General features: G+C 39.4%; 1 protein-coding gene and 1 pseudogene across 5 annotated transcripts; one reads left to right on the top strand and one right to left on the bottom strand.

Moving 5' to 3' along the window:
- Window positions 1–20,132: 20,132 nt before the first annotated feature.
- tns1a (tensin 1a) lies at window positions 20,133–98,608 on the top strand. 5 transcript variants are annotated; one of them, XM_052559808.1, is made up of 34 exons: window positions 20,133–20,386; window positions 49,401–49,515; window positions 67,667–67,704; window positions 75,278–75,343; window positions 75,788–75,840; window positions 76,278–76,449; window positions 77,356–77,406; window positions 78,401–78,523; window positions 79,252–79,316; window positions 79,417–79,500; window positions 80,041–80,153; window positions 80,271–80,331; window positions 81,195–81,270; window positions 81,451–81,580; window positions 81,667–81,735; window positions 81,864–81,980; window positions 87,448–88,968; window positions 90,182–90,259; window positions 91,057–91,244; window positions 91,417–91,492; window positions 91,728–91,811; window positions 92,089–92,115; window positions 93,110–93,257; window positions 93,395–94,026; window positions 94,132–94,218; window positions 94,387–94,515; window positions 94,595–94,690; window positions 94,916–94,993; window positions 95,111–95,182; window positions 95,267–95,296; window positions 95,562–95,730; window positions 96,256–96,324; window positions 96,971–97,000; window positions 97,092–98,608. In XM_052559808.1, exons 1-34 carry the CDS (start codon window positions 20,291–20,293, stop codon window positions 97,231–97,233), a joined length of 5,085 nt encoding a protein of 1,694 aa, XP_052415768.1. In that variant the 5' UTR covers window positions 20,133–20,290; the 3' UTR covers window positions 97,234–98,608. The 5 variants fall into 5 exon arrangements, with proteins under 5 accessions (XP_052415768.1, XP_052415767.1, XP_052415769.1 ...); XM_052559807.1 differs by having other exon boundaries at window positions 20,134–20,386; window positions 94,129–94,218; XM_052559809.1 differs by having other exon boundaries at window positions 20,134–20,386; window positions 81,670–81,735; window positions 94,129–94,218.
- A 12,862-nt stretch (window positions 98,609–111,470) lies between these two features.
- On the bottom strand, window positions 111,471–114,459 carry LOC127959073 (uncharacterized protein K02A2.6-like; annotated as a pseudogene).
- Between the last annotated feature and the right edge of the window lie 3,392 nt (window positions 114,460–117,851).

A 117,851-nucleotide genomic window follows, 5' to 3' on the forward strand; every position in this document is an offset into this window, starting at 1 on the left:
CTTCTGCCATTTGACCTCTTTAGAAAGCCGGTGTGCACCTGAGTTCATGAGTTGTTATTTGAATTGAGTAGGTGATTGGGAATGGCAGGATGACATATTCTGTATTTGAAAGGTGGATTTCATGAGCATCTAGAGCACACTCAAGCAATGTTGAGCTTCAAATGCTAATAAAATCCATCTTTGTCTTGTAAAATAATAATTGTATATATATATATATTTTAAAACTCAGATAAATCAGCAGCTTTTCCTATTCTGACTCCAAACACTCTATTGCTCTTTGAATTGCATCTATATCACCGTTTAGTTTCCAGGTGAGCTCATCGAGCTAGGCTGGGATGGCCAGAATAAAATGGCAATTTTTTTTTTTTATATTACAAATATTTATATGACCAATATGTTCAGCGATGGCCATTTTTGATTCTGCATTGTTGTTATCTTGCGTCTTACATTTTTATTTTGTTGTGGGCTACTAAGCCACTGTAGAAACCATATATGTAATATATTTGTATAATTTGCAAATTCCAATTCTTTAAATTATGTATGTTTGATTTGATGACAGAGTTCTGACACAGGAGCAACTAGCTCCTGCTCAGGACCAGCTTAGGACCAGTGCATGACCAGCTTAAACCAAGCAAGCAATAGCCATCATTTCACCATCTTGGTTAGATATAGAGCCAATACAGTCGACAAAATGGAATGTCTAAGGTTACGTTTGTAACCCTGGTTCCTCGAAGGAATGAGACGCTGCGTCGAGAACGAATCGAGACACCCCCGGCACAAAGGGCTGGAACATGGTTGGGACTAGGCAGGGGCGATTCTAGGATTTTTTCAACTGGGGGGCACAAGAGGGGCCACGATTAATACAGAGGGGCCAATCTTGTGTTGTTTGAACTGTATATCCAAATCATTTCAAGAGTTCAGTAACCTTTAAAATCAGTAATAAACAGTGATACCCTATTATATTTTAATAGCAGTTTTCACTGCTCTAAATAAAATAAAATAAAAATCAAATACAATTTGTATTCATTTTCACTTTACAAAAGTGAAAGAAAAACTGTAATAAATAAAATAATCCAATGTATGAATAGTGTAGAACTCACAAATAATAATAATATAATTTATTTATAATAGCCTTATATAACATATATATATATATATAATAGCCTTATTTATATAAATGCAGAATAACATTAATAATTTATGGAAATAAATACACAATTAATTAATATAACTAATATAAATTTAATATAATTCCATTATATGTTTTTGTTTATTATCCACATCCCATTCAATTTGCATAGCAGCAGTTGCAGTAAATTTGCATTGATGAATAAACAAAATCAACTTATGTCAAGGCTAATTAATCTTGAGCATATTGATTTAAAAATATCATATATCCATACTTTGTTGGAAAGCTACTTGTTCAAAAAGGTAGCTTTAATTTAACATGTAAAATATGTGGATCCTATAAAACAGTTTAGAATAGCTTAATTAGTCCAGTGTTATTTTAGTATTAGTTATTTATTTTGCTATTTAATAATGCATTAAATAATTATGTATGATTTTTTTGAGAATGTTTCTGGGTGTCATCAAATGACTTTTTATCAATAACTTCTGTGAAGGGAGGGAGAGAGAGCTAGAGAGAGAGCTTTCCAGTGTGCAGACAGCAATCGCGGAGCACCATGGTGATTTAGAACGGCAACTGAATTTATTAGGAATCTACAGACGCAAATAGACTAAAGGTGTAGAAAAATAAAGACCTATATGTGTATTTTGGACTTTTTTTTCACCACAAGTCTAAAAGAAGACATGTTACTGAAGACAAACAGCCCCAAATCTCAAAATTGACAAGTAAAAAAAACGATGTTTTTGCATGTGTCTCACCCATATAGACTTTAAAAAAAAAAAGTCTCAAGTGTGGAGCGTTAGATAAACATTACACGATTTGTTTCGTCACCTCACTTGAGTGAAAAAAGTCGCTAATCGACTGCATGATTCAATAATGACTTTATTAGAATTGCTATTATTATTATTTTTTTTAACCATTGCTTTAAATTGCGTTGTTGCCTATATCGGCGCGTTCGGCCGAAAAAAAAAAAAAAAGTAAATCGTAACCCAGTAAACACCTTTTACATTCAGCATCAGAGGAGCATAGTAAATATAATGATTAGCATCTTGGTCTGCTCTAGGAGATAACATCGTCATCGAACCTGGTCTGTCTAACACCGAAAGACGTTAACGTTAGTACCAAACACTTCTTGCACTGCAACAACTCGCTAATCGAAAAACATAAGCTATTTAAAATAGGTGCTTTTTTCTTTGGAAAACAGCAGCTCGCTATTCTTGGTCCTCGTTGAGAAGCATCGCGACGCAATCATGAGTTATTTACTAAACTGAAAGATTATAATTTGAATTTGTTAGTGACAGACAAGTAGAAGGGTGGGGGCACACTGGGGGGCCAATCAGTTTTCAAGAGGGGCCAGTGCCCCCATGGCCCCTCCCCTGGCTACGCCACTGGGACTAGGGATGGGTACCGAAACACGGTATTAAAATGGCCCAGGGGCTAAATTATGAAAGAATGTAGTATCAGTAAGATCTGACGGTATCGTTCTGCTCTCAGTACTGGAGGGAAAACATTAATGTACTATGTATTTTTGCTTAATAATGTTATCGTGCACATTTTATCTCACCAAACATTTCTAATGTGCGATCATATTAAGACATTTGTCTGTGAGATCTGCGAGATATCTCATGCGCGCTGCAGAGGCTGTCCATCAGTGACACACACAACAAGAACGAGCGCGGCGCACACACACGCGTAAGGGGTCATTTACATATCACGTCTTTTGCGCGCTCTAGTTCGTTATTTAAAATATGGGCGTGTTTTATGCACGCTCATAATGGAAGCGACGCGGTCGCAAAGAGCTCGTTTTTTTCCAGGCGTCCACACCGCATCGAGTTAAAAACATCTCAACTTTTCAGAAAGCCGCAAGCTCATGGCAGCTTCCTCACCTTTTCAGTAACAATGTTGAAAGCTCAGCCAAGATGAAGGAACAGCTGATAGCTGCATGTGGATTTTTTAATTAATTTAGTAGTAGAGCTACTGCAAGCAGTTTTTAGTGGTGCAAATCCATTTATCCATTGCTGAAATTTCCGCGTCTTCATGGAGAGAGCAGGTCATCTGCTCCTCAGGAGCGCAAGTACCAGAAGGCTCTGGGGGAAAAAAAATCAGATAGCGGCGTGCCTAGCGTTTTCTCAACCTCCTCAGAGAAAGAGAGGTAAACACATGTTCTCACACAAGAAATTACATCCCTAGAGCACCTGTACATCTAACTTCACATAGTCAGATAAATATGTAATTTTATTCCTTAGAAGTAAATGTAGTCAACAACCAGACGAGTCAACACGGTCTGGTGTAGAAAAACTCACATAAAAATGAAACAGTGTAATACAGGCATTGCCTCCCTGCGCACGTCTTTTATTATTATTATTATTATTATTTGCTACTCAGTCACACAAACAACATCAATCTCCTCAGAGAAAGATGAATGCTGCAGCGAGCTCTGCCTCCGAGGATGAAGAAACCACAGTGCGGGTTTCCAAGCCTCGAGAATGAGTTCTAGATCTAGTGAACACGGGTGGAGATAGGACGAGCCGTCTCCAACACGTTCACCAGATCATATGCGATTCCCGAGATCGTGGTCACTGCCATGCTTTAGCAGCAGCGTGACCACAACCACAAGATCCCATGCACGGACACACTCCTCAGAGTGTGCCCGATGAGAGCGGAGCGCTTAACAGCGAGAAAAGCACAATCAGCCCCCTGAGAGCCGACTGCGTGAGCTCCACTCTTCATTAATGCTGCTTATTATAATATTAGGCATAATATGCTTGTGTAACTGGTGCTTGTGCAACTGATGCTTGTGCAACTGGCGAACTCATCGACGCCTTTCCACATCAATCTCCTCAAAGAAAGACAGGCAGTGCATCGTGCCCCCTCATCGGGGAGAAAGTAACGCAAACGCGGGCCCAAGAGCGGGCGCCGGATCTGGTGGTTAAGGAAGAAGATAGGGCCCGTCGTACATCCCTTCCAGCAGATCCGAAAGCAAATCCCGCAAGCACAAGCATATTTATTATGCCAAAAATAATGCTAATTTAAGAAACCACAACTAGATCCTAGTGAACTGGCAAATTACAGACCCATTTAAAATCTTCCATTTATGTCTAAAATTGGAGAAAAAGTTGAGTCTGCTCAATTGTGCTCCTTCCTGCAAAAAATTTTTCTCTATGAAGAATTTCAGGTTTCAGGCCCCACCGTAGCACAGAAACTGCACTTGTAAAAATTACAAATGATTTTCTTCTTGCATCAGACCGAGCCTGCATTTTATTGCTAGTTTTACTTAATTTTAGTGATGCATTCGACACCATAGCTCATGACATACTCATAGATACAGGTTTTCAAGGGCAGGCTCTAAGATGGTTTAGATTCTACCTGTCCGATCGCTACCATTTTGTTTACTTAAAGGCAGGGTAGGTAAAAAATGTATAAACAACTTTCTTCCAAATTTGTTTAAACTTTCTATATATATCAATGCATAATTAAAATGTAAGTACTCTGATAAAAAGAGTATAAAAATCGAGTGACTCTAGACCGTTTAATCTGTATTAAACACAGCTCATTATTTCCATTCGGGACGAAACATAGGATTGGCTTAGGCGACTGTCACTCTCTCGCAACCATGGCAACCACACTTTTGCCACACATGACCTGCCCACTTGCGCGCGTACGTTTGATTTGAGGAATTCAAGAGGCACGGATCCTAGAAATACCAAAACAATTGTAGAGAAACAGCAAGCAAAATTCACAGTACCGGCCTATGCAGTTAGTGAAGGCAAACCAGGCAAAAAAAGGAAGATAGTAACAGTACAAGAAAAGGCAATGAACAAAAAGTCTTTGGATAAACAAAGAAATAAAACGTGAGTTAATATCGGCGTGGCTTTCCAGCGATGCGAGAACTGAGGGAACTCAAGGGGCTGAAAAGTGACTCCTTGATGGCTTTATTTCTGCTGGACAGGTAAATCTTTATTTTTGTATTTTGATCATATATATTTTTTTGTTTATTTTTTCATGAAGCATGTGTCATTAGCACACGTAGCTGCATAATATAGCTAACATAACATTACTTAGCGAGCCGTAATAGAGACGATAAATAATCTATAGGCCTAGCTCAAGATGATAGCTATAGCGTGGCTTTGGAAGGAGCCCAGAAGGGAGGGGGTGGAGTGAATGGAAATAATGAGCTGTCTTTAAAAGAGTCATGAGAGGTCTACAGACACTCGATTTTTATACTTTCTTTTTCAGAGTACTTACATTTTAATTATGTATTGATACATAAATAAAGTTTAAACAAATTTGGAAAAAAAAGTTTTTTATATATTTTTTACCTACCATGCCTTTAAATGGGGAGTCATCTCATTTATCATCAGTAAATATGGAGTGCCACAAGGATCCGTCCTAGGTCCCCTTCTATTTTCAATATACATGTTGCCCCTTGGTAATATTATTAGAAAATACGGAATTAGCTTCCACTGTTATGCTGATGATACTCAGCTATATATCTCAACGAGACCAGATGAAACTTCCCAATTATCTAAGTTAACAGAGTGTGTTAAAAATGTAAAAGATTGGATGACAAATAATTTTCTCCAATTAAAGTCAGATAAGACAGAGATACTAATTATTGGACCAAAAAACACTACACAGAATCTTGTAATCTTGAATCTTGTCTACAATCTGCAACTAGACGGATGTACTGTTCCTCTACAGTCAGAAATCTGGGTGTTATATTAGACAGCAATTTGTCTTTTGAAAATCATATTTCCAATGTTACAAAAACTGCATTCTTCCATCTTAGAAACATTGCCAAGCTAAGAAACATGTTATCTGTTTCTGATGCAGAAAAGCTAGTTCATGCATTCATGACCTCTAGACTGGACTATTGTAATGCACTTCTAGGTGGTTGTCCTGCTTCGTCAATAAACAAGCTACAGGTAGTCCAAAATGCAGCAGCTAGAGTCCTTACGAGGTCAAGAAAATATGATCATATCACCCCAATTTTACAGTCTCTGCACTGGCTACCTATTAAGTTCCGTATCAGTTACAAATTATCATTACTTACCTATAAGGCCCTAAATGGTTTATCTCCTGCGTACCTAACTAGCCTTCTACCACGTTACAACCCATCACGCACCCTAAGGTCACAAAACGCTGAACTTTTGGTAGTTTCTAGGATAGCAAAGTCCACTAAAGGAGGTAGAGCTTTCTCACATTTGGCTCCCAAACTCTGGAATAGCCTTCCTGATAATGTTCGGGGTTCAGACACACTCTCTCTGTTTAAATCTAGATTAAAAACACATCTCTTTCGCCAAGCATTCTAATAATGTATCTTTTAAATTGTGAGTGTAGTTGCATCTGATCAAAGGTGCATTTTTATTCTTTAGCTTGGGTTAAACTAATTTTACTTTGTTGGATCAGCAGCTATGCTAATGATGTCTGTATTTTGTTTCTATGTTTCGCCACGGGATTTACATCCCGTGGTAACTAGGATTTACACAAGCTCCAGTCTGGATCCAGAACACCTGAGAAGAGATGATGCTGACCCTCAGAGGACCTCAGATGATGCTAACCCTGAATCAACAAACAGAACTAACAATTATTGCTAAATGTGTGACTGAATCATATAATAACTTAATTAATAATACTGATAGTTCATCGTCTAGCTGACTACGTCTTGTATTATTATTATTATTATTTTTATTTTTTCTAAAATCCTGTCAAATGTGCACAAACTACTAGCTACTACTAAATATTGCAGAAACATAATTTTCTGTAAAGTTGCTTTGTAGTGATTTGTTTTGTAAAAAGCGCTATACAAATAAACTTGAATTGAATTGAATTGAAAAACTGATCCAACACGATTTTCTCTAATAACTTGGAAATGAAAGGTAGGACAGAGATGGGCCAGTTATTCTTTTAAACAGAAGGATCCAGTGAAGGCTTCTTGAGCAAAGGAGTGACCATAGCCACTTTAAGTTTGGCCGGAACAGATCCAGTGCTTAGACACTTGTTAATAAGGGATACCATACCTGGACCCACCGTGTTGGTGATTAATTTTAAAAATCTCGGGTGAATGATATAATTTGGGCAGAATGAAGGTTTGAGCTTGGCGCTCACATCCTTCAGTGTCTGGAGGTTAATGGAAGCAAAAGCCTCCCAAACACAGGAGGTACACGGCATAATAGGGGGGAGAGTTAATTTAGGGCAGATACTGGTCCTTAATGTAGTGATTTTGTTAATAAAAAATATCTGGAAGTCTTCACATAGAGCATCTGAGGCAAAAGACAATTTCGCAGATGGGTTTAAAACAGAATGAATGACAGAAAACAAGACCTTAGGGTTAGAGTGATTGGATTCAATTAAGTTTGAGAAGTATGCGGCTTTAGCTGATTTAGCAGTGTTCTGGTATGCTGTAAGGGAGTCTTTGAACATGCGGAAGGAGACACTTAGCCTGCCCCGTTTCCATTTGCGTTCGGCCTTTCTACATATTTGTTTTTGGAGACGAGTGTCAGAATTTTGCCACATATCTGATTTTGGTGTTTTCTTTGTGAGGCTTAAGAGGAGCAGTCACGTTTGCTACTTTAAGCCAAGCAGAATTTAAAAGGCTAAGATGCTGATCTGCATTCAGGTCAGTTAAAGTTTGGTCCAAGTGCCAGTGAGAGCATAGCTCAGTAAAGCACAAGTCGAAGTTTGTGTTGAACTGAGGAGAATAGAACCACGACATAACAGGATCAGTAGTGGGTTGAGAAAGCTCCAGAAGAGACAGTGAGAATAAAATAGGCTTTTGATCAGAGAGAGGAAAATCGGAGATAACAATATCAATGACATCAATCCCATAAGATAACACAAGGTCAAGTGTGTGGCCCTGAGTGTGGGTAGAGTTTTTGACCCACTCCAGTAGGTTAAAAGCATCTATTAAGTCAAGAAACTCCCGCGACAGGGAGTTTGAATGACAGCAGACATGAATATTGAAGTCGCCCATCAAAAGGAAGCGATCATAGTTTGTGGCGATGTTGCCAATGAACTCAGTGAATTGCAGTATAAACATTGCCAAGCTATGAAACATATTACCTGTTTCTGATGCAGAAAAGCTAGTTCATGCATTCATGACCTGTAGACAGGACTTTGGTAATGCATTGCTAGGTGGTTGTCCTGCATCTTCAATAAACAAGCTATGGGTAGTCCAAAATGCAGCGGCTAGAGCCTTACCAGGTCAAGAAATAATGTTTGGGTTTCAGACACACTCCCTCTGTTTAAATCTAGATTAAAGACAGATTTCTTTGGCCAAGCATTTAAATAATGCATCTCATAATCTTGGACAGCAGTTATATCTGATCAAATGTACATTATTATTCTTTAGCTTGGGTTAAACAAATTTATTTAACTTGGTTGTAACAACACCTACGCTAATTATGTCTCTTTTTGTTTCTCTGATTTACACAGGCTTCAGTTTGAATCCAGAACTCCTGAGATGAGATGGTGCCAACCCCTCAGAAGACCTCAGATGATGCCAACCCTGAAACAACATACAGAACCACCATATGTTTGATAGCATTATATAATAATTGCTGATAAAAGCAATCTTCGTCTGTTTGATTACGTCTCTAAATGATTTTCCCTTACATTCCTCACATATGTACAAAATGTTGCTTTGCAACGATTTGTATCATAAAAAACGGTATACAAATAAATTTGAATTGAATTGAACAGAGATGCACCCAAGACGTGATCTTCTTAGATCCTTAACTCCAGCGCCAGGACACCATGGACCCTGGGTACACCCGCAGAGGAAGATGCAAGCCAGGCCCCTGATGAGGACCTCTCCCTCTCCGCTAGACAGAATGTAACGTGACGCTGTGATCGTCGGAGACTCCATCGGCCATCGTCGTGCTACCCTGGCTGAAGGTAAAGTGCACACTCACTTTTTCCCTGGTGCTCTTGTTTCTGCGGAATGTGTCTGTTCCTGAAATAGTGAGGTCAAATTATAAATTTAATGCAGGCTCTAGATCTAAAAATCTGACCATGATCAGAAAAATGCTAAATAAATTAACTAAAAAATTTTTTCTTTAGTTTGGGCTCCTAAACATTAGATCACTTAAACCCAAAATATTTATTGTAAATGAAATTATCACAGATAATAGTTTTGATGTACTCTGTTTGACTGAAACTTGGCTCAAACCAAATGATTATATTAGTCTAAAAGGAGTCTATTCCACCAAGCTACTGTTATAACCATGAGCCTTTTCAGACTGGTTGTGGCGGCAGTGTTGCAACAATATATAGTATATATTCGGAATGTTACTCAGAAAACAGGATACAGGTTAAAATCATTCGAAATACTTCTGCTTAATGTTACACTGTCAGATATGCAAAAGAGATCTCTATTATCTCTTGATCTGGCCACTGTTTATAGACCGCCAGGGCCATATACAGTTTTCCTAAAAGAATTTGCTAATTTCCTCTCAGATCTATTTGTAAAAGTTGATAAAGCTCTAACTTAATTTTAACATTCACGTTGATAATACAAATGATGCATTAGGACTTGCATTTACTGACCTAATAAACTTGTCACCTGGCCCACTTATCATTTTAATCATACACTAGATTTAATTATATTGCATGGAATTAATCTTATTAATATAGATATTGTACCTCAAAGTGATGATGTTGCTGACCATATCTGTCACACACCTGGACTCATTTAATGTTTTTGCCCCAGTGACCCAGTTTCTGTCTTCCGTGATTAGTTCCCAGGTGTGTCTACTATCTTCCTCATGTGTTCCATGTCCCTGTTAATTTAATGATTCCATCCACCTGTGTTTCCCCAATTATCCTTTGTACTTAAGCCTTGTCCTTTCAGTTCTGTTTTGTCGGGTCTTCATTTGCATTTGCATTTGCTACTTACGTGTGTCTACCTCTGTGCTCCATGTTGGATATCCCCTGTGTTGGATATATTAAAAACCTTATTCCGTTTATCCTCGACTCCGTATTCCTTCAGGCAGCGTAAAACCGTGACAGAAGACCCGACCTAATAAGAGAAAATAGAAAACTGCGTGTTCTTCCCTCCGTTTTGTTTTTGTGTTTTCAAAGTCTTTTCTTTTCTTAGTGTTTCTATGGATCCCCTCTATCGTCCCGAATTCCTCATCCTTCTGCTGAAGCAGGAAGAACGCTCTCTCGAGGACCACACCAGATGGTTTTTCCTATTAGCTAATGCCACCAGCTACCCGGACGGCGCGCTCTGCACCTTCTACAACACCAGCCTGAACTCCAAATGCAGAGCGTTGTCGTCCGAAGATGGTCCTCGGGAGGATTTCGCCGCATTCGTGGAGTGGACTCTGGCGAGAAATGGCTCATCTTTCACCATCTGCCCCATAGAGGATCTCGCCAGTCCCACTCCCGACCCAGAGACCAGCCAGCCACCATCTCGCTACACGGAGCCAGAGCCCACCGCAGCCGCAGAGCCCGAGCCATCCATTGACAGGGAACAGGATCTCGAGAGCGCGACTGACCAGGTGTGTGAGCCGGCAACACCGTGCCTCGTGGGAGTCCTCGTGGAGATCGAGGGCGTGGAGGAAAGCCCTGCCCACACTCCTGCGACTGAGGGTGAGCTATATGCAGTCTCTGAAAGTCATATGGAGCAAGTTCTGGATCTGATGGACTGGTCTACGGAGGTAATCCCTAATATTCCTGTTTCCCCGCTGGTTCCGTCCAGCCCTGATTCCCCTGTATACCCTCTCAGTCTCCCACTCCTACCTCCTCCAGTCATTTCCTCTGCTCCATTTCCGCTGGTTACGCCCAGCCCTGAGTTTTCTGTTTCTCCGCTGGTTCCGCCCAGCTCTGAATCTTCTGTGTCTCCGCTGGTTCCGCCCAGCTCTGAATCTTCTGTTTCTCCGCTGGTTACGCCCAGCCCTGAGTTTTCTGTTTCTCCGCTGGTTACGCCCAGCCCTGAGTTTTCTGTTTCTCCGCTGGTTCCGCCCAGCCCTGAGTTTCCTGTAGCTCCGCCCAGCTCTGAATCTTCTGTTTCTCCGCTGGTTCCGCTCAGCCCTGAGTTTTCTGTTTCTCCGCTGGTTACGCCCAGCCCTGAGTTTTCCGTTTCTCCGCTGGTTACGCCCAGCCCTGAGTTTTCTGTTTCCCCGCTGGTTCCGCCCAGCCCTGAGTTTCCTGTGTCTCCGCTGGTTCCGCCCAGCTCTGAATCTTCTGTGTCTCCGCTGGTTCCGCCCAGCTCTGAATCTTCTGTGTCTCCGCTGGTTCCACCCAGCCCTGAATCTTCTGTGTCTCCGCTGGTTCCGCCCAGCCCTGAATCTTCTGTGTCTCCTGTATTCCCTCCCAGCCTCCCTCTCCCGCCTCTCCCCAAGCCTGCTGGTCCCTCTACTCTTTCGCTGGTTCCGTCCAGTCCTGATCCTCCTGTCCTTCCTCCCATCCTTCTCCTCTCTCCTCCTCCTAGACCAGCCAGTTCCTCGCCATCCCTGCTGGTGCCAGTCAGTCCCGCAGCTCACCCTCAGTCCGCGCCATCGGGGCGCGATGGTTCGCCGCTGGACTGCCAGTCTCCAGCTCCGCCTTGGCGCGTTAAGGCCCTGTCTCCGCCTCCAGCCTCCGAGCCCTGGACTCCTCCTCGGTCCTTCGACCCAGCGGCTCCGCCTTGGCTCTTAGCTCCCTCGTCTCCACCGTGGCCTGTCATCCCACCTGCTCCACCGGGCTCCCTCGTCCCTCCGGCTTCACCTTGGTCAGTCGTCGACCATCCGCCACCTCGGGACTCCTCTCCTCTGGTTCCACCTCGTCACTCCATCCCTCCGGCTCTGTCAGGCTCCTCCTTCCCTCCGGTTCCACCTCCATCCTCGGTCGCTCCGGCTCCACAGCGGTCTGCCAGGACCCCGCCTCCGCCTTGGTCGCCTGAGCCTTCTGCTCCACCTAGGCCCTCCGGAACCTCGTCGTCACCCTGGCTCTGCGGCTGTGCTGCTCCATCTTGGGCTCCTCACCCACCGGTGCAGTCTCCGCCTGTCGGCTCCCTGGTGTCGTCGACCCTTCCTTCACCATGGCTCCTCCCGCCGTCGACTCCACCTTGGATCTCCGTCCTGGCTGGTCTCTGGTGGACCATCTGGCTCTTCCTGCTCCTGTCTCCTCCCTGGCTCCTTCCTCCATCTCCTCCCTGGCTCCTCCTTCTGTGGTCCCTGTCTGCTGGCCCCCTCCTGGAAGTCCGTCCTCCACCGGAACCTCCTCCCAAGTTCCCACCCACGCCTCCCTCTGTTGTTTCTACGGTGCGAGGACGCACCTACCGGGAGGGGGGAGTACTGTCACACACCTGGACTCATTTAATGTTTTTGCCCCAGTGACCCAGTTTCTGTCTTCCGTGATTAGTTCCCAGGTGTGTCTACTATCTTCCTCATGTGTTCCATGTCCCTGTTAATTTAATGATTCCATCCACCTGTGTTTCCCCAATTATCCTTTGTACTTAAGCCTTGTCCTTTCAGTTCTGTTTTGTCGGGTCTTCATTTGCATTTGCATTTGCTACTTACGTGTGTCTACCTCTGTGCTCCATGTTGGATATCCCCTGTGTTGGATATATTAAAAACCTTATTCCGTTTATCCTCGACTCCGTATTCCTTCAGGCAGCGTAAAACCGTGACAATATCATTAATAAGTATGGTGCATATTAATGATATTAACTATATGACTCCACGTTATTGTCTAGGCAGAACTATTGTTTCCGCCACCAAAGATAGATTCACTTGCACTTGCACTGTCAGACTTGCATTCTCAGACTGCAGACTTGCACTTGTACTGTCAGACTTGCATTCTCAGACTTGCACGCTAGCGATTTTTTTTAACTTTTTGTTTGAATTTCCCAACATTTTATAACAGTAGCCAGGTGGCGAAGACAAGAAAAAAATAAACTAAATTACAATGTCACTTGCAATCGCTACTTGCACTCTCTGGTACCTGTGACACTTGCAATCGACACAAATCGTGCATGTTGCCACTGGAGACAAGATTAAACGCAACGCGCAAAGTTTCGCGTTAAGCATTTTTCCATAGAGCATAAACTGTCTACAACTCGTTTATATCACTGTCTTTGTCCACTAAGCCACATTATGTGTTTTATTTATAATGATTTTCTATAGGAGGAAAACGTTATGTACAATATACATTATAGTAGTAGGCCACAGCGTCTTGTCTCCATTGGCAACATGCACGATTTGTGTTGATTGCAAGTGATGTCACAGGTAGCGGAGAGTGCAAGTAGCGATTGCAAGTGACATTGTAATTTAGTTTCTTTTTTCTTGTCTTCACAACCTGGCTACTGTTGTAAAATGTTGACAGATTCAAACAAAAATGTATAAATAAATAGAACAAAAAATAAAAATAAAAATAAAAAAAAGACTTCAAGTGACGTCGCTAGCGGAAGGACAAGTGTCTAGAGAGCGCAAGTCTGAGAATGCAAGTCTGACAGTGCAAGTGCAAGTCTGCAGCCAGACCCTTCTCATCTTCTCTAATACATTAGGCTCTTGCCCCCATCAAATTAAAAAAGGTTAAAGAAAAATGTACTGCGTCATGGTACAGTACAACAGTAATACCCATTCTCTCAAGAAAGAATCGTAATCTTGAATGCAAATGGAGAAAAACTAACATGGAAAAACTAACTGGAAAAACTGTGTGTCCAGCTAAAGACAGGCTCTAAAAGCTGCCAGGACTGAGCATATCCACAAACAATCAAAGGTTTTTATTTAGCACAGTGGCTAGATTAACAAATAACCAGATGCCACACAAACTAAATATTCACTCACAGTTTAATAGTAATTAATTTATGAATTTCTTCACTGAAAAGATAGATAACATCAGAAATACAATAGCAAAGTTAAATTCTACAGCACCTACTTCAGCTTCATTCATTGCACCCAAAGAAAAAATTGGACAGTATAGGAGGTAAATAAACGTATCACTGCATCTAAACTAATAACGTGATCTCATCACTGTTTTTAACCGTAGGCTTATCCTAAGATACTGTAAGGTCACTATGTTCTCCTCCTGATCCTTTTTAAAGGCCTCACTGGATATTTGTGCTACAGGAAATGCATGTTGTTCATGTCCCTTTTTCTGTGAGTGCTGTTGCAATGACTGCTGGGCACAAATACAGTATGGCTTATTTTCATATTCAATTTTTTTTTTTTTTTTTTTTTTGAATAGCGCTTTTCATTCATTTATTCAAACCTTTATTTAACCAGGAAAAAAAACTCCTTGAGATTAAAAATCTCTTTTACAAGAATGTCCTGGCAAGTGGCAGCAAAGTGGTTACAAATAAATACACAGACAATAACAAGTAAATACATAATCACACTTTCACTCATCATATTCAAACAACAATGTCATTAAAAAAATAAAATAAAATAAAAACCTGGGCCCTAAATCTATTTAAAAGCAATGACAGATAGACTGCCTTTCTGCAAGGTCCTTTAAAAAGACTTTAAAAGAATAAAGTGAGACCAACTCCTTCAACTGTAGTTCATTCTGAAGCTGATTCCATGCAGATGTTGCTGAAAAATTAAAAGCCATTTTGCCAAAGTCAGTCCGGACTTTAGGGACTGTCAATAAAAACAGTTCCTGTGAACGCAAGTGATATGCCCCTGCAGACGTCAGGAGGATGTAAGCGTTCAGATAAGGATGAAGTAGTCCTAATACTGCTTTATAAATAAAAAGATGCCAATGCATCCAACACCTAATGGAGAGGGAGAACCACTCGACCCGAGAGTACAGCAGACAGTGATGAGTGTGAGATTTTAAGTTTGTGATGATTCTTAAGGCTCCATGAAACACAGAGTCCAAAGCATGAAGACACTGGGAGGTTGAATGCATATATAAAATGTCACCATAGTCCAAAACAGACAATAATGTTGCATTTAGAAGTTATTGTTTTTTGCTTCAAAAGATTAACAAGACTCGATTCTAAAGAAGAAACCTAACTTCAACTTCAGTTTTTTAACCAAATCTTGGACATGCAATGTAAAAGACAGTGATAAATCAATGGTAATGCCCAAGTATTTGTAATTTGACACTTCTTATATTTCTGTGAGTGAAAGTCATGACTTTAGTTTTTTTTGAGTGTAGAACCAACTTTAAAGTAGCCAGATTATATTGCAAGATGTTAAAAGCAGATTGTAAATTTGTGATTGCGTGACCTAATGTGGACCCAGAACAGTAGAGAACAGTATCATCAGCATAGTAATGATAGTTTGTATTATTTATATTAATGCAGAGGTTATGTAAATGCTAAAAAGAAGTGGCCCAAGGATTAAGCCTTGAGGCACCCCCTTTTAAAATATTTAGGGAGGTAGAAGTGAAGCCATCTACTTGCACAAATTTTGTTCTCCCTGATAGGTAACTGTTGAACCATCCCACTGCTTGTTCTGATAGCCAAATAGAGGTGAGCCTTTGAAGAAGTATCTTATGGTCCACTGTGTCAAAAGCTTTTGAAAAATCAATAAACAGTGCTGCACGGTGCTGATTATTGTCTAAGATTTTGACCAGATCATTTACAACCTTTGAAACAATTGTTATTGTACTGTTTTGTTTCCTAAAAACAGATTGAAAGTCATTCAAAATATTGTTATTAATTAGATAGCCTTTAAATTGCATGCTGATGACTGATTCCATCAATTTAGCTAATACTGACAATTAAGAAATAGGCCTATAGTTATTATGTCTGCAGAATCACCACCTTTGTGAAGGGGGAGAACATTGGCAGATTTCCAGATGGCTGGTACTTGATTTGTGTTTAAAGAAAGTTTAATTAAATATGTAACTGGATTTGCTATCAAATCAGCAGCTATTTTTAGAAAATATGGTTCAAATTTGTCTGGAACTGATGATTTTTTTGGATCTAGATCTTTCAAGGCCTTTCTCACTTCTGGTACAGTTACTGTCTTGAAATGAAATGGTTGAGCTGACTGTATCTGATCAACAGGACATGCATCAACAACAATACAAGATGATACTTCTGTATCTGTTTTTGCCTCCGTTAATAATTTGATTGTTTTCCAGAACTTGAGTGGGTTATTTAGACTTTTCGATTTTTCAGAAAGGAAATAGGCAGATTTAGAATTACAGACTTTTACAGTTCATGATACAAATCGTTGCAAAGCAGCTTTACAGAAAATTGCGTTTATACAATATATTTAGTAGTAGGTTATCAGTGGTGACTATATGGCTGAGTACATATCCCCTTGGGAAAGTGTCCATTGATTACCAACATTTAAAGAGATGTAAGGGAGGCTATGAGTATGTATTTAATGGACCTTTTTACCATGGTTCTCCCAGACTTATGCTTGCACTTACAAAGCAAAAAAAAAACAAAAAACTGGGAGGTATGACAAGTAGGTTCAGGTTAGTTGTTGCCTACTTCTTTCAATGGAAAGTAGCTAAACCCTGCCTGAAAAGTCGCTAAATGTCGCTAGATGACGTCATATGCTAATTAGCATATTCATGACGTAAGTGCGTCATATTATCTTGCCCTTTCTGTGCTCATGTACTGCATTTTAAGGCAGTCAAAATTCTCAATAAAAGTTTTTTATTATTATATTTGAAAGTTTCTGTTGTCCGACAACGGAATAAATATTATAATGACTGAAACGTGTCTATTAAGACTACATAACCAGCTCTCAAAGATGTTAATCTCTGCACTAAAATCCTATTCACGACATTGTCTAATGAAATCACATACACATAAGATTGATAATGTAATGAGTGTACTGTGATTTCGGCTATACTTGTATGTAAAATAGAGTTAGAAGCAACAGAATATATTTTTTTTAACTGAAAGTGCTGCTCCTCTCTGCTTGTTGAACATAGCAGATGCAGAGAGAGAGAGGCGTGTGCGCACGCTGGGAGAGAAAGAGAGAGAGAAAGCTCGTGCGGCAGTAACGGAGAGTCTCAGAGACTAAATAAGGTCTGTCAAAAAAAGTTAGATTTGTCGCTAGTCACTATGAAAAAAAAAAAGTCGCTATGGAGGTCTGGAAAGTCGCTAAATCTAGCGACAAAGTCGCTAAGTTGGCAACACTGCATAGATGCATCAAGGATGCAGAGTTCTTGTCCGAAATCTCAAAGAGAAAGGTGGTCCAGATAAACTCAGATCTTTCTGGAAGGAAAAATATAAAATAGTAACTTAAAATAAACACCCAGCCAGAAAATAGTGAACACAAGTGCTTCATTAGAATCTGTTGCTACTCTGTGACTTTCTGCCTGTAGAAAAGGAAGAGACTAGCCTGGTAATACCAAACTCTGCTACTTAGCTTTGTTTTGTAGACAGAGTCTGGAAGGGCATAATTGACAAGCATTTACTTTCTCGTGGGGTTGCTTTTCTGAAGTTAAAAAACATTGGTTTTCCCGTAAGCCAACCACATAACTTTTGGTTATGACGTGTGTTATTCGTCCACTCAGCCGCCTCGAACTTCCACTGTAAACACAGGAATGCTGCGAAAACAAAACCATTGAGCAATATACTGGAGAGAACATGGCAGTTCACAATCACAATTATCGCCTTGCCGGACTTTGGCCTCCCCAGTTTCTCGCTGACGATCGGTAACAGTTGTTAAATTTAACTTTTTAATTTAACATCACCTCCATTCAAAATGTGAAACAAACACTCTTCTTGCTCGGGCTTCAGTTGGCAAATGCCGGGAATATTCTCCACAACAGAGCGAATAGTATCCCGTGTCTCTATGTCCACTGTCATTTTCAATTTCCCTAACCTAAACTACAATCCTAAATTCAGCGCTTACGTCACGGCTCTCAGCCCACCCTCTGTTCATTGACTGGACGTCTGTTTTGGAGCCAGAGGAAATCTGGGAGATAGTTTGCTATCTCAAACTCAGTACAGAAGCAAACTGAAATTGAGCGGAAGTATGAAGTCTGACGTAGTCAGGCTAGCAAGAGACACCAAGAAAGAAAGAAAAAAATAACGGAACATAAAAGGGCACATGTAAGCATAACAATTTCTGGAACTTAACTTACCTGTTCTGAGAATGAGTATGAATAGGAACACATGAATGGAGTTCCGTTGGAGTCGGCTGATGAGAAATCTCAGAGCAGACACAGAGATAGCCACGGAATGTAACGACAGCCCTAGAACAAAATGACTGGGATAAAGAACAGCTCCAGATGACATAAGAGAATGAAACGAAGAGTGCCTGAAAGGGAAGAAGAGGAACTACGGAAGGACACTGTACAAACAAGCAGGTTGAAGAGGATGTGTACCTGAAGACCAAGAAGAAAGAAAGCATACAGAGGATGAAGAGCTTACTAGTATTTTAATCATGTTGAGCATGATCAGCATTGAAGGTATCTTTTGAGAACCAAAAAAAGTAGGTTTACGTATGATATCCTAGGGAAGACAAGTCACTTACAGTTAAATTGTAGAACTTTAACTCTTTCTAAGACATTGAAGAATAATAGATAAGCGTAAATAGATATAGCATTAACAGGCATACTGTAGGATGGCCAGCTAGAAAAAGTTTCAGGGTCCTTAAGAAAAAGTGTCTAAAATGCCTAAAAATGGTAATGCAGTTTTGAAGAAGAATTGCAAAGGACTTTCATTGGAGTGATCAAGAAGTCATGTATGCCTACTCTTGCTTTGTGGTTGGCAAGATTAGATGAACATTTCCGCCTAAACTTTTGTTTCGGTAATCCTCATCCTTTTCATGAAGCACATTTCTCAAAACCCCAAAGAAATCTATGCCAAAGCAAATACGATCAAATCAAATCTGCAATGCAAATTTGTGGTACATGTCATCTAGACTAACAGGCGGCTTTTTTGGCAAGGGAGCTTGGGAGATTCGTGTATCTCTGATCTGGCACAAGGTCTGTTCATAAAAAAAAAAAAAAAAAAAAAAACACCCCACGTTTAAAGTGAATGTGACAGCACAGTCAATATGGCGGCACAGTGATTATGGGAGTCTTTTGTGGTTAATGATGGATTTAGCTTCGATGAAGTAGATGCTGCAGATGGGCTAAAAAGCATATATTCAGCACCCAATCGCATACATTTTCTAATGCTTTACAATCACTGCATCAGTATCTATATTTTTTTCTATACTTATTAATGATATGGTGTTCACTAGTGCCACTGAATTAGTCTTTTTGGAGGTATGAATTCTCCCCCAAAAAAATGTTGGGGAAAAAAAGAAAAAAAAGAGAGCATTTGAATATGTATTTGTATCTCTTCCCCCATTTCTGCTTTTTCCTCTTGGCAATTTTTGGCATCTCTTTTCTCGCCGTTTCTCTGCTTGCTCTCTATTAATCCTGCCCCCCTCCCCCCAACCCTCTATGCAGTGAGAGGGTACGTTTGTTAGTGAAGCGTGGCGACTCTGCAGTGGTGCGGTGCACCTGCAGTTGGATGAGCACTTGACACAAGAGCGCATATTACACAGACCTCACAAATGTATCCACAAAGGCACACATATAGAGGTAAAAGAAAAAAATAAACGCTTTCCACAAAAACCCAGTTGCACACGGTACGTTGCTTGTCTCCTCTCATTCGTACAGCCTCGTGTGAGACTGCGTGTGTGCATCTGTGTGCATGTATGTGAGGCTGCCTGATGACATACACTCTGTCTGCTTTGAATTCAGAGACTGAAATTCACTTCATTTCTGGCTTCCTCACTCACTCTCCCTCTTGCATTTTCCATCACTTTCCCCCTTTCTTTCTGTATCTTAGCCTGCCTCCTGTCCTACTTCATCAATTTTTTTAAGATTATGATGCCTTGTTTTTCCTGTTAATCACTGAAATGTTTTCTCCTTCAAAACGTATTCCTCTCTGACACACATTCAGTATTTCTTCTCAAACCTTTTCCTCGTTTCTACCTCCTCATTAAAAGCAACTTGCCTCTCTGCTATTTCTAGTTTTTCCCACTGCATGTTTCTCTCTCCCTCCCTCTCTCTGCTTTTTTTTCTCACACCCTCCCTCTTTCCTCCTCATCCTCCTTCAACAGACAGAATGCTGCAGCATCCACTGAGTAAGGTAATGCGTGTGCAAGCAAGAGCAGGGTAATTCTTGCTACCTGCTCTGCAGCTAAAGGGATCTGTCCTCCCATCAGCTCTCTGCTATTGGATTTATCTGGAGAATAAGCACAGAATAGAAAAGGTGATTTTAAGGAAGCAAAAGAGAGTGACAAGAAGGAGGCAAACATGGCCCGGCTAAACTGGTGTCTGGCAGCAGTGATTAGCTGGGGGAAGTTCCTCTTCTCTTGTTTCTTTCCATTGAGAGCAGCTAGGAGAGATAAGGTAAGGCTGCATTTGTTTGACCTGCACTGTACTGACTCATTCCAATTCATACAAACAAACTGGGGTCACCTGATTTTGAGTGCTACCAGACAACAGTCTGGTCATTCAGACATGCCCTATTTTTCAGCCTTCCTTTACCTGTGGTGGGTTTTCAGCTGCTCAGTGCATGTTAAAAATTGTCTAAGTATTTAGTGAAATCTTGTCCTGCTTCCGTGGGTTTACAGAGTGTTGTGTTCAAAAAACTGTCCTACTGTGCATTGTGTATAGTCATTTTAATTGAACTCTTGTTAAAAAGATAGTGTTACTTGTGACGAGTATTGAATCACTATGATAACAAAACCTGACATGTCCGCACTTTCCCACTTTCCACCACCCCCATATTTTGTTTTTGCCAACGTTTTAGAGATTAAAAGGACCCCGGCGCAAAGGGTCCCTTAGGTTTATGCTGAGTTAATGGCTGCCATTTTTAAGCAAGGAGTAATTATGTGGATACGTTGTGAATTCTTTGCACCAGATTGTTTGTTTATGTTACTGAACTAGAGTTTTATGGGGTGTCTGTGCTGAACCAACCCCAAAACATGTTAGGAGTGTGTTTGGTGGAGCATGCTAGCTTTGTAGCATGAAATTCCCAGTCTGAAGTTAATGAGAGTGGTCAGATTAGGGGTCAAGTTTTCATTATTTTACTCATTTCATGCCTCAGTGGTTGTCAGTGCTGATGTGCTTGCAGAAAAAAAAATACCTATATTTTGCCGCAGAACTACTGCTTTTTCTTGTACCACTCACCCCACCCCCATCTGTCCCAGTACATTTCCCCATCCTCCAGATCTTGCCAAGAACTTAACCCAGCGTTATTCATCCAACTTCCACATCAGCTATCAGATCAACACATCACCATTTCTTGCTCTGTGTAGACACTCTCTTTTTTACTTACTGAAGCACCCCCCCCCCCTTCAGCTACAGTGCTGTTTTGTACAATACATTCATCTCAGTCCTCAGCAGTATCCTAACTGTATTATCAGTGATCACTGTGCTATCTCATTTTCCCAGCCAAAAATAAAATAAAATAAAATAAAATAAAAAGCTGGATTACTAACAACTCACATCTTCATCAACAACAGTCTTTGAAAATATGCAAAGTGCCTAATATAAATTCATAAAAAAGGCTTAACCATAAATTCAAATAGATGGTCACATACCCATTCTAATATTACATGTATAACTATTAAAACATTTTGAAGTGCAAGCAAAGATGCAGTTATTATTATGTTATTATTACGTTTTTTCAATGAAATGGCAGCCAACTTGAATAATAAGCACTTATTTCTCAGAATATGATTTAGTTATAAGTGCTAATATTAGAAAACTGAGAAGATAAATCCTTTTATTATCTTCATCTAAAAAGGAAAAAATGATGTATGTTACACTTGACATTACAGTCAATGCATTTACCTGATCAGACAAGATAACTGTTTCATTTGTTTGTCAGTTGTAAAAACTACAAAATAAAAGGCCAAGAAAAATAGGAGCATCAGCAATTAAATATGTTCAATAATACACACAGTAAGTTACTCTTTTCATGGGTTTGTATAGCTGTACACTGTTAGACCTTACCGGGGTTTTTTTACTGTAAAATACTGGCAACACTGTTGCCAGCTAGTTGTTGTAATGAATCTTTAACTGTGACTAACTGGCAACAATGTTGCTAGTATTTTACTGTAACTGAAACATTACGGTGACTAAATAAATAAAGAATTACTGTGAATAACTGGCAGGAGTGTTGGCAGTTATTTACTGTAATTACACGAAACCACTCAGTATAATACTGCATATAAATTTACTGTATATAATATTTGCGTAACACCAGAATGACAATATTTTATTTATTTATATAAGAGAATGCATATAAAATGTTCATACAAATATATTTTATTAATTTTGGAAAAACAAATAAATAACATGAAATATATCATAAATTAAACAAATCAGAACATATACTAAAATGAAAAAAAAACACATTATCTATAGAATTGGCTAAATAACATCTTACAACATCAGTAAAAATTATAAACAAAATACAAGTATTCTTATTTCCTTAACAATATAATAACAAAAGTAAAATAAATAAACAACAAAGCCGGTGTATTTTAGTAACTTAATTAATCAAGCATATTTTCAATAAAAGCAAATTAATGAAATCAATATTTACAATAAAATTATAACCAAATAGAAATAATGTTTTCTTCCTTTACAATATTACACACACACACAAAATATGTAGTGACAAAATATAATACTCAGTCACCATTGACCCACATGTTGTTCCAAAGCTGTAATTATTCAACAAAAATTTAATTACCAGTTTATGTCTTTATAATGAAAGTCTTAAGAAATACTGCTTTTGCTTACTTAATTAGATGTTTTCTTTTCAAATTCGGTAAGGCTCTGCAGAAATGTATGGACATGTGGATTCACATTTTGAACATTTCTTTTAACTGTAGACCCAGTTTTGCAGCTGAAAAAAAAGGAAAAGAAGATACCTGTATTATGAGAACCAAGTACAACACCAAATACATATTGGCAAAAAAAGATATTCATTAAATAAAACCATGATTGGACTTAATGGTTTTTAACACTTACCTTTGAATAAGCTCAAGTGTGGCACTGGCTGACTCCTGGTACTCAATATTAAAAAAAATAAAAGCAACCAAAAAGCACAGAGAGTGCTGCAGCAAAATCCAGCTTCTCTTCAATGCAATGTTTCACTTTCCCCTCAATGCTGACCATCCACTTAGATGAGGTTAGAAGTTTATCTCCTGAAAAATGAAAAGTCACCATAAAAACTGCAAAGAAACATATAGGTTGTTTACTATATATTTTATGCTTACCAAGCATGATGAGTCTTGGTGTTGCTGGTAGGGTTTGCTCAGTCTATATTGACATCTTGGTGGAAGTTTCCTTGAAAACAAAATAAAAAAAGGATTATTCAGCAAAAATGTAGCAATGTTCCCTTTACAATGGTTTATTTTAATAGTTTTATTTAATTATTTAAATAAAAATTAGTGCATTAAAGGGAGTGAGCAAACTTTTCTACCATCTCGTATGATTTGCAAGTGGAAGCATAGCTCTGAAAAATTACACGCCACACATGCACACGCTAGGACCTGACAGTGAAGGTTCGCCTGTGGATGCCTATGTATAACTTTATCCTGTTTTTGTGACTGCCTGTGATTTCTGTGCATATGAGACCTAAACGAGGAGAATGTCTTAAATGTACAAGGGCACTTCTACATTCCACAGGCAAAATTTGCTCTATGTTGGTGTCTTTTTATATGCATAAAAAACACTAAGCTGGTGGAAAGGCACATTGCACAGTTTGCATCTGTACATTGTGGCAAATGTTGACTAACCAATTAAATGAATAAATTAAACATTACTAAATAAATTAAAAAAATCTGAGTTGGTAAATTTTTGATCAATTAAATATTTTGCAGCACCAGGGTATGTCACTCAAAGTTTTGAGGAGAGGCTCAAAACTCAGCTAACCATATAGCATTCTGGAAACAAAGGAAATAACGATTTAACTTCACATAAAGTATTCTAGGAACCTCACTTATATTTGAACAGTTTACTTACTCCTTGTGTAAGTTTCCATTTTAAGGCTTAAAACGTGAAAACATTGCAACTGGTTGACTAAACGATGCAAGCTGAAAAGTAAACAAATGACTTGACCTCCAGGCTGCCTTAAAGAGGCAGCACCTTCACTTTTAGGATAAGGCAGTCAGTGCGTGTGTATGTGTGTTAATACATATTGCATAAATCCTTGGTTTCTGCCTGAATATGTGAACACTTCACAATATAATGTGACGTAATGCACTCGAGTAGTGTCGGAGGACAGTAATTTACTGATTAATGTTACAGTTGGTACCTGTAATGGGTACATAGAGTAATTTACTGTAATTTATTATTTGAGCTGCATAAATTCTTAAAGATGCACCTCATATTACAGTAAGATATTTTTCCCAGAAGATACAGCAAAACACTGGTTATTTTACAGTTATTTACCCTAGAAAATACAGCAAGGGTTAACAATGTACTATTTATTTGCTGAAAATGGATTTGATTTTTTAGAGACAGAATGGCTTTATTGTCATTTCAGCAATATACAGCTTGGACACAATGAAATTAAACAAAGAGAGATTGTGGTGCAAGAGTACATAAAATCAATACAGAACAATGAGACTGATCTAGAATATACTGACTAAATTATATTAAATAAAATAAGAAATAATTAAATTAAATAAGATTAGAAAACATTACACAGATACTTAGGACTACAAAACATGGATATGTGCAAACAGTGTGGTACAATACCACAGAACAAAGGACAGAGCAAACTAACATTGCAAAGTAGCACTAGTGTTGAATGTGAACATACTGTAGATAAAAGGCATATTTAACAGCAGAACAAAAGCAGCAGTTTGTTTACTAATTTTCAGAGGAAATGTGCAGAATTAGCAAGAGGAGTGAGAATAATGATCAGCGAGTGTAAAGGCGTTAAATTTGCAAAATGCAAATGTAAAATGTGGCAAAAAAAAAAATGCTGATGGAGCAAACTAGTGTAGGTGTAAATGTGTGGATAATATAGACAAAATAATATTAATAATTTGTCTCCCTCAAGGCAGAAGTGTGAAATTTTAAATATTTAATGCAAATAATGTGCTAAAACCAAATTTGTTTTGTTTTTAAACCTCTTTTTCTGTGACTACTTTAATGTCATCTCAGCTTTGTGCGTGTGGTTCATTAGCAGTTACATGATCCATTGGTCTTTAATGCTGGTTACTAAAAAGTGCTTTCAATGCAAAGAATTCCTTTGACTTTGTATAGCTCAATTTATGTGTGTTGTTGCTACTTAAAATATTGTTTGTATTGAATATAATCATTATAACCATCCTAATGCAGACTCACACTCCAGTTTGCTAAATACACACATTTAATTTACATCGACTCGGGCTGGATATGACTCTTGTCTGAACTGAACTTGACCCCTCATTGCCTTTCTGCAAGATGAGCCCTTTAGCTAAAATAAGAATGCATGCCAAAGAACCACGGGCAGAGAGGATTTGGCCGGTAGAGTAGAAATGTACACCTTGTGGGTGGTTAAAGATCCATGTTGTTATACTGTGTTCAGACATTTGAAAGGGATCCATTAATATGACACTCAGCTCAACCACCATTAACGTCCCTTGAGCAATCCATTTAACCTCAGGCTGCTCAAAGGGGATTTTCCCTGTTGTAAGTGTACAAGATAATAAAACATCCCTCCCCCCAGCCCCCTATCTTCATCCTCCAGTAGAGATCTGTCAGCCCATTTATCCCAGAACTTTTTTTTAATTAAGGGTGTATTCACACCAGGAAAGTGTGCTAGTTCACTTGCTTTGGTCTGGACCAAATACAAAGTTTTTTTTTTTTTTTTTGTGGTTCGTTTTCACACTGCCCTTTTTGCAAGTGAACCAGAAACTGTAAACAAAATAACATGTGTGCTAAAGGTCATCCATTGCTTCATCCATTCAACCGTACCAAAGTTTGTTTGGAACAGACCGAGACCACCTCTTCAGCTGGGTCTCGGTATGGTTGTTTGGTCCACACCAGAGTGTGATTGCTGTATTCACCCCTGCCCAAAAGATCCGAGCCAAGGGGGGAAACTAACTTGAGTTTGATTCAATCGAACCAAAAAAAAGAGGTGTGAATTTACCCTAAGTCAAAGAGAATACAGAATAGACTCCATCCCAGATGTACTGATCAGTCTCACTGGGAAGGAGTAGGATTGGTTTTAAGTGGGAGAGTGTGTTTAAAGGGAGGGGGACTAAGATGCATGTTTTACCCTGAATTTAAACTGTCCATCCATTAAGAGCTTTGTGAAGGCTCCCACTACACATCTCTCAAAGAAGGAATTTATTTAATAATGTATACATCCAAGAAAGAGCTTAATATAGCGTAAAAATATAAATAATATATAATTCAAAGAAATCAGGCAAAAAAGTATGCTACTTATAGATGCATTTTTATTTTGCAAGAAAATATTTATTTTATTACCAACATGTGTTATCCACTAATAACTAGGCTACTACTGATAATTAATGATAATTCAAGTGTTCAAACAAGTGAAAGAAAATAGCATAGCATACAAAAATATTTAAAAGAAATGTAAAAAATATATACGTATATGTGTGATGGAATTTAATTTATACAAACAGATGTCAAATAGGGTAAAGTGTGCTAACATTTTAAGAAAGTATGCGTCAATGCAATGCTATGCAGATATCTAGTATGTGCTACTGTCACAATCACTGCCGGAAGGAACACAAAGCCATGGAATACACTAAATAGTCTTTATTAGGTCCAAGACACAGGGGTAAATCCAACTCAGAAACTAGGAGTGTAACAAATTAGCTCATAGTTAGATGGACGAAATTCATCATAATGGTTTATTTTTAATTATATCCATCTTCAGGAATTACTTGTGGTACAATAAAATAATTTGTTTGTCTGCAGGAAAAAAGTGACTTTGTCCCATGAGCGGCAAACACAGACAACCAAGTGTGAATACATATGGATGTTTATTAAACTAAACTACAGGGGAATATGCAACATCTGACTAGACACAAGCATACACACATTAAACATAGATGCTGTGACCCGTGGGTCGAGCAGGTGTTGCTCATTTCTCAAATCACTCCACCGGCATCGCCCCGTTCCCACAGATCTTGGTTCGCTCCACTCATCACTGATGCCAACACAAGGAAGGCATAGATAGAGAGAGAGAGAGAGAGCACATTGTAGAGAGAGAGAGTGCTCACATGCAGGAGAGTGAAGAGTCATAGTAGTATTTACTCATCAACTAAATTACAACCTGTTAAGAACCATCAAATAATCTCATCACCTTAATTAAACGGGATCAAAGTGCCAATCTAATTAGTTAACAAGTGGTTACTTGCATTGATTCTGTAGTTGCTGAGTCAAATGTCCCAGTGCATGTATAATGCGTAGATTCCTGTGAGGAGTAAAACCTTTGTCATTTCTTCCATGGGATGACTGCTTCGAAGTGAATCAACAAAGTTGCTGAAAACTACCAGAAGATAGGACTCCCCCAGAAAGGGAGTCGGAAGGTGATGGGTGTCTTCAGGGAACCGCAAGTTAAGAGATGCTGCTTTTTGGATGTGGGAGAGGTTTTATATTGTTTCCCGGTAACACCCCTTTTGGTTGGATTGACCAGTAACAAGGCATTTAGTTTCAGCAGGAAAGTGTTTCTTTGTCCCAGTGACATCTCATTTGCATGCTTTATGACTGTCCTGATTAAATTGTGTAGCTTTACCCAAAATATGGCACAGACAGTAAGATGCATTTCATAATCACATAGAGTACATCATGTGTTGAGGAATAAAGAGCAGATCATTTTGATACCAAGAAAGAAACATTTAGAAGATATTAAACCAGAGATATATTCATACAACTGAATATTAGCATTTAGAGCTTAACTAATGCAAATAAACAGTGGTAACTAGACTAATGTAGTCAGGGCCACTGCTGGCCAAATGTGTGCCCTAAGCAAGACTGTATTGTTGTGCCCCCCCTTCCTCAAATATGATGATGAAAAAAAAAACAATTACTATGAGGTGAAAATACAAATATAATTTTATTTAATCAAATAAAAAAGTAAATGAATAAATTGGATTATTTACTCTCGACATTTACCTATGGCTATAACTTTATTATGACTCTAATTTATTTTATAGTCTCAAGCATTAAGAAATCATGCAAAAGGAAATTTAGCAGTGATTTATAATTTATTTAATATATATTAAAATGTATAAGGTGTGTGTTGTAGCTGACACCAAAATGAACACATTACAATTGTTTTATGACTACAAGTCTTTCTCCTCAAATGCTATTGAGCTTCAAATTTGTGTTTGAGCCCATGTGAAAAAGTAAAATAATTTACATATGATTTACAGTTTATTTTAATAAATATCAAACATTAAATTCAATTGTGCATTATAGCTGACACCTAAATGAACAATTACAGTTGTTTTTATGACTTTAAGTCATTCTCCTCAAATGCCACTGACGTTTGAAAAGTGTATACCAATATTGCATGTAACTTTAGAGACGGTCCCTAAATTTGAGACTCTTGAACCTCCAACGTCAAGCCAACTTTATGCCGTTTTTTTATTTATTTATTTATTTTACTTTCTTTAGCTTTCTTTTCTCTGCGCCATATTGCTGATGTTCATCCATAAATTATGAATATTCAGCAAACATGAGGTGTGAGCGGTCGCGAACGCAGATGGGATAATGGCGGAAGTTTTTTTTTTTTTTTTTTTTGAGCAACTGGGATGGTGCCCCCTCTGGGAGTTGGTGCCCTACGCAGACTGCGTACTCTGCGTGTAGGGAGTGACGGCACTGAATGTAGTAGGGAAACATACTGGCAACACATGCATATACCAGATGCATTTGTAACTAATTTAAATTAGTCTAAAATAAAGAAAATGTCTATGTCAGATTGTGTGATGTGTTTAGAAATTATGGAGACAGACCACTGGTCTAGTCATGCCATTGGTGCCTGGCACAGGGATCATTTGCTCCTCCTGGAATGCATTTGAAGTCCAATGGAGAGGAGCAAAGAGTTTCTGTTAAACATTAACATTAAAACGATCTTACGTGATCCTAAGCAGATGCTACAGAATCCCCCCTTTTTGGCTGATGAAGTTCACCTGCAAACATCATCAGACAACAGTTATCATGATGGTTGGAGAGTAGGTTGATTATGAGGATCGGATGGCAGGTGGATCCTGATTGTTAGATGGCAGGTGGTTTCTAATTTTCTTCAGCCTTTGGACCATCAGCTTGGATGTTAACCTTGGTCAGGTTCAGCATTGTCTCCGCCTGGGCCCCTTTTTTTCTGGTGGCTCCATTTGAAGGTAGAGGAAGGGCAGCTGTGCACCTGTTCAAGGACCTTTGCACCCTGTTGACTCTGCCAAACAGCACAAAGGCAAGGCTGAGACTTAAGGTGTACCTGATTGCTGTGGCGAAGCAAAGTGCCATGTCGGCAGATGTCCAGGATCGGGCGATGGGAAAGGTGGTCTGCACAGGCAGCCAAGACAGTGCTTGGAGGGCTGTGTTGACTGGGGTAATGTCAGTCACCTGGGACCCCCCTTGCTCAATGCTCAGTTCCAATTCAGGTTCCAGGGTGAGATTGTGGTCCTTGAAGAAGGCTGGAATTTCTACCTCGGATTGGTGTTCTTCACTTGATTGGTTGTACAGTGCCAGGTCCCCAAGTTGGAGGATGGCACCTTTGGGCACTTGAATCCATGTACTCTGGTTGGCCAGGCTGACACAGGTGGCAGTGTCATGCTGGTCATAGGTCAGTATGGCAGTGCGGTTGGGTGTGTTGACGAGCCACTGATTTCCCACACTCTCTGCTTGCGTTTCTGTGACTTGAATGTGATGCTTGTCCTCAGCTGGGCAGTGTCTCTCTTTGCATGGGTAGTAACCTTCAGATTCCTTCATTGTTGTCTTGGAGGAAAAGCTTGCTGGGGCAGAGATAATGAATGTCTTTGGTCAGGGTACACATTCGCTGATTTGAGGCCAGGTATAACTGTGGGTTACTGTCGTGGTAGGCTACCATATCTGGTGTGTGTATCCTGATGTGAGTGTTTCCTTGCCAAAATTCAACATTGATAATGTCTTTGAGTCTGTAAATGTTGTCTGATTCAGTGATGGTTAGATTCAGGAGAAACGCCATCTCGCTTTGCTCAGGGTCGACATGTAGCAGGATGGACCCTTCCTGGGGGTAGGCAAGGTGGGCTTTCATCTTTTGTTAGAAAGGAAGATTTCTTTGGTGAAGGCTGGCGATGCTTTGATTTGCAGCCATACACTTCTTCCATTGGGGACTCCATTCTGCTTATCTGTGGTAATGCTGATGAGGGCTCTGCACTTCTTGGCTCTAATTTCTTTTAGCATTCTTTTAGCATTTATCTTAGAGTATTTGTTTTAAGGTCAGTTTTGGATTTCTCTAGTAGCTGTTCTGCAGACTGGAGATGTTTTCTCCTTTAATTCTTGTCAGTCACATTCAGCAAATGCAAGGGCTTATTGGAGCTGTTCAACTTTTTCCTTTGTTTTCTGTTCCACTTCATCTAGTACCTTGGTTTTATCCTGGGTTTTCACTCCAAGCTTGTCTGTGCAATGTGAGATGTGCAATAGTTTTCTCAGGAACTCTATTGCTTGAAATCACCCTGGACTTTCACAGCCAGCTTGTTTGTGCAGCTTTGGGCAGGTGTCAGCTTCTTCTAAAGATGGGTGCGGTGCTTGTCGCTTAGTGTCAGCTTGACTGTGAAGTTGTAGCTTAGAAAAGTGATGACCTTGGTTAGCTCCTTGCGGTTATCTGTATTGCCTCTTAGCCAGGTGTTCACATCTCCTCCCTGCAGGCAGACTGGAAAGTGAGGACTAACACAGATCTGTATGGTGTTATAAGCCCATATTTGGTGGAACAGCTAAGTGTCATTTTAGTTATTGCATCCAAAAGTGGAGTGTTTTGTAGTAGCGCTTTGTGGTTTGGGTTTGCTGTTTGGACTTGATATTCCACCACATCTTGCACACTTGTATGCCAAGTGTGCCACTTGTTTTAGTGTCTCATAAGTGTCTCTAGTATGCTGTATGTCCAGTTCATGGTGCGTTGTGGGCATACATTACTGTGACCCCCCTTTGTCATTGTTGCACCACAAGCTTTGGTGTAGTGTTGTCATCAGGGACATATTTTAGTATGTTGTTTATCACACGCAGCATGTTTTTGACATTGTATAGTAGTTTGAGGGATGGAGTAGCAACAAGTTGAGCTGATGAAATAGGTTGGTTGGAGGGGTTAGGGGGGTGACAAAGAATAGTCCTTAATGAGGTGTTAGAGGTTTACATTTAAGCAATGCTATCAGTGGATAGTCGTTAGGTTAGTGCCAGGGCTGCAAGGTGGGTATCATGGAAGTGAAAGTTGGTCTCCTGTGGGTTATGGCTGTCATGTCATGGGAGGGTTGGTAGGTCATGGTTGAGACCATAGCTCACCATGCAATGCACCAGTTTTGGCAAGGGCCTGTCAGGACTTTGTTTGTTTGAGTGTCCTTACACCTTCAAGTAGATGATCAGATCATGCTTACTTGTGATGTTGTTGCACGCCTGGGCCAGGTGTTGGTGCGTGACTGGCTTCTCGTCTTTTTCCTAGCCAAGGAGGTGGTGTGTGAAGCTGAGCTTGGCATAATTTGAGTCCATTCCCTTGAAGGTGCGTGGTTCAGGGTTTGATCACGCTGTCTGTGGAGCTGAACAGCAACCCCGTTTTGTATATGCTGGGACTGGAATCTCATTTATTCACAAATGTCTGGTATGGTCTGGCAGGAAGTTCCTTCACTTGACAGGGTTTCTTCAGGGGGTTGTGAGGTCTGCGAGAACCAGGAAGTAGCAGGTTGAGCTTTGGTTATATTGCTTAAGGTGTCCTTGGCTGTCACCATGGTTGACAACAAGACCTCATAGGAAAGCTCATGCCCTTGCCTGTGAAGGCAGGTTTGATGTATGCTTGATGCATGCTTCGAAGGGTGTGAGGCTTAAGGCCATATTCTCATAGCTGGCTGTGAGATTTTCTTGTGACCTCTGTGACCTGACAGTCTGTCTGGGTGACCTGTTTGGCTGAAGTGGCAGGGGTTTTGCAAGTGACATACAATTTGGGTTTACTTCAATGTCACAAGAGCTCCAAGTTTCGCTTTGTTTTCCAAAATGCTGTTTCCTGGTTGCCCCCCTTTTCGATTGGGTTCCTCAGTAGTCTTGATACCGGGTTTGTGTGGTGACTGGTATGCTGAAAGGTGTTGGATCTTCCTGGAGGTGCAGCCATCACCTGAAGTGGTTAGGTGATGCCATTACTTGGTGATGGAATGGCTGGCCCAGTTGTCAGTGGCTGGCCAGCAAAGATCTGGGTAGTAGGCTGGTCTGACCTTGAGACTGGGTTCTCGCGACCAGACGAGATGTCAGGCCTGATCTTTGGGACCTAGTAGTGCACTTCGGATAAGTTGGCTGGCTGGAAAGGTGAATGTTCCCCCACTTGAGCCCAATTCTATGAATGCTTAAAGTTCATTGCTCAAAACAATACAGCAGGTCTATGTTGGTAAAAAGAGACCATGTGTCCATTTGTGTTGTGTAAACAGTCTGTACAGTCTCATGGAGCTGATGGACAGATGCGGGGGAGTTGGCTTTGTGTGTATTTTGGCCTGTTGTGGGTGGTCAGCCGTCTACTGATGTGCTGTCTGGGTGCCATGACTGTCTGGCTTTAGGATGGATGTCTCTGTTGTGAGAGACTGTTGGCCAAGATCTGGGCATTTCTCTTAGTAGGAGGGCATTCTGGTAGTTTGTTGGTTTCTCATGCCGCTCGTAGTTAAAAGGAGTCTGCTGGTCTGATCCTTTTTGTCCTGCTGGTGAGGCCACTCCCAGGATGAGTTCCTTTAATGTCCTCAGGACATGCTGGCCAGATAGTCTGAGCAGATAGTCTTGTGTGGTCACATTGGCAGAGTTCAAGCATAAAAGTCTTGCAGGTTTGGACTCTTGGCTGGGGGACGGGGCCTGCTTGTCAGGGGAAATTTTGTGTAGTGTTTTCCCTGTTTTCATTTGTGACATTGAGGTCACCTTGGCTTTGTTTGACCTTACCCGATTAGTGTTTGGGTTGTCTCATTGCTGAGCCAAGGTATCAGACCGCATACTATTAATAATAAAGGAGAATGTGCATTGTAAATGTCAGTAATTTATCTTTTTTGACTTTTATAAAAATGATTTAGAGGCTGAAACATGTGAGTTTTATCTTTTTATAAAAAATATTTAATCTTTCAAATGTGGCCATCATTTTTAATGTTGTTATTTTAATGTTTATGTAAACAAAAAGTACATATTGATGCTAATTTTATTTGTTATTTGCTGGTTTTCTACATAAAACTTGGTGAATTGATTTCATTGTGTAGCATTAGGAACAAACAAGCTGATTTCAACGTCAAAATGTAAGCTTTTAAATATACTGTATACACGTGTTCGTTATTTGCACTTGACCTACTTACGCCTCGCTCTGCTCCCCCCGTCTCTCTCCCGTTGCAGATTCCGCTAAACCACGCCCCCCTTGCCACATATACCAATACTGCTATCTTATACACGGAGAGGCTTCTTTGTGATATCAACTAACAGATTCTGCCAAAAAACGAAAATCACAAATTTTGAAGAAAAAAAAACGCTTCTTTCTCATTTTGCTCGAAAGTTGTGCTGCCGACTTGTGTCACTGGTTTCCGTGACGGGTCATATATATTGTTCTCTGTGAGTGAGTAAACAAGATGATTTTTGACATAATTTAGAAAGAAAAATTCTAGGCTACAAGCTCCAGTTCTCAAAAGTTCCAGGAACCAATATTCTATATGTGTTATATGGCCTTATTGAAGTGATCTAACATTTGTAGTTTTTCACTAACCACGCATAACATTTTTTTTTCTCAAAAAATTATGTACATACATGCTGCTCACATATTATTATAGCACAGTTTGTGCTGATTACAGTGAGATTAGACTTTAGCCATTTAGATGTTTATAAGAAACTGAAAAAAGCACAAATGTCATGGCATGACAAAACTTCTCCAGGCCCCAAAAATACCCTTAGACTCCAGAGGGTTAAAAATTTATCTTGCTGCCGCGTTCTCAATTAATTGTAAAGATTTGATAGAACTGGCTGGAAGACCTGCCAAGAGAGCATTGCAATAGTCGGAGTTGTGGAGAATGTTCCAAAAGAAAGGTCCTGATCTTCTTAATGCTGAATAAAGCAAATCTGCAGGACAGTTTTAGCAATGTGGTCTGAGAAAGTTAGCTGATCATCAATCTTAACTCCAAGGTTTCTGGCTGTTTTTGAAGGAGTTATGGTTGATGTGCCTAACTTATTACAAATCTGACACACTCATCCCGATTAATTATGTATTCATTTATTATTATACATTTATACAAGGTTTTAGTAATATTGTGAGCATTTTCATTATTATAATTATTATTGACATTATGGTTATTAATATTTTAAATATCATAGAAACATTTAACAGTGATGGAATGATGACGATGTGATAATTTGCTTGATATAAGGGTGGTAATGGTATAACGTATATATTAAATGATTAAAATGAATAAATGAATAAATAAATGGATAAAGGAAATTATGATGATAATAATGATATTGATATATAAAATATAAAAATATAACCAAATCAAGTCAACATCTAACACATACCACACATGATTTTAATGCACCAAATGCTGATTTTAATGCACTTCACCTTAATTTTAATGCACCACCTTAGTTTTGGCACACTGACACACACAAAAAAAAAATAACAGGAGAGGTGTGGTATGTGGTGGGTGCATGTCACACGTGTGTGTATTGTTGTTGTTGTTATTATTATTATTATTATTATTATTATTATTATTATTACTAAAATAATTATTATTGATATCGCTGTCGCCATATGATAAAAGTGTTATCATAATCGCCATCCTTAGCATTACTATTAGTATAAATTATTATTATTATTTTTTTTCACTTTATTATATATAACTGTTCAACTGCTTGTTAACTTAAATATCTCATCAGCAAATCACACGGCAGCATCTCAAGGCAAACTTTTGAATTTCAAACTCAGCATAAGAATGGGGAAGAAATGTGATTTGATTAGCTGTGTTTCCATTACCCTTCAAATTGTGCAAATTGAAATTGCGAATTGAGGCAATTTTCAGGCAATTAGAAAAATTTATATATTGCAAAATTGTAATGAAAAGGTTTTTTATTTTTTATATTTTTTTGCTTTGCTTTCACAAGTCACCTGGCATATGCAAAAAACACATGATCATTCTTTAATGTACCATAACCTCCAAAACATCTCATACCTGGCCACTCTCAAGTATAAGGGGCTTTCCTTGCCATTAATGCTTGGATGGATAACCACTTATTTACACTGCACACATCTGCAACACATTATGGCTCTGATATGGCCACTTTAGTCAGTGTTTATGTTTATTCCAGCTGGGCCGTGGAATGTAAACATGCCAGAAGTGGCTTTCCATGCTGCTTAGCTAAAGATACATGCATATGTCTCCTTCAGTTAAAAATAATGGCTAGTGTGGTGGCTGCAATATATAGTGCTCTGTGTGGGCCAGTCACGTTCTTACACACCAAGCTCATTCAACCATATCTTTATAGACCTTGATTGGGGCACTCTGGCACAGTCATGCTAGAATAGAAAATGGCCTTTCCCAAAGCTGGAAGCATAATCTTTCTGCCACGTGGTGACGTGGTTCATGCAGTTTATACAGTCTTAATGCTGCTAGGGCATCCTTGACTCAACCAAAATTCATAACACTGTTAACACATTAAACAATGACAGATCAATTAATATAATTCAAATGTAAACAATATCGACCATCAAATAATGATTGTTTTATTGGAGCACCAATATGAATGTAAACCTTTGCCTGATGATTACCTGACTTAAATATTATCAATCCACTGTGGAGAGAAGAGTGAGTAGCACATTCCCTTCCTCAACACGTCTGTAACAATCCACAGATGTTCTGATGGACAACATTCCACTGGAGACCATTCAGAATATGGATAGATAGATAGATAGATATATAGATAGATAGATAGATAGATAGATAGATAGATAGATAGATAGATAGATAGATAGATAGATAGATAGATAGATAGATAGATAGATTTGCTGTGCAAATTTTGTGAGGAAAATAACAGTACATATTCATCAGTTATTTTATCTACAGATTCATTCAAAATCAGATACAGATGAAGTAGCACTGTAAGTTTAAATTTGTTTGAATTAATTATTGTGAAAGCGACTGCATATGAGTGTGCTGTCTCTGTTTAAATCATGCTTTAACCTGAAAATATTCAGTAAAAGGAACAGACAAACTCCTTGAGTACTAACCTTTAAATTCCCACTCAGTTATTTCCATCATTATAACCTTCTGATTGGAGAGATCCAATTGTACTCGTGATGGAGCGGTGGTGGAGCGCGCTTGGAACGATTGAGAACCACTACTCTCCAACTTTCAAAAAGTTTGAAAGTCTGCTCCTCACTCCATTCAGAATCACACGACTCCGCTCACATACTCTGGTTGGGTGAATGTGGCGCTCAGAAAAGCACAGGTCAGAGCAGCGTGAAAAGCACATCTAAATGAGAGAGTAACTCTACCACTGAGTTAACACTGCTGTGAATGCATGTGGCGTTGTTCAATATATGATGGAGGCAACAGAACTGCAGCTGATAGAATGTGCGGTGTAGCACAATACTGTGATATGTCTTCAAGAGCAGATCGTCGAGATATTTTTATTGTCCACGATCAAAAATCGTCATATCGCACACCCCTAGTTTATAGTTTATTTTTATAAAAGGTAGGCTATAGCCAATTTGTGTATAAAGAGATTTGGAGATCAAAGTGTATTCATGGTCCCGCTAACTCCAACTGACATTTTTTTCCTGTCCCGTCCAAATCCCGTGATTAATAGTGATTTTGTTCCCAATCCCATGACCCGCAGGAATCCTGGAAAATTGTCAGCTTCTAGTTGAGAGCTGGTGGTTATAGGGGAATTCTACGTCCGCAATGAATGGCAGAATGTGGTCAGGGTGTTTGCGGATTAGGGCCAAGATAAACTTAACCCTCTTGAGTCGATCCCCACGTATATGCGTTATATGGGTCATATACGGCTCATATACGTATATGCGTATATGAGTCATTTTCTCCTGATAACCCCTGAAAAGAACTTAAATTACACTTTAGTTTTGATCATACAGATAAGAGCAATACATCAATCGAATCTGTGAAGGGTCTACTTTCATTTGTATACAGACATAATAACAACAAAACTTTGTGCATTTATAAAATAAAGATAACAAACAAGGTGTGCTGTCTGCAGCCTTGGTCTACTGTGATCTTCATTTAGAAAGGCATCATTAAATGGAACTGTAACTCAGTTAAAACTCAATGAAGTGACTTGAGAGATATATCCATAGAAAGCTTGACGTCTATTTTTAAACTAAACAAGTGCTGCTGAAAACAAATATTCTGTGATAAAGTAATCCATATAAAAACAACATGATGTCCGTTTTTCACGTATCCCTTCATTCTATCTAATACAACCAACCCCACGTGCTGAACGCGCTATTGCGATTATATTGTTTCACTTGAAGCTCACAGCTTATAAACGCCCATACAAAAAACAAAGCAGCGAAACTGTTCTTCAAGTTTTTTTCATTTTACAGTTTGCTTCGCGCTGAGAGGAATAAGACATAATTCACCCCAAGAAGATGTGATGAGGATTACCTCAGGATTTGAATTAGATTTTTTTTTTTATTCATAAAGTGTAAACATTTTACTAGTTAGACTTTTTCCAAACTATAATTCCTGGCTAAGTGGATAATCAAGTGAAATATATTGAAGTTTCAATAACAATATACACTATACCATTCAAAAGCTTGATGTAAATAATAAAAATGTAACAAATAAATGTAAATGTAACAAATGTAACAAACAATGTTGTTCTTTCAATTTACATCCCCCCCAAAAAAATAAAAATAAATAAATAAATTTTATATATATATATATATATATATATATATATATATATATATATATATATATATATTCTCAGCTCTTTTCAACATTAATAATAACAATACTTTTTTTTTTTTTTTGTAGAAAATCAGATTGTTAAAAGGATTTCTGAAGGATTGTGTGACTGGAGTAATGATGAAAAAAAGTCAGCTTTGATTGTTCCAAATAAAATGTTATCTGTACTTGCAAGTGAATATTAAATAATTTTGTGGGATAAATAAATATATTCTAAATAAACTACAAACATAAAATTATATACATTTATTTTGTCCTTACATTCTTTCTTGTAACTTTTCCCTCTCAGTTACATACCTGACTGAACGGCTCATTAAGCAGCTCAAAAAGAAATCAGAAAAGTCATTTAATGGTAGATGGTTGTTGCCATTCTGTCACTGCCTTGACCTTGGCTTCGTCCATCTTGACACCCTGATGACTAATGTGATAACCAAGGAATGATGTCTGCCTGACGTGAAACTCACATTTCTCTCCCTTGACGTACAGTTGATTCTTCCGGAGCCAAGTGAGGATGGTCTTGATGTGGTTAACATGTTCTGCTTCTGAATTGGAGTATATAAGAATGTCATCAATGTAGGCAATTACGTACTGATTCAACAAGTCTCGAAGATCTCATTAATGAAAGACTGGAAGACAGCTGGTGCGTTGACATGTCCATATGGCATGACCGTATACTCACAGTGACCCCTAGTGTTGAGGGATGCAGTTTTCCATTCGTCACAGTCCTTAATTTGAATCAAGTTATGTGCACTCTGTAGATCGAGTTTGGTGTATATTATTGCTTCCCAGAGCTGTTCCAGGGCTGAAGAAACCAGTGGCAGGGTGGAGCAGAATTTTACTGTGACATTATTCAATCCTCTTTAATCAATACGGGGCCTCAGTCCTCCGTCTTTCTTTTCCACAAAGAAGAACACTGCTGCAGCTGGGGACGTAGAGGACTGAATAAATCTAGAACTCAAAGCCTCTTCAATATAATCCTCCATGGTTTAGGTTTCAGTTTGAGATAAAGGGTAAACATGACTCTAGGGAGGCATGGCATTGGGGAGTAAATCAATCTTACAATGAGGTGGTAGTTGTGTTGCCTTGGATTTACCAAAGACCTCTGCCAGGTCATCATAGTAATAGTAACTGCCTAGGTACTTGTGGGACTTAGGGAGTTAGGACTTAGGACTTAGGGGAGTCAATGACATAGAGGGATATGGATTCTTGGTAAACCGATTTGTAGGGTTAGTGATGAATTATTCCAGTTACAATTGCAGTTTCGTTGATGGCTTTAATCTTTTTGGGTGGGTTACAAGGTTGAAACGATGTGTTGTATTTCCAGATGATATCCTAATGAATGAGATTTAATGCATCTCCAGAGTCTATCATTGCTGTTAATGACACGGACAGTTCTTCAGTTTTAAGGTAAGGGGAAGTTTGAAGGACTGATTACTGGGTAGAAAGAAGTGTTCCATATTTACCATAATGGGACTTCGGGCCTTGTGTGGGCATCCCTGACAGCGATGGCCGGGTTCACCACAGTAGAAACGGAGATGAAGTTGGTGTCATCTTGCTCTTTCACTCTCTGAGAGTTTGGCAAAACCCACTTGCATTGGTTCCTCAATGAACTTGGTATATGGTGGTATATGTAGGTATGGCTTGAGTAACACATTTGTTCATTATCTGGCTCGACTCGGTGTTCATCTTCAGTTTTCTCTTCATAGCAGTTCAGTCAGTGTACTGTTTGAGTAAATGAATTACTCTGGATTACTCTGGGATATTGGTTTGTTTTAACTCTGAGGAAGTGTTAGCCACATAAAAAAAAAAAGTTAACAGATTAAGTCGTTTGTGGATTAATGCGTATTGGAGACGCAAACCATTTAAATCGATGCAGTTCGATTTGGTGAACTGGTTCAAAAAGATCTGGTTAAATCGAATGATTCGTTCGCGAACTGAATATCAGAAACTGCTTTGTTTTGAACTCTCACAACAGACACGGAAGAGAAGACAATGACAAATAATGTTTTTCTGACCTTTCTGGACATGGACAGTATACCGTACACACAGTTTCAATGGAGGGGCTGAGAGCTCTCAGACTAAACCTAAAATATCTTAAACAGCGTTCCAAAGATAAACGGAGGTCTCATGGGTTTAGAACGATATGAGGGTGAGTTATTAATAACATAATTTTGGTTTTTCGATGAACTAACCCTTTAAGGTGGTCCTAATTTCAAAGGCAGTGCTTGACTGGCCTTGTGGCTGTCATTTCATCAAACATGAATTGAAACCATCAGTAAGTAAAACATTCTTTTTCCCTTTCAGATATAAAAATGACAGGTTAACAAAGTCTTGACCTTATGAATTCATAATTTTTGACCGAATCATTAAAGTTATTGTAAAAAATATAATGTGATCATATCATATATACATATATTTGGTACTACTTTATATCTGGTGGGCCTTAACTACTACAGTATGTACTTACATAAGAAAATGAGTACAATGAACTTATTGTGTTCATATTGTATCACAAAACACTTTTATGAGGAGATCCATGCTTTAAAGCCCCAGATGAAAATTTTTACTTAGATAATTTAGAGAGAACAATGTTGTGATTAACCATATATGTTGGGGTATGACTTTTCATCTCATCACAGCTCATCACAAATTAAAAAAATGCAGGCAGAAGCAGCCATACATCAGCCTTGGTTGCGAAATGCTATTGGCTTCTGTGTGCCTTGTGACCAAATATGTCATGCGCAACGAGACGGAGTATCTTTTTGAATGAGATGTGAGAGTAACGGAGTGGGATCATTTTTAAACTTTTCTTTGCATAAAGGTATCGTATGGATTTAGAAGACTTTTTTGTAATAACTTTACTGTTTACTGCTTGTTTATGTTCAGTTTATGCAATAAATACCTGTGACTGCACTTATATATTCCAGTTAATTGTTTTATATTGTTCAGAAGTGGGTAGGTATAAAATAGGGGTGGGGTTAGGAGCTCCAATGAAAGCATACCTTTTTATTTTCTTTTTTTCTTTTTTAGAAATGTATGCAAACGATTCAATTAAGACAAACAACTGAAAACAATGGAGGCTCCTCCACGTCGAAAAATGATGCTAAAAGGGTACTGTGTGAGTAAAAATGCAACGCTTAAGGATCTACCCACTGTTCATTTTTTAATTCCCTTTAAACCAAGTCTGTCTCACTAGGCCTGCCATTTTGATTATCATGCAGTGTGATGCACATTTTATAGGACCAGGCCAGGGGGGTTGACAGCTCTGAATTACATTAGTTTCCATCCATGTCCGCTGTCCTCCATTTTATCAGGGCTCGAGAAACTGTAACGTCAACACTAGCTGCTTTTCCACTGTCAGGCCAGTGCGGGCCAGTGCTTTAAACGGGCTGGAGGGCCTAATAGCCTCGTTTCTTTAGCACAGAGGCCAAAATAGCGTAAGATTTTGGTGAGCATGTGCATACTTTAGCCTCAGTTTCCTGTGCTTAGCTGGTAAGAGTTGGCCCCAGTGTGGGCTTCTGCTGCTGTAGCCCATCTTGACTTCTTTTGCAGGTTGAGATGCTCCTGTATGATGGTTCGGTGTGCAAATCCCAGAAGATCAGCATTTTCTGAAATACTCTGAGCAGTCTGACTGGTACCAACAACCATGCTACATTATAAGACACTTATATCTCTTTTTTTTTCATTCTGGTGCTCAGTTTGAATCTAAGCAGATCATCTTGATCAGGGGTGTCAAATTCAGTTCATGGAGGGCTGGAGTCCAGTAGAGTTTAGAGTTTAGTTTCAATACACGGTAGTTTAAGGACAGTACTAAATAAAAAAAATAACATACATTTTGTATGATCTCTCTTATTTATAAATTATTAACATTTTCACAAATTATTTGATTCTTTCACATACCACTGTGTGTGTGTGTGTGTGTGTGTGTGTGTGTCTATATGGTAACACTTTAACTACGACTCTTCCCTCAATTTAATTCTGATAGTACCTACTAATAAATGGCTAATATTCTAGTAATATGCATGCTAATAAGAAACAAGTTAAAAGACCCTAAAATAAACTTTAACCATATATATACAGACATCCCAACCTGCAAAAAGTCAAGGAAATACATCTCAGCTGTAGTCACCTTCTGAGTGAGACTTTGCCTATCTGAATGGGAGAACTGAGATATATTGGAGCAGCCTTCCCTGCGCTTAGCCTCCCTAACATGTTGTGGTCCCTAAAAGATATAGCATATAAAGTTTTATTTCTATAAGCTCTAGGCCTATGTAATTATTTGTTAATTATGTTTAAATATGTAGATTACTTTTACTATTTATATAATCTGCTTATACAATTTATGTAAACTGCTTTTATTTAATTTCCGTTGCAACTTTAAAAAGATCTAAAGAGTTTGTTGTTTTCATGTAGCCTTGGCAACTAGCCTGAATAATATGCAGATGAAATGAAACTTGTCAACTCACCTCAACATGCCTTTTGCAATCATATAACCCGCCATGGGCAATGATTGAGCAAGACTGTCATTATGTTTTACATCTATAAGACAGGGGTACACTTTCGTGTACTTTTTTTTTTTTGTGGCACTCTCCCTCTGCCATGGTGCTCCTGTTTCTAGATAGACATAACTGATTAATTTTGTTCGGGAGAAGAGATAAAAGCCCGCCAACACTGACAATTGATTGGTTGATTTGCAGAAACAGGCCAGTCAGGATGCTCTCTGTCTGACATGCGCTTTGCACACACGCACATTAGCACACACACGCAAGGTCTCTCGCTCCCTCTCCCTCTCTGCCGCGCGCTACACGGTTTGAAACACAGTATCTGTTTCCCATGCGCGCTTTTGCTCGCTCGGTCTAGATTCCGGGAGATTTTAACTCATTTGTGGGTCTCAGGGAGCCGCTTTCAATATGCGGGAGACTCCCGGAACTTCCGGGATACTTGGGATGTCTGTATATATATATATGACAAACTAAAATATTTTGACAATAAAACAAAAAAAATTGATTTACCTTTTCAAATAATAAATTAAGGTGTTTGTTCTAATTAAAAATAATATCATATTTGGAGTTTGACATTGCACACAACGATGCCTGAGATGGCCCTGATTGCAAGACACAGCTATAAGATAAGTTTATAACAATGAGCGCTTGCTCCGATCACGATCTGCCGATCGTTAATGCGCATCTCGTCAGTAAAGCAAGTTCTCTTATCAGCGGTAAATTCCATCAGGTGCATGATTTCACATAGAGCAGCTGTTACTACACAGAGCCTTTGTTAACTGAGAAGATGCGCAAATAAACTATGAAAATGAACGTGGATTTGCGCATCTTCTCAGTTAACAATGGCTCTGTGTAGTAACAGCTGCTCTATGTGAAATCACACACCTGATGGAATTTACCGCTGATTAGAAAACCGGCTTTACTGAAGAGACAGTGCGTTTATCCCCGGAAAGCATGTTCATTCAGAAACCGCCACAAACATCCGGGTTCTGAGGGATCCTACATGTTGATTCGGTTAATTCCTCACGTATAGTGTGAGCAGTCAAATCGCAACTCGACGATCGGACCGTACAGTGAGCGCATAAAAATCGTGAGCTTTGGCTTTACATCGCATGCGATCTACTCATACAGTGTGAGTTGGTACCTTGCCGAAATCGCACTGAAATCGCACAGTGTATGCCCGCCTTAAGAGCACAATATATGAAGAAACATATTCAGACATTCAGAAAAACAGACATAAGGCTCACATAAAAAATGAGACACACAAACAAGCCCATGCTTTACACTTCTTGTCATGTGTCATAGAATAGCATAGTTTAATAACAGCGGGGCACAGTGTAACGCAGTGTTGCAAAGTTCCCCATTAATTAAACTGGAATGTTAAACTGGTTACTCTTTTATGCTAGTTAGCGAAGCATTAAAAAAACTAAACTGATAAATAGCAGAATGGAGATTAAAAAATAATAGCAGATTTGCCTCATTTCCAATGAATACTTCAGACAGAAATGCACTTTTACTATGGTAAAATCAATATTCAGTGATATCTTCAAAAGATTTTAATTTTGGCACACTTCTCTATATAGTGTTGATATGGCAACTAGTAAATTCCATAAACGTTGTTAAGTATGTGTGGAAATATTTAATGCGTGTTACCGCTAACTCCGCCTTAGTTTGTATTGTGAATGAATCGGTTTACTCAAAATGTTATGTCTGCCTTTAAGCCCATACAGTACAATATATTTCCCAAAGAGTCTTCACCAAAAAGACAAAAAAGAGGCATTTAACTGTATGGTTAAAGGGTTACCTCACCCAAAAATGAAAATTAGCCCATAAGTCACTTACCTTCAAGTCATCCTAAGTGTATATGACTTTTCAGAAAAATCCAGTCAGAGTTTTATTGTGTTTTTATAAGTGTCTCACACAGCTCCGGGGGGTGAACAAAACCTTCCTGTAGCGAATTGATGTGGTTTTGTAAGAAAATCCATATTCAAAATGTAATAATCACTTTAATGTAGCTTGTGCTCACTATTGAATTTGCAGAGGCTGATAATAATGCTTAGTATTAACTGCAATCAATTATTCTAAGTGAGAATTTGTAACGGTTGCACAGGATGTTCATGGACCATCAACTTGCAGGGGGAGAAACCTTCTGTTCATTTAATATAATTATTTGAAAGAGACAGTAGCTTTTAATCCTCTATTCCTTTTTTAAACTGGAAGATGCTTCAGTGATGGGCTGCTTTGGGAATTCAGGCAAGCTAAGCAGGAACAGGAAAGAGAGCAGCAAAAGATAGCAAGTAGAGGGGCAATGAAAAATTTAAGTAACATTAGCAAGGACAGAAGCAAGCAGGCATGCAGGCAAGATGGAAGAATGTGAGGCCCCGGCAGAGAAGGGAGGAGGGAAATAGAAAACTAAACATTGGAGGGTGGGCTGCCTAAGAGTGAACTGCACTTGAAGAGGAGAGGAAAAAGAGAAAGGAAAGAGAGAGGGGAAAGGAGGGGGTAGGCACAGAGAGGATGATATAAGAGTGTAAAGGAAAAGGGGGAAGGCACAAACATTGTAGCTGCATCACAGATCTTGTAAACCACAAATGGATGTTTTGCATTTGTAGGAGAATATTAACCTCCTCTGAATTCCATCAGTATCTATGAGGGTGCCATAAGCTCAGGACTGGAACCGGTGTCTGCATGCATTGTCATCGTCCCGATAACATGGATGGCCAATATAAGTGGGAAAAATACACACTTTCTACCTTCCTACAGTAAATCATGATTATAAATGTTTTATTTTATTTTTTTTATTTGGTTTTTTTTTTTTTTTTTTTTTTTGTCTATAGCAGCTTCAACGTTCAATAGAAAGTCTCAGAGAACAGTAAAGAAGACAAATAATACACAGGTTCCCTAGAGGTTGATACAATCACATGCACTACCTATACAGTATTCAAGCAATAAGGCATTAGGCCATGCTAACTGTAAGAGACTATGTGCAGCAGAGCTTTGACTATGTCCACAATATAGCACAGACTATTTCTGTAATCACCTAAGGACACAATTTTTAATTTAACAAAAATTTACGGAATTTCATTAAGTGCCATTTTTCCACTTTAAGATCTACTTGCTAAAATAAAAAAATATACACCAAAATGAGAGCTGCTTTTATCCTGTGCATGTAAGCTTTAACCCCGGTCAAATATTTACTACACCACCTCCCACTTTAACAACTAAGTGGAAGAAAATTAGACCACCCGCTCAAGTGATTCAAATGAATGAATTCAAAGCCAGAGTACAAAGGATTTTACAATTTATTCAGAACAGCTATAGTAAAATATAAGCTCAAACGTTTTGGGAATGCCTTCAGTGTGACCATGGTCTGAATCACGTGTGTAATCAGTCCAATGGATGGGTGAGACATCATGGACTGGGTGACGTAGAGACCAGGGAGCTTAAAAGCACATGCGGTGGATACAGTGGCAGCCTCTGTCATTCAGTGAAGCGCTCTGTGTGTCAGTTCTATTTATTGTTGTCTGTCCCAGTAAAAGCATAAGTCATGTCAAAGGTAAAAGACAAATATATAAGGGTGAGAGCAGACAGCATTTTAGATTGTTTATGTGTTGTTTGTTTGGAAGCAGAGCTCACACAGTCAATTCTCCAGGAGTGTGTCCATGCTTGTGATCTTGCGGTTCCAGTCCCCCTGCTGCTGAGGCATGGCTGGGATCGAGATTGCATGGATCGCAAATTGATCTAGCTGATGGGTTGGAAACGGGCTCGCAATTTTTTTCTCCTGCACTCCCTAGATCCAGTGCTGTTTCTTGGGGTTCCGTAACCCGTGCTGCGATCTCTTCACCCTTCAAGCAGTGGGTTGCCTTGTTTTAAGCACATTTTTTTTTGTTGTTACTGTCACAGGCTCAGGCCCTGCTAAAAACAGTGGGTTCCGCCCCATCTTGGACATAAGGTCTATTGAGTTGTGCACTATCAAAGCACTCAAGCAAATAATTGTGTTTAAAGAGACCTTCTTGCTAAAATGGCCAAGGTACTAGATTTTGTCAATGGACCTGAAAAATGATTGCTTATCTCAATAACCTTGCCTTTTATGTAAGTGCTGCGACTGTATGCCTTCCATGCATATAGAATTCCTGGGTCTCACCCATCGGACCACTTTTCCAGACTACTGCCTATGCATGTTCCTATGCTCTGGCCTCAACACTGCCACATGTGTGCAGCTGTCCAGGAAGGGCCCTTGAGAGAGCATTGCAGAGTATATGCAGTGGGTGCTTGTGTCGTCTATGGATCAGCGGACAACAACACCAGACCCACTCTGGACACAAAGCCCAGCCCACCATCACCAAGCTGCGCAAAGCATAAGCTACAGTCCACTGCAAACAGAGATCCAAAGCTGCGGCGCCTGGGGAGCAGTTGGGGGTTCGATGCCTTGCTCAAGGGAACCTAAGTCGTGGTATTGAAGGTGGAGAGAGAGCTGTTCATGCACTCCCCCCACCCACAATTCTGTCCGGCCCGAGACTAGAACTCACAACCCTTCGATTGGGAGTCCAACCCTCTAACCATTAGGCCACAACTTCCCACTATAGAATAACCTGTCCCATCACCGGCACAACCATGGAGGTCAGTTTTGAACTGTCTGTCTACCTGGAACTGCCTGTTCTGTTACGAACATGGAGGTCTGTTTTGAACTGTTTGTCTGCCCTAAACTGTCTGTCTGTCCTGCCACAACAACAGAGGTCATTCCCCATATGCTGCACTGCTGGAATTGGGAGTAACGATCTCCGATCCCGGAACACTCATGTCATGGTAACATCCACCCCCCCCCCCCCCCCCCTCCTTCCTCCTCGTATCACCATTGCTTCCTGAGCCTTGCCATCTTCTGCCCCTTTGCTGCTACTTCCTGTCAGCCCCTCAGCCCACCATTTGTGTTGCGGGTCAGTCTCCATCGGCTTCATGGCTGGAGGATCCCTTGTCTCTGCCTCCAGCCTGCAAATTATGAACTGTGCCTTTGCCCTTTGACTCAGTGGCTCCACCGATGCTCCTATCTCCCTTATCTCCAACGTGGCATGTCAGTTCACCAGCTCCGCCGGGCTCTCTCATCCCTCCAACTCCGCCTTGGTCAGTTGTTGACCATCCGCCGCCTCAGGATATTTGGATTACCTTCGTCGTCTCTGTTATCCTCATTTGCCTGTGTATTTCTGTGTTACTGTTTAAGTTCTTGTTTGTTCAGTGTGTGTTTGTCTTAAGTGTCTAACCTTGTCTGTAGCTACCTGCCCTGTTTGGCTGTTACACATGTGGATTATAAAAGCCTGTTTATTGGAATCCCGTCTTAGTGTCCATTCTTCAACACATCCACGTGAAAGTAGCAAGGATAGGGAGGAGCTAATTTATTACTATAGAAACTAATGGGGGTAACTAAGACTGGGCATACACTGTGCAAATATCATCTGATTTTGACCCACATTCTAACTTTTTTTTTTTTTGTCCGGCATGCAGTGTACCGGGAGTTTGAGAAGATATTAACATCTCCTAAACAGCAATTAGCTGGTCTGATGGATTTCTGACAAAAATTTTGGTTGCCCTTCATGAGAGTAGGGCAACCAAATATGGTGACATGGCATACGGTTTGGGTGGAAGCTGAAACCAACACATGCTACTCTGAGTAAATGCCAATAAATAATCTGTTTTTAGGGAGGGTCATAAGCATCAACATATGTTTTATACCAATGAGTAAATAAAAATAGAAATATAAGCACCTTTTTTGAACTTTATATAAACACCAAAATAGTCAAAACAAAGAAACATCATTCAGACCGTATTGCAGAAACGCAATGCACACCAAGATATATAGAGAGTTGTGTATATGGGTTGAAGTAAGATGCAAGTCTTGATTGTCTTTAAGGAGTCAAATCATGTGGAGGTTTGAGGGTAAACGAAACCCAATAATTGTAGGTGACAGTTGTCAAACATATATATATTTCCCATCAAAGGCAGTCCGTAGCAGCTATTAAAGCATGAACATTTGAACAACTGTTCAAGAAACATTTTCTGCCATTGTGACCTTGAAAACCTTTTTATTTAACTCCTCCTAGGCCATTTGCACAATTAACAAGAAAAAAAAGGTGTGTTTAACTGTTTGACAGCAAAGCAACTGTAGGCACAGCATACATGTAGGATAAATTTTTCTAGTTACAGTATGGCTTGTTTGGTAATGTTCTCTATGTATGTGTTTGGACCCCTGATGATGCATATAAATGTACATGCCTTTCTTCAAGGTCACTGATGGTCTTTCCCATTCTGAACAAATGCTATGCTTTATGGTCCTAAATTAAGCAATGTCCAATAAGTGTCCAGCCACCCTTCTCTCTGGTTTTCCACAGCCAAGGTCACCCATGACAGGCTATGTTGTCCTGCACTTAATGGTCTTGTCAATGTGTTACAAAAGCCATTAAGATTTAGGGAGATAGTACAGCTGAAAATGCTGAGCATCACACTTTTCATTACCTTGACAAAATGGCTTTGCGGCACAGAGACTTCGGCATGTGTACTATGTTTGTTTGTGTGAAACAGTTACTATGTTTGTGTGTGTGGAACATTAATGAGGTTCCTTGCTGTTATACAAATGAAATTATAAAATGATACAACTCTACCATCACTTTAAAAATATCTTTAAAAGAAAAAATTGTAAGACTTATAATAACAATAAAGGACTTTTTTTAGCTAATTGTATGCATTCTAACACTCTCTTCCTCCTTGCCTCTTTAGCCAGAAGAGTTTGAGGCTGTTCATTTCCACACCTTCAAGTCCAAGACCTTTAAAAAGGCCAAGAGTTGTGCAGTATGCAAGCAAGCTTTGACGAAAGAGGGCCTGGTCTGCAAAGGTCAGTACTGCCATTACAACTGATTTTATTAAGTTCCTAATATGTTGGTGATATACTAGGCTTCAGCACCTCTTCTATATCGTCAAATGGTCTGTGTTCATTATCTTGGTTATCCAAGTCTGGTTACTGAATTTATGTTTTTGATATGAATTTTTATTTAAACAATGTGAATTTAAAAAAAAAAAACACCCATATTTATTATTAAATTTAGTTATGTCTGTGCACAAACTATTAGCCAAACAAACAAAAATGTACATTAGCGTGCTATTTTAGCCTACCTACTGTAGGAACTAGTGTCAAAAAAAAGAAGCCTCTTTGGATTGCAGACATACAGTACATGACTGAACTGGGAAGCTACTGTAGCTTGACCAAAATACCACAGAGCTCCAGTTGTTTTTCATGTCCACGGGTTGAAGCATCCCCAATAATGTGTATTTTGGGGATGTGTATTTTAGCTACATAATGCAATTTTTACCAAGGGACCCCCTCGAAACATTGATAGTTTGGGCTAGTTTTGAGTTTTGAGCGGGGGGGGGTCCTGTCATTTTTAAGATAAACTCCTAAAATCACATATGCAAGAGAGTTTAGTCTGACACCAAATGCTGTAAGTAAATCTGGTCCTTGGAGCATTAATGTAATGTAAAGCATTTACATTTAAAGAAATTATTTTGACCAGTGATTAAATCTTATTACTTTTAGAATTTGTTTCATAAAAATAAAATTACAAGTAGAGATTTTATTACATGAGAACATACCAAACTCTATGGCTGGTGAAAACATACTGTAACTGTCAAATAGGGCAATGTGTGCCTCTTAAACCGATTATAGCCTTGATATCACTGAAACACTTTATTAGTTTATAACAGTCTGTCAATATTTATGGATACCTTAGAAACAAGTAAGTAGTGCCATGAACTGAATTCCAATTTTTTTTTTTTTTTTTTTTGAAAAATTGAAGTGGACAGGCGGTCGGTTTAGTTTAACAATAAGCAGTTTTTTTTTTTTTTTACAAAAGTAGTTGGTTCCGCATACTGATTCTCTGTTCAACATTAGGGATAGGCATGAGTACTCAAGTACTCAGAAGTGACAGCAATGCTCAATCATGAAAACAAAAACAATTAATAAAACACTTAATATACAAAATAGTAGAGTTATTAATATTAATAAAACCATGTAATTCATAATAATGAGCCGTTAATTGCCTATAGCCTATCAGCATTCAAGCGCATGCATATAGCTTGCAACAGCGTGCTGCAGAAGTAATAATTATGAATGCTACAGGGACAAAGCAGCAAGAAACCTGTCTTAACATCATACTAATTCATTGATAAACTAATGTTTTCTGTATTTACGGCTGCAGTGATGAAGTCGGTGACACTGACTCATCACCTGTATCTGTTTCATGCGTATTATTTCAACTGAAAATATTTGATTTCCATTTCAATTTGTACATTTGAAAGTAAAAATTTCATATATATATATATTTCATATATATATATATATATATATATTTTTTTTTCTTCTACTTCATGTCTGTGAGGCAAGCACATAATTGTTTTTGACGCGTTCAAGTTAACAGAGACCTAGATGGAAACAGAAAGCACACCTTGCTTGCTTTCATTATTTTACAAAAGCACAACATTTTATTCTATTTTGAGTGCACACAAATGAAAGTGGACCAATTTCAAAAGATTACTCTTATCCATGGGTGGACTGGCCTTCTGGATGTCCTGGAGAAGTCCAGAATAACCCCCCATTCAACGGCCGTTGGCCTGGCTGATTCATCATCACAGTAAAAGTGTCAGATAAAGTGACGTTAACAGCTGACAAAAGGGGTGCTAATGCAATCTATTTTTGCTTATAAGAAAGCGAAACTGCCATGTACGGCATGCAGTGACTTTTAGTACAACCCGCTGTTAATAATATCTCCAACCAGGAGAGGTCATTAGTTTCCAGCCACTCCCCGTATTTTTAATTTCAATGCAGTAAGCATTTGCTAACATTAGCAAATAATAAATGAAAAACTGACCAAGAAAACATAATTTTCCAGTCAAGATGGTAAAAAGATAATATTTTCTACAAGTTCAATTAGATACTTATATGTTTGAAGTGTTTGGAAATATGTTATCTAAATTGCCTTCACACCACTGCTCATGAACAATGGGAATGCCAGAGTTGCACTTTTCAAAGGTAAAATGCATTGTCAACAAATGTATGACAGAAACGTTTGCACTGAACTATGTTCTTAAGGTTTCTGCAGGTCCTTAAAAAGTCTTCAGTTAAATTGATTAAATTTAAGGCCATGTAAACTCTTAAATAATACAGAAAGTCTTAATTATAAGAGGTCTTAAATTTGGGGACAGATAGACAACAATTGCAATATGTAGATTAAACTTTAAAAGGCAATGATTTCACTGAATAAACTTGAGCGCTACAAGTCACGCGCGTTGTTTTGTACTGCCCTTACCGGGGAAACTGCTAGTTCCGAAAGTGAAACTTGCTTGCAGAAAACGAATTTGCTTTTTCAGTAAGCCCGTCTGCTATTTTTGCTACATATTTTTAAATGTGAACCAGTGGATAAACAAAAAGCTGATGCATTATAAAATCGAAATTATGAAGACTATACAGTATTTATGTAATTTAATATAATAGTTGATTAATAATAATTGTTTGAATTAATATAATAATTGATACTTTTGACTCTTCCCTTTTCTTATTTTTTTATTTTAAAGGTTAAAATGTGAAGTGCATGTCTTAAAAGGTCTTTAAAGCTCTTAAATTATATTTTAAAAATACTGCAGTTGGCCGGTTATTTTATGGTACCATTTGGAATAACTATCTATTTATTTATGTATCATTTATTTTTAATAAGCCCTTTTTAACTGTCCTCTTATGTTGTTTTTAGAATGTTCTGTAGGCCACTAATAAAACATACAGTAGGACCTCTGTACATTTGTTTGTTGCAAATTTAGACAAGGCAATTGAGATATATATTTGTTGGGGTAATATTGCTGTCAACTAACAAAGTTTCTCTTCTGACTTAGCTTAACTGCACAAGTTTTATAGTTAATAAAATCTTTATATACACAGAAGAGAAGACAATGCTGAATTTAGTCGTCGTTTTTGCTATTTTTGCACCAAAATTTATTTTCAATGCTTCAAAAAATTCTAACTGACCCTCTGATGAAACATGGACTACTTCGATTATGTTTTTCTTACCTTTCTGGACATGGACAGTATACCGTACAATGTACAATGGAGGAATCGAGAGCTCTCAGACTAAATCTAAAATATCTTAAACTGTGTTCCAAAGATAAACGGAGGTCTTACGGGTTTGAAACAACATGAGGGTAAGTTATTAATTACATAATTTTGCTATCTGGGTGAACTAACCCTTTAAGAGTTCAGTTGCTTCAGATTTCTACTGTAGATTCTAGGATTATGCTTATCATCGTCATATTATACATTTTGTGGCAAAAAAATATATATATATATTTTCTATAGATTTCAAGTATTTTAGTTCATACAATAATACATTAATTTCAATCCCCTACTGAAAAAAAGGAACCATCACATAATTTGTAATGGTTTTACTGGTTATAATGAAATTGTATTGTATTTTATTATATTGTATTTTACAAACAAAAAGTGTCTTTGTGCTGATTTGTGCTGATACAGTGATATTAGACAGCCATTTAGATGTTTATAACAAGCTGAAAAAAAGCACACATATCAGGACATGAAAAATTTTCTCCAGGCCCCCAAAATACCCTTAGACCTCAAAGGGTTAATAATAAGGAATCAAATGAGGCATTCATCTGACTCTGAGAAGTTAGATGTATAGATTTTTGATATGAATCTTTCCATGCAAGACCATGTATACTTGTCTGGTTGTTTAGCTGCATTTAATTCTGAGGAATATAAGGACATTTATCTAATTTGAAAAGTTAGATATACTGGAGGGGTTGCTGGGCAGGAGCAGCCCCCTCCATGCACAAACAGAGCATTACCACCTGCACTCCACGCTTCAGGACCGGAGACTGAAGCAATGATCTGGGCCAGAGACTTCCCAGCCTAAGCCAGATCTGAGGGCCGTACTTCAGGTGGGGAGGTCCTCGGCCAGGAAGTCCAGTCATGGGTCAGTCATGGCTGCCGAGGATGGCCCCTACTGGGGTAGAGTGGTGTTTACACTCATTACACAGTGCCCTCAGTGCACACAGTAGAAAAGGCTATCACATTCTGTTCGGTGCTCCACCGCCGGGGTTCAACAGGATTATCCCGACGTTAGTTGGTCCCGAGCAGGCTTTGGTTATGAAACGAGAAGTAAATATCCTATTACAAAAGGATCCATCAAGGTGTTCTCTCCTCAAGACAGGGAATCCGTGTTTTACAGCTGGTATTTCTCAAGTTCCAGAGAAGGATAGGGGGAGGGTTGCGTCTGATCATAGATCTCGTAGATGCATACTTCCGTGTCTCCATCCTTCCACAACACAGGAAGTTTCTGAGATTCACTTTCGGGGGCATTTTTCAGATATTCTCTGTGACTTTCTTACCTCATCAGGCCTAACAGTGTGACGAACGTTGCCCAGAGAGACACAGGGAGAGCGAGAGATCCAATTGCAGGTTGTTGCAATTGGTAGTTGGCGGCCATCTTGTGTAGTGGCACTGGACTGGTGGCCATCTTGTGCAGCGGCGCTGGCTTGGCAGACTTGCGCCTCCCCTCCCCTCTCCGTCCACAATGGGGAGACGGCGACTCCCATCCGAACCCAGGGTCGACAGGGGGCCACAGTGGAGAGCGATGCTGGACCTCCTCTCGACCACTCACTCCTGAGTGACCTTCCCTGGTCCCACAGAACACGACCAGGCAGGTACCCTCAAAACCATTACTCTCCCGTTCGGTGGCTGGTGAGGAAATATGAACAGACATAACGCTGGATCTCGTTGATGGAGTCCTTCTGTGACGATTGTTGCCCAGAGAGACACAGGGAGTTTTATTAAGGGAAAATCCATATCGTGGTCAAAAACACTCCAAAGGTCAAATCCAAAAATCAGTCCAAAAACAAATGAACAAATAAACAATAGAGGGAACAGGAAAGGAAAAGGAACGGGAACTCGGAGGACGAGAAGGCTGAACATACGAACGCAAAGGACTCCATACAAACAAAAGGAAAAGACTGGTATTTAAAGGGAGGCTAATGACAATAAAGTTACTGCTCCTGGTGCAATTAACAGGAGTGCAGTTACTGTGATGACATGACAAGACTAGAGGAATTCTAGTGCCTACGGTGAAGTGCCTAAGGGGAAGTGAGCCCACTAATGGACACCCAGGGAAACAGAGACTAGACAGCGTGACATTACCCCCTCCTCCATGGAGCAGCTGCCAGATGCTCCACCCGAACCCAAGGGAAAACCAAATACACAAAGAGACCAGGAGGGAGGTGGAGCGGCAGAGGACCAGGGGGAGGGACGGAGGGCCAGATAAAAATTGTAAAACAGAGACAAGACGACCAGGTAAAACGGGGGAAAACAAAGACAAGAGGACCAGGTAAAATGGGGAAACGGAGACAAGACGACCAGGTAAAATGGGGAAACAGAGACAAGACGACTAGGTAAAATGGGGGAACAGAGACAAGATGACCAGGTAAAATGGGGAAACAGAGACAAGGGAAGTACAACACAAAACAAGGAGTCCAGGAGGGAGGTGGACCGGCGGAGGTTCAGGGGGAGGGACGGAAGGCCAGGTCCTTAGAGGGATGCAGAACGAAAGACACAGACAAGAAACCCAGGAGGGAGGTGGACCAGCGGAGGATCAGGGGGAGGGACGGAGGGCCAGGTCCATAGGAGGAAGACAGACAAAAAAAAAAAAAAAAAAAAAAACGGAAGTCCAAGAAGGACATCACGTGATGCCCACCAGGGCCGAGCAGAAGACCACCACATCCGTGCGTCTGAACCAGACGCACCCCAGGGCGGAGCAGAAGACCACCACATCTGTGTGTCCAAACCAGACATCCCCCAGGGCAGAGCAGAAGACCACCACATCAGTGTGTCCGAACAAGACGCCCCCCGGGGCGGAGCAGAAGACCACCACCTCCATGTGGCCGAATAAACAGGAGGATAAGCCTGATTGGGCAAATATGAAACAAAAAACATGAACAAGTTAAGGGTAGCCTCCGTGGCCACAGCAGGATCAGACGGGTGCTCAGAGAGTTCAACTGAGACGTGACGAGGCTCTGGAAGTTCCGCAGAGATGTGGAGAGGCTCTAGTAGATCCACAGAGAAATGACGAGACTCTGGTACTCCCATGGTGTTTCCTTGTTCATGAAGATCAATGGTGACTTGCCTTTGTTCATGAAGATCAATGGTGACTTGCCTTTGTTCATGAAGATCACTGGTGACTTGAATTCTCCCATGAAGAACCCCGGTGACTTGACTCTGTCCCTGAAGATCACCGGTGACTTGACTCTGCCCTTGAAGATCACCAGTGACTTGACTCTGTCCTTGAAGATCACCAGTGACTTGACTCTGTCCTTTAAGATCTGAAACTCTGAAAGTTCAACGATGACTAGCCTTGACTCTGGAAAGTCCATGGTAACTAGCCCTGACTCTGGAAGGTCAATGGTGACTAGTCCTGACTCCGGAAGGTCAACGGTGACTAACCCTGACTCTGGAAGGTCGATGGTGACTAACCCTGACTCTGAAAGGTCAACGGTGACTAACCCTTACTCTGGAGGGTCCATGAGCACCTGACCCGACTCTGGAGGGGTCAACAGGAATCTGACTTGATTCAGGAGGATCAACTGGAGCATGACTCAACTCTGGATGGTCAACAGGAGCCTGACTCGACTCTGGATAGTCACCTGGAAACTGACTCGACTCTGGAAGATCAACAGGAACTAGCCCTGATTCTGGAAGGTCAACGGTGACTAACCCTGACTCTGGAAGGTCGATGGTGACTAACCCTGACTCTGAAAGGTCAACGGTGACTAACCCTTACTCTGGAGGGTCCACGAGCACCTGACTCGACTTTGGAGGGTCAACCAGAACCTGATTCAACCTGACTGGTGGCCATCTTGCACCGTGGCGCTGGGCTGGTGACCACTTTGTGCTGTGGCACTGTGCTGGCGTCCATCTTGCCTTGTGGCGCTGGGTTGACGGCCATCCTGTGCAGTGTTGCTGGACCTGCAGCCATCATGGGCAGTGGTGCTTGGCCGGCGGCCATCTTGTGCTGTGGCGCTGGGCTGGCGTCCATCTTGCCTCGTGGCGCTGAGCTGGCGGCCATCCTGTGCTGTGGTGTTGGGCTGGCTTCCATCTTGCCTCGTGGTGCTGGGTTGGCGGTCATCCTGTGCAATGGCGCTTGGTCGGCGGCCATTCTGCGCAGCGCCGCTGGGTTGGCGGTAGGGCTGCACGATGTGTCGTTTAAGCATCGATATCGCGATGTACGAATCCACGATAGTCACATCGCAGGATGTGCGATGTAGGCTGTCGTAGTTGATCCGTTATTCATTATCTGTACTATGCTAATGATGTCTCTATTTTGTTTCTATGTTTTACCACGGGATTTACACAAGCTCCAGTCTGGATCCAGAACACCTGAGAAGGGATGATGCTGACCCCTCAGAGGACCCCAGAGGATGCTAACCCTGAATCAACAAACAGAACTACCAAATATTGTTACAAGTGTGACTGCATCATATAATAATTATTAATTAATAATATTAATAATGTTTATCGTCTGGCTGACTACGTCTACGTAAAATCATGTCAAACATGCACAAACTGACAGTAACCACCATAAGCTACTACTAAATATTGTAGAAACATAATTTTCTGTAAAGTTGCTTTGTAACGATTTGTATTGTAAAAAGCGCTATACAAATATACTTGAATTTAATTTTATTGAACTGTATGGGGCCAGCTGCTCCCTGGCCCTCGACGAATGTGATTTGCGCAGACCGCGGGAGAAAGAGCGTGCGAGAGAGAGAGAGCGAGAGAAAGAGCGTGAGAAAGAGCGAGCGCGCGAGAGAGAGACAGAGGGAGAGGGAGAGAGAGCACTACAAACAACACAAACGCTGTCTTGCTCTCTCTCCCTCGCGCATATTAATCAATTGACACAATGGTGTCTATGTTTAAATCATTTAAAATGAGAATGTAAATCTGCTCACCCCATTTTTGTTTGTAAGAAAAAATTAGATTAGATTTCATATTGCAATATATATCGCAGAAAAATAAAATATTGCAATGTAATTTTTTCCAAATATCGTGCAGCCCTAGTTGGCGGCCATCTTGTGTAGTGGCACTGGACTGGTGGCCATCTTGTGCAGCGGCGCTGGCTTGGCAGACTTGCGCCTCCCCTCCCCTCTCCGTCCACAATGGGGAGACGGCGACTCCCATCCGAACCCAGGGTCGACAGGGGGCCACAGTGGAGAGCGATGCCGGACCTCCTCTCGACCACTCACTCCTGAGTGACCTTCCCTGGTCCCACAGAACACGACCAGGCAGGTACCCTCAAAACCATTACTCTCCCGTTCGGTGGCTGGTGAGGAAATATGAACAGACATAACGCTGGATCTCGTTGATGGAGTCCTTCTGTGACGATTGTTGCCCAGAGAGACACAGGGAGTTTTATTAAGGGAAAATCCAAATCGTGGTCAAAAACACTCCAAAGGTCAAAACCAAAAATCAGTCCAAATACAAATGAACAAATAAACAAAAGAGGGAACAGGAACTCGGAGGACGAGAAGACAAGGAGGAATCTCGGAAGATGAGAAGGCTGAACATACGAACGGAAAGGACTCCATACAAACAACAGGAAAAGACTGGTATTTAAAGGGAGGCTAATGACAATAAAGTTACTGCTCCTGGTGCAATTAACAGGAGTGCAATTACTGTGATGACATGACAAGACTAGAGGAATTCTAGTGCCTACGGTGAAGTGCCTAAGGGGAAGTGAGCCCACTAGTGGACACCCAGGGAAAAGGGAGACTAGACAGCATGACAAACAGTCTTTTTCAGTGAAGTCTCAGATACTGATCTCCATCAATGAAACTGCACACCACGTTTTTTTTTTTTTTTTTTTTTTTTTTTTTTTTGTCATGATGATATTTTTGTTTCTTTGCCTACTTTTGGTATCAAGTTTGGATGTATGAAATATAAAGAGCATTAAAGCTTGCATCCAAGTAACACGCTTGTCATAGTCTTGTTGTGGTCAAATGGATTACTCTGTTGCCAAATAGAACAGTAGTTGCTCTGTTTTCTAATGTTCCTGCTAAATGTATTTTCATTAATCTTCAAAAAAATATGAAATGGTTAACCCTAACCCTGATACAAAAGTTCCCAATTGATACTTCACTCGTACTCTGCCTGCTAAGATGCTATGGGAAAAAGTTTTTTTTCTCCTTAACTGAAGCCTTTATAAGTAACTCAGTATAACCTCATTTGTAAGTCACTTTGGATAAAAGCTGATAAAAGTCTTCTAAATGATTACATTTAAATGTAAATAACTGCATGGCCATTGGTTCAAACCTATGGCCACAAAGCCGCCAGAACAGGTAGGGACTTCAGGTTATATGCTGGCACTTTGCTAAACTCCTTGCCAGCATGGCTGCTTTCCTTGATGCTCTGATCATCCCCACCAGTCTGTTCGGACCAGAGGTCGAAGTCTTCACTGAGTAGGTACAAAGAAGGTACAAAAGTCATCATAACATACGACATCCCTGCCGGCTCAGCAGCCGGCGAAGACTGCCATCACCCAGCCAGCGAGGCCTGAGCCTTGATGATGTTCCCAATCGGCCAAACACTACCTGTTTCTGAAGTGCTAGGGACCCTGTCCCAAGACATCACTGGCCTCTACACCTCAGGCATCATCCTGATCTACTGGACAGAAAGAGGAGGGGGCCAAGTCTCGCTGCAGCCGGACAACCCCCTTAGCTGCCTCTCTTAAGTTGCCAATCACCCTGTCCAGTTCCGAGTGCAATCAGCGATGTGTTTGCTACTATTCGCTCAAAGACCCCCACGTTTCAGCCAGGTGGTCCCCACTTTGGTTCAGAGTAAGGTGTTGTACAAAAAAAGAAAAATAATACATTACCTAGCACTACAAATATAAGGATTTTTTATGTATTTTAAATATAGTTTTGAAGGTTCCACTTTAGTTTAGGGACCAATTACCACTATTAACTGGTTGCTTATTAGCAAGCATATTACTAGCAATAGGCTGTATATTAGTAGTTATAAAGCACATATTGTTGCCTTATTCTAAACATGACCTTATTTTAGAGCCCTTAAATTAAAACCCCATATCTAAACCTAAAAACTACCATACTATCTATTAGCAAGCTACAAACATATCATATTTCCAAAGTAAAAATAATTGTTTGGTGCAGCTTTAAGGATACAAAGCACTCCAAACATAACAGTGAGTTCTTTCTTACGAATGTAACCATGGTTCTTTGATGGAATAAAACGCTGCATCGGAGGATGCTTTGGGAACACCCTCCAGCGTGACCTGCTCTGCACCACATGTGTAATCAGTCCAATGGATGTGCGAGATGTCACGGACGGGGTGATGTAGTGACCAGGAAGCTTAAAAGCATGTGTGGTGATACCAACATCAACTTCTAGGAATGAAGCAATCACTGGCAGGGATGCTGGAAGTATGGCCTCGGTCTCCCTACCAGGAGGTGAAAAGATCCACCTCAAGGCGTACAGTTTCCTCGTGGAGGGAGCTCTGGATTTGAGGATGGTCTCAAAACCTCGGTTGAGAGACCGGAAGCTACAAACTCTCTCCAGAACTCCCGGGAGCAGAGCAATCAGGGAAAATGTGTACAGACAAAGCCTCGACCATGTCTGTACCAGCCCCAATGGAGTTGGATGAGTCAGAGAGAGAACCAGAGGGGACAGTGCGCTGTCTCTCGAGTTGCAAACAGGTCCACCTGAGCATGGCTAAAAATTCTCCATATCTACTTCACTACCTCAGTGCAAAGCCACCATTCCCCAGGCCTTGACCACTGCCTTGACAGGATGTCTGCCTGGGACCATACAAGGATCTGGTACACTAGTTTGTACATTTATTTATGGCATGAGCGCAGACCTCCTTGGTGGCTGATATAATAGACCACCGCTGTGTTGTCGGTGTGCATTAACACACAGTGATCTCATAGGTCGGGGAGAAAGTGTTTTAGTGCTCGAAGCACGGCCAATATCTCCAGGCAATTTATATGCCATGTCAGATGGTGACCACTCCACAGACCACAGGCAGGGTGGCCACTCAGGACTGCACCCCAACCGGTGAGGGATGCATCCATTGCTAGTGTTATGCGGTGACAAAGGAGCACCCAGCAACAGGCCCTTAGACAAGAACCAAAGTTTCCTCCACATGTCTAAGGCACGTAGGAACCTCTGCATGACCTTGATCATGCAAAGTTGGTTTTCTCTCTGGGAGAAGCCAATTGTCTTTAGCCCCCCCTGTAGGGGTTTCATGTGCAGCAGGCCAAGGGTTATCATGTTGGAAGCAGCTGTCATCAGACCCAGCAGTCTGGAACTGCTTGATATTGAGTGATCAGCCTTCTTTTACTCTAGCGTCTGTGGTGAGGATCAACTCGATCCAAGCAGGAGACATATGTGCCTGCATCGTGGTCAGATCCCACACTATGCCCAGATAAGTGGTTTTCTGTACTGGAGAAAGCACACTTTTCTTGGCGTTAAGTCTTAGCCCCAGCTCTTTCGTGTGAGCAAGAACGACATCTTAATGTCGAACCGCCATCTGCTCTGATAGAACTAATATCAACCAATCATCAATGTGGTTGAGTTGTGAAAGTGTGGGTTGAGTTGTGAAAGTATACAAGCATGCTGAACTTCAGTCCACCGACTGAGCAGTTCAAAAGATGTAGATCTAAAATGGGACGCAACCCTTCATTCTTCCTCAGAACAGTGAAATACCAGCTGTAGGACTCAGACTCTGCTACACGAGGAGGGACCAGCTCGATGGCCTCCATCCACAGAGAGTGTCTGCTTCTGTTCCATTACCAGAGCCTGCTCTGGGCCCACCAGAGCCTGCTCTGGGCCCACCAGGGTGGGAAAGGCTCTGTTCAATTGAGGCAGAGGAGAACCGAACTGAATTCTGTGGCCTCTCAATACAGTGTGCAGGACCAACTTAGACACATTTGGTAGTAGTTTTCACTGCCAAATAGTCTACTAAGGGAATCAGCCTCTCGAAACAAATCTCTGTTGTCATCAGAGCAGTTAGCTCGGTGCCCTGTTGTTGTGCACCGGCAGGAGATGAGATAAGTTCTCGCTGGAGACCACTGTGCCTTGGAACACCGGCAGGGTTAGCAGACTGATCTCCTGAGGGGACTGAGGAGAGACCTCACCATGTAAAGTGGTGTACACTGCTATTCCCCAGGTAATTTGGGACTGCTCCCACACAGCAGCCCTTGCTGACCAAGATTTAACAATTTTTAAGAGCCCCTGTATATCTAACTTCTCATAATCAGATAAATATTTAATTTTATTTTTCAGAATTAAAAGTAGTCAATGTGTTGTTCAACTGGCGAGTTTATCAACAAGGGGGGAAGGACAACTGCGCGGGCTTCAGAAACCCTGAGAGCGGGCCCTGGATCTGGTTGTTGAGGAAGAAAATAGGGACTCACCCGTCTACATTTCCTTCACCGGATCGGAAAACAAACACAAGAGTACAGGCTCACTCCTCAAAGAGAGCCTGAGAGTGAAGGAAAGCAGTTACAAGTGATCGCCATGTGGGCCGTCAACTTGCTTTAGAGCTAATTCTGCATGCTTCACTCTCAAGCAGACAAAACATAAACTATGTGTGTCCCTACCCCAATATCTTTTTTCTTTTCGCGAGCAGGAAAAAACACATGGCCTGAATGCTGCCTGCTCTTGCCCAAAACTTCTCTTGACTGAAGCTTAGACATAATGGAGATTATCAGTGGACAAACAACATTAAATAAGACTCAAAAATAAATAGTGACTGACACAGACAAAGAGTGCTTGCTGATTGACAGAAGCTGACGCCGGTTGGGAACACTGCATATGCTTTTAAGCTTCCTGGTCGATATGTCAACACACTGGAAGGTATGGGTGCATTCTGTTTCACTCTTGCAAACCCGCAGTGTCCACCTTGTGCCCTGTTCCATTCCCATGAATGTGCTTCTCACTTTAGTTGTAGTCCTGCTCTTTGCAATCTTGGCAGTACTGTGGCAAGAGTCTGGAAGTGCTCATGGTCATATCGGCCAGGTCAACATGCAGCCTTTCCATAGTCTAATTCAATAGTTAGGCTTTAGTATGGGTACAAAGGGGGCTGCCCAATCTGAGTTTTTCACTGGTGTAAGAATCCATCTGCCAGCCCAAAAAGTGGGGTCCAGCAGCCTGGTTGAAGGTTTAATGCATATCCAGTCTTTTACTTGTGCTTCTGAATTTATCAGGATTTGGTTTAAATTTGTGTCTAGCTCCATGCTCAATCTGACTTCAATTTAAAGTGAACACTAAATTTAGGCAATGTTTCTAATTAAAAACAGATCAGAAAGGTTGACTATTTATTAATGTAGAATTTTGTATTATTATTCCAAACTCACTATACTTTCATTTATACATTCACTGGGGACCTAATGTCTCTTTAAGCCTTATGAGGATCTTACGATCGCAAACTTCCCAGTCTGATCGTAGTCAGAGGGTGTAGGTAGACTAATACCTGTTTTACCTGCTACTTACTGCTTGCTTATGACAAAAAGTGTCATAGACTTTTCCTGTACAACTTTATAACAACAGAGATAGACAGAAATCAGAAGGTCTCCGATGACGTGCCTACTGCTCCTTTCATTCATGAGTCTTCAGTTCGACCTATCCTGGCCATAGATTTACAGTAATAAAAGCCTCCTTACAGTTTACTGGTCATAATGATTTCAGGAGAGTTCAGAATAAATCAAATATAACATTTTATTATTAGTCAGGTAAAATTGTATCATGCCAATTACATGATGAAACAAGCAGAACCCAATTTAGAAAGGATAATGCAACCGTGAATCACATTGTAGCTGCGTGGCAACCCTGGGAATAGCCAAGTGATCCAAGAAAGATACAAACTAATGTAACATATAATCAGTTATCCTAATTTAACACACGGTCTAAAATGCATAGTATTTATAAACTTTTACCTATGTTTTTTAAAGAACACTTACAGCAAAGCAATCATGTGTTTTAGAGAATAAACGTAACTAGTCTATGTGCACCTGTGCAACTATACAGTGTGTTCTATGGACACGATGTTTAAAAAAATTACACTTTTAACTAAAAATGAAATGCATACCTGACAGCAGACAGACACACAGTAGTATGTGAACTCTAGTGCAGAGCTCCATACTCACATACACTGGGTGGGGGGGTTCTGATTAAAGAATCCCAAATGACAATAATGCCACTTTGCTTATATACTCAGCTAAGAAACAAAGAAATGTTCAAATCAGTTGTAAAAACATTAAAGACCTTTTGGTTTGTTAGGTTCTCTTGACCCAGGGTCGCAACTGGTTGGAGATAGATAAACATTCTCACAGACCCTAAAGGGGTCACACCCCCTCCACAGCAGAACAGAATTCTACAAAAGTTTTCAATCTTATAGAAGTGGCTTTTGTGAAATTGAGACCAATTTACCAATCGCAAAAAGACCTTTAGAACAGTACCAAACATGAAGGGGTTAAGATCATTAATTCTTAAGATATAATAAATGCAGTTTGCAAGTCTGACAACTTGAGTTCTTTACACTACTATGTCATGCCCAGGGGGAAAGGAGGGGGCCTAAGAATGGGTGAAGGAAGAGATTAGCAAATGGTCTTTCTCCAAGATCTTCCTGTCAGACTAGAAAGTTTATTGTTTTGTTGCATTGCATGTGTGTTATGAGAGTTCCTGAGATTCGGCATCACAAGGAATTATTTTCATAAGGAAATAATTTCACTCCTTACACTTGCTCTATTATTGCAGTTCCTTCTGAATTATATGTTGTGAGCAACTTATGCTCCTCTGTTCATCCGTGACTGTATGCTGTTTCCTTTTGTATGAGATAAGCTCTTTGCACTTTCCTTGTTTTTCTGTCTTGTGCACTGATACCCCATTTGTAACATCCCCTGTTGACAATTTTTACATGCATACCTTCAGTATGTGTGTTTTTTTTTTTAACACATGCCATTTTTTCCTTTATTGAATGACACCCTCACTTCTACTGCTCACCCCCTCATCTGTAATATGCTTTTTGTTAATCCCTTCTTTGCTTATAGCTCAGGCCTGGTTGTACCACCATTTGAGCACCTTCATCGGCATGGCACATATAACCTCTGTATGTTGGGCCTGCTAATCCACCACATTTTTGTTTGCTGTCTCCATTGGTCTATTTCTTAAAATAAACTTGTGCTCAATGTGGCCATTGCTTATTATACAGACTACAATCTCTCAGTACATTTCTATTGATTTGTCTCCATAATTGCAGCCCTGTTTTAATTTCTTTAGAGTTTTTATTTTTATTTTATTTATTTATTTATTTTCTGGACCAAACATTTATCCTTATGCTATACATCTTAATTCTAACTAAACAAAACTGATTTCCATCTTGCTACAATACTAAGATTTATTTGCTTGACTGTTGAAAATCATCATACTGCCTACCATGCTATCTTCTTTCCCTTGCTTAAACAGCTTGACTTCAATGTTTTCACACATTAAACTTAATCGTTCTGCTTTAGTGACTCTCTCTCTCTCTCTCTCTCTCTCTCTCTCTCTCTCTCTCTCTCTCTCTCTCTCTCTCTCTCTCTCTCTCTCTCTCTCTCTCTCTCTCTCTCTCTCTCTCTCTCTCTCTCTCTCTCTATCTCTATCTCTCACCCTCTCTCTCAGTCAGGATGTGAAGCTGTCCCTTGCAAAAATATATTGTCTGGCAAATTCTTGTGGTAAACTTATAGTGAACAAATTAATATTTTCACATGCAAATGAGCTTTGTGGCAAAACGTTTGCAGCAAATTTGTGGCAGACAATTGTGACAAGCCTGTGGTGAACATGATGAGTGTAATACAGGAGCTTCTACTTTTTGTCGCAAATTCAAGATATTATTTGTGTCATTGTTATATATTTAAACCTTCAGTTATCTCTTGACATGAATACATATTCTAATACAGTACAAATCTCAACACAAAATCAAGCACTGTGTGTGTGTGTGTGTGTGTGTATAATTCAATATTAAAATGAATGAATATTTAAATAAATAAAACAATATTGTAACCTTAACCATTAAATTATATAAATTCATCCATTTACTTGTTTTCTATTCACTTATCCTATAAAGCATGACTACTCCCCTACAGGTATAAGTTCACTTCTTTGTTGAAATCCGCATCTTTCATTTTCAGATGATCTGAAAATGAATTGAAAAAGAGAGTGAAACTAAACTGTATGATGGAGTGACACAGAACATTAAGCATGTTTTATTCATTTCATTGCTCAGACTTTATTAATTTTAATGTAAATGCTGTTGATGTCTTGCCATACAGATCACATGATTCTTAAAGTCCCTCCATGAGTTTGTGAATGGTGAAGCCTGGGCCTTCATGCTGGAACCACTCAAGAGTTGTTACAAGCCATGTTTTTAAGACTGCCAATGACTTCAGTATCAGGGGCAGGCTTCATTCTCTTTCAGGATCAACTGGTAAATAAATGAGTTTCTAAATTATCTATATATACAGCTGATACAGAATATGAGCATGGATATTCATCTAATCACATCTAACATCATCAGCAGGCAGCATATTTACATACATTTAAATTAAGACCTCACTATTTTCTCTAAGTAAATATAAAGTATAGGAAAGAAAAATAGAAACTTGAAGATTCAAGTTTAAACTGATAGATTCAGTCATGGTCAAAAATATTGGCACCTTTGGTAAATATGATCAAACAAGGCTGTTACAATCTGTATTGTTTATACTTTTTATATTTCCTTTTTTTATCACAACAACTATCTAACTTTTTCAAACTAACTTTTCAAAAAATAAAACAAATGAAAGTGGAAGGGGGATCACATTGTGAAATAAAAGTTTTCTGTAGACGTTTGCCACAATTATTAGTTACCCTAGGAATTATCATAAGTAAAGTATCTTTGAAGTACAGTTTATTCCCAATCATATTTTACATTTTTAGCACATCACAGTGACTACATCAGGACAATGCGGTCATATTTTATAAAACAAACATCATAATCAACAAAATCCATTAAAATGTGTCACTGAGCACAAAATTAAGGTACTGAAATGGCCATCCCAGTTCCCTGACCTAAACTTGGGACTTGGGAACTGAAGGATCTGGAGTGGTCTTTGATATTTTGTCAGGTGTTATGCAAACACATCAGGCATTAAGGGAAAATAAAATGTTATCTAATAGAGAAGAACATTTATTTCATAATGAGATTTCCTCCCACTTTCATTTGTTTTATTTCAATGAAAGGTTAGGTTTTGTGAATTATTTAAATAAAAACAAATATTTATGTTTATATTAATTAATGTTTACCAATTAAAAACAGACAGACAGATCAAACTTACTGTTTTGAAGAAGAAAAATCACTTACACGATTCATCTAGATCTGAAGAACTGTCACATTAGCAGAACTTCAGTCATATCTATTGACATGACATAAATTTCATGCTATTTTCATATTTTTTGTCATTTATATATTTTGTTATGAAAAGCCTCACTTCAGAGGAACTCACTGCTTTTAGGTTGCTGCAAAATTTGCCGCAAATTACCAATAAGTTAGCCGCAAAGAAATGTTTTTGCAAGGGACATGCTATTTACACTGTAAACAGTGTTATAGTCTAAATAGTGGTAGATACTGTTTGCACCAAACATGCATAGCAACAAAAAGCATCTTGTTAACATTAATTACAAATAGTGACATGCTATTCACATAAATTGTAAATAGAAGTAATAGGATATTTGTACTCAAGGAAAACAGTGCCAAAGACAAATTAGCCATGAGTCCTTACACCTGGCTTCTACAACACTTAGATCAGATAATGGATTGGTACAGTAAGAATAAATTGCTTTTTATTTAACCTTGAATTAAACAGTTATGATTACATTTAATGCATTTTTTTTCCTTTTCCTGCAGAGTGCAAGTTGTCCTGCCATAAGAAATGTGAGGTAAAGGTAAATCATGGATTTTTTTAACCTTTTCTTTCTTTCTTTCTTTCTTTCTTTCTTTCTTTCTTTCTTTCTTTCTTTCTTACTTTCTTTGTTTCTTTCTAAGAAAAAGATCACAGAAGGATATCATAGTATTCACTGTCTAGCTGTGTATGTTAAACAAAAGGATTTAAATATGGCCTACTTTGTTAAAACCTCTTAAGCACAAATGCTATTTTGGGGATTTCCGTTTTTCCATTTTCCTACCTAATTTTGAATGCTTCCCTATACTAATGCTAAAGTGTAAGCTCAGAAAGTTTGGTATAATTTTAAAGGAAACCCTTTGAAATTACATAAAACACTGTTGAAATTGATAAAAATGACAATATATGCTGTCTGTGTTATAATAAATAGGGGAAAAAAACAAGGCGCTTTTTTATTTTATGTAAACTGAAGTTTGAAATAGTATAGCTCAGGCAATGAAGGGCCTAGCAACTTCAGACCAATGTCATGTTTTTCTAGCACATGTCAGCTAGTAGAGGAAAAAAGAAATTTCTTTATATCCTAATCTATGCAAAAGTTATTCTATTCCAACTGAAGGAAGGAATAATACCATTTTTGTATAAAATTTTAGTCTAAATAAGTATGAAGTTATCTTTTGCACACTTGCAGTATGGAATAATGTGATCTCTGTATATTATTTTACAGAAAACACTCAGAAGTTACATAAAAAGCTGCTGTTTGTGACAAATAGTATTATTTATCTTGTTTCACATATGATGAACCATCTCAATACAATGTGCTTTTTTTTGTGTGTGTGTTTTCTGAACAGTCTTTGAAAGAGAATAAGTCAAATTGCACAATAGCAACATGCATAAAATTATAAAAAATATCTGGTCTATCAAAATCTAAAATAGAATCCACAATCTCCACCTTCATATCATTTCATTTATGTCTATTCTGTATGGTATAAAGATTGGGAGATCTCACCTGTCTCATTCATTTATAATATTTAATATTTACCAGTGTGTCTGTTTGTTTTGATTCAGATTCAGCGCTAACCCCGCTCCCCGAAGCTTGTACGCGAACTTCGGAGCGTCAACAAACTAATTTATGTTCATCCAGCCAATACTGTACTGTTTACTGTACCTTCACTGAGATGCGGTCAAATACTGTACAATAATGAAAATAAAGAGATTAGCTTATTGCTAGCGGAGCTTCCAGGCCTCAGAATAAAGAATCAAATGTATAAAAGCAAGTAGCACGCGTATACGCTTACCAGATGCGCGTCCTGACCTCTCCACGACGATGGTGGTCATCCATAACTTGGAAGTAGGATTATTATTCATAGTTAATCCGGCGATATCGCCCACTTGTAGTTTCCACTCGCGTGGTCTTTGTTCAGAAGCAGCCAAAAACTCAATTTCCCATCGGCCAGCGCTTCGTCTGGCGGAAGGACTGGGCAGTCGCTGTGCACTCCCTCCCCTCCTGCTGGTGCTGAATTCGCATGTTTGACTGGAGGGGACGGCTTGTGAATGGCAGCTATTAGGACTAATAGCGCTTCACAAAAGAGATCAGATGTCTATAGCAGAAGAAAGGCTTTTAGACACATCAATATGAGTTAGAGCTCTTGTCAGCGCTCACAGCGTGTGGTCCTCTTTTGCGCACTTGTACAAAACGCTTTATATCTCAGCAATGGAAGCACGCAGAAACTTAAAAATGGTCTTGTTTGAAAGAAGAGATTCTAATCTAAAAGATTATATCGAGTATATAGGTGCTAAGATGGATAAACAATAATTTGCAATGAGGTGAGAAATGTTACATCGCGATTCTGTTGAAGATCATTCGATCTGTGATTGTCACACAATAAAATGATCTACATCATCAGATTCCTGAGAATGAGAGCTTTCTTGTGATATATGACTTGACTGTTTTGTGAAAAATATTTTAAATACACATTCTTCTGAAAAATTATTCACAATCGTTAGACGGAAATTTATGGGGGGGGGGGAATATATTTCTTAGCTTAATTTGACTACTTTATGTATCATAAAACCCCAATTAATGGTATTCTTTGTAAAGAAAACACTCTAAGCTTTCAAATGAACCCATATATGGCCTAATACCATATAAGGAAGGCGTTGCAAATGAAACACAAACATTTTGCATGCTATTTTAGGACCCGGTACCGGGTCTGCAGAGTTGAAGAGGTTTGTTAATTTGATCCACTACTCCACATAAAAGAAAAAGAAAAAAACAGACATGCCAACTAGTTACTGACCTGATGCAGACACATACCTGAAGTGGATTGATATTGTCCTAGTGGAACGAGATTCACATTAGGTAACGTGAAAATAAGCGGGGCAGTCTCAAATCTGCCTGAATGGCTCTCAATTAGAGAATGCTGCAGTTCCTCTTTCCACCACAGATTTACTTTGCAAAATTGAGGGGCGCTGTTGAGCTCGGGAATAAATTACTCTCTGTGGCAGACCATGAGGTCTTGTGTGGGTCTAAGGCACCTACAGGGCAGTTTGAAGGAATTTGGGGGCCCCAAGCAAAATGGACATAGAGGCCCCCCGACCCCCGCACGCACGCAAAGCCTACAGGAACCACAGCATAGCCATACAGTTTAAGTTCACCCACACTTTAAATAAATAAAAAAGGTTTACAGTGCAAATACTGCTTGAAAAAATAGTTTGGTGGGAATTCAATAGTGACTTGCCCTGTTTTTTTTTTTATATATATATAATATCACAGCACACACTTATCAGTTTAAACTCTGGGCTGTGCAGAATATCAGCTATAATTATAGAGCACTGAGAAGTGATGTATCTGTTGATGTTGTGGATGAAGTTGATGGTGTAGCTGGGAAAATAATTGAAAAAAAAAATCAGAATTTACCTGTGAAGTACGTTTTACCATTTCACTGTTAGCATATTGAAAGAGGTCACTATTAACACCTAAGGGGTACGTTTCCCAAAACCATAGTTGCTAACTAAGTTAGATGATAGACACTTTGTAATAACAATCATTAAAAGATGGTAAATTGATAGTTAATTAATCTTTAGTTAATTGTCATTTAACTGTTAACAAACAGTATTTTTACTTATTATAAAGTTTACCGAAAAAGTAAAGATATGTTAGCATTTCCATATTTTGATATTAGAAAGGAAGGGATGCAGGCAGCTGCTTTCACTACCAATGCTTAAAAACATCCCAAGCTAATCTTTGATACACAGAATTTATTGTGTGGTTTTCATAACCCCCATTTGGTAAATTGATTATCACGGGGGAATAGTATAGCATGCTATTTGCTATGCCACTTTCATCTAGGGCTGTAGCTATCGAATATTTTAGTAATCTAGTATTCTACCAAAAATTCCATTGATTAATCGAGTAATCGGATAAAATGTGTTTTTGCTTATTAATATTAATTATGCAAGAGGAAATAAGACTCCTGGGTCTCTTAAAATGAACAACTAAGTTTCCTTTTTTTAGAAAAAAAAAAATATATTTTTTTTAAATGCATAGAATGCAATGCATACATCAAAAATAAACATTTAATTATCCATTGTTTCTCTGTTTGTACTTTTACTGTGAACAATGAAAATAAGTTGACAGATTAATGAAGTGCATTTAAGTGCCATTCAGTTAGGGTTTTAAATAAAGCATTTTCTGAGATGCACATTAAACACAAAACATTAATTAAATTTATATTTGAATTATTGAAAATTAAGCACACTTAACTTTTTGGTAAACAAAGGGGATTTACTATTAAGAATAAAACATGGAAGAAATTGTGTGTTTAAACCTTAAAAACAAACTACTACTCCTACTACTTTTTTTAGTAGTAGGCTATGTACATTATGCTGAACAATAGTAATACATCTCTGGCAAATACTTGCAGAACCTGATTTTACCAAGTGAGACATGTTCCTGGGACAACATCTTTGTTGTCCCTGGAACAACATTGTGATTAACCAATCAGATTTGAAGAACCAGTTTATAGATTTTGTGAAGTTTACGCTTAAAATCACTGTTTGGTGCTTGTACATCAGTGTCAATTCCTCTGATTTTAGGGATTACTCATGGTTAAGGTTAGGTTTAGGTGTAGAGATATGTTTAAGAATATATTTTTGGAGTAAAATGATGTTCCAGGGTCAACAAAATATGTTGACCAAGGAACACATCTAACTCAGCAAAATCAGGACGTGCCAAATACTTGTCTAAAACAGGACTTTTATTTTGACGGGTTGACGTACCTTTACAGTTCTGTGTATGTGATGTGACCATAGACGCTAGTATGCCCGCGCCCTCAAATCAAAACACTGCTGACTCCTTGCAGTATGCGATTTCTGTTCTGTGTCTTCCTTATCCCGTTAAAAAACGTTACAGTAACCATATTCCTTCCGTTCGAAAAAAAAAAAAAGTTGCACTAACTGTTCGTTAGAAGCAGCATTTGCCATCAGGCAGCTAACATAAACATATTTTTGCTAGCCTACCTGCTGCAAAATTACACCATTTGTACAAGACTGACAAGTAAAGCTATTTTATCCAGTGTAATTTATCACTTACCATTATCTTGTTTTTTTTCTTATCCTCCTCTTCCTTTCTCTTCTGGCTTCCTGAAGCATAATTCCGCTTCATGACTGCCGAGGAGGTTTTGTATTTTGCCGGTAGCAGAGATCACGTGGTTGGCTGGCTGCTTTCAGCGACTACTGAGAGGGGCCCCCTTGAGGGGTTCCCGATAGCAGTGTCATTACATGTTACTGCATTGACGATCAAAGGGGCTCTCACGCAGTGTCATTGCATTTTATTCTTAACCAGTCGTTGTCTTGGGGCCCCAGGCCAGCTCGGGCCCCAAGCAATTGCTTGGTTTGCCTGCCTTGTCGCGACGGGCCTGGGCACCTGTCTGCCCTGCTTTGTATCATGTATACAGGCCTGCTAAAGAATATATACTGCAATATATACTGCTTACTTTGGAGCTTAAAATAGTCTAGAAATCTTAAAAATATGTTGCAGAATGCTGAATACATGATTTAGTTTATATTATGTTCTCTGCCTGTGTTTCTTGTCATGGTTACTTATTTGATTTGTCATTTCATTCAGCTGTGTTATCATTTGCACTGTGTACATAGGTTCCCTCTGTTTCAGTTCAGTTTGCCTGGTCTCATCAGTGTAATGTCTTTGAGTTTTGTGCATTTTCATACAGTGGTTGCGACAAAAGACTGGACCCAGAAGTCATTGACACTGAGACAGTGGTGGTTTTTGTTTGCTTTTTTTTTCATGTACTGTGGGCAATTCCTTGACCTAACCTATCCTTCCACCCATCCCAGATGACTGCTTCTGCTCATTTTTGATTGCTGGATTGCTGAACAACGCTACAAGGCCTATTTGCCAGGAAGTCGTTGAGGATGCTTTGCTGAATTTGTGGCATGTGTGTTGGTCCCATGTGGATAAATGCTCACCATTGGACCTGATGACAACAACATCAGCCCCACTCTCAACCCAGTGCCCAGCCAGAAACCATCAGAGTGCGAGGAGCATCAGCGGCAACCCACTTCAGAAAACCTAACTTTGCTCAAATGTATAAGGCAGTGTCAACAGGAGTGATGAAGCAGAACATGGCCTCAGAGCTGGAGTTACATGGGAGTTTATGTGGTTTACAAGGGAATGGAATGAGCCCAGCCTCCTGCCTCTGAAATTACGGCCCAATCCCAATTCTATTTTATACCCCTTCCCCTACACTTTATGTGTCTTTTTGTTCGCTGTTGCAGCCATGTTTCTGAGATAATTCATACCCATTAGTTTGAAGTGTGGTCCCGAAAAATCTTTGTTTGGAGGGCTATCTGGCCCTTCCCCTTACCCCTTCCCCTCCAACCAAAAGAGAATCGAGACACCCCTACCCCTTCACGTGAACACGCGAAATGGAAGGGAAGGGCTAATGGGTAGAATTGGGATTGGGCCTACGTTTCTGGCTACTCTGTTTTGTCTCTGTTTTGTTGTTTTGATTTCGAGAGCATGATTGCCTGCCCCCATTACTACCATCCAAATAGGACTGCTCCGCTGCTGTCTCACTGGTCCCTCCCAGCCTCCTCTCCAAATCTCTAATGGTGTCCAAATCATGTTATTTTGTGCCAGTCCCTCTGTTCCTCTTCAGTCTCTTCTCTAGCCCTCAACCACTCCTGCAACCCAGTTTTCGCTGGCTCCCATTAGCCCCTTATCTCTTCCTCAGCCTCCTCTCAGTGGCACGGTAACACTTTGATCCTGCTGTGAGCCAGCTCCTCCTGGGCATGGGGATCCATTGACTCTGTCTCCAGCCTCAGATTTCATCACTTCACCCGCCCTGACCTCTCCTCCTCAGCTTCTTCTTTCCTTGACTCCAGCAATGACCATCTGGCTTTCAGCTCAGACCACCAGCTTCACCTGGGTCAGATATCACCATGTGCACTGCTCTCTGGCCATCCACCCCATGGTTCGATTTAGCTCCACTTCAGACCTCCAGTACCCTACTTCCATCTCAAAGGGTCATTGGTGTGGCCCTGTTGCAGCTTCCGGAACATTTAATGTTATTCTGTTCCTTAAGCTGTCTGTCTGTGCAGAGAGTGGGACACCATTCTAGCTGTGACCTGGTTCACCATCCGGCAATTTAAGTTCAAAGCCTCACCACCACCTGCAGCACCCTGGACTTTTTGTTCCATCCCTCTTCTGGATTCCTGTCCTCCTCCTCAGTCTAGACTTTGTTTGTCACCATTTTTACCTATTTGATGTAATTTCATTCAGCTGTGTTGTCGCTAGGCACCTCATTTGCACTCTTTACTTGAGTTCTCTCTGTTTCAGTTCAGTTGGTCCAGTCTCTTCAGCGTTCCGTTCAAGCCTCCTTATCTTTGAGTTACCTGTGAATAAAGAACAACATTTGTAAATGGTTTGTTGTATTCTTACACTAATGTTACATGAAATTAAACTGCATATGCTGTTGTCACAAAATGGTTTTAGCGATTGGATCTAAATGCAGCGATATAGTTTTATTTACATAAACTGAAAACAGGAACTGAAAAGAACAACTGGGTTACAAGTTATTCACATTTGCATGTAGTTAATCAAATACTTAATTCAGTTTCTAGCTGAGCTTACTTAAAATGGCTTTGATGCCATCGTGGTTCGGGGATGGAAATTTTGTGAAGGAAAATCAGATATCATATTTGTCATACTGTAGATATATAGATCTACAGTCGTATAGATCTGTCAAACTGTATGGGGCCCCACTACAGTTCATTGTCACATGCATCACTGGTTATGATAAGTTTATAAATATTGGTCAGCAGGTGTTGTGTACAAATGAAAAAAGAGAAATACTCTTTACCAGACAAATTACTGTACATGGAAAATGGAGCAGGGCCAGCTACATCCAATAACAGATCCAGTCACTTCATGTTAAATGTTAAATTATCTCTTGTGTAATCATTTGTTGTTGTTGTTGTTGTTGTTGTTTTTCAGTTTTGTGTTTCACAATTCTATCAGACAAGGTAGAGGCAGGAAATTTGTTAAAAATATAACAGCTGCATTCAGACTAAATTCTTCTCCCTCTTAATATTTGCAGGTAGCCACAGCCTGTGAATCTACAGCTACTACAATGACTACAACTACTACAACTAACTACAATCAGGTAAGATCAATCAGGTAAGAATCAAACAAACTGCCCAGAAGTCCAAAAAAAGAGTTGTTGTTTTTTTGTTGTTGTTGTTGTTGTTGTGATTGCTTTTAGTGGGGGGAAAACACACTGTTTTTAGCACACAGTTCCAAACTTTTTAGCAAAAACACAACTTTGATTATTACAGTGTTGTTATGTTGTTATGTGTTGTTATTTGCATTAGTGATAAAATTATATTTAAAAAATGCATTTTTATAGCAAGGAAAAATTATTACATTTGTTATGTGTTCACCAGGTGCACTATAGTAACATATGTGACAATAATCATTACAGAAAACACCTAAAAAGAATAGGTCGTATATGCATAAATATTTATATTTGTTAGATGTATGTGTGTATAGAAAATTACAGAGGTAAATTAGATTATGTGTGTGTTTTCTGTCTTTCCACTATAACAAGGAATCCACAAAGTCTCCCAATATGGAATCCAAACGAAGGCCATCCAGGTCCATGTATGTATGCTAATATCCACTGACATCACATCCTGGAGATCTTTAGAGAAATAACTATATAAATAAAATAAATAAAAATAAATAAATAAAATAAAAACTATAAATAATGTTTTCAGTGCATTAAATATTATTGAATGCTGGCTAGTATAATTTATTTGTGGCCGTATAATATGGATATTTGTCTTTTGTCTCAATGGGATTTCATAACATTAATCAGTAAAAAGTAGAGTTTCTTTGTGACTATACTTGAGATGATTCCACATATGTTTGCTATGTTTGCTTAATAAGCTATGTCTGATACTGTATCAACTCCAATATGACCTGCACAACTTTAGTTATCCAGAAAAATAATGTGCCATGGTGGAAATATCAGATAAAAAATATCTGAATCTTCTTTTATTTAGTGTCTATCATTTTTTATTTCTGTTCCATCTAAGGACCCTAAGTCTGATGCAAAAAATGGAGGAAAATAATGAAGTGGACCTGGTCTACATCACAGAGCGCATCATTGCTCTGTCCTTCCCTGGTGGAACAGAGGAGCATAAATACAGTGTAAATCTGAGGGAGGTGACCAGCATGCTCCGTTCTAAACACCAGCAGCACTATCTAGTAAGGATCCTCCAAAATTCAGAGCAACTGACAGTCCCAAAAGAATCCTTCAAAAACTGTTCTACTAGATTCTTTATGGCAAGCTAGGGTTTCTTTGTATGACTATTAACTGGTCATTATGTGATGTAGTGTGACGTGTCATGATGTGATGTGACGTAATGAACAATTTCTGTAAGGATGTTAAATGATTTACAGAATCTCTATCTGTAAAAATGATTCTACTTGGCTAACTTATACGTAGTTACTTAGTCTTAGACTTAAACTTGAAAATAAACTGAACAAGAGACTCACTAGAAGCAAGGTACAATAAATAAACCAGACAAAAGTAAAGTAAAAACTTTCAGATTTAAATACAAGGGAAATATCATTTAATCAATCAGCCAAAAGACACCTGAGCTTTGTAAAAGCATCAACAAATTACTTTTAATATACCATGAATAACTCCTAAAGATCCTCCTTATTTCCGCAGCAATAGTAATGATGTGTAAAATATCATTATTGTAATATATGTCTATTTTTCATAACAACTTTTACAGCAACTGTGTGAAAACAAATATGGAAAGAGACAGGAAATATATGCAGCGGGCTGAAAAGAGCTATTCTATAGATATTGTTGTTATATCATGTCACATTACATAACACCAAACATAAACATAACATTACCAAACATAACATTATTCTCCTAACTTATGAAATTCGAAATTTATTGAAAATTCAGTCAAAATGACAAATAATTTCCCCAAACAATTTACTTCTAAGGTAATGATAATGCTATATGATCCTTTTGCTGAAGAAGAGAATGTACAGTATACAGGTTTGGAATTAGTATAAGTAAAGAGGATGTTCTTTAACATGCGCAATCAATGTTTAAAGCTGATTTTCGATTAAATTTTTTTCCAATTTTAGCTGCTTAATCTCAGTGAACGGAGGCATGACATCAACAAGCAGAACCCGAGGGTGAGTTTTTGATTATCTATCCATCTACAGTTTTATGTGAAAGTTTGGGAACCCCTTGCAGATTCTGTGAAAATGTTAATTATTTTAACAAAATAAGAGAGAGATAGATAAGAGTAAGATATTTAGCATAAAATATGTTAACATATAGTCCAAAAGACAAAACAATAGCTGAATTTATTAAAATAACCCTCTTCAAAAGTTTGGGAACCCTTGGTTCTTAATACTGTGTGTGGTTACCTGGATGATCTATGACTTTTTTTTTTTTTTTTTTTTTTTTTCTTTTTTTTTTGTGATGGTTGTTCATGAGTCCCTTGTTTGTTCTGAACAGTTCAGAGAAAAAAGCTTTGACTGTATGATTTTGAGATCCATCTTTTCACACTGAGGGCAATTGAGGGACTCAAACACAACTATTAAAAAAGGTTCAAACATTCACTGATGATCCAGAAGGAGACACGATGCATGAAAATCGATGGGGGTGAAAACTTTTGAACAGGATGAAGATGTCCAAATTTTTCTTGTTTTGTTAAAATATATATATATATATATATATATATATATATATATATATATGTATATATTCCATTTAGTGCTGCCCTTCGGAACCAACAAAAGTTACTTGCTGTTTCCAGGAAGACAAAATTAAGTACAATTTATCTTGATCTTCAAATTCAAAAGGTTTTCACCCCCCGGCTTTTCATACATTGTGTTTCCTTCTGGGGCATCAGTGAATCTTTGATAATCTATCCACCAGATTACAGATCTATCTATCTATCTATCTATCTATCTATCTATCTATCTATCTATCTATCTATCTATCTATCTATCTATCTATCTATCTATCTATCTATCTATCTGTCTGTCTATCTGTCTATCTATCTATCTATCTATCTATCTATCTATCTATCTATCTATCTATCGATCGATCGGTCGATATAACAGTTCCTGTCAGATAGTGGTCTTAAAGTTTATTTATGCATGTGTGCATTCATGACAGGTGCTGGATTTTGGTTGGCCCGATCATCATGCTCCTGCTCTAGACAAAATTTGCAGTATCTGTAAAGCCATGGACACCTGGCTTAATGCAGACCTTCACAATGTGGTGGTACTGCACAACAAGGTAATCATATCACATCTGGCCTTGGGCACCCAATCTCCACCTCCTTCGCCTTGCATGACTGACCAGACTGACATGATGTCACTGTAAAAAATCAGTTGCTTCTGTAAAGTTGAATCAAATTGGCCTTTAAATTTACATTATATTTAACTGATTTAAAATAGTTGAATCTCGTGTAATTTAAGTGTCTTATCATCTCAGTCATGAGAGATTTGTTTTCTAGACACCTGCTTTCTAGTTAGGTGTAATGACCAGAGATTATATAAATAATTTGTATCTTAACCTGCATGTATGGCGCATGTGATTGGCTCAAAATATCCTGTGGTCCAAAGATCCAAGACAACATATTTTAAAAGTTGCAGTTTATGCCAGACAAGCAACCATCACTGAGACAATTGGAAATACTAGGTTGGAAAATAAATGGTGTCCGAATCAAAGGAATAGATCACCAAAATGAAAAATCTTGCTTCATCAACTCTCACCCTCGATCTGTATGCCTTTCTGTCTTCTGCAGAACACAAAAGAAGATATTTTGAGGTCAAAAAAAAGTGGGCCCAATTCACAGAATAAGGGGGAAAAAAATATGCATGCATTTCAAAACTAGCCAGCATTGAGAAATAGGACATGTTAAACAAATGACTGAACTGAAATCCCAAAATGACAGTAACTGCTTTGTTTTTACTTTGCATGTTCTTGTTGATAATTTGGTAATTTGGCAACATTTCTTGTAGGGAAATTGGGGGAGAACTGGTGTTGTGGTGGGTGCCTATATGCATTACAGTAATTTGTCTACCAGGTAGGATATGTCTATTTGAAACATTGTGATATATTTCGGGTACAGTAGAAAGGATAATGTATTTGTGTAGAGTGTTTATGTTTTGCATTAATATTTTCAGTGCTGACCAGGCATTGGACAGGTTTGCCATGAAGCGATTTTATGAAGATAAAGCCATGCCCATGGGTCAGCCTTCCCAGAGGAGGTCAGCAATGCACCACACATTTTGAGTCTGTAAAATATCCATGTAGACTTCAAATACTGATCCTGGAATCAGTGTTACTTGCAAAATCACACTTGTTTTATTTTGTATTTTGTGAGAAAGAGGTAACTTTACATTAGATATCTGTGGATCTGTGGAAAACTGGAATTGCAGTAAAAATATAAAAAAATATAAAATATATAAAAATATATATATATAAATATAAAAATATATGCCTGATAATTAGAGTTAAAACTTATGATGTTAAGTGTCAACCAGTATGAATAATGATTAATAATACATTCTCTAAAACACTTTCATTCTATAAAATCTTAGTGACAAGGGATTTGTTTACGCCAATTTCATATAATCATGGTATGCATATTTTCTTTTAATGGCTCCAAAATACAATTAAGCATTAAAATGATGGTAATCACAGGAAATGGCAAAAAAGAAATAAATAAAACATAAAAAATATAAAAAAATTGTCGTTGCATTTTCATGTTTTTCCCCTTTCATAATGCTGTATGTATGTATGTATAGATATGTGCATTACTTCGCTGGACTCCTTTCTGGCCACATAAAAATCAACAACAAGCCCCTGTTCCTTCACCATGTCACCATGCATGGCATCCCTAATTTTGAGTCTAAAGGAGGTGGGCTGCTACACATTCAATTTATCAGTTAAATTTTATGTTTATGTATATTATTCTATGTTGAGTACAAACAACTATAAAATCCTTGGTGTGCTGTACTATATCTAACCTGGACAGGTTGCCGACCCTTCCTCAAAATTTATCAAGCAATGCAGCCTGTGTACACATCTGGAATTTAGTAAGTAAATCGCTTCCTAGTGTGCATGCTGAATAATTTTAATACATAAAGTGTAATTGTGATCTCATTATCATAATCATAGACATTGTATGTAAAGTCTGGCTGTAGCAAGTCTGTGCGTAACTTTAACATACATTTTCATTATTTTCTGTGTGATCTGTAGTGCCGCATTCAACTTGCATTGAATGATGTTTACATCTACCCAGCATACTGTGAACCACTGTAAAATTACTTCCGCTTGTACATTTATTTGCCTGATAAATTTTTTTTTTATATTATTAAAAAGTTGTTAGGTTTAGGGTAGGTATGTGGTTAAGGTCTCAATAATAAAATTTTATAAATGTTACATTTAAATATATATGAATTCTTATAATACCAAGCTGTAAATCTGCATGCTGTTTATTGTATTAATATCCGGGTGAGAGAGTATTGTATAACATCTGTTGCCCTCTTGTTTGGGTATTAACTCATCTTAATCTTCACCTGTGTGTGTGTGTGTGTGTGTGTGTGTGTGTGTGTGTGTGTGTGTGTGTGTGTGTGTGTGCGCGCATGTGTGCGTGTGTGTGTGTGTTTGTCTACCCTCTTATAATTTTCTCATCTCACCCTTATGTCAAACACTTCTCCATCAATCTCTTTTTCATTCTGTTCTTTTATGCCATTATCCTGTGTAACACCAGACATTCTACTGCTGCTAGTGGAATAGTTAAATTTTCATGCTCTTGTTCAGTAGAGGATAATATTTTAATAAGCTAGTCGTCCATTTAGGCATAGTCTGTATAATTCCGCTTCAAGACAGCTTGAAGTATGCCTGTAATAATCCCATCCATCATTTCTCCTTTCCCCTCTCCCATTTTTTTTTACAGTAACGTTCAAGGCGACAGCCATACGAGCATCTGTATCACCATTGAGCCTGGCCTGCTATTAAAAGGAGATATACTGGTAGGAAGTACAATATTGACACAGTGCAATGGTAAAAATATTGAAACAGTACAATGGTACAAAGATATTGGCACTGAAATTATTATAGATGACCAAAAATTCATTAAATGTACTTTCCAAATTATCATCTTAGCCCATATTTTTGTTGTTCCGCCTTTTTCCATGTCCTCCACCCTGAAGCTGAAATGTTATCACAAGCGTTATCAAAACCCCAGTAGGGATGTGATCTTCAGAGTGCAGTTCCACACATGTGCAGTACACAATTTAGCTCTGGTCTTCACCAAAAATGACCTTGATGAGACATTTAAAGGTTAGTCTGTTCTCTTTTGCTGATTTATGTTCTTTTTTAATAATGGATGAGACAGCATGCAGACTAATCACAAATATGTAATTTAGCAGATGAAAGATTTCCTGAATATGGAAAGGTGGAGTTTATCTTTTCTTTTGGTCCAGAGAAAATCAAAGGTAAGCTTCTATTACCAAAACAGTAAATTATACATATCTTTTAATCATCTAGAAGAGATATGATCTTGATAGAAGAGTTATGCATGCTTCAATGCCTCAACTCTGAAGTTCATTTTTATCCCTCTAAGGGTTGGATCATCTACAGAACGGACCTAGTGTCTCTGTTGACTACAACACCCAGGATCCCCTGATCCGATGGGACTCTTATGAAAACTTCAGCAGGAGATGTGAAGATGTTAAAGATGGTAAGAAGGATTATTCTTGGTGTTTTCTTGCTGACATATTTGTCTGCTGAATCTTGATGATTCAAAGATTTTTGTTTTTGTTTTTGTCGTTACAACTGACTTTGGGGCAGGAAGAAGGTCAAAATATTTTTTGTAGCTTCAAGGTGAGAAAATGGTGTATCAGGCCTTTAAGACACTTTTCCTTTGGTTTAATTTGTTTAACCCATGTGGTCTGCCATAAAGATCCCTTCTCATGCCTCCTGCCAATCAGAGTTTAAAATAGCATCTGAAGAAATAGAAGGCGTCAGTGGCCCTGCTGGCAGCCCCAGGGAGGGGTGGAAACTGACACTCCTCTCTTCAGTGTCCCCTTCTGGGAGGAAGGGCTGGTGGGTAAGGCCAGGAGATGTGGGTACCCCAAATCAGTGGCAATGTGGAAGATTGGTGTGGTCTTGACATTAGCAGGACATTGAAAAGCCCTAAGGAGATTCACAGTTTCCAATGAAGTCCAATGAAAATTAATCAGTAATGGAGCTCGTAATAAAAAATAAATAAATAATGGCAGTGCACTATATAGATAATATTCAGATCTTTTGTAACTTGCTTGGGTCTGCAAAAGATGAAAATGTACGATAACCATCCAGCCACTCTGTCAGCAGTTTTGCCCAGGGATCTGGATACACTTTAGGGTATGTGTATGTGTATGTGAACACCCCTTTAATTAACTGCTTTGGTTACTGCAGTATTTTTTCTTTGGACAGTTCTTAATCCATACAGATGGAACTGTGTGCTTTCAGCTGTTGTGCATTTTCAAGGTTCATTTTCTATTTCACCATGACAATCCCTCAGAACAAGCACAAAACATGGTTGTAGTTCTTAATTCTGTGCCCAGTAATTTATTTGAATAAATTATAAAAATAAATAAATTATATATATTTTTTATTAATGAATATTACTCTGTTATCAGACCCTAAACAGAACATAAGATTGATGAGGTATGAACAGAAAAATTGAGACACAAAGCAGAGAAAGATCTTTTCAAATACAGACTCTGGTCATGGTCCAGCCTTAGAAAAGGGCTGACACAGACAAGCGTGGTTTTAAAAGAAAAGAAAGAATCTGTGAGACTGCTGAGGTTAAGGGACACTCTCTACTTCATGGTTTAAATCTCAAACCTCTTACTACACATTTCCATTTGTGTGTTTCCAATTAAAGTATGCGTGTTGTCTGTGTGTACGTGTATGTATTTCTATGACAGAGACAGAGGTGTGCTCTGGGACAGTATAGCCACCAGGGGTTGTTTACAGCTCAGGCTCCCATATTTGGCTGCTGCACAGCTTCATGGCATTTTTGGAATGACAGAGAGGGAAGTGTGTGTAACAGAGAGAGAGAGGTGACTCTGCCACTTGGTCAGAGTGACTCACAAAAGAGAACAACTCTGATTAATGAACTAGACACAATGATCTCACGTCAAAGATATAGAGACTGGCAAAGTCTCTGGTGAGTAGTGCTTTATACACTTGCTGGAACTGAATTTGATTTTCCATTGGGCTTTACAATTGGTAAGTGTTACAGTGCTTCATTAAAAGTATTCTACTCATTCTTAATGCATGTACTGTATCTGTGTGTGTTCAATCACAAGGTGTGATTTTTATGTTCTATTGCTGTGGATTTTTTGGTGGATTTTGAGAGATAGCTTTGTCAGATTTTTCGGCAAAGGGTCAGTATTTGTAGATCTAGAAGTGACCTCTGATCTAAACAGTTCTGGATAAAATTATCATGAATCATTTCTGAATCTCATATGAAAATGTTTTACAAGTTGGAAATGTATTTACTTTTTTAGATCTGTTCTTGAATCTGAGACTAAATTCTCTATCATCTAAAACAGCTTCTACATGTGTTCCATTTGTGATCAGTTACTCTAGATTAAATATTCAATGATATTCCTAATAACTTTTATTAAAATATTAAAACAAGACAATGATTTGCAATAATTTACTTTTTTACTGTACAGCACAGTCCTTTTTTTTAGTGGAAGATATATTATATGTTCTTTGTGATTCTAAAACTACTTTATCTAGTGTGGTTACAGAAAGCATATAAGCCTTTGTATAATGGGTCTTGTCATACCTGTAGGTACATTAGTACTGTGTCAATATATTTTGTGATACTTTTTTAAGGATATTTACATTTGTTATATTTTTTATTTTTATTTATTTTTATATAATCTGCACTTTTTTAGGGATTTGTTTTTTCTATATGCCTCTTCTATTACTTTTAAATCTATGCAAGTATGTTTTTACAGTGCATTATCACAGCCATTTTAACTTTTATGATGTCAAAAATCTTTGACTTTTGACTTTTGAAGCATTTAAAGCAAAGAAATTATGTGATGTAAATAAACATAAACAAAGAAAAATATCAATAATAAATATTTAAAGGTATCACATGATTTCCTTTTTCTTTTGAGTGTTACAAGCTCTAGTGTATAGAGAAGATCTGTAAAGTTGCAAAGACTAAAGTCTCAAAACGCCCGCCTCTGCTCACTCAAGGCCACTGATGCTGTTTCATTGAGAAAGTGAAACTGCCTTGTTTGGCCTTTTAAAATTAAAAATAGGACACGACTAGAAATCATGTTTATATTTCATCAGGTTTTATGTTTAAATCTCGTCGCTCTGGCCGGACAGGGCATCACAATATGTTAAGGATCGTAACATTTCTGTCACACGCTTGAGGTATTCAGCTAATCACAATGCACTGGATAGCTGACCAATCAGAGCACACCTCGCTTTTCAGACCGATGAGCCTTGTAAAAATCTATGCGTTTCAGAAGGCAGGGCATAGAGGAGATACAATAATGTACAGTATGTGGAAAATAATATTTTTTTAACCTTAAACCACATAAACACATTTCATTACACCAAATACACAACATAATGTTATTTTTAGCAGCATCATATGACCCCTTTAAGAATTTATTATAAATCATTATTTCTCTGCCACTTAACCAATGTAAGTAAATGTCCTTTGTAAAATGCTTTTTGCTTCCACTGAAGGGGTTCTTTAATCATGGGGTGCAGAGGGGTGCTGGACCCAGCAGAAAATATGACTGGCCCCTTTAGAGTCCCAATCAATAAAATTATTGCTAATAGTAAGCAAAATCTGATATTCTCTGGCTAAACACTACAAAATTGGAACACAATAAACATAGTTTCACTGCCAACGGCAATTTGATCTGAATTTATTTAATCTTAAATCCTATCATAACCAGATTTCATTTAAACATCTTTGCAACAAGTAATTGCAAAGAATTTGAGTAGTGCCCTATATTCGTGTGTGTTTGTGTGTGTGTGATGATAGGATGTTATGCTGAATATAAATGAGCTGTGCAGTCTTACTGAGCAGCAGCTAGATCGCTATGTGACTTCATGTTGAATATAAACAGTCCATCCCCACCTCAACTGTTTTAACTCTTACAGTTACTTGTCTTTTAGACTTTCTGATGTACAGTAGTTGCCATTTCTTTCAGCTTACCATTGGCCTATTTCATTTCTGTAATTTGTCATAATATACTCACCCCCATGTCTGTCTGTCTGTCTGTCTGTCAGTTAGCCATTCTATATTTCTGCCTAGCTGTCTACATGTCTGCTTCCCACCTCGTAATCTTTTTTCATCCTCTCCCTGCTGCCATAATGTCTGTCTCCTCTCATTCCATGATTTTTTTTTCCTCTTTGTCCTTCGGTTATTTATTAGTATGTCCTTATCTTTCACTCTCTATTTATAAAGTTGGCAAGCACAACATGATTATGGTATGTTCAACTGCAAAGGCCCTCTGCCTCTTCTCTCTTGACCAACACTTTGGCATTATTTACCCATGATATCATGCTCTTGGTCCTAACCTTATGCCATGGTTGTTGCTAGACAGACATAGTAGAACTTGGCAATCATCATGGCAGGCAGGTTTGTGCATATTTTCTGAACACCAAACAACAATCATTCATTAGTTACACAATACTACTTAGGTTTAGGTTACATATTTCAGCGTGTCTATTTCCAGTTTATTGCACATGCTTCTTTACCAAGGCAATGTGCCAATTACCAGGGATGGGAGATGAGAATACACAACACATTGATGTTTGGGAAATTGTGGAATCTTATAAATGTTATAGTTGCTGGCTCATTTGCTTTGGTCAAAACTGCACTTTTGGTTCAAGCCTATTAGCGCATTAGACCTTCACAATCAATGATTTCTAATTAATATAATCAAATTATTAAAGTAAAATAATAAATAAATTACATTGGAATTAAATATACAATTAATTATTGTAATGTAGTTGAAGAAAGAAGAAGTAGTCGGTCCAATTGCAGCCAGTTTTATTAAAGAAAAGAAGCATACTAAAACATGTATTGCATCCATTTTTCAATAAACCCATAATGGTTACACTTTATTTTACAATACATGACTTACATTCTACTTACAGTGTACTTTCCTAAGTACTGGTAGTATAAGGTATAAGGGTTGGTACCTAGTTAAGTGCTAATTTTAAGTTTACTGCAGTTTCAGCAAAATATGTAATCTTGCTACTGCCAGTAGTGTACATACACAGACACACCGCTGGGTACATGTAAGACATTCTGCTGCTGCACAAATACCGTACATGAAATTATCCATAACAGATCTACAGTGGTGGAGCTACGGGAGGTTGAGGATTTTGTGCTGCAAGACTTAGTTAAACTTTTAAAATGTTGAGCTGCATTGCTGCAGACTGAACAGAGATCAATTTGCTTGTGAATAATGTGATAGCAGCAGATTGTGTAGAGTGCTTATTAGCCTGCACAATCTAGAGTTTCATGACAGAAATACACATTCATTGTTATGCCATGAGGATGAGCTCCCCATGACTCTTGTCTCTCTCAAAGATTTTTCTCTCAAAATAAACATCTTTTGAAGATATTTCGTAAGAAACACATTTCTGTTGCATTTAAACACTATGGTTTGTGAAAAGTTCTATACAAATTAAAATGGCTCAGAAAAAGAAAGAAATGTAACATGGCTAAAATAGAACACGACCCACATGCAAAAAGAAAAAGGGGAGCTAAATGTTATTTGTGGTTTTCAGCAGAACATAGTTTTAGGTTCAGTTGGTGGGTTCAGTCAATGGAAAATTGACATGACTTGATAAATTGTATATATATTATGCATTTAGCAGACTTTTATCCAAATTGACTTACAGTACATTCAGCCTAACAGTTTTTACACAATATGTATAAGCTATGGTACAACTTCAGATAAGGTACTGAACAGAGGATTTTTTTGTATGTACCATTTTAAGAATACTGCAGAAAAAAACATGTATTGGTTCAATGACATTTCATAAAGGTGAGCAAATGATAGTATACATTTACAGTAATTTTTTGAGTGTCTAATGAAGAAATCTGACAAAGGGATTCTATAATGTTAATGAGACCATTTTTATAACCTATTTTACAGATGTTGCTCATTCTCAAGGTCCAGTGGACGGCAGCCTTTACGTCCAGGTTCAGAAGAAAGAAGCTCTTGAGGGAATTGTTTCAGCCAATGGTGCTTATTCATCTGACCGTGCTCCTCCTGTAGTTGAACACGCACTTCCTCTTCCAGTTGCCAATCATCCTCTACCAGCTGCAGACCATGCTCTTTCTGTCAGCAGTGACTCAGGAAACTCTACTGCTTCTGTTAAGACAGACCGCACAGATGATGCTCAACAGTCTTTGTCATCCTCAGGGCCTGTGAGCCAAGCTCCCCCTGAGACTGCAGTTAGCCCTTGTGAAAATCGAGAGTTGGAACAGCTTCTGAGTGGGTCAGAGGGACCACCACTTCTCCCTCATCAGAATTTCCTCTCTTTTGCCAACACAAGCACAGGGGTTGGTGTACGGCACCTTGTGCCTGCCCAGGTCCACGTTAACGGACAAGCTGGTGCTGAGCGTGAAACTGACATCATTGACGACGAGCTCCCAGAAAGTCAGATAGGAGATAACAGTGCAGGCAGTCTTGGCACACTCTCCTCCTTTGAGGGTCAAGATACACCAGCTGACAGCAAACAAGTCACTGAGTCCACTGTAGTTGAAATAGTTGAGAGACAGCGTGGGAAATTCCTTAAAAAGGATATGCCTGTGCACCAACTCCGAGGGTCATCATCAGCACATGGACTGATAGAGTACAGTGGGCAGAATGAAGGAATGTATCGCTCGCAGTCATATGGTGGTCTAATGCTGGATGGAGGACCTCAGTACTTGCCACAAGCTCCTGAACGTAACATCAGCAGCCGAGAGGCAGTGCAGCGAGGGCTCAGTGCTTGGCATCAATATGGTCTTGTTGATGATCCCTTCTTTGGCTCGAATGGTGCCCTGCCACGCTTCCCAACTCATGTAGATGGTCCACAGCAAGATGTAGAACAGTCTATAGATGCCCTAAACATGCTCATGCTTGACTTGGAGCCTTCACATACACCATTTCCCAAATCTCAGAGTGCTCCCCCAGGAGAGAACATCTCAGCTTTCCATCCACCATTTGCTCAGACACTAGCTAGACCGTCTTACCAGGCTGACCAGGCCATCTATAGTGTCACTGGTGGGCCACCTCTCTCATCCTCTGCCAGTTTTGGCCAGTCCTCACAAAGATCATCACCTGCTTACCCCATGACTCCACTTTCTGAGCACCATCAGAGGGGCTACCAGTCCCCTCAGCCCCTTTCACCTATGTATCAGCAAGATCCCTATAGCATCCGTGGAGGTTCAGTTACAACACCATCACCAACTTTACCCCTCCCATCTCCAATCAAGCCCCAGTATGTCTACCCAGGAAGCAACGAGGTGTCTTACTCTCCAGACCTTCAGGGCGCTTTCCCAGGCCCTCAGAAAAGCTACAGCACATCATCATCCCCACTGCCCCCTGTTACCATTGCAAAAGAACCTGAGCCAAAGTCTGAGGATGAGATGCTGAACCTTGAGGGACTTGTGGCCCACCGTGTGGCAGGTGAGAATGAAGGAACAAGTACATGGTTTTTGCTGCTTGTGTAAGATGACTGAAACTTGAAAAAAGTGTCCACTATAGTCTATAAATAATCTATAGTTTATGTGTTGCGTTTTTGTTTTTGCTTCTGTATTTTATAGTAAACTATAAAAATTTACAAAGTTTGCTGAAGCTGGCATGCATTTATTATGGTTTATTATTTAAGTATGAAGTGACAAATTGATGGATAATCAGGATATGACTCTACACAGCCTCATTTTGACATCATTAGAGCATGTAGTTTACTTTAGCCTGCTCCTGGTTTAATTTAACAGTCTCATACAGAGTGTGGTGGCATCTAATGTTAAGCCATATTTGACAAAGAAAGACAATACACCCAGCCCTTGTAAGTAAATGGAGCCATAGTAATGTCAACAAGTTCGCTCATCTCTTGATTTAGTCCTGTAGGAGATAGACCAAACATAAACATTGGAAAAAATTCCCTGCAAGTATGTCCCACTGCATGGATAAACAATGAAGGCATGTTCTAATAATGAACTATAAAGCTGACCTACACACTAAAGACTGATGAAAGAAGATTATAGATGTGTCCTAATTTCTCATGTAGATATAGAGTATTCTTGGCAGATACTCACACTTTTTATGTCAACACTGTCCTCTGTGTAGGAGTGAATAGCTGCATAGATGAAAATCACCAGTGGCCAGAATAGACCTTACAGCTCTGTGCTTCAGCTACCATGCATTATCTGGCTTTAACAGCAGACTATTGATATTACAGGAAAATACATAGGAGCACCACCCTATGGCAGTGAATGGAATTGCTTTAACAGGATTTCTGTTAAACATATTCTACTGAGAATGTTGTGTTTCTAGTGCTTCTTAGTACCCCAAGTAGACCACTGTATAATTTTTGTTACTTGATTTTTTTACCCACATACAATATAGAAAGTCACATGCAATTACACAAAACAGTACAAAGTACAGTACAAGTAGAAAACAGTACAGTTTGTAATGTAGCACTGTATTTTAAAGAATTAAATTGAAACCCAGAAATTAAGATTCAGATTCACCCTTTCTTCATTCTTCTTGTTTTTCCCCCTTCTGTCTGTCTCTGCTGTGATATGTGGATCATCCCTCACACCACTGATTTCCAACATGCACCTTCATACTCCTCCTCTTCTTCTGCTTCAACCCACTCCATTATTCCTCCACCCAGAGTACAACGCCCGCATCCGGGGCATCTCCAATAGCATGCCCTTCCGGTCTGAACATCATCGTTCCTATTCCTTCTCTGGTTTGTCCCCTCTCATGATCCTCCATTTCTCCCTCTGTCCTCCACTCCCTTCTGTTCTCTTTCTACATCTGTCGTCTTACATTCTGCCTGTTTCTTTTTTGTTTGTTTGTTTGTTTATTTTCTAGAATTATTAAAAGGTCAATAGCTAAATGTATGCAGGAAAATATAATAAAGCTTTAAAACATTTTGTCATAATTATTATTAGGAGTCAGAGTCAAGATTATCACATTTTGGGGTATAACTTCTAACCATCACAGATTATAGCTTCTAACCATGTCACAAATTATTTATTTTTTATAGCACTGTAATCCTTAAGTCAAACTGAACACAAATTTCATATAATTTCATGACCGTCTAGAAGTCTTCCACCATATTGTATTTTGGCAAAACTTTTGATACTTATTTTTCTGAGCCTTTTGCACTGAACTGAATTAAAATGGTGTAAGAAGATTCTCTGCAGTCTCAATATCAATAGTAATCAAATATATATTGCTTTTAAATACATGACTATAACTTTTAAATGCAATCAGCTATTATCATAAATGTACACATACTCTATGTCAGGATTGAATCTGGGGAGGTTTCAGTAAAAAAAAAAATAGCCACTAGAGGCCAATGAATGATGAAGGGCATGATCTATTTTAATAAAACCGCTACAATTCTTGGAATAGTCCTTAATCTAATAGTGCTAATGGAACTGATATTTGAAGAGTTAAAACTGCCAAAAAGTTAAAGTACTTAACCCTTCTGACACATGATCTGCATTTGCTTGAAGAACACTTTTCCATGTTCTTTAGGATCACATTCACGTACAGTAACCCCAGATGAAGCCATGCCAACTATGCGCCGACGAACCACAAGTGAAAGCCAGTACCTCAGCAGCCAAAATGACAGTGCAGCCCACAGAGTGTGCTCTCCATTGAAACCTGTATCTCCAGACTTTGCCAACACAATTGCAATGAACCCAGGTGGACAACCTAAGGAGGTATAAAATAATGGATGAATTCTGGATATATACTGTATGCTTCCCTTTATCATTTCATTTGACATTGTAATATTAAAAAAAAGGTCATTGTATATTGTTATTAAGTGTTTTTACTTCTCTTAGTTGTACATTATACTTTAATATTTTGTCATCCTATATGTTTCCCTTACAGAAAACAGTGCATAGCTACAGAGAGGCCTTTGAGGAGATGGAATCAGCTCCTTTTAGTCCTACCCACAGTAGTGGTGGTGAAACACATTTCCTGACCTCTACCTTTCCTATATTGTCCACAACCTTAGTACAGACTAAGCTAGTGATTTAAGATAAATCTCCAAAAAGCATATACTGTATCCCTTATGACTTATATTGACTTATAATTTCAATTTTTAACATATTTGTAGTTCACTTCTATGCATGACTGGTGTTTTTCTTGTGGCTTCTGAGCACATAAAACTAACGATGAAAGTATTTTTGTTTAATTAGGCCGTTCTGGTCAGTTCGCTCTTCCAGTCACAGAAAGGAAGGCACAGAATCCTACAGAAGCTCTAGTACAACAAAGTAGTTCAGGTGAGTACCTGTAAAACCAGTGTGGTGCACTGTCCACTTGTGTATATTTTCCAGTTTTGTCATAATTTAATAAATAGACTGCATGTTTTTTTTTTACATGGCCAATAGTGTTCAGAAATTCCCCCCTACCCCACCCCTTTCATCCATCTACAGTGCTAATTTCTGTCGCTGTACTCCTGCTGTGCATTCCCAACAAATTCACACTGTTATTATCCTCTTCCCAATTTTAAAAAACTGTCATTGCTCCTCTTTCTCTTTTTATGCCTTCTGCTGTCAGATTCTGATTCTAGTGATGATATGGAAGGTAAGAGTGTTTTTCAAATGACAGTGGAAACCCTTACACTGACATGCTTATTATCTCGAAGAATGCTACACTTTCCTTCTTGCACACATTCACTGCTGTTAACTCCTGCAAACCCTCTTGTTTATGTGGGTTTTATTGAATTTGAATTTAACCACTTCAGCTGTTATTTTTTTTTAATTAGGCATATGCAACATTGGACCCACCGGTGGGTCCCCAGAGTTGATGTGTTTAAGTATTATAGAGTCAACAATATTTGCCAAACGTCTCTGCTCTGTGACTCTAGAAGTTTATTCCTATTTTAAATTCAATTATAAATCATGGTGGCTAAGCCTGCTTTTGAAGATCTACAGTACTGCAGAGCTTATGGTGCATTAAAGTCATGTCGGATAGATCGTATTTACAACTTGAACATATGTACATGAATGCCACCAAAAAGTGGAAAATTCAGAAGTTTATTTAAGCCAAGAGTTTCTGAGTTGGGGGGTTTCATAAGCATCTGTAATGACAGTAAATTTGTTGAAATCAATGAAAAATTGGGGTTAAACTCTGCAGGACGTTAGTTCTCCAGGAGCAGGGTTAGAGATAGCCCTTATGTAGAACAGTTTCAGGACAGCACTAGCAAGTTTTGAAAAAAAATAAATAAAAAACCTAATCCTAATATTCACCTCCTTTTGACACTGGTGTTCTTGGCCTTAAGTCATGATCCTGCTGATTTATATATTTAGTATTTTTGTGGAATAAAATATCCATCTTTCTGATGTTAACCATATTGCCTGACCTCCGTTTAAAATTTTGCTGAAAACATACAGTTTTGAACTCATCCTAGATCTTTCATCACATCATCCCCAAATTTGTGTCATATCATGTAATAGCAGTGGTGGTCAAAAGGCTTTCACAGGTTATATTTTTTTTATTTTATTTTTTTTATTTTGTGTGTGTGTGTGTGTGTGTTGTGTGTATTTTTGTTTATTTATTTATTTATTATTTATTGTAGAGCAACATGGTTTTGTGGCAACAGGAGTCAGAGGAGGGGGATTGATTTCTCCTTTGCAACATCAATCTTCTCCTGCTTTTGAAAGAACAGTTCCTCCTGCCCACTCTTTCAACCCACCTCAACCTGTCAACAATGCTATTTCTGATAGGTAACAGTTGTCTGACCACTGGCCCTCTTTTTCAAATTCAAAATATATGTATGTGTCCTCATCTGTTTGGGTGAAACGTATCTGGTTAATTTAATATACTCATGCTTTCTAAATTTTTATGTTGTTCTTTCTAACAGTTTTGGAAGGCAGCCTGCCTTTGCATCATTTCCATTTGAGCCCGTCCGGGCTCCTCTTTTCCCAGACACCTTTACTTACCTTAACCCTGATGAAGCTACTGTTAACATTGTGGGTGTTCATCATGTTCCAGGAAGCCCAAACACACTCCACCGTACAGTTGCCACCAATACACCTCCAAGTCCTGCCCTTCAACGCAGGCTTGGTGGTCCAAGTAGCCCTGCTTTGGGACGACGTCTACCAACAGCCAATGTCGGCAGTGAACCAACCACTCCCAACAGCCCTCTTTTGGGTCGCAGCGGCAAGTTCATCCCGCCAAGCCCTGTGCTAGACCGCCATTACTCGCCTGCTCCAGTTGCTTCTAGCCCAGATCACAAAGCCCCACCTAGGGTTCAGACCACCCCATATGAGAGACATGGAGCAGAGTCCAGGCAAAGCACCACTACTTTGGTTCAGCCTGGACCTGCTACCCATTCATTTCCCCTAGAGCAATCCTGTAGCCTCTCATTGTTCCTACCCCTGGATGTAACAGCAGGATCCATTGCAGAGAATTCTAAAAGTGTTCCAACAGACAGCATAGAAAGTAGGAAAACATCCACTCCTACACAAGGACCTGCAATTGCCTCAATATATGGTAATATAAGAACTGCAGATAGAAATCTTGAAAAAAAAAGACTAAATGAAAATATGTGTGTATTTGATCAATAACTTAAGCAAACCATTTGTTCTTTTTCAGCAGATGGACCTCCAGATATAAGAATCAATATCAAATTTGTTCAAGATACATCCAAATTTTGGTACAAACCAGAAATCTCCAGGGAACAAGGTATTATATTTGATGCAAGTTTTCTCTGAATCTGTGTAAAGTGGAGCCAAACCCGTCTATCATAGGGCAGGCAAAACACTATTTTGAACATTAATGTTGTTGCAGTGTTTTGCCTTGATAGGGATGTATCGATGACTAGAAATTAATTTACTCTTTTATATGTTTCAGCCATTTGTATTCTTAAAGATCGTGAACCAGGAGCATTTGTCATTCGAGACAGTAACTCTTTCAGAGGAGCATATGGTTTAGCCATGAAAGTAGCCTCTCCCCCTCCTACAATGCAGCAGAACAAGAAAGGTAATATAACTACATGCATTGTGCTTATCATCACTGAACAGAACTTCATCCTCATTTATCTTTTATTCTTACTTTGAAGTTGGTGACATCACAAATGAGTTGGTACGACACTTCTTGATTGAAACCAGTGCCAAGGGCGTGAGACTTAAGGGTTGCCCAAACGAGCCCTACTTTGGTAAAAAAATAAATAATAATAATAATAATAATAATAATAATAATAATGATAATAATTTCCAGTGGTGATTCTTTTATGATTTTCTGTCTACTGTGTATTGTAATAACTTAAATTTGTATCCTTTGAAAAGTAGTCTGCAGTCTTCCAATATATTAGCTTGTGTGTGTGTGTGTGTGTGTGTGTGTGTGTGCTATAATTTGTCCTTTGTTCATGTATGTGTTTAAGGGTGTCTGTCGGCTCTCGTATATCAACACGCAATCACACCTCTGGCTCTTCCATGCAAGCTTATGATCCCTACAAGAGGTGAGAATGCTATTATCACACAATCCCTGTAGCCCGTGTAAATGCCATTTTTTTTTGTATTGCCCTAATCACTGACTGACCTGTACTAGTCTTAATGTGTGACCTTTTTATGAACAGATCCAAATGAAGAGGCCATGGAGCTAGCCACGCCAACAAGTTCAACCATGGATTTGTTAAAACAGGGAGCAGGTGAGTGCTTCTTTCACTTCCCCTCATTGCTCTATGTAAATCTCATTTGTCTCATAATTTCTTGTCAACTTTCTTCTACTTCAGGACCTCCTAAACCTACTGAAGATTTTTATGGTAAATATGGCACAATATTCTGTAATATCTTCAGCATTTGTGTCACTATTTGCATGCTAATTTAATAGTTACTACTGGCTATGAAAATCAACTACTCACCATGTGCATCTGAAACCAGTCCTTAAAATAAGGTGATAGCAGCTGACTTGCCTCAAATAATAGCTATGACGTCCTTTTTTTCATGTCATTCTTTGTATGTGGGACTGTTTTGGTGTTGTTTGAGATGCAAACTATATTTCACGCTTATTTTATCTCTTTCTCCCAGCATGTAATGTTTTGTACATAAACTCTGTGGAAATGGAATCACTTACTGGTCCTCAGGCTGTGGCCAAAGCCATTACTGAAACACTTGCTGCCAGATCTCCTCCTACAGCAACCAGTGTCCACTTCAAAGTGTCCACACACGGCATCACACTCACTGACAATCAGAGGAAGTGAGTGGATTTATTATTATTCATTTTTAATGAAATAGTTACATAGACAACTTACCCAATGATTTACTCATCCTCAAACCATCCTAGGTATATATATATATATATATATATATATATATATATATATTTCTTTTAGCTAAATTAAATCGGGTTTATATATTTAAAAAAAAATCCTGGCTCTTCCCAGCTTTATAATGGCATTGAACTGGCTATAAGATTTTGAAGCCCGAAAAACTGTATCCATACATCATAAAAAGTGTAATCTCTACAGTAGCTTCCTCTAACTGTCCTATGCACGTTCACAATGAGAGTGGCGTTCTGTCAAGAGAGAAAGAACCAGGACATCTCCAATTGTATACGTCTAAAAGAAGAAAGTCATATACACCTTTGGCTTCAGGGTGTGTAAATCATGGTTTGGGTGAAAAAAAAAATTAATAATAATTTTTGGGTGAACTACCCCTATAGGTGCTGTCTTTAGTCAAGCTTGTGTGATTTTGGAATAACCAAACTTAATTTTCCTTGTAGGATTTTTTTCCGTCGTCATTACCCAATCAACATGATCACTTACTGCAATTTGGACCCACAAGACAGAAAGTAAGTATTTTGTTTAGGTATTTTAGTTTGCTCATCTGCATGGTCCATACACTACATTTCATCATTTCAGAAATATAGTTTTACATTAAAGTTCCCCTATTATGGGTATTAATTAAATGTTCATATTTTGGTTTTACAGACTGACATGCATGCAAGAGAGTCAAATAACACTTTCATTGTCTTATAATATGCAATTATTTTTACCTTATTTGATCAACGAATCCCAAACGATTAGCTCAATGATCACTTTTAAGTAAAAGGCTATTGGTCCAATTGGTCTCATTTCCTTTTCATCTTGCCTGTAATACCTGATAAAGCAACAGTGTTACCAGGGAAACCGCTATTTTACCTCTCCAAAAGAATGAATTCGCATTTTCATTGCAAAAAGACCAAGAAGTGGGTGGGCAATATGATGACTATAAGTTGATGTCTACATGAAACAGCTTGGGTTTCAATGATTCAGAGTCGACCTTTTCTTTTGAGAGACCGTAACTTACTATACACGGTGCACTTTAAGATTTAAAACTTTGTAGGATTGTTTCATTCACTTAGAGCTGTTACACACTGCATGAAAGGTAATTTCCCAAAAATCCATAATAGGGGCACTGTAAATTCAGTAAGAGTTTGTATCCCATTGTTTTCACAGGTGGAATAAAGCAGAAGGTGGTGTAGCAATGTGAGTATACCACATTAAATCAATGTCAATAATTTTGTTAAATATTCAACAAAAAATGACTAACATGACTTTACTCTGGTTTATAAAACAGACTATTTGGGTTTGTGGCTCGAAAACAAGGAAGCACGACTGACAATGTGACTCATCTGTTTGCTGAGCTGGAACCAGATCAGTCTTCTTCAACCATTGTCCATTTTGTCTCCAAAGTCATGCTGAACACCCAGAAACCTTGAGTGATCATCTAGCAACCATCTTGGTTTCTCCATGAATCTGAATTTTTTTCACCAAAGAGGATTTGGTTATACTTAACTCATTTTCCCAGAGTGGATTATTCTTTTTACATACATTATTACTTTATTTTTGTTGAATAACTCTGGTGGTTGGGCTCTTACTCTTTCTTCTTTGTGAAGATCGTGCTGTAAAAAAAAGCAGATTAAGAATATGTCAGGGTTAAAGTACTGTAGTAAGTGTAAATGACAGGGATACAGTTTGTCTCTTTGGCCTTCTTTATCAGGAGGCTGGACTTTACAAAAAAGAAAATACAAATAAAAAATATAAATAATATTTAGAGAAAATGCCAGTATTGTGATTGAACAACCAAAGGTAGAGTTCAGAAAAAATAAGGTCTGACGATCATTTTATTTTTATTTTGTAAAAAAGATAAAAAGATAAGATTGGACAAGTCAAAAACTCAAAAATTTTCTTTCTCTGTCCTCCTGTGAAAAGTATGAAGAAGCCATTTTGCATGTTTGCTTGCAAGAATCACAAGAGTAAGTCATTTTCTCTGAATTCAGAGGACATTAGTTTGCTCTGCTGTTACTCAGAAAAGCATTTTGCAGAACTTAGCTTTTCGCTTTAAATAACAGACCAAATCTCATTAAAAAAAAGTGGTCCAAAAATGGCAGAAAATCACCTTGCCAAACTGATAACCACATAAAGACTTGCTACACTTGCCTGCGGACATGGAAATAGCAACTACACTGCAGTCACTGGAAACTTTATGCTGAGATTCTATATCCATATGGAAAGAAAAGAACACTGGCTCTACCCACAAATGTCCTGGCTGTGGTACTAGATGTTTAGCTTTTTCTGAACTGTGCTCAACATCCCATTCACAGCTTTGCCCCAGTCAGTGACAATTATAAGACAACATTTTGTTGCATACTGTTTGAGTGCATGGGTAGATCCATTTTGTACTTGTCTTTAAGATATATTATGACAAACTATGACATTTAATGAATATTTATTTTTGTTGCAGTATTACTCATGGTTAACTAATATTAAAATATAGTGTCTATAGTCTACAGAAGAAGAAAAAACTTGACTTAAAAGTTAAAAGAAATTATTTTAGCTAAAATATCAAAATCAGGTTTTGAGAAGCTCTTGATGTAAAATGTATGTTACAGTTTTTGTCTTTATTTGAATGTGTGTTCACTGTGTCACTGTGTTAGGTGATTTAGAATGAAAAGGCATGTTTGTGAAAGAAACTGAAAAAAAAAATATTTTAGATTTAAAAAAAAGCACCAATTAATATGTGTATAGAAATTTGCCATGAGTGCTGCCATTATGTGTGTGATTAAAATAGCTCCTGGATTGATGTGGATTATGTTATTGGTCAAAGAGAGGTCATTTATTTGCTGTTTTATGTGGAAATGTAAAAGAGGCAATGTAACAATATGTTTGCCAAATGTATATAGAATTTTGTGTAATGCGCGTTCCATTCTGTCATTGACTACTGTAGGTTGTTATAGTAGGTACATTCTCTGTTCACCATTATGAAGTGCTTTATAATCATAGATGGGCAAAAGAGATGGAATATTTAAAAGTAATAATAATCTAAAGTAACTGACAGGATGAAAAGTGTTTTATTATAGATTTCTCTATAACAAGAGGCAATGGTGGTACACATAAACTCTGAGTTAAGTAAGCCATTAGTAGGAAGTCAAAGCAATTCACCTAAAATGTGTTAGCAGTGCAATATTTACTGTCAGGTTTTACTGTTTTTCAAATGTAAGTTAGTAAGGAGAGCGATCATGGATGAAATGAGAGAAACTGTGGGGTTTACAGTCAATTTTGTCTATTTTCAAATGGTCAAAAAGGAGCAATTTGACAGACCATGTGCAGTTGAAAATAAAAAAGTAAAAAAAAAAATCATAAAATGAACCATTTGGTAAATGGTGATCATCCTGAATTACATTGAAAGCTATGTCCATTATCTTGTGTTTAAACTGATGTCATTCTGTGTTATTATAATAGTGATAATAATCAGTGCTGTATGAGTTTCTCAGCAGATTTCAGTGTTTCACATTAAGCAGCAAATATCAATACACAGCATTAGATTCAGCAAAGGAGAAAATATTTTTTGTTCCACAGTGATCAATGAAGCCTTAAACAGCACAATTGCTGCAGCAACCCTCTTATTAAAATTAAATTGTTACACCACAAACTGATTCAATAACAGGTGACTTAGAGCTTAAACAATGACTTCCCTCAATCATGATACTCTTTATTATTTGCTATTTACAGGCATAAAAAGATAGCTCTTTGCCAGATGCAATTAATGCAACATGACCTAGTATAGGCCAATAAAGTTCCTAATTCAGTATCCCATGTTTAATAAAATAAGTTGAGGCAAGGATTACTGATGACAGTAAACAAAGTTCTCCATGCTTCTCCATTCTCTATCTTCTTTTTCAATCCTGTGCACAAAGAAATTACCATACAGAAAAGGTTTTCTGAGTTATGTGTTGAAGCTCTTCACTGGCCCACCTGAACCCATTCACCTTCAGGATCAACAGGACCTCAGTGTTGCTCATCCGAATAAGTCAAGTCAAGTCACCTTTATTTTTATAGCGCTTTAAACTAAATACACTGACTCAAAGCAACTGAACAACACTCATTAGGAAAACAGTGTCAATAATGCAAAATGACAGTTAAAGGCAGTTTATCATTGAATTCAGTGATGTCATCTCTGTTCAGTTTAAATAGTGTCTGTGCATTTATTTGCAAATCAAGTCAATGATATCGCTGTAGATGAAGTGACCCCAACTAAGCAAACCAGAGGCGGGCGTCAAGGAACTGAAACTCCATCGGTGACAGAATGGAGAAACCAGGCTCAGTTGGGGGGCCACTTCTCCGCTGACCAGACGAAACCAGCAGTTCAATTCCAGGCTGCAGCAAAGTCAGATTGTGCAGAGGAATCATCTTTTTCCTGTGGTCTTGTCCTGGTGGCCGTCTGAGACAAGGTCTTTACAGTGGATCTGTCTCTGGGGCTCTAGTTGTCCTAGGGCCTCATTTATAAAGCTTGCGTATGCACAAAACGGGGCTGAAAACATGCGTACGCCAGTTCCTGCGCAAAAGGTGGGATTTATAAAGAAAAACTTGACGTGAAAATATGCGCACCTACACGCAAACTCTGACCCATGCATATGCACATTTTGAAGACAAAGCAGTTTGGCGACACTGATGGTGAGTTGAGGAACTGACTGCGGATAAAGGGAATTAACCCTTTGCAAAATGCCAAAATTTACTTTGACATATTTCAGTATTTACAATACTTACAAGTTGCTCATAGGTCCCGGTTACAACAAAAAATACTAACAACATTAAATCACCATTATGAGTCCTAAAGATACATATATGCATGTTTAGTAAATTTAATTTCTTTCACTTCCATTCTTAATAGTGGTAGGCCGTTATCACCGTTAACGTGCTGTGTTAACGCGAGACTCTTATCGGGCGATAAAAAAAATATCGCCGTTAATCTATTCTCAAAGTTGGGTTGGGAGCTGGGTCTATACTAAGCAAGCTATGATGACTTTCACCTTGATATTTTATATAACCGACTGGCTGAGGCCAGCCTAACGGACAGTGACACTGAACCGAGCTCTCTTCTGCGAAGTTCTCCTCAAAGTCCCTCCTGCACCGGAACGAACAAATACAAATCGCAGTTTGAAACAAACAACAAGATGTGAAAGAGCCGATTCGGTACTCGCAGTGTTCTGGTGTTCAGGGCTCACGCAGAGAAAGGCGTCTCGAGACGCTAAAAACAAGCGAATTTGCTTATTTTTGCTCTAGTGCCGACAAATACATACGAAATATGTCAAAATATCCACATTGGAAATTATGCTCGAAAAAACAGTCAGTTATTTCTTAAGTTAAAGTAAACAGTTGAGGAAAAAAAGGGGTTGTATTATATTGGATCCCTCTTAAAGGGATTTAGCTACTAATTTAGCTACTGGCTGCTGTAATGTTAATCCAAGAAAATGAAAATGAAAATCACTCACTGCTCTTGACTACTTTGTAGTTTTAACAGTCAAACCAAAAATTATTCAGACACCAGATATATTTTTTGCTATATATAGCAAAACTGTAATAATGTGAGAAATGTTGAAGGTGTCTGAATAAATGTAGGTTTCATTGTATATTTCATTTTTACATTGAAGACTATCCAGTGCTCCTTTACATTTAATTATTTAGTTTCTGTACCTTGACACCTACAAACTTGAAAAAACCTTTAACATTGTGTAAATAGCACAAATAAATAAAAATAAATGAACATACAAATTAAACAATTTCAAACAGAGCCCACTGGTACAACCTTCACCGGGTCCCCACTTGTGCAATGTGGAATTAGTTTACAGCTTTTTCAAGCAGTTTGTGATGCATTTTGGAAACAGGAGATGTACATTTCTAATGCACCTTCTAGCTTGATAAACCCCTTCTCAAAGACTTACTGTTTGTCAATTTTATTTGGGTAACACACATATTCTGGATGCCGTCGGCAGAATTCGAATGAGCCATTTTAATCTAGATTAATCTAGATTAATTTCAAGATCACAGTGAGATTAATCTAGATAAAAAAAATTAATCTATGCCCACCTCTAATTCTTAAATGGATGTAGGCCTATCACTCATTATGTGATTAATGTGATAAGGTGTAAATGATTAAATATGATCGCCGAAAACATAAATAGCCTACTGCAGCAACACTTAAGTGCATATTGTATAATGGATGCGCTGCTACTGCTGGAAGACTATGCCAATAGCAGACTTCCGAGGGAAAGAGTATTCAGGGACCGTGATGATTTCCTAGCCCATGATGATGAGTGGCTAATAAGCCACTTTAGATTTCCTAGAGCCATGCTCTTGGGTCTGTGTGCTGAACTTGGCCCAGCATTACAAAGAACAACAACACGGAACCGCGCCATCCTGGTACCAACCCAAGTACTTTCAGTTTTAGGATTTTTGGCAACCGGGACATATCAGTGGGAAATTGGCGACAGGTAACTAAATGTACTTTTTTTAAAGCAAAACCTTATTGATTTTAACATTCCTATTAATTTGTCATAGGTCTGGGATTTCACAGCCATCCCTAAGCTCATTAATGCCTGCAGTTTTGAAAGGGATTATTCAAATGACCAATCGATACATAAAGTTTCCTTACACTGTTGGAGAACAGGTCAATATCAAAAGGCAATTTGCAGCAATTTCCGGTTTCCCAAATGTAATCGGCGCAATCGACTGCACTCATATTGCTATAAGGGCTCCATATGTAGATTAATTCATTTATGTGAATCGCAAACATGTGCATTCAATAAATGTGCAAATTATATGTGACGCCAACTTGACTCTAAGGAATGTTGTGGCACGATGGCCTGGTTCTACACATGACTCTTTTATTCTAGCGCACAGCAGTGTAGGGAATCGACTTAGGGCAGGTGCCGTTCGCGATGGCTGGCTTCTGGGTAAGTAACTGCATATAATTGTTTTTACATAACAGTTAAAGCCTATTGTACAAATAATCTGTTATACTTTACAGGTGACAGCGGTTACCCGCTCAGGCGCTGGCTACTCACGCCATTCTTGAGTGCGCTTTAATGATACCCACCCTCGTGCACGCTCAGTAGTTGAGAGAGCCATTAGACTCCTCAAGTGTAGATGGCGTTGCCTTGATGGTTCGGGCGGTAGACTTTGATGTCAACCAAAAAAGTATGCCAGATCATCATAGTGTGCGCTATTTTACACAACATTGCACTGATGAATGGTATCCCTGTTCAGCCCGACCTACCACAACACCAGCATGAAGAGCCTGACCCACACTCCCCTCCCCAACAAGAAGGACATCATCAGGAAGCAATGCTCCGTCAGGAAGTAATGCGCCATTTGTGAAGAACAACATTTTTTAACAAGATCTTTTCATGTAGATGCAATGTCACCCAGCACAACCCTTATTTGCTTAAGCTCATCTGCGATTACAGTAATTGCATTAATGGTGTCTCTCTGTGTCTGCAGAACAGCCTCTGTCAGCACTCAGCCACTTCCAGCCGTGCCATACGGTCGGGACGCACTTGTGCTGGGGACCTCGGGAAACTCCATAGCCCCTGCAGACTCTGCGCTGGGAGTTTCGTCACACTGGGCTCCCGCAGACTCTGCAGAATAAGGACTAAACCAATAAGGACTAAACCAATTATGTAATTTATTTTGTTTAATTGAGCACACAAGCAATAAAGTTATTAACCTGGTTCCCCTGTATCCAGCACATCTGTGTCTCCCTCCCTCTCAGACACAATGCCACACACACTGGTTTGGCCGAGAATCGAGGCCATTCGGGTCTCCATCGGGGACAAATCGGGGGGCGACTTTGCCCACCCCCGGTCTCACACACACACTCTGTCGGTGAGAGGCAAGCAGTTTCTTTGCTCCCACCTTAAGATCGGACCACTTCTTTTTTTTTACATCTGGAACTGTCCTGTTTGCCGAAACAACTGCAGTGATGTGTTGCTACTCTAAATATTTTTTTATTGGTAATTCCACTGCTGTGACCACCAAACAAAATAGCCTTCCTTTCATCCACCTCACTCACAAGAACCTCTATTTCGGCCTCAGAGAAATTTCACTTCTTGACCTTGCTCTCCATTGCTGCCATGATTTTGTTTTTAAAAAAACACTAATTCCCTTGCTCCTTTTAATATGCATGGTCAATGAGGTAATTTGCATTGTCTATATATGGTTGAATGTGGGCGGATAAAGGGCGCTAAATGATTTTTTTTTTTTTTTGCGTGCGCAAATTATCAGGTAGGCTGTGATTTATAAAGTGAAAATTGCGTGCAGGTGTGCGTACGCATGGTTTTATAAATCTGAATTTTTTGTGTACGCTATTTTTGGCTTTTGTGCGTATATAGATTTTTAGTAAGGATCCTACGCACAGTTTTATAAATGAAGCCCCTGGTCTCCGCTGTCTTTCAGGGCTGTAGAGGTCCTTTTCTAGGTGCTGATTCACCATCTGGTCTGGATACGTACTGGATCTGGGTGACTGCAGTGACCCTCTGATCTGGATAGAGACTGGATCTGGTGGCTACAGTGACCTCGGAATAAGAGAGAAACAGACTAATATTAGCGTAGATGCCATTCGTCTAATGATGTAGCAAGTACATCGGGTGTTATGGGAAGTGTTCCTGGTTCCGGTTTACCTAATTAATCCAGCCTAAAAATCCTTTAACGGATTTGGATATTAAAAACATATTAGTATGTTATATGTAAGCCAGGTTAAAGAGATGGGTCTTTAATATAGATTTAAACTGCAAGAGTGTGTCTGCCTCTCGAACAATGTTAGGTAGGTTATTCCAGAGTTTCGGAGCCAAATAAGAAAATGATCTGCCGCCCGCAGTTGATTTTGATATTCTAGGTATTACCAAATTGCCTGAGTTTTGAGAACGTAGCAGACGTAGAGGATTATAATGTAAAAGGAGCTCATTCAAATACTGAGGTGCTAAACAATTCAAGGCTTTATAAGTAATAAGCAATATTTTAAAATCTTTATGATGTTTGATAGGGAGCCAGTGCAGTGTTGACAGGACCGGGCTAATGTGGTCATACTTCCTGGTTCTAGTAAGGACTCTTGCTGCTGCATTTTGGACTAGCTGTAGTTTTTTTACTAAGCATGCAGAACAACCACCCAATAAAGCATTACAATAATCTAACTTTGAGGTCATAAATGCATGGATTAACATTTCTGCATTTGTCATTGAGAGCATATCAATGGAAGACGGCTCTGCCTATCTCCACCCATATTCCCTAGATTTAGAAGATTTCAGAAGCACGCACAGTGGTTCCTTCCCCCTCTATGAACTCGCAGCTGCCGCTACTTATCTCAGAGGAGATTAATATTGTTTGCGTGACTAAGCGTCTTGCGTGTTGTATGCAACGCATGTATTACATCATTTTCAGTTTTGATGTGAATCTTACCAAAACCAGACCGTCTTTACTCGTCTGATTGGTTAACTGCATTAATTCTGAGGAATTAAATTCAGTATCTATCTGACTATGAGAAGTTACATATGAATTATACCAACAAGTCAGACCATGTTTACTCGTCTGATTGTTTGTTTGCATTAAATTCTGAGGAATATAATGACTCACTCTGAGAAATGATTATATACTGGAGGGGCTGCTGGGTGGGAGCAGCCCTCTCAGTCTATCGTCAGAGCTTGCCCCTGCGTCGGGACCGGAGGCTGAAGCAATGCTCTGACCCAGGGTTTTCCCAGTCTAAGGGGGATCTGATGTACTGGTCGTACTTCAGGCTGGGAGGCCCTCGGTTAAGAAGTCCTAACATGTTTCAGTCACGACTGCAGAGGGTGCCCCTACTCTGCCAACCCTGCCAGAGTTCCAGGGCGCACTTCGGGGCCTCTTACACCAGAGGTCAGTCTCGAGAGACTGATTACTTTAGTAGATTATTTAGCAGCGTGGAAACTACTGCCAAATGTATCTCAATGGGTCCTGCATACATTAGATAAAGGCTATCGTATTCAGTTCGGCTCTGCACCGCCGAGATTCAACGGGGTCATCCCGGTGATAGTCGACCCCAAGCAGGTCTGGTTATGGAACAGGAAGTAAAAACCCTATTAGAGAAGGAGGCCATTGAGGTGGTCCCTCAAGAGAGTCCAGGTTCTACAGCCGGTATTTCATAGTTCCAAAGAAGGATGGTGAGTTGCGTCCGATTATAGACTTGAGGGTCTTAAATCGTTCAATTATGAGATTGAAGTTCAAAATGCTCACGATCAAGCATGTTATAGCTCAGATCATATATAGTTATATAGTTATAGCTGGAGTGCAGTCATGAGTGGCCATCCTGCCCGTGGTCTGTGGAGCGGTCGCCATCTGACAAGGCATATCAATTATCTAGAAATGCTAGCAGTTTATCGTGCACTGAAGCACTTCCTCCCAGACTTAAGGGGTCACCATGTGTTGGTGTGCACCGACAACACATCGGTGGTCTCTTACATCAACCACCAGGGAGGTCTGCGTTCCAGATGCTTGTGTGGTCCCAGAGCAAACTCCTCTCATTAAGAGCAGTATATATTCCTGGGAAACTAAATAAGGGAGCAGACATACTATTGAGGCAGGGGCCGAGGACCGGGGAATGGAGGCTTCACCCCGAGGTGGTGAAGCAGATATGGAGAGTTTTTGGCAGGGCTCAAGTAGGCCTTTTTGCGACTCAAGAGACATCTCAATGTCCCCTTTAGTTTTCTCTAGATCATCCAAATCCTCTGGGACTGGACACTATGGTACAGACCTGGCTAAGCTTTGACTGTACGCCTTTCCCCCTATTGCCTTGCTCTCGAGTTCTGGCGAGGGCACACCGGGACGGGGTCCGTCTGTTAGTAGTAGCCCCGTTCTGGCCGGGCCGAATATGGTTCACAGACCTGGTCTCGCTCCTCAATGGCTCTCCATGGGAGATACCGATCAGGACAGACCTACTCTCACAGGCACAGGGCACAATAATTCACCCTCGCCTGGAGCTGTGGAAGCTGTGGGTGCGGCCCCTGAGGGGGCACAACTATTAGCAGCTGGTCTCTCTTGTTGAGACCCTCCTCCAATCCAGAGCTCCCTCAATGAGGAAACTGTACGCCCTGAGGTGGAAACTCTTCACCTCATGGTGCAGAGACCGCCAGCTAGACCCAGTAAACTGCCCAGTTGGTACAGTTATGGAGTTTCTACAAGGCCAGTCTCTCTGCAGGGTTGACCCACTCCACGCTGAAGGTTTACGTGGCGGCCATTGTGGCCTACCACGCCCTTCTCAATGGCCAGTTTTGGGAAGACACCCCTTAGTCACACGTTTCCTCCACGGTGCACTGAGGCTGAGACCTCAAGTATGGTACCGTGTTCCCGACCAAGAGAAGCTAAATTGTGTGTGTCCAGCTCGAGCGCTGGATGCATACGTCCACAGAGCTGCCATCTGGAGAAATACGGACCAATTGCTTGTATGCTGCAGTCCCCCCAAGAGGGGTTTTCCTGCTTCTAAGCAGACTATTAGTCGTTGGATAGTTGAAACTATCAACACCACTTTGAGTCCTCTGGTCGTCCCCCACTGTCGGGAGCCAAGGCTCAGTCTACACAGGGTATGGCGGCCTCCAAGGCCTTTCTAGCAGGTGTGTACATGCTGGACATCTGCAATGCTGCAGGGTGGTCCACGCCTTCTAGTTTTGCAAGATTCTATGGCTTAGACATGCCAGTCACTCCAGGCACTTCAGTCCTCTCGTCCTAAGCTGTGCTCTTCGGATACACACTAGGCAGGGGTTTGGTAGTCTGGCAGCGTTGGTACTCGTTCCCCAAATCGTTTTCGACAGCTCGAGTTCCTGAAGAGGAACGTCCCTAGGTTACGTATGTAACCCTAGTTCCTCGAGGTGAATGAGACGCTGCTTCTCGAGGCCATACCCCCGGCACCCCTGCCGGCGCTTGCTGGTACTCAAAGCTGAAGCCAGCTGCACGGCTCGTGCCTTTATAGCTTCCTGGTCGCTTACGTCACCCTGCCCGTGACTTCACGCTCTTCTATAAGACAGATTAGATATGATATTCAGAGTCACTCACACTAAACGTGTTCCCCAAAAGTGTTTTCGACGCAGCGTCTCATTCCCTCGAGGAACTAGGGTTACATACGTAACCTAGAGATGTTTTTTGATGATAGTCCTATGTGGTTTGGTATTCATTGTCTCAAAGTGTGTGTTGGGAATTGTTTGCGTTCTTAATGTACTGTGCATATTGCTTTACTATCTTAGAATTTCAGCGTCATTCATATTTTATTTTTATTTTATTTTATTTACAATTTTTATTTCATTACATTTTAAGTAAATATAAAGTTATAGAAACATTTTTGCCTTTTTTCACAGAAGTCATTTATAAATTGACAGGTCATATCAGTTTTCACAATTTTGATGTTTATCAGTTAGAATACTCATGAGGGGGAAAAAAGAAAGAAAATATTGTGAAAAACTTTCTTTCCCTTGCTCTCTCTCCTCCTCTCTCTTTACCTTAAATAATGTTTAAAAAGGGTACAAGGAAAGATCTTAATGACTGATTTTTGTAGAAACATTTTAATACATTCATTATTCATTATCTTGGTCATTTATTATTAGTCATAGACAAGACACTTTTCAAATATAAAAACAAAAGTTGTATTGTAAAAGCTATAAAACACAGATTTTGTATGTGACACTATGTCTAGTCAACTATGACATTTCAGTAATTTTTAACATAAAAAGCTTTTTGTTCATCTTATCAAATAAAACGTCAAGTAACCCTCATTCCCTAAAGGAGGTAACAGAGATGTCAAGTTGTAACCAACGAATTGGGATCTTGCTTCGAGAGACCAACCTACTTTGAGTGTAAACTAAACAAGATATTGGCATGCAATGATTGCATCCAGCTGCCGCTGATAACAGAGTGAGCATAAAAAGGTAACAGGTGCAATGCATGTCAGGTTTTCACTGAGAAGCCGAACCAGTAACCCGGCAGCTCAGTGGTGGTACAGCCGCCAAAGAGACGTGATCTGACATCTCCATTCCCTCCTTCAGGGAACTAAGTTTACATACGTAACCGAGACGTTCCCTTTCAGTCAGTCACTATGATTCACATTGTGACTGATGAATTGGAATCCCTACCAAAGCACCATGGATGCTGCCCCTTCCAGTCTCCTGTACGAGCCTCCTGCTCCCCGTTTTTGGTTTAGGCTGGGGCTCACAACAAGAAGACCACTCACCGTTGTCATAGCACTACCCTCTGAGTGAGTTTGAATAACACTGGAAAAATGTATCCAGTCCACTTGGAACTGGAACGTTGCAGAAGCCCCATTCTGCATCCTCTGCATCACATCCCTGAAGGAGGTTTTGGAAGCACTTACACATATGAACAGCCATTTAGGTGCATATGGAGGATAAGAGGTGATTGTAACCCTCTTGGAAATGGCAGAAGTCTGCCAGGGAAATACAGGCTCTGAGGCTATACCATGGACTTTACACACATGTGGTTCACTTAGGTCTCTACATATGGAACCCAGCCAACTACACATACTTAATGGATTCACTGAGTGAGGGCCTGGCTTTAGACATTCTGCCAAGTCTGGCTAATGAGGGGATGGAGGAGCTCGACAGGGTCTACAGTACAGACTCCGCTCCAGATTGGTTTTAGCAACCCAACACTAAACCGGGGCCTCCCAATGTTTCTGCCCATTTGAGGTGAGAGCACAGAAGGATACTGGCTCCACACAAAGACTATAGAATCTAGCAAATGTGTTGCCCTACAGCTCTACAAATATTTTTCAGCGAGGTGCCACGAACCAGCACCAAGGAAAATGCAACACTTCTAGTAGAGTGAGCTTGCAACCTGTTAAGCCAGGGTGATGGCATCCACCATTCTATGGGCCATCCTCTGCTCAGAGACAGCATTGCCCATTTGCTGGCCTCCGTAACAGATAAAGAGCTGGTCTGTGGTCCTAAAGATTTGTGTCCAGTCTGCATACAATCTCAAGGCTCGGAAGGGACAAAGCAAAAATAGAATTGGGTCTGTCTCCTCTGGGGGCAGTGCTTGCAGGCTCACCACCTGATCCCTGAAGGGAGTAGTGGGAACCTTGGGCACATAGATAGGCCAGGGCCTTAGGATTACCTGGGAGTCAAACAGCCCAAACTCTAGGAATGAATCGTTGACCGAAAATGTGCACTGGTCCCTTACTCTCTTGATGGAGGCCAATACAAGCAGATCAAGCACTGATAGAAACTTCAGCTCAAGTGACTTCAAAGGATCAAATGGGCCCTGCTATAGTGCTTTGAGTGCTAGAGACAGGTCCCAAGAGTGTATAGAGGGGGACTGGGGGCAATTAACCTTCTCGCCCCTCTAAGCAACCTGATGGCCAGGTCATGCTTCCGTACTGACTTCCCTTCCACGGGTCATGGTTAGCAACAATCACAACAACATAGAATGAAAAGGTGGAGGGTGACAGCCTTTGCTTCAACCCTTGCTGCAAAAAGGAAAGCATGACCTGGATCAAGCATTTCCGGGGGGTTTTTTGGCAAGGAAGAACACCACTCGATGAACAAGTATGCTCATCCTATGATCAGCAGACGCTGGATGCAATCATTGCATGTCAATATCCATTAGTTACACTCTAAGTAGATTGGTCTCTCGAAGCTTAAACTGAAAGGGAACTAGCACATGCTGATTCAGATGAAACACACATTGTCATACAGAAGTTCCTACAAAACACACGTTGTCATACTGAAGTTCCTCCAACATTTTTTTTCTTTTGTCCTCCAATAAATATTTTATATTCAGACAAAACTTTAGCACATAACTTGTATTGCAACATTGACCCATGAATGAGGTATCAGTTCATGGCAGCTTATTGAGGAAAGTTTACACTTTTAAAAGACTACTGGCAAGAAAATAGTTCAGTATGTTATAGAGAGTTGTGGGTCAGGAAATTTGACTTGGCCAAAAAAAAAACAGCCAATATAAAGTGCTATACCAACTTCCTTTCAATGCCTTTGTAATAAATGGAGTCCAAGCAGAGTTTAGCACACCAGAGAGTTTTTACTATCGCAATCTCTTAACATTACACTCAGAACAGCAAAAAGCAACTGGTCCCCGTTTTCCTTACAGCAAACACACGCTAAAGGGAAAACAAAACAAACACACGCTAAAGGGAAAACAAAACATTAACCAGAACCTTTCTTAAAGGTACCATAACCTGTTTTCATAACATATCTCCCTCCAAAGCATGAACATTAACCACTCAACATAATTAAATCAAAACTTCAACTTCAACCCCTGTACCGACTATTTAACTCTCATTTCCACTATGAGCTACAAATGAAGCCTTTGAGGTGCTTTCTTCTGTCGTTTTGATCTCCGAACAGTCTCTGCACTTTCCCCAAGTGAGGTGGGTACACTGTCCTGAGACAAAGGTGTCTCCACTGGCACCTGCACAACCGCCCCCTCTAACTCTGTGTGGATGGCAGTTGCGGAGGGCCCAGTATTCCTTTCAACTCAGAACTCTCCTTGTTTTCCCATCCAGCAGCTTGCTCAAAACAACTCCACTGCTCTGATGTGTGCAGGTTTCTCAGATAATCATGATGACGTCGAACCTCCCGCCCATCTGACAGTCTCACCACACACGAGCAAGGACCACTTTCTTTGACTATTGATCCCGGTAACCAGCGCTGACCTCTGGCGAAATTTCTGACAAAGACAGCCTCACCCTCTCTGAAACTCGTTCTCTTGCCAGCCCATTTGAAGCAGGGTGAAAAGGGGCTGTAAGAATATGTCTAATTCCATTCTTCTTTAGAAATTCTTCGAAACACTCTCCCGTAGAAGTTGGCCCATTATCAGAGACGACAACATCCGGCAAGCCATGAATAGAAAACACTTGTCGCAGTGTGTCAATTGTCACGGGAGCTGTGATGTTTTTCAAGATGTGTGCTTCCAGCCACTTGGTGCAGGCATCCACCATGACTAAGAACATTCGCCCCATGAATGGGCCCGCAAAATCCACATGCAACCTAGACCAAGGCCTACTAGGCCATTCCCAGGGCTGAAGAGGAACTGGTGGGGGCATTTTTTCAGACATATGCCTTTGCTAGGCTTTTCATGCGTGACACCCCAGGATGGGCTATGTGGACCTCCTGCAGCACTCTGGCTCGTCCTGGTGGCGGTACCACCACTCTTGAACCCCACAAGATGCAACCATCCTGAACTGAGAGCTCATTTTTCCTTTTCTCAAAAGGTTTCATTTCTATGTCTACCAACCTGCCTGGCCAGCCCTGGAGGATAAATCTTTTGACTTTTGACAAGAAAACAGTTTCAGGTGGCAGTGGAGTGGATGCAGGGATGTCTGGAAGTGGTAACCTGCTTAATGCATCCGCATTGGCATTTTCTTTCCTCCGCTCGGTATACTATGCGGTATTGGTAGGTAGACAATGTCAGCGCCCACCTCTGGATACGAGCTGATGCCATGGAAGGAATGCCCTTATGTTCACTGAACAGGCTCATCAACGGCTTATGATCTGTGAAAACTGTGAAAGGACAGCCGTAGAGATATTGGTGAAAACGCTTCACAGCGAACACAATAGCCAGGCCTTCTTTATTTAGTTGAGCATACCCCCTTTCTGCTTTAGTAAGCGTCCTTGACGCAAATGCAATGGGTTTCTCCAAGCCGTCCGCCATCCTGTGCGACAGTAAGGCACCAATGCCATATGGCGAGGCATCACAAGACACTGTCAGCTCTTTCTCTGGGTCAAAATGGACTAACACACTGGCTGACTGCAGCAGATTTTTTACTTTTGTGAAGGCACCACCCTGTGCCACCCCCCACTTCCATTGGCAACCATGATGCAACAACTGGTGAAAAGGGGCTAGCACGGTTGATAGATCCGGCAAGAACTTCCCATAATACGTTACCATGCCCAGGAATGATTCAAGCTCTGACACACTTCCCGGTTTGGGGGCCTCTTTAATGGCCCTGACTTTTTCTGGCACGGGAAGGAGGCCCTGGGCTGATATTTGATGTCCCAGGTATGTCACACTCTCAGCCTGGAATGTACACTTGGCTTGTTTTAACCGCAGGCCTGCCTCTGACATCCTCTGAAGAACCTGATCCAGGTTACTGAGGTGCTCCTCTTCTGTTTTTCCCGTGACCAAAATGTCGTCGAGGTACACTGCCACTTGTGGAATTCCCTGCAACAGGCTTTCCATTGTCCTTTGAAAAATGGCCGGGCTAGACGCCACCCCAAACACCAGCCTGTTATATTTAAACAGCCCTTTGTGAGTGTTGACCGTGACGTATTCCTTTGACTCCTCGTCTAGCAACAACTGTTGATAGGCATGACTCATGTCAAGCTTAGTGAAGGTTTTGCCTCCCGCGGTTCAATAATCCCAAGCTGCTGAAGCCTCTCAAGTTCTTGTTCAACTTTATGCTTCATTGCATATGGGACAGACCGGGGTTTACAAAAAAGAAGAATAGAATTGGGCTCCACGCAAAGTTTCATTGTGGTGCCCCTCAGGGTGCCCAGCTCGTCCTTAAACACATCTTGGTACCTTGCAATCGCATCCTTTGCACCAAGCCCTTTTATGAGCCTAATATCACCCCAGTTTAACTCAATTTTGCTGAGCCAATCCCGCCCCAGCAGGCTCGGGCCTGTTCCCTTGACAACGAGCAACCGAGCTTCAGCTGTCTGTCTATCATAAGCAATGTTCACTTTCACAGCACCCATTACTGGAATAATCTCCCCAGTATAGGTTCTCAGTTTAATGGAAGACTCACATAATGCCGGTGTCTGATCATTAATCCATAACTTTCCATAAGTTTCCTCACTGATGATCGATGCCGAAGCTCCTGTGTCTATCTCCATCTTAAGACTTGCTCCATTAACTTGAATCGTTGCATAAAGAGGGTCTGAACGAGATTCACTCAAGTTAAACATTGAATAGGAACAGGTCTCCTCTTGTTCAACTTCCCCTATGTGATGTGTCTTTGAGTGAGGTTTTCCCCCATCCTTGGAGTTTTTGACTTTCCATTTGTTACTCCTGCATTTCTTTGCCAAATGTCCCTTCTTGCCACAAATATGGCACACTGCCTCTTTGAATTTACAAGAAGTTGCAAAGTGAGCTCCCCTACATCTGTAACATTCTACTGCTTTCCCTTTAGCAGCCTTAGTCACCTGAAACACATCACTCTGTGCACTGCTGTTTGCTTTCTGAATGTCTTTGGCATGTAATGCTGCCGACTCCATACCTTGTGCAATCTCCATTGCCTTTGTGAATGAGAGCGTTGCTTCCCCCAGCAGCCTACGCTGAATTACATCCTCATTAATGCTGCACACTAGGCGATCACGCAGCATGTCCTCCAGCACGGCCCCAAACTCGGAATGCTCAGAAAGCTGGCGAAGCTCGGCCACAAACTTTGCAATAGAGTCACCAGACTTACGAAAATTGCTGTGGAACTTGAAACGCTGCACAATCACTGAAGGTTTAGGGCTGTGGTGGTTCTGAATCAGGTCCATTAAATCTTTGTACGGCAAGTCTCCCGGCTTTTGCGGCGTTGCTAAGTTTCTCATTAGCTTGTAAGTTTTTACTCTGCAGACACTTAACAAGATAGAGCGCTTTTTGTCTTCATCAGTGATCTCATTCATGGTGAAGAAATGTCTACGGAACCTTGCAATTAGCCTTGCATCCACTGAAAACAATAATTAATTAGTATTTAATGTTAACTATGTTAATGTTCTTCTGACAATTTTTAAGTTCTTTAATAACTATTTATTAAATATGTGCCTCTAAACAGAATGTGCTACAATCACCTACCTCGTCATAGCATCATCTAAATTTAAGACATAATGTAATATTACTTAATATAAATATAAGACTTAATATAAAAAAAGATAGAAAAGGGACAATGATTAAATCATTTTATATGTTAATTACTTTGTCTTTCAATGCATCATTTATTCCATCGAACTGCATCTTTAATCTATGAGGAAATCACTTTTTGTGGAAATTATATTATATTATATTATATTATATTATATTATATTATATTATATTATATTATATTATATTATATTATATTATATTAGTAAATTTAATTAATGCATTTAGCAGACGCATTTATCCAAAGCGTCTTACAGTGCATTCAGGCTATCAATTTTTAACTATCATGTGTTCCCAGGGAATCAAACCCCAACCTTGCGCTTGATAAGCAATGCTCTACCAATTGAGCTACAGGAACACTATATATAATACATATTATATTAGTATAATTTTTCTACCACTATTACACATACATACATTATGAATATCTGACCATATTACTTCAGACCCTAATGGAATGTATGTGCAGAAGGAATCAGAAATAGTACAGATGCTCTTAACATGTCAGAACAGATGCCCTAAATATTACAATCATGTTTATTAGCACTTTACAGTACAGCTGTCCTGTTATAATGGGAACTGGAGGGGAAAGACACTTGGCCATAAAGCCAAAAAACTATTATAGTAAAGAAATATTAGTGAAGGCCAGGTAATAAATAAACAAACTAACTAACTAATAAATACTGGATCACTGTAAACAAAGTATGAATTCACTGTTTTGATTTGAATTAATATAGTTTGTGGTTTCATGATTTTATCTTTAAACCGAAGTGTTTTGGGGTAATGACTAGTTGCTAGTCATATTTGTGTTAGTTCAATGTATCATTTTTTTAATACAGGAAGAAAAAGTAGAGTGAGTAGAAAGAAAGAAAGAGAGAAAGAAAGAAAGAAAGAAAGAAAGAAAGAAAGAAAGAAAGAAAGAAAGAAAGAAAGAAAGAAAGAAAGAAAGAAAATGATAAAGATGATAAAGATGATAAAGGAAAAAAAATAGCCAACACTGTTGACTTTAGGACCCTGTTATATAAATTCATGTCTTTGAATCATTCATTACAACAGCTCTACTGTGCAGTTTGTCTAGGCTGAATTAACATCAAGTGCAATTCTGATAGTGGAACTCCCCGAGGACAGTCGATGGGCTCAAGATTCGCATTCACGCCCCTCTCTCTTACAATGTTTTCAGTGTTTATTGGGCATGCATCACTTCTCCATTGATGCTGTTTTTTAATTCTTTTATATACTTTTAATTTCAGAGTTATTGAAAAAATAGAAGCACTTGATAAAGATGCAATCTCTTTGGTTTATATTGGGATTATCGTTTTACCTGGTACTTGTGGTGAACATATCGGAAGCTCAGCAAGCAGGTATCAAAATCATTTGTTCACCTTGTTGAAATGTTGCGGCTACAAAATTGAAGTTGAAATGTAATTTGTCCAGCGTCCATTATCATTGTAAATTAATTATTTAACATAGCCTACTCTGTTTGGTTGTGGTGCAAGTTTTCTGTGTGATTCTTTGAAAATTAGCTTATTGTCCACTATAAATGTGGATAGGTGCAAGATTATTCATCAGTGGTTAACCTGCATGATTTGTTAACATGTGTTTGTCCTACAGGTATGTTTACATGTATGTAGGTAGGTTAGGTCTTTTTATGCTTTTTAATGATATTGTTTGCAGTATGCAGGGTTTTACAAAAATCTTTTAACATCTGGTGATCTCAGAGTAAAAAGTGGCCAAATTAAATGTATCTTTTAATGTCTTTCAAGCTTTTTCCATTTGCATCTTGCCTTGTAATATGCCCACTTACTACATACCATTCTTAATTCACCTGCAATCTTTATGATACAGTAAATCTTGGCTCTTTCCACTTGCACTGCTACTTGATACTCATGTCTTTAATTGATGTAATATACTTGTTTACACATAGTCTATATCATAATAGGTGGTTCAGCTTTTGTAGAAATCTCCATGGTATGGTATATAACCTTCAAAATGTTATGATAAACCAAGGTTTGGCTAAATGCAGTAATGCAGTAGAGCTGCATTTGGAGAAAACTTATGAATGTAGTTAGCCATTCCACTGCTGGCAAAGAAAATACACTAAAAGGTTTTATATATGTTATGAAAAGGCCAGTACAAGCAAAAATCTTTGCAAGGAAGATACAAGGCTTGTTCCACACCAAGTTTTGTATGGATTTCCACACAATGTGTGTTAATGGAAAACCCATCGCTTCCCGGTCACTGTGATTTTGCCAAGTAAGATATGTTCCTAGTTCAACATCTTTTGTTGATCCTGGATCAAAATTATTGTCCAAAAATACATACTTGACCTAACCCGAGACCTAACCCTACCCATAATTTAATCCTAAAATTGGTGTGAAATTATAGCTGATTAACAAGGGTGTAGAAGCACCCGATCATAAACCTAAAACATATATTTCCTAAAAAGTTATCCCTCAATTCTGATTGACTGATTGGAAGGTTGTTCCAGGATGAACAAGGATGTTGATCCAGGACCATGTTGTACTTGGTGAAATCACGGTCACGTAGCTTCCCACACAGTCAAAATGGTAACATGCCAACCATGAGAAAGGTTTATAGCAATTGTAAACACTTTTTAATAAGGACAGGAACCTCTTGTTTAATTTTACAATTGACAAGGCATAATTATTGAATTGGTCTGTTACATGACCAATGCTGGACCAGCACATACAGTACATTGCCTATTTTTCATTGATTTTGAAGGCTTATGGTAAATTTGAAAACAGTTGAAACGTGCACAATATGAAGTGCATAGAATGCATGACTTCAGTGGAATTGATTATGCATGTCCATTTCGATGTATCATATTTAGGTGACAAACGTTGTCATACTCCCTTTCAGTATTCTTTTTGCTTTCAGTTCACTTGAGTCACTTTAGTTTAAATTGTAAAGGAGGGATTGTGTCTCCATGTCCTTCTGTTCTGATTCTGATGAATGCTGCATTGTGAAATATATGGAACATTCATTCCATTACTTCACTCTGCCAAGATCCCACTTTAACATAAAGGCCTACATGGTAAAATCTTGTGACAGGATGAGTCAAAGTTGATAGTCAGTAGAGAAGACTTTTCAAGGCAAATATTTATATATTTTAGAATAATATGTTTTATATAATACA

The sequence above is a fragment of the Carassius gibelio genome, chromosome B6, assembly GCF_023724105.1.
Source record: "Carassius gibelio isolate Cgi1373 ecotype wild population from Czech Republic chromosome B6, carGib1.2-hapl.c, whole genome shotgun sequence".
Classification (NCBI taxonomy): domain Eukaryota; kingdom Metazoa; phylum Chordata; class Actinopteri; order Cypriniformes; family Cyprinidae; genus Carassius; species Carassius gibelio.

What these genes read in the sequence shown, in the direction of transcription:
- tns1a (XM_052559807.1), top strand. Translation starts at nt 20,291, where the DNA reads ATGGCCCGGCTAAACTGGTGTCTGGCAGCAGTGATTAGCTGGGGGAAG. An exon ending in AACACCAGCAGCACTATCTA is followed by an intron (nt 76,450 to 77,355) that starts GTAAGGATCCTC and finishes TTCCAATTTTAG; the next exon opens with CTGCTTAATCTCAGTGAACG. An exon ending in TCCTACCCACAGTAGTGGTG is followed by an intron (nt 91,493 to 91,727) that starts GTGAAACACATT and finishes TTGTTTAATTAG; the next exon opens with GCCGTTCTGGTCAGTTCGCT.